This window comes from Anastrepha obliqua, chromosome 3, assembly GCF_027943255.1.
Source record: "Anastrepha obliqua isolate idAnaObli1 chromosome 3, idAnaObli1_1.0, whole genome shotgun sequence".
NCBI lineage: Eukaryota > Metazoa > Arthropoda > Insecta > Diptera > Tephritidae > Anastrepha > Anastrepha obliqua.
Genome location: NC_072894.1, coordinates 91542295 through 91686473, shown reverse-complemented (window position 1 = coordinate 91686473; position 144179 = coordinate 91542295). Strand labels below are relative to the sequence as shown.

General features: G+C 36.7%; 5 protein-coding genes across 11 annotated transcripts; 2 read left to right on the top strand and 3 right to left on the bottom strand.

Annotated features, from left to right (window-relative positions):
- Positions 1-17536: 17536 nt before the first annotated feature.
- On the bottom strand, positions 17537-18629 carry LOC129241501 (uncharacterized). 7 transcript variants are annotated; one of them, XM_054877857.1, is made up of 3 exons: positions 18325-18629; positions 18014-18275; positions 17537-17963 (listed from the first exon to the last, which is right to left on the bottom strand). In XM_054877857.1, exons 2-3 carry the CDS (start codon positions 18187-18189, stop codon positions 17840-17842), a joined length of 300 nt encoding a protein of 99 aa, XP_054733832.1. In that variant the 5' UTR covers positions 18190-18275; positions 18325-18629; the 3' UTR covers positions 17537-17839. The 7 variants fall into 7 exon arrangements, with proteins under 7 accessions (XP_054733832.1, XP_054733830.1, XP_054733836.1 ...); XM_054877855.1 differs by having other exon boundaries at positions 18014-18252; XM_054877861.1 differs by having other exon boundaries at positions 17537-17948; positions 18014-18252.
- A 12535-nt stretch (positions 18630-31164) lies between these two features.
- LOC129242584 (uncharacterized) lies at positions 31165-34089 on the bottom strand. The gene is made up of 2 exons (XM_054879310.1): positions 32988-34089; positions 31165-32929 (listed from the first exon to the last, which is right to left on the bottom strand). The coding sequence occupies exons 1-2, from the start codon at positions 33882-33884 to the stop codon at positions 31343-31345; spliced, it is 2484 nt and encodes an 827-aa protein (XP_054735285.1). The 5' UTR covers positions 33885-34089; the 3' UTR covers positions 31165-31342.
- A 23694-nt stretch (positions 34090-57783) lies between these two features.
- On the top strand, positions 57784-59337 carry LOC129242108 (uncharacterized). Its single transcript, XM_054878665.1, has 2 exons — positions 57784-57861; positions 57958-59337. The coding sequence occupies exons 1-2, from the start codon at positions 57859-57861 to the stop codon at positions 59335-59337; spliced, it is 1383 nt and encodes a 460-aa protein (XP_054734640.1). The 5' UTR covers positions 57784-57858.
- Positions 59338-64736: 5399 nt separating this feature from the next.
- Positions 64737-138550, bottom strand: LOC129241823 (uncharacterized). The gene is made up of 5 exons (XM_054878346.1): positions 137768-138550; positions 72205-72463; positions 71998-72124; positions 69371-71880; positions 64737-66675 (listed from the first exon to the last, which is right to left on the bottom strand). The coding sequence occupies exons 1-5, from the start codon at positions 138332-138334 to the stop codon at positions 64880-64882; spliced, it is 5259 nt and encodes a 1752-aa protein (XP_054734321.1). The 5' UTR covers positions 138335-138550; the 3' UTR covers positions 64737-64879.
- LOC129241824 (uncharacterized) lies at positions 112288-121411 on the top strand. Its single transcript, XM_054878347.1, has 2 exons — positions 112288-113343; positions 119995-121411. The coding sequence occupies exons 1-2, from the start codon at positions 113308-113310 to the stop codon at positions 121069-121071; spliced, it is 1113 nt and encodes a 370-aa protein (XP_054734322.1). The 5' UTR covers positions 112288-113307; the 3' UTR covers positions 121072-121411.
- Positions 138551-144179: the final 5629 nt, after the last annotated feature.

Sequence of the window (144179 nt, the reverse complement as noted above, 5' to 3'; positions counted from 1 at the left end):
GATAGGTACGTGGAAAATAAAATCCTGTACTTCTAAAGGCTAGGAGAGAATTATGGAAATTAAACATCTTTTTTTTTTTTTTTTTTTTTTTTTTTTTTTGTCGGGACAACTAGCAAGTGCAGCACTCAGACATTAATTGAGTTCATTGTACTACACTTGGATTCCCTTTTAATTTTCTTTAAATCTACCCGATCTCCGAAGAAATCTGAGTAGATCTTGTGGTGCCAAGGAGCCAAGATGGTCGCTTCTTAACACATCAGTGCCAAAGACCTCAAACCTGATTCGGGCGAAGGCGGGGCAGACACACAGGAAGTGATCCGCCGTCTCATCCTCCTCTTCACAAGCTGGGCAGAGTACACTGTCTGAGATGCCCAACCTTTCCATGTGCTTTGCCCACAGAAAGTGGCCCGTCATTAGTCCAACCAGCCGTCTGCACTCCCCTCTGCCTAATGACAGAAGGGTTTGCGACAGTCGATCGGACATGACAGGTAACATCAGTTTTGTCCATCTGCAGCCTCTCTCAGCCTGCCAAGCTCGCTTGTGGGTAGTAGTTACCCATTTGCTAACCGTGGCCGTGATGGCCGCAGAGGGGAGTGGCAAAGCGGGCTCTGGGCCAAAGAAGTTGGCTTCAGAGCCCATCTTAGCTAAGGAGTCAGAGGTCTCGTTACCCGCGATACCCACGTGTCCCGGGACCCATGTTAGCATCAGGCTGTTATGTCTGCCGACATAGTTCAGCCTGGATTTACAGGACTTCACTACCCCTGATGTGGTTTGAGGGCTGTCTAAGGCCATAAGCGCAGCTTGGCTGTCGCTGCAAACACATATAGATCTGCCTCTCCATCGTTTTTCCACAACAAAGTTCATCGCTTCTTGAACTGCATACACCTCCGCTTGAAACACAGATGCATGCATTCCAAGAGCAAAGTGCAGTTTTGTCCCGCTGGATTCCACGTAGACCCCAGAGCCGGAGCCATGCTCGGTCCTGGAGCCATCCGTAAAAATGCGAAAACAGTGTTTGCCGGGCTCATTTTCTGAGTCTCCCCACAACTGAGCCTCTGGAAGCACTACACTGTATCTCTTTTCAAGTACGACTCTTGATGGCATTGAGTCAAGGGGCATGGAGAGAATCGTTGGATCGATGTCCATACCTTCTCTGTGTTCCAATGCCGGACAAGGGCCGTACCAGTTCCCACTGTGTTTCAGTCTGCAGATGGCCTTCAGGGCCTCTCCTCGGATGAAAGCATCAAGTGGTGGTAAACCAATCAGAGCATCTAGTGCCGGGCCTGAAGTAGTCGGAAAAGCTCCGGTGCAACAGATGGCCACAGTGCGTTGTAGTCTCGATAAGGTCCTCCTGACTCCCACTAGGGATAGTCTACTCATCCAGACCACTGATGCATAGGTGATAATGGGTCTTATCATAGCTGTGTAGATCCATAGGACCTTGCTAGGAGAGAGACCCCACGTTTTCCCAAAGACACCTTTGCACTGCCAGAAAGCTGTCAGCGCTTTAGATGCCTTTGTCTCAACGTGTGATTTCCATAGGAGCTTACTATCGAGGATTACTCCTAGGTATTTAATTTCCTTGGATAGCTGGATTGTGACTCCTTTTAGCTTTGGTAGAACGATTCCGTCAAGCTTCCTCCTTCTGGTAAAGAGGACAATACCAGTCTTGGCGGGATTTGCCGACAGCCCGTTCGCACAGCACCAAGTGTCAATCCGATCCAGAGTTTTCTGCACTTTCCTGCAGATGTTCATAAGCGAAGAGCCTGTTACCAAACAAGCAACGTCGTCCGCATATGCTTGTGCGTAGACTCCCGAATCGTTTAAGGTGGTGAGTAGAGGATCGATTACCATGCACCAGAGCAACGGAGACAGCACACCGCCTTGGGGGCAGCCTCTGTTAACCCCAGATGACACCAGCAGATCTTCCTCTGCTCGCACCGAAACGATTCTTTGGGCCAGCATCGAACGAATCCAATTTACTAGCACCCGGTCTACGCCGTGCCTACTAGCAGAGTTACACATACTATCAAAAGTGGCAAGCAAGCTGAGTGTCTCACTTTTCCGCTCCGTGAAGGAGCCATCAGATTTCCTAAGTGACCCCAGCTTTGCCGTTGGGTCCCTTTTCAGGATCCTAACCAACTTCACCGTGTCACTCAGAGATTCAATACCGCTGCAGAATTCCCTATATGAGGCTTTTTTCGATTCCCGAATAAGCCTCTTGTAGTTCTTCTGAACATCACGGTATCGCTCCCAGTCCTCTGCAAGGTTAGTCTTGAGGGCCCGGTTTAGGAGTTTTCTCGACTCACGCCTCAACATCTGGAGCTCTTGGTTCCACCAAGGAACGGGAGTCCGGCTCGGGAGAGGTCGAGTTGGACAGGCTGACTCAAAACAGTCGGTTAGGGCAGCGTTGAGTTTCTCAACAGCCGCCTCAATGGCCTGTTCTTTTCGAAGTCTTGGTGGCGCAACGTCAAGGTCCCGCAACGCCTCCCTAAACTTCTGCCAGTCTGTTTTTCTTGGGTTTCTAGAGGGCAATGGCATTTGTGCCTCCTCGCCACACTGAAACTCAATGTACCTGTGGTCCGAGCACGAATCTTCGGCAAGGACTCTCCAGTTCTTGATTGACCACCCAAGTTTTGAGTTTGATAGGGTTAGATCAATCACCTCCTGTCTTCTAGACGTTACAAACGTTGGCTGTGAGCCCTTGTTTTGTATGTCTAGGCAGGAGGACGCGATAAATTCGAATAGTCGAGAGCCCCGTCCATTGCACTTGCTGCTGCCCCAGATTGTATGCTGGGCATTAGCATCGCAACATAGGATGAGGCCCAGACTGCGCCGCTCACAGATTTGCGATCTTTCAGAAGTCAAAGGTTTAATAAAAGTTGATAATAGGAGGAGTTCGGCCAAACATCCTTACACCTCCTACATCCTATAAGCTCTCAATATGTCCAAGCCCAGAATATGAGAGAGGAGTTCTACATGAACGAAATTAGAAAAATACGTTACTACTCTTCTTAACGAAATTGGCAATATACATCTATAAGAACGTAATGGGGCCTGATTTAAACTGCATGAGAACTATCATTACACTGGGTTACAAAAACGAACTTTTTTTCGGAAAGGGGGGAAAAAATAAAAATACACGTGTATCGGCTATTTTCATGTACACGTCAGAACATTTTTTTTATGTATAAAATATAGAGCTCGTAGTCCGCCTGTGTGAAGAACTTTGGATCAATTTTTAACCCTTTTTCCGAGATCCAATCGCGCTGAATTTCTGCAGGCAGACTCGTGGAAATGTTTTTATTAATATATGTAAAATTAAAAAAAAAAAAATTTTATCAATTCTCAGATTTTCTTGAATTTTTTTTTTTTTCTAAAAAAAAATTTTGTCTAAATTTTCGGCATAACTTGAAGGGACTACAAATTTTTAAACAACTTATTAACCTCGGTGTCGTATCAAATTTTGTTAAAGAACTGGATCGTGAGGGCGAGGCGATTGCAAGTTTGCGCAATATTTTTCCGAAACTGAGCGGCGCAAAGATTCATGCAGGTATTTTTTTTACGAAGGCTTTTAGTAACTTTATTTTTTTAATGATGTGTATAATTTAAGGTGTTTTCAGTGGTCCGCAGATAAAAAAATAGTTGCGAGTTATGAATTTTCATCAAAATTGAATGCTATCGAACAACGTGCATGGAAAAGCTCAGTTGCGGTTATTAAGCAGTTTCTTGGCAACAAACGAGCTGACAATTATAAAAATATTATTGCAGAAATGATTTCGGCATATGGCGAAATGGGCATATTAATGTCGCTAAATATCCATTTCCTTCACAATCATTTAGATTGTTTCTCTGGTGATTTAGGAGCTTGTAGCGATAAACATGGCGAAAGGTTCCATCAGGACATTGCGGCTATTGAAAAGCGCTTTAAAGGACAAGACATTACGCATATGCTTGGCGAATACTGTTGGTCTATTTGTCGCGATACTGACACAAATGCTTACAAACGCAAAAATAAAAGGCCTAAGTTTCTTAAAAGAACAATGCTCCCAAATTGTAGAAATTTAATTTGAAAAATATGAATATGAAATATGATTAGAGTGTAAGTTCATATAACTCGTAGTCGCGTCGGGCATATGCCGGATATCATATTCAAAAAATAAATGTCATGAAATTATCTATCAGATTATAATAGAAAAATGCATTCCAACCAAATTTCAGTTTTGTATTATCATTTTAAGGTCTGAAACTCATAAAAAACGCCCTTTATAAAAAAATAAGAAGACGATAGTGTGAATTTTCAACTGAATTTTCACTCAACTCCAATACTTTTATTCCAATGATTCGCCAATAGTTTTATAAAATCTTTGATATCATTTTCCGAGAAGACGGTGGCGTTTCAACTCTAAAACGCCTAGATACACACATGGAAAAAAGAGAAACTATCTTAGCACTTCCACCATTTTTTAAGTTGCTGATAAATCTTTCCAAATGTTCTAAATGTAAAAAAGAATCAATTTAACTTCAAATGCAAAAGCATTAATCAACAGATCTAAATGAAATTTGTTGTGTGTTGAGATGAAAAATGAAATATTAAAAAGAACTACGTAACAATTTTGATACCTCCGCTGGTTAATCGGCATACCATTTATACTAAGTATCTGTATTTAAATATCTAGAAATATATTTACATATGCACATATGTGGAACGATATTGAAAAGTGGTTCAGAGAAAACTGATCCAATTGTTTGTAAATTACAACTCGCACTAATACAGGTGTGCCGCTGATTATATGTTTTTTTTTCTTATTTGCCTTGTTTTTTGTTTTTTTGTTTTTTGAAAAAAATAAAATTTAAATGATATTTTATCATTATCATGTGTTCGCATATGTGAGTTACTGTAAATATTAAACATATTTGCGCCGAATTGAATTCAAATCAATTGCAAACATTTAACTAGACTTTTCTAGAATGAATCTTAGTGTGCCATTAGAAACATACTTGAAGATTATGTGTACATATGTATATACTCAAATATTGACTTAATGATGACATCATATGATAGTTATTCATTCAGTTATGTGCAGCATCTAGTGCAAAAGGCTTGGGCAATAAATTGGTTCACTGCCTCCAATTTGAATTTAAAAGCAATTTCAGTATTTAAGTCAAGATAAGATACGTGTACGCTACCAGTCAACACCAAATACAATCATACATGCATATGTAGAAAGATAGTAGGTATGAAAAAGAGATGAGAGTCGTTTTCAACGAAGCTAAAAGTTAAAACTGTTGCACTTAAAGCTCGTTGAAAAGTTATTGATTAGCCCTGGTAACGCACGTATTTGAAACTATTTCATTCACGTTCACTCAAGACCAGCTTTTCACAAGTGCAATTAAATTCCATCATGAACCATTAACACGGCCCTGTAGAGAATTTAACAAATTTTATTTCGCAACTATGATACTTATCACTGATATGAATCTCAATACTTTACTTGCTTTTAACTGATTACTTTTGCATGGCGATGGCGATGAAAAAATCAGCTTATTTTCAACTCACTATAATCTGGTTATTTCAAAGTTGGTTTCTAGTGTGCTTATTAATAGAATTTGTATGTTCTGGCCGATTGTTGCATAAGCATATGTACATATATTATATGTATAATATTTATTGCACATATTTGGTACATTTTTTATATACTCGTATAAAGCGGCAATTCAATACCAAAAATAACACCAATATCGAATCACGAAACGACTGATGATTTTGTATGATTTTTTTACAATATTATTTTTGAAAGGTACTATATAATCAAGAGTGCTATGTTTGTGTTTCGAAAACAAAAATATATTTGACTCTATTCGACTTAGTCCTGCGTGAGTATAATTTGGAAACCAATTCAGATTTAGCCGTAATAGTCGATCACGAAATTCTCTGCAGGGGGGCGTATTCATGCTTGTATATGCTATGTATGGCTGGGTATGCTGACACAAATGTTGCTAGCGAGTTTCTTGCTTTTATGAGTTCCACTTTGAATTATATCACCCTCGATATTAAATTGATTCTAACTAACATAAATATATAAATGTATATACATACGAGTAATATCACAACATATGATTATTCCCAGCCCATTTAACATAATATAAATTTACATAACATAACATATAATACATATGTACGACTCATACCACGTGTGGTATACGATATAACTGGTGCGAAGCCAATTGCAGCATCAAATAATCGAATTATCTTCTGTCAAAAAACTCCCAACCCGTAAAAAGGCTATGATCATTCAATGATTTCTGTATTGTGCTATACAAGGAGAATTCCAAGCGAGCTGACCAAGCAAATCTGGGCAAAGTAGCTAATCGCCAAATACATTAAGATGGATAGATGGACAGAGCTTCCCATCCAATGACTTTTGACACAGCTGCAAAGACATGGTGAAATTGCAAAGTTTTAAACCTACTTTGACTAAAACCGCGACACCGTTATCGAATCGGCGGATATTTGCAACATTTAAGCTGGAAGAATGCCGCAATGCATGTGAACTGAAGTTTTTGCTTCCTAAGCAGTTTTTGCATATTTCAATAATAAACAACTGCTTTTTCGCAAGTGATACTGCAATGGTTTGCTAATTTGGGCAAGTCTCACCGAACTTAATCATTCCATAGGCGTATAGAGCTCGCACATTTAATCATTTCATCTTCTCGGTGTCCGACACTTGCGCTGACAAGGACATATAGAAAAATAGGTATTCTGAAGTAGTTTTTTTGTTGAATGCGCGATCTGCTTTTTAATTAACTGCCGATTCCAAATTAATACCTATTGGTAACACTTCAAAGTTGGTGAGTTCGCCTCATCTCACAACTGGCATTATTGATGGTGTTTTTGCTCGTTTCTAAGAAGACAAGGCTCATATACTATAAGACTATAATGTTAGGACCTCCAACAGAGACGAGTGTTTCATACGAGAAACTCTTTGTGTGTTGTCTGGATATACTACTATACCTACATCAAATTCATTAAATCGTGCTGAATCGTTCTGTTGGGTTTCTAACTGAGCGGAAAAACTTTTTGAAATCTTAAGGGTTTTGATGATGGTGCTATACTCAGCAATACTTAGTCGTTTTATTTTCTATCACGTGCAATTTAAATACTTAATGTGAATCCAAGTGTCAACACTAACGAAGTCGAATTTCATTGAAAAATGTCTAAGCATGTCAGGCCAGCCAGCCGCACCGGTGGTGTTGATATCATTGCCTGCTATCTTATCTTTCCTAATGGAATGTATTTTGGCTACCAGTAGATGATGAGCTAATGCTAGATTTACAACTGAAGCAATGCTTCCGCATTGCATTCCAGCAAGTACGCAAGTGATTAAATATAGCGCAATTTTTAATGAGCACTGTACGGCATTTAGGTGCATTATTTTATATGAACTGTTATTATTTTTCATGAAAATAAAAATTAGTCATTTACTTAAAAACTGTTTTGTAGTATCGAAATTTCACATCTGATTAAAATAATTGCAAGTTACAATATTTTTATTATTATTGTTATGTATTGCGAGAGTGTGGCCGCCGTAGCCGAATGGGTTGGTGCGTGACTACCATTCGGAATTCAAACACCAAAATTAAGAAAAACATTTTTCTAATAGCGGTCGCCCCTCGGTAGGCAATGGCATACCTCGGAGTGCATTTCTGCCATGAAAAAGCTCCTCATAAAAATATCTGATATTCGGAGTCGTCTTGAAATTGTAAGTCCCTCCATTTGTGGAGCAACATCTAGACGCACACCACAAATAGGAGGAAGAGCTCGGCCAAACACCGAAAAAGAGTTTACGCGCCAATTATATACAATATATATATATATTGCGAGAATGCTAGTGGATCCTAAATATGATTGATGTTGCAATGTTAAAAACTATTTGTAAGTTAAATTTAAGTCTTCTGAAAAGTAATTTCCAAGTAAAAATTCGTTCGGTTGTCTCTGGAAAAAGTTTGTACACACATATATAAGATGGACAACCGTCCAGATTGTGCGGAACCGTCCCTCAATAGCTACTATAATTCTGCCCTATAATAATTATTGAAATTGTCCTGGGAAACGCCTAATATATCTCGCATGTCCCGAATTCTAAAATAGGTTTTTGAAGGAAGTTTGAATTTACGTGCGAAACTTTGGTTGTCTATTCACTATTCATTCCTTTTATTTTTCTCAACGAGTGTGAGTGAGAGGAAACTATTTTTATGAATTACACTAGTTTACACCAAAAATGGTCCTCGACCAAAAGGCGTTTTTTAAACTAATTTGAGGTCGCTGAAACCAAAAATAGATTTTTTTTTCAAAGAACGGTTTCCGAGATATTCCCAAAAAATCTGTTTTTTGGGCAATAGTGCAGTCATTATCTGCAATCTCGAAAAAAGTGCGCGCCATTTCTTTGAAGTGCATAAATTTCGAAAGGCACACATATAACCTACATGGTAATATATAATTCGTGTCAATGGAGGTCGTAGTTTTCGCAAAACAGCTGTTGAAAATAAAAAAAGGCATTTTTGACGTTTTTTACTAAATTATCAAAGTTTATTAACTTTATTCTGGAATCAAAAACGCACTCGTCAAAAATAGTTCTAGAATGTTTTAAACTACTAGATGACGTATCTAAGTGCTACAAGGTGCACCTTATCTGGGTACCAGGCCACAGGAACATTGCAGGAAATTGTAAGGCGGATGAACTTGCAAGAACCGGTACATCGCTCGATCTCGAACCGGATAAGGCGCTGATACCCATGCCCATAGCCACTTGTAAATTACTTATAGACAGGGAAACCATCAAAAAGGTAAATACAATCTGGCAAAACCTCACAACATGCGAACTAAGCAAACAGACATGGCCGAACTGGAACAGCGGTCGATCGAAGATCTTGCTAAGATTCAACAGAGAATCTATAAGAAAAATTATAGGTGTATTAACAGGTCATTGTTTAATAGGCAGCCACGCTAGAAGGTTAGGACTACCTTACTTCGATTTCTGTAGAAGCTGTCTAAATACAGAAGAAGAGGAAACAGTCAGACACCTTTTATGTGAGTGTGAAAGCCTAGCTAGGAGAAGGCTGCGCACCGTCGATACAGCATTTCTAACCGATGTAGCAGATATAGCCCATCTAAAACTAACGAAGCTCTGCTCGTTTATTAAAGCAACCGGATGGTTTGAAAGGGAACACGTAGAGTAAGGATAAGCTCCAGTGGTATCACAATGGACCTGCTGAAGGTCTAAGTGTGTCTTACGACAACCACCCTACCTACCTACCTATGTGGATACATTTGCACGCAAAGGTTTGTTTGGCGCTGTAACAATCAATCAAAGGAAAACGGCAGGAATTGGAAATCGTGTTCCATGGCCCGGGAATTGTGTTCCACCAAGATAAATCTTTAGTAACTCTTGCAAAATTATTTAAGCTACCCTTGCCATATCTTTGAATTTGAACCATCCGATTACTTACTATTGATTCTAACGCTTGTTGATGAGGACGAATAGCGGAACAACCGCAGGTGACGCTCTGAGTCAACTGTTCAGTTGAATTGAGTTCTGTGTTTTTTTTTTTGTTCATTTTCCACATCTGTGATTAATATTACTACCAAATTACTTGACATTTATAAAAGTTACGCCGTCTTGAGTAAATCTAGCTCTGCACGCAGATTCAATAATGTGAAAGCCTTAGAAATGTTGGAAAACTGTTTCGGTAATAATACTCTAAAGAAAACAGCCGATTACGCTTCAGAAAAGATCGTAAGTCCATCGAGGACGACGGTCATTTTGGCAGGACGTCGACTCGAAAACTGATGAAAACATCAATAAAGTAAAAGAAAATTTGATCAATAACCGCAAATTAGCAATGAGACAGCTGGCAGAGGATTTGCACATTACTTATGGATCCGTTCAGGACATTGTAGTTAATGATTGGGGTTTTACACCGTGTTGCTGCAAAATTGGTCCCAAAGGACCTGAATTTCAAAGAAAGAGCCCACATTGATATCGCCAAATACATGATTTCAAAGGCTGAATTCGAATCAACATTCATCAAACGCAACATTACTGGAGACGAGATGTGGATTCCGGCATATGAGTAGAGAGCCCCAAATGTAACAAGTCGAAAAAGAAAGCGATGCTCACAGTCACACGCCAGAAAGTCACACAGTTAATAAGAACTATTATTTGGGCATTGAGACGTTTGCGTAAAGCGATTCGCCAAAAAAGAAAAGATTTGTGGAAAACAACTCGTGAATTTTTGAATATAGATTGATAATATCACTTTTCTGAATATATTTCGGAAACTTTTTGATCAAGGTGGCATATACCTGAATATAATTCATACTCTCAAGAAGCAATTGAATTTCATTTGAGTTTACAAAAAGAAGATTATTATCTTGTTATCCATAAGATTTTAATAAAAAATAATGTTCACCATAAAATGCGAGATTCCGTCTAGACACAAATTTATTATTATTTAGATTAGTTTCATATTTTCTACATAAAATTTAGCCTCGAAATATTAAATTGTAGAGAATGAGTCATTTGCGAATCTTTCAGTAAATAGAAGAAGATGGGAAGAGCATAAATTACCTAACTGTAGTATAGTAATTTCTTTAAAACAAAAAAAAATTTTTTTAATTGGTTTATTTTTGAGTTTTGACTTAATATATTTCCACACTTTAATATTTTGCACAAAAGTATAAATAATTTCATTAGCGAAATATTTCTAATTTTGCGAGAATAAATCTTTACAACTACGTCCATATACTTATGCACGCATTTCACCAAATACACGTTTGTACATATGTATCCATATGTAGATGTATGTACATAAATAAATTTATTCATGATCCATGTGGCTTTCGATCAAAATTCATGCCTCATAATAATAAGAAAAGCACGAATTGTGTAAACAATTGAGCAAAAACATGCGTTGGCGCAAACTAAATCACTCAATAATTCTGCCGAATCTTGAATGATGAAGGGTTGGTTTGCAATGCTATGAATCACTGGTAAAAAGACAAATGAGCTGAATGAAATTCAAATCCGCAATATGGAAATGTAAATATTTGTTCTGTAAAAAGTTTAGTTGTACATACATACATACATATTATACATATGCTCATAACTACATTTGCATGCATATTTTGGCGTTGAGATGACTTACTCCTATTCTGTACATCCATATGCATGTACATATATACTTACGTACATATCATGAATAGACCGCTGACATATGAAACATTTTCACAGCTTTAATCAATTGCAATAATTTTTTAATACTAAAAATTCCAACAAAAAACTCAAGCACAACAATTGGAATTTTATGTTTATGATCCATAAATAATATTTGCCAACACAGAAAGAGTTCGCAATAATGGGATAGTGACCTATTTGGTGCTATCGTTATTAGAAATTAGGTAATCCCTTGTTGGTTGGTTGTTTTTGTTTCTAGCTAACACATGCTTTGTATTAATATTGTACACACAAAACTTATTAAAATCTTTCTAATGGTGCAGTCAGATTTCACAAGGAAAGTGCCTTTTAAACTCATTTGACAATAATAAAATGTTACCCAAGAGTTCTTCTCATCATTTGGATATGCATATATACATATGTATGTATAGAGTATACATAGCATACATGTCTATGTATATCTATCCCGATTCCCTATGTATAGACCTGAGAGAACTTAATTCGACCCTTCAATCTTTTTGATAATGGTTCTGTAAAATGTCGTCCTTTTTTTTTGAAGTCATTCAAAACGTTTGAAAAACGTCATCTTGAGTACATCTACACGTAACACTGACAGTACTAGAGATTCCCACATCTGAAATACGAGTCGATGGTGTTTTGGAGTTTTCGAGTAAATTTGAATATTTTTCAATGACTTCCAAGTCATCCAATCCCATCAATTTATATTATATATACGAACCTACATAAATATGTAAATAAGTGGGATATGTAATGAAAATCAATTCTGCTCGGCTTCTGTAAAGAATATGTTGAGCATCTTTTACTCGTAAAAGTTTAACTTCCTCTCGCGTACATCTTTAGCAGCAAGCACAAAAAGGTTTGTGGCGTGTGTCCAAATGTGCAGATACGTCCCACAGCCCTATCTTACATGTAATTTTTGAATAAGTGTGATAAACTGGCTAAGTGTAAAAAAATCGGATAGATTAACATTTTTTTTTTTATATAGTCGATACAAAAATTATGCTATTTTAAAAATTAGTTGTCGTTGTAAATATTATCCTCGAAATGATTGCTCTACACTTTCAACGCGTAAAAGAAGTTTCAAATTATGCATATGCATAAAAATTTTTTTAGAATATTTCTTGGAAATCATTCACTTAGAGTTCAGCAATCTCAATCCGTATGTTGTGCTTCAGCTCTGGGTGCCGACTTATTCAATAGACTTTACTTTCAAATCACGCACAAAAAGTAGTCTAGTGGAGTTACATCGTTTGATAGAGGTAGCAAGTTTATGTCACCAGTTAATCGACCGGGAAACTTCGTGTGACTCCATCTTGTTGAAAATAAAGATCATCTATGCCTATTCCTTCACACTCAGGTCACCAAAAATCTTCCATCCGATGTCCATTGACAGTAACAACTTTCTCATTTTCATATTCGAAGAAAACGGGTCAATTATTCCTTTGCCCAAAAACCACACCAAGCAGTACTACATTTTAGTGGATGTAATGAAATTTTCTGAAATTACTCGAGGGTGTTCTTCTCCCCAGATGCGGGAATTTTGTTTTTTGACAAATATATCCAGTGTGAAAGGAGCTTCGTAACTAAAGATGGTTTTGCGTGAAAAACCAGCCACTTGATGTTCTTAAAGTTCGACCATTTTCGCAATAAGTTTCAATAATTTTAACGCTTTGTTCTTTCAGATAAGTATCCATGGTTAAAATAGTAAATCTGTCTAGTTGACAAATGTCAAGAATGACACTTAAAAGCTACCGTCTATGAATTATTCTCTACTCACATACAGGAGCCTCTTTTGGATGACTCTGTGGCAACGCCACTTGCGATTTGTGCCTGTATCAGTAAAAAAAAAAATCAAGTGGAACTATCTCCCATTTTTTTTATCATGGTAAAGCGTCCTTTATACTGCCCGTAAAAGTAAATTTTGTATCGATTTAATTTTTAAATAAATATTTTTGGCCATACTTCAATTTTTATTGTAGAAAACTTACACTTTACTTAGACGTTGTAATTTTTATCGATGTTTATGTACTCGTAATGTTAAGGCTTCCTTAATAGCTAATTCAGTGAAAAATGTATTTTGAAACTCCTTCTAAATTCAGTGTTTTTAATTTTAGATACTAAATATAGCTAGCTAATAAATGCAATAAGTGTATAAACATACATACATACAAAAAAATAATTAAAATACGAATGCGCATACTAAAAATGAAACCATTGGAAACACGAATAATTCTCTCAGAAACAATAGGAAGAAGTGAAATGAAAAGTAGCGAAACCCGGAGTATCTAAAAACCCTATCAAGTTATTATGAAATGGTAAATCGCAAAAGTAAATGAAAATGGGAGCACGGCTGATAACCTCTTTTTTTGTGTATTCTATTTTCACAGGCTGCACGCCGCCCATCACAGGCCCTTCAGAGCTTAATAAGTGTATAAAGAAAATACATTTACATATCTCATTTTTATAAGGCAACTATTTATTTGCGAGCTTGCCCTAGCAAACAAATACTGAAAAGCAAATGTTACTCCACCCTAATATGGCGTATAGGGATGAATGCACGTACATACATATATATGTGTATATGTTGTGCAAACGCATACTGCGCACATGTGTCTCCCGCCTGACAAACGAGTAAAGATCCAAACAAATATTTCGCTTCACGTTATGTAGACTCATTTCTATATACTCTGCGGTAATTCAAAAAATAAGAAAAAATGCAGTAATATGTGAATACACTTTTTGTAGAATTTTTTCCTCCAAGTTCTGCTCTACCTTTACTTAGTCGAATAAAAATGTAGTGTTTTTATTATTTTTGTAAGATTAAACATAAATCACGGTAAATGTTTCGCTGTGCAGATGTGCATCCGTATAACATATGACTAAATTTAAATGAATGGCAACCCAAGCGGAAAATTACACTTCTAAAACTTCTAAGTGCATAATACTTGTATTTTTTGCAGTTAGTTGTATGGCTCAACAAGACTTGCTGTGACTACCTCTACACCATCCATCTCCTCTCTCGCGAAGAAACCTACGTACAAATATCAGGTAGAAAACTCATCGTATTTCTATTTCAGACTTCTAAAATATTTTGTATTATAAATTATTTTCAAAAATAATGTTACGAAGAAGACATTTAGTTGCTGGTAATTGTCAACTTTCAGTGAGACCACACATTTAAGCTAGAACTCTCTTACGTCATGCAGAACGCCTGTATGTGCTGTTTTAGTCCTCGATAGGTAGGTCTGGTAGCTGTCGGTATAACACACTTATACCGGTCGTCGATTCGTGGTGACACCACTGGAACTTTTTCCTTGAGCTATCGGAGCCGTTTTAAACCAACCTGCGTCTTTTATCAACGGCTTAACTTCAATACTTCTGTTAAAAATGTACTAGCAAGCGTGTAAAGTCCTCTTCTATCTAATCCTTTCCACTCCCAAAGGAGGTATCAGTAGTTTCGTCCTCTTCTGTATTGTAACAGTTTCTACAGTAGTCGTAATATGGATCTCACAGGTTTCTAGCTTGGTCCCTTTTAGACAATGACGGGTTAATACACCTATCAAAGTTCTTGTATCCTCTCTGTTGAGTTTTAGCAGGCATTTTGAACCACCACTGTTGTATTTCGGCCATGTGAATTTCTAATTTTGAATTTACTGTTTTAATACAATAATTTCGCTATCTATCAGTAATTTGCAAATGGATATGGGCTGATATCCATGCCCACGCTTTATCCAATTGAATAATTTGGGTTGTACCCTTTCTGGCAGTTTCCTGCCTGTCACCCAAATGAGGTTTACCTTAACATACTGGGATAAGTCATTTAGGAGTTTATAGCATTCTATGACTTTTTTCGACGAATATATCTTGGACTCTAGCGCTTTTATTGGTGCCGGGCTGTCTGAATAAATGACGTCTTTCCTGGTGGATAATACTCTTGTATTTATCGCTGGAAGTCCTTCCTTAGTCGCAGTGACTGTCGCTTGGAATACACCACAGTGATCGGGTAGACGGAACGATTGCTTCATCTACAGTTTTTCGGAGTAAACCTCTCCAGCTAATTTGTTGTCTAATTTTAATAGATGTATAGATAGTTATTTCATTTTTCCATTGCGATTCCATTTACCTCCTTCTCTATATCCATACAAAATATCTATCAAACAAATAAAATTAAAATTTTCTTTTGAAAAATGCAACCATTCCATCAATATTTTTTTTTTTGACGTTGTAACGTTAACCTAACTTTACAGACAACCTCTTTTTTTTACGTTTTTATAAAACAGCAAAAGGAACAAAGTTAAAAAGTAAACAACTTTCTTTTAATAGCTGGAAATATCATCATCGAAGGGACCTGCGCTAGCGTAAGCCTTGCGAAAGGTTTGAAGAGTCCTTTGATTTTCATTATTTAGATAGCCAAGCAGCTACGAACTACAGGAAACAAGTACAGCCATTCTAGAAACTCACCCTCGCAGGACTGTGTATTTAAAAAAATCGTTTCAGAGTTGGCTTTAATCTCTGATGTACGAGTATTGAACTTTGCGATTTAACAATTTGATGTACTTCTTACGGAACAGATAACAAACTATAGTAGTTATTTTGTTAGGTCCCTTCAGCTTGAGTATCAGTGTATTTTCTGCTCTGAATGTACATATATTAAAGATTATAATTAAAGATATCGAAGACCAATACAGTAACACTTAATTTATGTTTTTCTGAGAGATGCTGATGGATTTCGTAACGCAAGCTCGAACGTACTCATCCAATAGACGTTATACCCAACGTATACGTAACTGAAACCGTTAATTTCAAAATGTCATAACTTTTTTTTTAAAAATCGTACAATAATTTAAAAAAATGGGTTTTAAAGCTAAAGAGTTGTACTATGCGACCTTTTCGTCGAAAATTAAAAAAAAAAATTTCTATCCCAAAAAAAATTATCAAAAATGGCTAAAATGGCCATTTTTTGACCTTTTAGGCTTCATTTACCAAAAATCCTGACGTGATGGAGCATTTTGAAGGTCAGATTCGTTTTCAGCGCATAAAAAACTACAAGAAACAAGTACAGCCATTCTAGAAACTGAAAAAAGTTAAATTTCGCAGGCCTGTGATATTAATAAAAAGCATTTAGATTTAAGAAATATCCGTTTCGTGACATATGTAAATCATAGTAATGAAGTAGTATTGTTAGTACTGGAGTCATCGCTCTATAAAGGCTTATATAAAAAAGAAGAACTTGTAGATTCTGCTGGTGTGCCACAGGATCCACCAATCAAAGTAATGACTTACTTTCAACCGAGTTGCTTTATGTCATGGTGCGAAATTTCTACTTTCATTTGGAGTCTTGTTCCAATTTTAAACAAATAGAAAAAATGTCAAATATAGGTAGAGTCTCAAAATTACAAAAACCGCGGCACAATAATATTATAGTTTTTGAAGAATGTAAACAATTTGATATCGACGCGCTCGAGTAATTTGTCTCAGACTCTTTCAAAGCTTCTAAAGGACCGGAACATTCAATCATTCGAATGTGATTTCTTGGTAAGGTTATCAAGATAACTTTTTTCTAAGCGATAGCGCTTGTGGTCTATAACTTGAAAGAAAGAGTGGCCGCAGACTCATGAAGGTCGCATTCTGGAAAGTGAACCACGAACATCGCATCATTTTATATTTTTATAGTGATAGTAATTGTGATTTTTGTAAACATGCAATTTTCGACCACAAAAAATGTTTAAATAAAAAGAAACTAACCTACTATTTTTGTGCTGCTTATTGCGTCAAGCGACATTCAACCATCGTTAAAATATACTGAATATACTCCAGGGCGGAAGAAACCGTAGATCATCTGCTCTGCACCTACTCAGCAGTGAATAGGTCTAGAATCAGGACATACCTTTTTGGCAGTTTAACATATCTGAGCAACGCTAACTCAAACAGGAGGTTTTCCATTGGGCACGCTACCAATTCACTTTTAGTACTGTTAATCCATAAATTAAAGATAAAATTAGGAGTTGCAATGACTTGGCCCATCAAATAGCCAATTATATTTAAGTACTCAATAAGTTAAACGAACTTACCACTCCACCTAATATTAGGCTTCTCGTATTGTTAGGCGAAAATATTGTAGAAGATAGGTATTTTGAATATTTTTACATGGAAAAGAAGAAAACGCAGTATGTGTATGTACTTATGTACGTATATATGTATGTATCTCGAGCGACTCAAAGAACTTACAGTCTTTTGGACCTTTGTGCCACCCATCGTAGAAGAATGACTATGAGATATAACATATTAGCCAAAGGACCTTATTCATTTTTAATGTATAAGTATTATTTTTTGTCATCAAAATATTATGAAATGCATGCAATTTAATGGTTCATATCTTATTAATTTTGCTTAATAATATCATCGATAATTTGGAAATAAGGTTTTACTTAGCGTCGAATTCGCAAAAGGAAAGGGTGGGAGCTCTCCAAAAAATATGTACGGCTTATTATATAGATTCACAATGGACCTGCCGAAGGTCTAAGTGTGTCTTACGACAACCACCCTACCTATTATATAGATTTTCATATTTGCCCAGAAGTTCACATAACATTTTTGGCATGCAGATTGCTTTTTGAACCGATGAACAAAACAGACCACGATTTCTCCGGCATCTCGGTATTCTTGGATACATTCATTGATTGCGTTTTTCTGCAATTTAGTTCACTACAATGTTCAGTAAGAATCTGATACATTTTATGGGTCACCTAACTCACCGTAGATCACTGAAGAATTTACTACAATTTTCCGGTATGCAGGTCAATTTCGGTTTTGGCTTTAATTCAAATGAGAATTCACTATTGGAATTTTGTACCTTTGCCTCTTCACGCCAGTCGCTACACTTGAGCGATGATTTGGATCTCTTGGTTTTTGGCAGGGCACCGCTGGACATTCTTAGATTCAAATATTGGGAGCTTAAGATAATCGTTCAATGAGATCAGGTCCTATGATGCTCCTAATGTTTGAGAAGGAATTGCACTGATTTATTTTCGCCATGTACATATGTATGTATTAATAATATATGCACCTGCATACGTATATTTACATGTATGTATGTACCTTCTTGGTATTTGTTTTTGCCTTTTAACGCACAGTCTGCAATCACTTGTTTTTTTATTATTATGGTTGAGTAAAGAGTGAATCTTTAACGCCCCTTCTGAATCCTTTATTTTTCTATTATTGCTTATTCTTTTCTATGTATATGCTTCAGAACAGTTTATCGAAATTTATAAAAAAATAGAAAAAACAACTGATAAAAATTCCAAATCAAAAATTTAACAACAAATCATGATTATTTGCGAGCAAAGAGATGAATCAAAACTGAAAGGAATTTCAAAGCCTCTGACTGAATAAATATTAACATATCTATATTTCTCCATCATTGAATTATGTATCAGGTCAGTCCATAAGTTCGTGCGTATTTTACCCATAATTTCACTCTTGTACGATTTTTGCATACAAAAAATTATTCGCGGAGTATAACAAAACTATTTGTATTTTTTTTATATATTGTGCATTAAACAAGTGATTGTAATCGCGGATAGAAGCACGTGTTGTTAAAAAATAAAATGGAATCTTCGAATGTGTATTTTTTTTTATAAAAGTGGTAAAAATGCAACAACTGCTGCTGCAGAAATAAACATTGTTCACGGAGAGGATACAGTGAGTTTAAGGACTGCGCAAAAGTGGTTTTCAAAATTCCGAAGTGGTAACTGCGACGTGGAGGATGCCCCGCGCGCTGGTCGTCCTAAATTCTTTAACTCCGAAGCCTTGCTCGAACTCGTGGAAGCTCAGGCAAATTTGACAGTCGATATTATAGTTCAGAGGTTAAATTCATCGCATGGAACAGTTCACAGGCACCTGGTTTAGTTGGGAAAGGTTTCAAAGCTGGGAAAATGTGTTCCGCATAGACTTTCCGTCGCCAACCTTCAGCAGAGAGTGAATGTGTGTTCTCAGCTGCTGCAGCGGCTTTAAAATGAAAGTTTTTTGAACCGTATCGTTACTGGTGATGAAAAATGGGTCCTTTACAATAATCCTTTTCGTAAACGCCAATGGTTAGATAAAGATGAAACACCAGAACCGACCCCTAGAGATGGCCTTCACCCGAAAAAGATTCTCCTGTCTATTTGGCGGGATATGGCCGGTATTGTTTATTATGAACTTCTGGAACCAAACCAGACGATAACTGCTGCTTATTATTCCCATCAGCTATCAAACCTGAATGAGGCACTTAACCAAAATGGACCGTCTTTAGTGAATAGACGCAAAGTTTTGTTTCACCACGACAACGCAAGACCTTATACCGCAAGGCAAACATTAGGCAAGCTGAACGAGCTCGGATGGGAGCTCATGCCACATCCACCATACTTTCCGGATATCGTACCTTGTGATTATCACCTTTTCCGTGGACTTCAATCCCATATGAGTAAAAAGAACTACTCTTCAAAAGAAGCTATAAAAAGAGATATCGAAGCGTATTTTGGCTCCAAGGGCAAAAAATTTTTTGAGCGGGGAACTAAACATTTGCCTAAATGTAGGGAAGACATTCTAAATAATGAAGGAAAATGTATTATTGATTAATAAATATTTTAAACATTTTCTTTATTAATTTTAAAACACCCTTTAAAAAACGCACAAACTTATGGACTGACCTGATATTTTTCCTACGATATCATTGAAAGGGTCTTTCTAAATAGTTACCCAAATGAGAATATAAAACGAAGTATTTTTGAAAAAAAACCCTCTGCAGAAAAGTACGTGAATAGAACTAGATGCCATAAATTACAGTAATTTGACACTGCTTATTGGAATTGCATTCCTCTTCGATTTTTTAAAAGGGGTAAAAAGTAGAATTTTATAACAAATGACGCCCTGCGTCGGAGCTGAAAATTTATTGGTTCTTTTCTTAGCATTTTCATACGGTTGCGTGTTCTTTTCTCAAAAGTTTTGTACTCTAAGTTTCTTATATATTGGCGCGGACCCCTTATTAGGTGTTTGGCTGAGCTCCTCCTCCTATTTGTGGCATGCGTCTTAATGTTGTTCCACAAATGGTGGGACCTACAGTTTCAAGTCGAGTCCGAACGCCAGATATTTTTTATGAGGAGCTTCTTACACCAGGTAGTGGTAGCAGAGGAAGAGGAAGGCCTCTATTACGTTGTAAACATCAGGTGAAGAAGGACTTGACTTCACTTGATGTGTCCAAGTGGTGCCGGTTAGCAGGAGAAAGAAACGACTGGCGCGCATTGTTAAACTTAGCTAAAATCGCGTAAGCGGTTATCGCGCCACTTAAGAAGAAAAAGAAGCCAATCATGTTTTCGTTTAGAATTAAGTTTGTTGATGTATACATGGCATTGCTGATCATGGTTTTCGTCCAGATTCAGTTTTAATTTTTATTTGCTCTGGCACAATTTATACACCTTTTTATCGGAAGTTTTTGAGATTCGTTTGCTCTGTGATTTTCCAGACTCTTATTGCAAGCTTCCTTGCTTTTACAGTCAGAGGCCTTATGATTCAATCCCTTGCATTTAAAACAACATAAAATTTCTATACCATTGAACACTCGACATCGCTGCCATCCGACACTCATTTTTTCCAGCCTCCAAGGGACGCCTCATCGGATGTTGTCATCGTCCAAGCTTCTGCGCCACACGTTAGGACGGGCATGATGAAAGCTTACACAATTATGTACCTATTTAGTTCAAAGTAGCGCTTGTTGGCAAGAGAGATTCTCCGTTGGATTTCAAGGTTGACATTGTTATCGGTGTTAATGCTGGATCCTAGATATCAATATCACCGGCATTCACCAACAATTTTACGCTCTTATAAAAAATTGTACCTGAGTGACTAAGCGGCTCGCACGATCCTCTTCAACATCAGGTTAAAGAAGTCACACGACAGCGAGTCACCCTGTCTGAAACCTTGTTTGGTATCAAACGGCTGGGAGAGATCCTTCCCAATTCTGACGGCGTTGCTGGTATTGAGCAACGACATCTTGCACAGCCGTATAAGTTTTGCGGAGATTACAAATTCAGACATCGCGGCATATAGGCAACTCCTTTTCGTACTGTCGAATGGAGCTTTGAGGTCGACGAAAAGATGGTGTGTGTCAATTCTCCTTTCATGTATCTTTTCCAAGACTTGTCGTATTGTGAATATCTGATGGATGGTGGATTTTCCAGTTTTAAAGCCACTGATAAGGTCGAATCAGTTGGTTGATGGTGGGCTTTAACCTTTCACACAATACGCTCGCTAGGATCTAATACACGATATTAAGAAGACTAATCCCGCGATAATTGACACAGATTGCAGGATCACCCTTCTTATGAATTGGGCAGAGCACACTCAAATTCCAATCGGTACACATGCTTTCATCCGACCATATTTTGCATAAGAGCTGACGTATGCACCTTACCAGCTCCTCGCCGCCGTGTTAGAATAGCTCAGTCGGCTATTATCAGCAAAAATTGCTAAAAGGTTTATACACTAACATTGGATAAGTGTAGGTCCAAATTTATGGTTCTTTCGGAAACGCATTTTACTGCAGATCTTTATGAAAACGAGTTTCACATTAAGAGTTACAACTGCACAGAATGTTACAGAAAATTACTAGACAATTAGGAAAATAATGGAAAAATCAATTCCTCCAGAAATATGGATGCAAGGATGTAAATTTAAATATGAAGAAGTAAATGTGCTGCGGGTGGCAGTATATACATATGTAGGTTAGCTTAGATTAGGTTAACCTGGCTGGCTGAAAGCCATCACATAGATATTTTGGTCCTTGGTGGTACCAGATGGAGCTTGACCCTTACGTTTCCTTGTAGTAGGCTTCTTGTAATAAGCCGGCATCTTTTGCGAATCTAAGTAAGCTCTGAAGCTCTAACCGCGAGAGACATTCTAACCTCTCATTCTAACATTTCATTTGGGTTCTAGCCAATGCAGGGCAAGAACATAGAAGATGATCTAGAGTTTCCCTCTCTTCCAGTTCAATCTGAAGCTATCATTGTTTGTAATTCCCATCTTGTATAGGGTGGGCCATGCAAAATTTGCTTTTTGAATCGGCTATAAAAGAACAAAAACTAATCAATATTTTTTCAAACTTTTGTTTTTATTTTGAAGACTGAACATTGTTATTTATGAATAAAAAATAATATCGTTCAAATGACTGCCACGACTGGCTTTACAGTAGGCCATTCGATCAACCCAATTTTTAAGCACATTTTAGATTGTTTGGGCTCCAATTTCATGAATGGCAACTTCGATTTCGTGTTTTAAAGCATCAATCGTCTCTGGATGGTTCGCATAGCATTTGTCCTTAACGGCTTCCCACAAAAAATAGTCCAACGGGCTTAAATCACAGCTCCGAGGTGGCCAATTGATATCGGAATTTCGGCTGATTATTCGGTTTTCAAAAACGGTAGCCAAAAGTTCGAGTGTGACTTTGACAGTGCGACAAGTTGCACCACCCTGTTGAAACCAAATGTCATCCATGTCATCCTCTTCGATTTTTGGAAACAAAAACTCGTTGAGCATGTCTCGGTAACGCTCGCCATGGCCCGATGATGCCGCCAGACCAAAAACCGCACCAAACAGTGACTCGTTGTGGATGCATTTGCTTCTCTACAGTAACGTGTGGATTTTCTGAGCCCCAAATCTGACAATTTTGCTTATTGACGTAGCCACCGATGCGAAAATCAGAGAAGAAGAAGAAGACTCACCACTTTGGAAATAGTTTTTCAATCTTTCCCAATTTTGTTCAAGCGTATAGCGGCCCATTTCGTAAATGTCAAACCTTTAAGTAAATTATGAACACATTTCACATGTCATTTGTGTTACCATTCTCAAAAAAATAGGTGGTTCAAAAAGCAAACGCTATATGGCCCACCCTATATGTGTGTGCCGCTAACAAATTGCAGCGATGTCATTGTATACCGTATTTAAAGGTTTCGGTATGCCGTTTTCTTGCTCGAATTGTTTGTAAACAGCGCGTTTGGCAATCTCATCTACAATTTCATTTTCTGCAATGCCCTTATATCAGGGTACCCAATAGATGCGTAGCCGTCTGTCTGCGGTTAGTCTCTCTATGGCTTCCCTGATCCTAAAAACGTTTTCAGACGAAATTTCATATGAATTTATTGTCTTTATCGTCGCTTGACTGTCAACGTATATATTTATGTTGGAATTGCCCCAAGTCTTTGCTAGTGCTATTTCTGAAGCCTTATACATATGTATATCCCTCTCAATAAAAAAATTTAAACAAATCCTCTTCGCAACTTACTTACTTATATAACCTTTTCATAAATCGCAATTGGTGATTGGTGATATACAGCAACCAGAGCTTAACATTAAAGGCCGAATGCCTGGGATCATTATCATGCTGAAACCTGAAATCATCACCAAACTCCAAGTATTGAACGCTTTGCATCATGCTGGCCTTTAAAATATTTTAATAAGAAAATGTATCTATTGTTGGCAACTTCTTGGGCCGCCATACACCCCCCAGACCATCACACCTCTCCGCCATGCTTCACAGTTGGTACGAGATCTTCTTTTTCCAGCGCAGTACCGCTCTTACGCCACACTAGATTCCTTCCTTTAATGCCAAATATGCAGTATTTGCTTTCATCCGAAAATATAACACATTCCCAAAATTCTGGAGGCTTTTTAACGTTTTCGTTTGCAAACTCCATGCGTTTTTTGCTGTTGATTTCGGATACAGTGCCTCAATAAAGCACTCGGACACCCAAGTGATTTGGTCTTAAATCAAAAAATATATGTATCATAAAATGCAAATCTAATACGTTTATGTGTCACATTTATTTTCGTTCTTCAAGCGTATTTTTCTAAACTATCTCATTCATATCTCAAACTCATTCGTACATAGAAAATACAAACATAAAAACTTTGAAAAATACATGACAAAAAAGAACTCGGACATTAATATAAAGTAGAGTTAGGCGAATAATATTTAATAAAAAACAATATAATTAATATTTAGTCGGCAAGCCTTTATTTTTTCTCACAGGATTCAATCTTTTTGGCATGGATTCGATCAGCTTCTTGCATGTTAAAGGATATATTTCCCCCTACTCTTCTTTAATAGCATCTTCTATGCCTATGAGGTCTTTGAAGTACTTTAGGGCAGTTGTACATAAACCATAAACGGACATTAAGAGCCTTATGCTTGGGATCGTTGCCTCGATAGTATTGGAAATTGTCCTTAATTCCCAACCTTTCAGGTCTTTGGACCAAATTTTCTTTCATAATTGTTAGGTATTGTTTGTGTTCCATATTGCCGTTCATGAAGCACGAATTTCCAGTACCAGCAGCGGACATACAACACCATACCACCCCCGTGTTTAACTGTCGGTCGGAAGTTTTTTTCCAGCAACTCTTCGTTAGGTCTTCTCTTCTTTCTTCTACAAATAAAACGTGCTTCCAGAATTCAAATCCTTATCCCCATGACGCTTTGCGAGTTTTATTCTCTTGTGTCGGTTAATCTCGTTGATGAAAGGTTTTTTATGCAACTCTTATAAAGGGTTTTTCAATAAGGGCGGGTAGATGTTGAAATGGAATAAAATGGCGCTTGCTGTGTGGCACGTAGCGCCGTCCTGCTGGAACCACATGTCGTCTAGGTCCATTTGGTTCAATATGGGCCATAAGAAATTGGAAGGGCCACCACGTATACCGAAAAATGATCGCAATGCGCGCAACGCTTGCGTTAATGAACACTCATTTTGATAATCAAGTTTTATCATTTGAACGTGCTGTTCAATCGTGTAACTTGCCATGATGATTTGGCATAAACAACTGAATAATAAACAAAAGATTTGACAGATGTCACCAAAACAAAATGGCTGCCTCAGGGCGCCAAAATCGACCCGCGCCAATTGAAAACCCCTATATTATAATTATTCTTTCGCAACACCATATGTATACTTTCGGGGTTGCAGTTAATATTAAGGTGTTGGACCACTTCTGTTGCGAGCTTAGGAGCGTTCAAATTTGGATTTTTCTCAATTTGTTGCACTATCCACCGTTCATCTGCATCCGTAAAAAGATTTGGTCGTCTCGCTTTCTTCTTATTTTCCATGCATTTTATTTCTTTGAAACGTTTTATAACGTCGTATACAGTCGAACGGGTCTATCCACTATTTTTGCGATGATGACTAATAATTAAATTTCTGACTTCAACTGAGCTTTGTCCACGCTGTTTACCCATGTTTATAATTTGGACTTTTATTCAAGAAAACACGACTGAAATTTTATTTTAATTTATTCCGTTTGCTTCTTTCTTTACATTGTTCTACCGAAAGCAAATTAATTGTGGGATTTCCCGTTTTAAAGTGTCAAGCAATCGCAATAATGCCAGATATCCGACTTCTTTTTTGACATCAATTTTGCAAATGCTGCATGATAAATTTTTTATAACAAGTAGGTAATAGATGTGTAAATTAGTATTACTATTTTTAAAAACCTATTTGAATACCCAATAGAAAAATATTATAATAAAAATATTTAACTTGCATTTCTTACAAAATTTTTGAATTTGAAGCTGCATGCTATGTATGTATGTCCGAGTTCTTTACACTACACTAATTTCCTCAGTTTTGAGGGCAATCGCTATTTCTTGTGCACAAAAACTTTAAAATAACTCCAAAGTAATGTAGTCACAGCAAAATCAATTACAAACTAAAATAAAACCGTTATTGGGTATGAATCTGACACTGCATACTGCGGGGAATCCCTGTTTTCATGCGTACGGAGACTTTTTCTGGTTCGTTGAAGTGAAGTTTTTTGTTTTTGTTTTATAAAACTTAATTTTTAAAGATGGACTTAGGAAAAACTTTATAGAAATTGCAGAAAAATGACTGACTAAACTTTTCTCATAGAAGTTTAAAATGTTTTAGTTTTTTTTACAATGAATTTCTTAACATCCTGTTGTCATTTCTTTGTGTACGAATACTTTTTCTAGCAAGTGTATGTATATCTAAAGCATACATCCACATACTCGTGTATACATATTCCCTGGGTATATGAAATGAAAAAATGTACTCGCATCGTTCAAATATATATTTTGTTAGATCTTCATTTCGACTAATTTACTTTAAATTTAAACACAGACGATTGTAATGCTTCAACAGACTTGCTAGTCATACCATATGTACTTATGTATAGACTTCTAAGCTAATTTGAATTTATAGGAAGAATATAATGAAGAGTTAATTCAGTTTTCGATACTATAACCTTGGCTGACATACTTCATTTTTGACCATTACCTAAACAATCAATCATACATCATTTGCTCCAATTAATACAATATTTGCACGTACATTATGATCCCCATAGCATACTTTTAGGCTGACCCAGAGGTATATACAACCATCCCATTAGGAAATTTTCACCCCAAACTCGTTCTCTATCAAGTTAAGGCTAAATGAAGTAGAAGGCTTAAGAATTTAAAAATTTGCAGTAAAACCATCAGCCGAATGGGTTGGTGCGTGACTGCCATTCGGAGTTCAAAGAGAGAACGTAGATTCGAATCTCGGTGAAACACTAAAATAAGAAAAAACATTTCTCTAACAGCGGTCGCCCCTCGGCAGGCAATGGCAAACTTTCGAGTGTATTTCTGCTATGAAAAAGATCCTCATAAAAAATAGCTGCCGTTCGGAGTCGGCTTGAAACTGTAGGTCCCTCCATTTGTGGAACAACATCAAGACGCACACCACAAATAGGAGGAGGAGCTCGGCCAAACACCCAAACAGGTTGTACGCGCCAATTATAGGTATATATTATATATACATATAGTAGAACTATTTAAAGCTGTCAAAATCGTTCTGTTTGAATTTAAAGAGAATTTTTTATTGGCTGACCAATTAATAACAATGTAGGTCTATGTGAACATTAACAGCTCTCTAGAACGCTGCTGCTCCAATTAAAAATTTGGTAATTATTTACTTCGTAGTGTAAATGGTAAAATTGATCAAAACATGGATGGGGGTTATATAGCATTATACATTGACATGCTTTTAATTTGTCTGACATTAATACAGCTAACTGCTTTAAACTTTCTCACTTAAGCTCGGTTACTACCTTACCACCATTATGGGGTTAGGGGTATGATTTTGAATAATTTTCAATTGCTTTATTTTACAAAAATAAAAACATACCATTAATACATCATGTTTCGACTTGACTTTAGCAAATTTTCAGAAAAAAAATTAATAATTGTAAAAGTTATCATTGTTTTTGTGGAGCCCGTTTCTCCAGCAGTCCCTTGCGGTTATCATCACAAGTCCTTGGAGATTCATCTAAAATCAATCGGACAAGGGATATAAGTTTTATTAACAAATAATCTTGTGCCTGATCGCAGCTTTTTTTCAAATTAACAATATGGCGGCGTCAGGAAATATTTTTCAGATTTTCGAGAAAAACCCGACAATTAATTGCTTAAAAAAAATCGAAATTTTGAAAAAAAAATTCTTCGAGCAGGCACGAGTTATGTTTTTCAAAATTAATTTTAATTATTGAATAACTCGAAAAGTATTTGTCGGATTCACTTCAAATTTCCACACGATATTTTTAAGATATTGTACTTTAAGAAAATGCAAAAAAATTCATTTTTTTGAAAATTCTGCCTACCCGTAACCGCTTAACCCTATATGGAGTTATGAGGAACTTAGTACCGGGTAGGCAGAATCACCTAGTAAATGAGAGTTTTCAGCAAGTTTTACTTTACCAGCCGTAATCGCATTAAATATTGGACTACAGTATTCTTCGAGTCACTCGTATCATGACAAATTCCCGGGTAATCGATGATAGCCTATAGCCAATCGCAAATAGCCTATATAAATAGTTTTTTTTTTATTTCATTTCGCATATTTAGTCTAAGAAAAAGGAATTTCTTGCAGACTATTTAACAATTATACTTAAACTAGGGCATCGGATTAAGAATATTAGTAAAAATTGTTTTATACAAAAAAATATCAAGATCGACAAATGTTGAGATTTGGTTAAATCCGCAATAGTTCTTTCATTAGGTACATTACGGTCATAATTCGTTCTAGCATTATCTGCATAGAAAGGCAACAACGCAAGAAGGTACATAACTCCACAGAACATTAAAATTTTTTCTTTAACGCCAAGATCCTTAAATTCCTGCAGGGATTGTAAGTTATCGCCAGAGAAACTGTACTGAGTTTTTAATAAATTTCTTCATTTTGAAATAGAAACATGGACGATTTTTTTAATATTTAATGAAAGTTGTGACCTCAAGCACCAATATTATAATTTATCTAGTTCAGATTGGAGTTTCATCATATCTGCGGTATTCTTAACGAGTGAATAGATCTTCGAAACGTCGACGTATAATACAAAGTTGGGGAACGAAAAACAAGAACCAAGGTCATTTATAGACAAAATAAACAGCAATGGTCCCAGAAAGCTAACTTGGGGTACGCAAGAAGTTGCGAAACAAAGTTCAGATTAAACATCATCGAGTATGACAACGCATCGCCTTCGATTCAAATAAGATTTAAGCCATTGCAGGTGGGTGGAGTGAAAACCCAGGCAAGCGCGCATATTTAGTATAAGACATTTAAGTGATGATTACAAAGATGAACTTATTTGCATTATGATCGAATGTGTTCCTTTTTGGATCGTAGTGAATAACAACACCCTTATTTCCGGTTATTCGGAAGTTCATCCCGCCAAAGCCTAGAACTACTAAGAGAAAAGGATTATTTCTACTGTACTGGAGACTTTCCATTATTCAGTGCTGGCGCCCAACAAAAATATTTTGTGAATTGTACTCCTGGGCTTGTTAAAACGATCGCTGAGTTATCGAAACATTATTACGTTACACATTGTCCTGCACTTGAAATTAATCGTAGGTGATCATCTAAACACGAACGACACGAAGAATTCTAAGCACTCAAAGCTTCCTCTAGGAAATAAGATCAAAGGACATTTTTAAATTCTTTCATAAAAACATAATTTGTTTTTGAATTACCAATCACGCTTTTAGGTATTTGGGTTCAGGGATCAATACACTAAAAGTCTTGGATATTGTAGGGTTTACATTTGAGGTATTCGAGCGTGTGTACAGAAATCGTACGGTTACAGGTACGCGGAGTTAAACTGTGAAACTGGAAGGATGCGCTTATTTTCAGGGACAGGCATAAAACACAAAAGCGAGAAAAACTTCAATAAATTGTATGGCGCAACACTCTAATGTATCCAAGAATTTCATTAAGGGTGATCAGATCGTACTGGAGACGATCGGACTAAGCAAAAATTGTACAATGTTTTTCCCCAAAATTTCCCAAAAATATGCAGTTTATATATACATAATATATAGTTTTCAAAGCATGAAATGTATTTATTTTTTAGGTACAAACATACATATTACATTTATTTTTTATTATTTTATTTATTTAAATTTATTTGTACAATAAATTAATTATTGTATAAAAATAATACGACTCGCAGCGCTGGCGACAGAGGCCTTCGGATGTCCTTTGCAACTTATGCAAAGCAATTTATGAGTTGCTTTAAGCGATTGTGTCAAATTCGTATGAGCAGACAAGCATCTTTCAGGAAATTATACATTAATTGCACATTTTTAACAGTGGGATTTCTTAGCTTCTTGATAACGTCAGCGTATTTAAAAATCTCTTGTCGACGTGTACCTGATGTTGGGCAGATTAGGATGTGTCTAGGCGCTGTGGTTTCCGCGCCGAACGGATAAGTGTCGCTAAAGTATCGTTGTAATACATGGGCATGGGTTATGATTGTGTGGCCAAGCCGCAGACGAGTGAAGGGTCTTAGCGCATGGAGAGGTATGTTTGTATCGTATACTGGCTTTTTCTGCTCAGGTTCATTGCAGAGTAGTAGGGGTCGTACCAGTCCATGGTTAGTGAAGTTCGCCTTTGGCGTGTTACGTCACTAAGATACGGAGTTCTACGAGTAAATTTGTGAGATGGCGATGTTTTTGGCTCGGCATCAGTGTATTCATTCACGGCAATTTCTATGTGCCCGCGAATCCACATAAGTGTAATCTTATTGGAACAGCGCATCTGCATTAGACTTTATTTTAACATAATATTTCCTGTTTAAATACAAATATGCATTATCACAAGATTTTAACATTGTGACGTAAGTGCCTTCATTCCAGCCAATCACTCCTGGAATCCCAAAATTGTTATAGAAGTATAAATTAAACCGCCGATCCCCATGTGTCCGTTCAAAAATAATTAAAATTTCCGTTAGAATTTACATAATCGTCCTATCAAGGGCAATACGTGCATCTTTCCCGATAGCTCGCTAGAACCCTTCCACGGCGAACCTAAACGTGGCTGCTAACTTCAACTCAACGGGTATAGTAGATTGTTTTTCTAAAGGCTTTAGATGCTTATATTTCCAGTAATATTTTAAAAAGCTTCTCTATTTATCTTGTAACACGAAACATTGCTGCAAATAAAAATTGTAAGTTACAGACGTGCATGGCCTCTGAAATATCCAAAGCATTGCAAAGATCTCTCAGAATTTTTTTTTTATGGTTCCACTTATTCTAGACTTATTATATAGGCAGAAAGAGTTAAAAAGCCCATTTCTTACGGAGATCTGCAATTTAAAATTAATTATAAATTTCTCTTCATTGACAATCAATTATTGAAATCGTGTGAAATTCATCACACCTTAAACTAATTCGTGCGATTTGCAATTTCGGTTTCGAAATGAAATCGCGCGATGTCCATCACATTCCCTTTAAACGCCGTACATTTTCAATTGTTTCAAGCTGGCAAAAGAGCAGGTACGTTTGAATGTGTATATAAGGAATAAGTTTAAATAAATAAGAAAACACGCATAAGGAGGGCAAATGTATATTTGCGAGTTTGATGAATCTATTTTTTGAACAACTATTTATTTTTATCTATTTAACCTAATTGTGTGTAAAATATAAATTGGATTGTGTACTGAATGCATTGCATAATTGTCAATTACATAGGCTAACTAATACATAGTTCAACATTTCTATTGAACATCTAATGTACGATAATTTGCAGTTCGAGCATCTCTTTACCACCGTTGGTAAGTAGCTGCAAATCGGAAGCGGAGAGTAATAGCATTTGGCCGCTGCGCCAAACTTCTTTGATGTCTTGCGATTGGCGCACCGAATATATTTCACCTGAATGCACAATATGACAAGTAGGCACTTTACCCGACCGCGACCATACAGTTAGGCTGATGCCCACTGGAAACTCTTCTGGCACAATGCCCGTCAACCATATCATCAAGTATTCAGTATTCGCTTCGCTCTCAAAAAATTTCGGATGCTCGTGTGCTCTAATGCCACACAAATCCGAAAGACGGATTCGCGTACTCATCACCAACATCGGCAAGAAGTCCTTAAATTTGCTACTACCAAGATCTGTAATTTTATCGCGTATAAGATAGAGCAAGTGACATTTGCTAATGCCGCAATGCGACAACTTTGGATCTAGAAAGAAATTTTTGCATTGACGTGGCGCTATCCGTTCCATCGGCAAAAGGCTGTGATCAACAATCAAATGCTTATTGAAATCAGAAACGAAGATCATGCGTTGACATGAGGACTCAGGGCACTTAATCGGTGGTCTTGGAATGGTCAAGTGGCAGGCGGGTATTGGCTTAATATTAATGAACCGGCTTTTGTTAAGCAATAGGTCTGCAGCCATGATATTAGAGCAAGTTACGAGTTGGAATTGTGGAGGTGGCTCGGGACAATGAAAGTTGTTTAATTCATGTGCATTGATTGGCTGTCCAGAAGGGGGATTGTAGAAAGCACGATGTGTGTTTGAGAGCTGTGCCATGATATCAAGGCTCGATTTCTCGGCAGTTACTATTTCACAAGTGCTGGTCAGATCCAGAGGTTTATCATTTTCCAACGAAATTGGTGGATTCACAACTTGTGGTGGCTGTGAAGGATCCATTATCTTTAAATACTTCTTCGTCTGCTCAATAAGGGGCTTTTCGCTAATATTTGGAGTGCATGGATCTTCTTGAAAGGTTTCTAAAACCTTCTGCATACGTATATCAATACTGGACCGTTCTACCTTTTCTGGATTTGGCAGCGTTTCAGATGTAGGCGCTGCCACACCAGTTGCTTGCATTACAAAATAATCGGGCGGTAAATATTTAGCTGGAAATTCACATTTCTTAGTGCTGGCCAAAGTTGGTTCTGATTCAGTAGAGGCCGAAACAGTGCGTGTCTGATTCGGTTGTGTTTGTGATTGAACTATTGACTGTCGGCGATCGTGTAAGCCGTCCACAGTCGCACAAGTATTCTCCTGACAACTATAGCTGAATGAATAAGCTGGGAATTGGCACAAGGCAAGTGGACCATAATTGCGTAGGTAACTTTCGACAAGATCAGTGGGATGTGCTGTATTGTGTGACTCGAAGGCGTGCAATTTCTTTATAGATATAGATTCCTGGGGTTGATAATGGTGACTGTTAGCAGTGGTGCTTGTAGGTGATTCTTGTTTTGCTTTGAGAATGGGATGCATTGTGCCACCTGAGAAGTAGTTTTTCATACTTTCTGTAGACTCCATAAAACGAATCTCTGAAGTATGTATGACGTCTTCTGTATCCTAGAAAACAAAAAATCAAGAGCTAAATCATTCGCTAAATATGATTATCAGTACTTACTTCAGCACACGAATGGGTAACTTTTTCCTTTCTTTCTTCGACACTGTCACAGCCGCCGCCACAGGAAACATCACAGGCATTTGTACGCTCAGTTGTCAACTGTAGGCTCTTTGGCGCTTCGATAACTTCCAATTCGGGTTTATTCGAATCCCGCTGCTGTATCAAACGCATGAAACCGTTTTCTGTTCGAAATGGAAATATGAAATTCGAAGCCGACTGTGGTGAATTATTATTGCCAAAAAAGATGGTTTCCATTTGAATGCGTTCCTGTGCCTTCGGCAGGTACTGACTCATAGGTATTGGTATCGACATAGATATTGGGTTGGGAGATGGCGACATAGTTGCATCAGCCGTTGCGGTAGTAGCCCTAATAGCAGTCGCATCCGCAGTTGATTCTGCATTCTCGTCAAAAATATGACCAGATACAAGCGTCCGATATTGTAAAGGCAAGAAGTTCCTCCCCTCAGCTAAGAACTGATTAGTTTCACCTTGATCTTCGCTCATGCTGATAGAATCGTGTGACTCATGCATACTCAACTGCTCCTGAGAAATACTCGATTGTGTCTCCATGTCAGTATAGAAAGCTTTCGGAAAAATGTAAGATGAATCTGTTTCAAGTGTAGCTGCAGCGACTGACCGGTTTTCCGTATCCATGCTTGGTGAGGTGGCTACCGGTCCCAATGAGGTTAGAAATGTTCGGCGCATAGGTGAAATATCTTTGCAGCGCTGATTGAAATTCATTTGTACGAAGAAGGTTCTCGCTTTACAAAGGCCGCACTGACCATAAGTGCGGTCGTTGCATTCACCACATTGCATATGTTCATTCCCACACAGGTAGCCCCCAAATGGTGCGGTCTTCGGACCTATTTTGTTCACTTTGCATATGGCGCAATTCATAATTTAGCCTTTCACTTCCGGAAATACAATGGTGAATATTACTTAAAAGTTGCTCAATATGCTTTGCACAATAACCAAACACTCTTGCATTAACAATATTTACTTCGTTTAAAATAATTATGTATAAAATAAAAGGCGACTAAATTTTTTAAAACGCGTAAAATTTTGTGTGCCAAATTAGAAAAAGTATATTTATGATTGATATGAAAATTTGATGTTGAATGAAAAAGTCATATGATGTTACTGTAGTTATCATAAATGAAATGAGAGGTGGCAATACTATCCACGTATCAAATAAGAAAATCAATACAAAAATATATTGGTAGTACCCGGATTTTAAAACCCCGAAACACCACATAATAGAACAGGATTTTTCTAGAAGCGGTCAGCCCTCGGCAGAGAATGTCAAATCTCCGAATGTATTTCTGCCATGAAAAAGCTGCACACCCAGCAAAGGTTGTAAGTGCCCTGCGTCTATGTTACAAATACCAGTCACATTCTCCGGAGGTACATACATACATTCAACAATAAAATGTAGTGCAGTTTATTACCGAACACACCCGAAGAATACATATATACTACAACAAAGGCACATTCAACAAGGTACAAGTGATTTCAACATTTCTCTCTTCTGAACAGCGGCTGAAATGTGAATTTTTAACACTTTACAACACTTCGACGTTTTACTAAGTGAAAAGTAGCGGTTATTTTTGAAAGAACTTAAATGAGTTTCCTGAAAAAAAAACGTCAGTCTTTTCAAAGCGGCATTAGACTTAAATTACAAAACATATAAAGGGTGATTTATTAAGAGCTATAGGAAAGTTTTTCAAAAAAACACACGTAAAATTCAGAAAAATGCATGAAATGTTTATTTAAATCGATAGTACAGTCCATATAATTTAATGTTTGAAGATTATTTCATGCAACTGTTGACGCCGACTGCGCTTCAAAAGGTCCATCCGCTTAATCCAATTTTGGCATACTCTTTCCCATGTTTCGGCCGTTATCTCACATATAAATGCTTTAATGTTGTCTTCCAATGCGTTAATTGAAGCAGGCTTGTCTGCATAGAAATGAGTTTTAACATAGCCCCACAAAAAATAATCTAAAGACGTTATATCGCACGATCCGGGTGGCCAATTGACAGGTCCCCAACGTGAAATAAAATGTTCACCGAACTCGCCTCTCAACAAATCCAAAAAAAGTTGGATATCATTTCACGGTAGCGCTCACCATTCACAGTTACGTTACGATTCGCAGTATCTTTGAAGAAGTATGGTCCAATGATACCTCCAGCCCATAAACCGCACCAAACTGTGACCTTTTCTGGATACATTGGTAGCTCTTACAATTATTCTGTCTGATCTTCACTCCAAAATCGACAATTCTGCTTATTTACGTACCCATTGATCCAAAAATGAGCTTCGTCGCTGAACACAATTTTTCGATAAAAAAGTTAACCTTCGGCCAACTTTCCAAGAGCCCATTCACCAAAAATTCTGCGTTGCGGTAGGTCGTTCGGCTTCAATTCTTGCACCAGCTGTATTTTAAAAGGATTCACACCTAAATCCTTTCGCAAAATTTTCCACGTTGTTGAGTAACAGAGGCCCAATTGCTGCGAACGGCGATGAATCGCTAATTGATGGTCATCATTAGCACTGGCCGATACAGCTGCGATGTTTTCTTCAGTTCGCACCCTACGTAAGTGTGTTGGTTTGATGCCCAATAATGTAAATTTGGTTCTAAATTTAGTCACAATAGCTCGAATAGCCGCTTTAGTGGGTCGATTAAACTGACCATAAAATGGAAGAAGCGCGCGATAAACTTTCTTAACAGAACACGCATTTTTATAATAAAGTTCAATGATTTGCAAGCGTTGTTCGTTTGTAAGACTCTTCATGGTTAAATTATAGACCAACGTGAAGATGTTTGACAGTGAAACAAAACACGAAACGTGCGTCAGCTGTTTAAACCAACTGTTTAAAAAGATAATAGCTGAAAAATCTCGCGCTACATACATATGTTCATACGTAAGAATAGTTAAAAATTTTACCAGTTTTATCATTTTTATAGCACACATAAATATATGAAGTCAATATCAACACGAAATGGAAGTACATCCAAAAAGAATACTCTGTGGAAGAGAAAGAGCATTGAAAACCGGATACTGCGAGTTTCGATTCGTTCCTCTAAAAATACTTTTTCACCAATTTGAATTAATAGAACCTCACTGCTTTTGAATGTGGTAAAATGTGCTTGTTCGTAACCACAAATCAGTAGACAGATTTTTTTTTTAATTTTTCCCTAATAATGCTACAATGCAAAACACAATCAAAATAATAGAAATACTAAGCAATATCGCGTGGCATCTCCAAAAGCAACAACCGAAACCGAAAAGCAGAAGCAACAAAACAACATTTTCTCATTTTTCCTTTGCCTGCTTGTTCCCGTTGAACGCGTATCAGTTTACAGTGAACATACGCAGAAACGGGTTTTGTGTAAAAAATGTCACTTTTGTTTGAACGTTTTTAGTTATATTTTAAAATATTTGACTAATTTTATTGATGTAGAACGTAAGTAAACATTTAAATGTTTATCTAAGAAGAAGAAATATTTCAATCGATTGATTCGTTTGTGATGCAACAGCATCAATTGATGATTTTTTTACCATATTTTTGCATATTGGCACGCCTCCACGGCTCCATCCTCGAGCCGGTTCTTCCCTAAGCACCCAAAACGGTTTATTCACGAATTCCCATAGCGCATCAGAACGGCATTAGTCCCCCTGTCTCAACAACAGAAGCATCCGACATCGTCAATATATGTACGTGCATACTATACGTATAATCCTTGCTACGGATTACGTAAAACCATTCGACATTGGATCAAATTCATCGAATTCCACACATTATCGAAGGGGCGTTGGAACAAAAGAGAGTCTGCTCAGCCATATTTCTAGATGTTACTTAAATCGTTGATGAGGTCTGGCATGAAGGTGTGATGAGCCATTTTCTGATCTGCAGAAAACCAGCGCTGGCGTATTGCAAGGCAGTATACTGGTTCGACACTGAGCTATACCAACATAGATTTGGCCATAACAGTTCCCCAAACTGCCCAATCTACACGGGGAGGGAAGATTACGTGGATTATATCTTATTCAATGCCCAACAATGCCTCCGAAACCTTTAAAATATAAAACGGATAAAATATTGTAGATTTTATGCTAAAATCAACTAATAACTGGAAGGGAATATGTGCGCATGAAAAATAATCCATAAGGATCTAATTCAACAATAAATAGCAGCCTATGAGCTAATCAGCCCCGTGAGGCAGTACCTTTTTGGAAGTTCCGCTAAGAGAGCGGTATATAGTGGAGAGTAGATAAATCTAAACTCTCCGCTCAAAAAAAATGGCCAAGTTATATCTAAATGATTAAACCAATATGAAGGTGTGCAACGAAAAATAGCTGATGATAATTTGAAAATATAGCATAATTCTTAAAAATATGGTAAACCCGTCATAATATGTTAGAAACAAAAACCTGCACAATGACCTTAACGTAGCAAAATTTCCCACGCTCGAAAATAAAGCTCTGAACACGAGAAGACTATGTAGAACCAAGCCGCAACACTTAGTGCCTGGTATTATACACGTATAAATAATCTTTTTATAAGCAGAACAAGGTGGCTGCATATTAAAATCGGCAGGACCATACAAAGCTATCGATATACATACATATATATATATATACATATATTAAAAAACTGTCAGATACATAGATATTTCCCCCACAGCTATTACCTACTGGCTCTTAATTGAGAACATTCCGCATCATTTAATACGAACGAAGTTTCGGATAGGATTTCTTCCTTCTGGTCAGTTTGTTCTGTCTTCTTGAAATATATATATATATATATAATTGGCGCGTACACCCTTTTTGGGTGTTTGACCGAGCTCCATCTCCTATTTGTGGTGTGCGTCTTGATGTTGTTCCACAAATCGGGGGACCTACAGTTTCAAGCCGACTCTGAACGGCAGATATTTTTATGAGGAGCTTTTTCATGGCAGAAATACACTCGAAGGTTTGCCATTGCCTGCCGAGGAGCGACCGCTATTAGAAAAATGTTTTTCTTAATTTTGGTGTTTCACCGAGATTCGAACCAACGTTCTCTCTGTGAATTCCGAATGGTAGTCACGCACCAACCCATTCGGCTACGCCGGCCACTTCTTGAAATACATATATACAATAATTTAAACGAAAAATAAAATAAGTAGTCAAATAAGAAGGACAATTTACTCCAGAAGAACAAAAACTATACTTTACATTTGTCTCCCATACTCGACCTATCGAATAATGGTTCACTTTTAATGTTCACGAATAGAGAGAGAGAGAGAGTTCAGTCATCTTATTCTCATCAAGCCATCGAGAACAGCAGTATTTTTTTAATTATCATAGGTGGCGATTGGCTCAGGTATCTGAAACAAGAAGAATTACCTTAGAGTTCCTTCACTAGTTGCTTAAAGTTACATTTGAAGTGCCGGACTTTAACCATAATTCGCTCCCAAACGAAAGAGAGAAAAAATGTGAGAATACGAAATTTACTTGATCAATAATACAAAACAAAGAACCTACTAACTTTGTCGTAGTACTCCCAGCCATATTTTTGTGGGCAATCTTCTTCTTCTTCGTTTATTTAGGATAATTCCTCTTCACAACAATACAAGGTGAAGTCCAAAATAAACAAGACTGGCGTCATAAAAATGTTTTTGAAATTCATGGAATGGGAGTAGAATATCTCCAAGACATCGATTTATCTCATTTTAACTGATCATTTGGACTTACGAAAGATCTGTGCACGTTTCATTCCGCACAAGTTAACTGAGTACCAAGTACCACAAGTTACTGAGTACTCAGAATTCAACATTCGAAAGACCTCATTAAAAAGGCGAGACAAGACGAGAATTTCCTTTGCAACATTGTAACTGGTGATGAAACTAAGTGCCAAAGTGCCGAATAAAAGGCCTCAGATGAGCTATCGCCCACAAAATCGTGTTTGGAGAAGTCAAAAATCAAGTCGATGCTCATTTGTTTTTACGATTCCAAGGGAATAGTCCCCAAAGAGTTCGTGCCACTGGGCCAAACCGTCAATGCAATTTTCTATCTTGCCGATTTGAAGCGTTTGTTGTATCGCATTTGTCGAATTCGCCCTGAATACAGCGAAGGAGGAAGCTGGCGCTTATTGCATAATAATGCACCATCTCATCGGTCCACTCTTGTGACTGTTTTTTTGACTAGAAATCGCATTTAACCATCAATCACTCACCGTATTCGGCTCCCTGTGACTTCTACCTATTCGGGAAATTGCATTTGGCAAAGAAATGAAAACGTTTTGCGTCTGAATGACTTGTACCGACATCCTGAAGGACATTCTGGTCAATGACCTGAAACACTCTCTCGACAAGCTTTTAGATCTCGCAAAACAGTGTATCGAAGTCAGAGGGGACTATTTTGGATAAATAAACTCGAAGTCAACAGAACAAACCTCTTGTCGTTTCTATTTTAGATCAGTCTTGTTTATTTTGAGCTTCACCTTGTATATTTGTATAACTTTTACTGTAGTTCAGTGTATTCGGATGTCCAGTATTCGTGCCTTCTTTTCCGTGGCCGTCCGAGTGGGCTAGTGTGAATTATTCTGCAATGGGCAATCGTTGCATAGAAATTTAAATTTTGGACATCTAGATAGATAAAAACTCCGTAGTTATTTCCACATCTTCAACGATACAAAAACTTATATAGAAGTTATTAGCTGGTAGAGCGGATTCTTATCATATGAACAGATTCTTAACATATGAATTGAAAATGTAATTGCATCCTATCTGCTCCAATTTGGCTTTGTCAATGATTTCGCAAAGTTTCAATAAGCCTGTTTTATAGGGCTACTTATTCCGGTAGTTTTGCTTAAACAAAGGCTTTCAAGTACTCAGCGATTTGGAGTTAACAAAATCAATTAATAATAACGTTAAAATATTAAATCTGCAATAAATGCTTCACCAATGAAATTTTCGCACGCTCTTGTTCAAATTCGTACTTCACAAATATATAAATAATAACGAAAAACAAAATCAATTCTTAAGTACAGAATAATGACCTTGAACCACAATGATATTTTGCTAATGTGAGACATGCATATTTATATGATTTTATTGCCCGCTTTATTGTAATAGTCAAAGTCAAAGTTATTGAATTTTTTTTCTTTTGCATTATAAAACACGGCACTTTGAACAACATAGAAAACGAAAAATAGAGAATAGCTTTGTAAACCCTTACAATTACCAACAAATTAACGGTAATCACTTGAAACTGTCAGAAAGTGTGGCAATAAGTACCGTATAGAGATCCATTAAAAGTATTTGGCATTCGTTACTAAGGTTTTTAGCCAGCGCACATGGATGCGTGGCTTGCGAACCATTCATGTATAGACCCATTTATGTATGTGTGTATGCAGAAACGATCTCATGCTCACTGCCTACCTGACATACTCACCTGTACATACACCGCCAACGCCTCTAATTTCTGTCTTTCGCTGCATCACGTCAACAGTAACAGAGGCGCTTGCGCGCATGCCTACAATTAAGCTCTGCCAGTTGCACTGAATGCTATAACGAATTAATTGTATTCATTGATATTTCATTAATAATGAGTCAGCACCAACATATGCACGTATAAATAAGTATGTATGTATTTCTTGGCGGTCTCTGGGTTTCTAAGCGACAAGCCGATCGTGAGAGTGTGACGCTGAGATGGTCGAATCGTTTATCAGCTTGCAAATCAACAAACACTACTTTGGTTACTTATTCATACGATCCAATCACTTGATTATGCCCATCTGCTTAAAAGGCATTACCGCAATTGTGGCTTAACAAGATGTGGTATGTACTCGTGAGTAAATACCTACATCTTAACATTCATTGCTGTTGACTTTGAAATACGATTTTCAACAGGTAAGGTACCTGATAAATCCTGAATTGCAAACACAATTTCTGTTTAGTTCAAAGTCGTTCTTACGGTCTATCTCTCAAAACCGACAAAACACAATGACTTTTATATTGAATTGTCAGATAAAATTTTATAATAAATTAAAAAAATCGATCCCGTCATGAACTGATTAACTTCCAAATTACAATCAATCCATTCTTTGTTTACAACCCATTTGAAGTAGACGGGCCAGTATATATTTTTACGACGGAAATAATCGAGTCGTACACTTTAACAAGTAATTATTTGTTTTAGAAGATTTATCAGCCAATTCAGCCATAAGGAATATAGTACTCAAGTTCTACTAGTTGGATCTGCGATTGAAGAATCTCCATTTCATGGAAGAGTCATATGATATGATTTTTTCCCCCAGTATGGTATTTTTGCCTATGGTATCACACTGAAAGAATTTTGATTATTTGTCCAAGTTGGTCCCCTCGCGTGAGCAACCGTTTATCCTATCCATATGATAGAGTCATATCTAATTACCGAAGAAAGAAATTTTTCTTGATTCTGATGAAGAATCTGAAAGCGATAGGCTGAACAAAATTATGATACTTTTGGGATATTGACAAAGCGGCGAAGAGTGTGACTCTATTAGCGACTCGGTCCACTATTTTGATACCAAAAGTGAGTAAAAATATCCATACCGAGGAGGTATCTAATGTTTACTAGATCAAGAAAGATATAGGCAAGCAAGTCTATATATAGTACAGCAATGCTAATTATAACATCATTCCAAAGGTTACCTTCACAGGTAACTCTGCTTTTCATCGTATACAATCACTAACGAAGTGTCACCAATGTTCAGAGTCGCAACAAGATTCTCATATCCTTAGTCAAAAGCGATAGGTTGTTAGCCTAGGATTCCAATCCACACGATAGAGCTGTCATCTTGGATTTAGCTGGAGGGAGCAGCATTTCCAATTCAGCCGCTTGCTACAAGTCAGGCGCTGTTAGCAACCGGCAGCTTGAAAGCGGCAGTTTTATGCCTTGTCGGTGCTTTTTTCGCTCTTGTAACATTTAATCGGAAGAGTGCAGAGCTCATCTCCACTACGGGCTGATATTCTAATTTCCTGTTCCTTTTTTTTTTTTGATGAAACTATTTTAATATTAAAAAACTGAAGGTCACCAAGCCCGCTTACAATCTAACGCTGGAGCAAATCTACCATGCAAAGCCAGGAAAAAAAGTTTTCATTATTCTGTGGTGTTATTCTTCTTCATAATCTAGATCTGTCAAAAACTGTTGAAGGGAATAAGACTGATATTAAGGCAAATAGGCACCAACCATTTGAATTTAGAGGAATCCGTTTACTTAGAGAGGTTCCGTCGATTCCGTTCAGACATTATTGATGTTAAAGAAAATGTGGTTAAAATCATAAAAGTAATCGAAGTTGACAGGAACGTTAGTAGTCTTAGCATCGCCCAAGAGCTAAAGATCGACCATAAAACAGTTTTAAACCATGCGCAAAAATGTTACGCAAAAATAATGGATTTCTTTTTCCCCAAACCAATATATATAACTGGCGCTTGCATCCTTTGTGAGTTGTTCTGACGAGGTTTTGTTTCTTTTTTTGATGTACGTCTTGATGTTGTTCCACAAATGGAGGGAGCTACAGTTTTATGCCGCTTCCGAATGGTTGATAACTTTTTATTAAACTTTTTCCTGGCATAAATACACTCGGAGGTGGGAGAGTTCGCTGTTAGAAAAAACCTTTTATGTTAAATATTTTGTGTGTTGTGCCCACACGGGTTTCAAACCTGATCACTATCGAATGGTAATCGGGTGTCAATCATTCGGCTACGGCTAACTTAGATTTGCACATGAGCCACGTCGGGTACTCTGTTGGTTAAAAGCCAAATGAAGATAGTTTTCCAGATATCGAAAACGTACAATAAAGTTGTATATATTTAAATAAGAATTTAAATTTGCTGCAACCTATTTCGAAAGCAATAGATTCCGCAAAACAAGATAGTCTGCGGATTCCTTCTTCCCACATTGGCAATTCTAAGCCCATAAAACCGCAAAATACAAGCAAAGAAGATTTTATAATACTTTGGTAGTTTCTTCACTGAACGGATCTTTTCAACCTATTATAATTTGAAATATGTAAAGGACGCTTTTGTGGAGACGTTAATTTGCCCAAACATCAAATGAATGATGTTTGAATTGAATGAAATGTTAAGATGTTTGATATGACAAGTAAAAAATATTTTAACAGAAGAATTCAACCAAAATATTCGCTCTAGAGCATTACGCTTTCGGAGACCAGAAGTAGGGAATTTTCCCACACCTCTTTCAATAGCAAAAACAAATAAACTTCAAATTTATTTTTGCTCCGATGCTGTGCATCAGAATAGTATATACAAAATCAGTAGGAGCAAGTTTCTATCATATAAAGTGGTAAAAGCTACATTAAATTCCATGTTTAATCGATATACGAGCATTAAGAAAGCATTTAGTACATTAAATTCAATACACCGTTGCCATCTTCAGCTTTTTTGCTTTATTCACTATTAAATATTTCTCATTGTGAAACGCTTTCTGAGAACAATTTTGAAAAGTTACTGTTGCTCTAAGTAAATCAACGAGTTTGTATTAGGTCTTGAGTACTTTATTATTATTACAAATTAATTCAGTAAACATTTCATGAAAATTGAAAGGATATATGTAAATGTATAATACCAATGAATGTATGATTATAAAAAATTAAAAATGTTTAACAATTGAGTTATGATATAATTTAACGAGCTTTCAATTTTTTATTAATTAAGTACCAATGCAAGTCTCAGTTGACATCAAGGAGGACTGATTACATCATCCCAATGCCTTTCCATCTCAGGAAGAATAGACACTACAGTCTGCACAGATGGTTCAAAAATAGATTCTGGCTGGCAGATAGAAGCTGGCGTATATTCTTATACACTTAGAATTGAAAAATCTTTTCACCTTCTCAATACTTGCAGTTTCTTCCAGGCGGAAGTACTGATTGCAGACTTCTCTTTTAAGTATAATATCACTATTCTTTCAAATAGCCAAGCAGTGGATTCAGCTACAACAAACCCTAAACTGGAAACCGCTAAACAGAAATAGCTTTATCACCTTGAGTGTAAGCCATAAAGTGACTTTAATCTGGGTCGTTGGACATCGAAACATTGAAGGTAAGCGGACGAACTAGAAAGAGGGGGATCTGCCATGAGTAATATTTTTTCACAATCGATATTCGTCTATTGTGGAACAAGCAGCCAAAATGGGCATCTCTCACAACACTGTCACAGTTGTAAACAACCATAGGAACAGGAAACAATTTTCCATTCCCTCTATGAATGCCCTGCCTTATGGAAAGAGAGAATGTCAACCATTGACCAACCACACTTCGAGAGTCTCGAACAACTGGCAGTCTTAGATGTCAACAACCTAATAAAGTTTTTAAGCCGCATAGACTGGATATAGTATTGCTGTAAAATAACTCCTAAACAAATTGGTAGCGGGGATGTAGCAACAAAATGGTGCGGAAGCGCTATTTGTATTCTGGATGAATCACCACTTTAACCAACCAACCAACCAAGTACAAGATGGTATATTTTACGGGTAAGTGCGATAAAGAAATACTTAAAAATATCGTTAGTCACCTACAACTGCAAAAATAGTGACTATAAGAGTATATATACATATATATAATTGGCGCGTACACCCTTTTTGGGTGTTGGGCGAGCTCCTTCTCCTATTTATAGTGTGCGTCTTGATGTTGTTCCACAAATGGAGGGGCCTACAGTTTCAAGCCGACTCCGAACGGCAGATATTTTTATGGGGAGCTTTTTCATGGCAGAAATACACTCGGAGGTTTGCCATTGCCTGCCGAGGGGCGACCGCTATTAGAAAAATGTTTTTTTTTTTTGTTTTTTCCTTAATTCGAACCGACGTTCTCTCTGTGAATTGCGAATGGTAGTCACGCACCCACGCACCAACCCATTCGGCTACGGCGGCCGCCGCACACTATAAAAGTAGTGACTATAAAATGGCTGAAAGACTGCAGTTAAATTATTCAATGAATGTGACTGCAACGATTTTAAGTTGCATGGATTTCATTACATACGAGTATTTACCACCTCTGGTGGACTGTCGCTTAAAGTTTGTTTTTAATGTTTGCTAGCGTAAAAACAATATTTTGTTCCAAAATTATTAAAAAAATGTCTTCCTAGAAATATGTCATCAGTTGAGTAATGATATTTTTCTCCTCAAAACGATAATAATTCACACTGTCGTTATTAGTACCAACCTGTAATTAACTGACTATTACAATATTTACCAAAAATAAATTCGACTTTTTCATTTTAGTCTCTGCTAACTAAAGATTAGTTTTTTGTTAGTCTATGACCAATGCCTATGATTTTAGAGAAGTCTGTCTTGAATCAATTTAGTGTGCATCCCTTTATTCTTTCTTCATACAGATATGCAGAGTTGCATTTACAAAGCCGTGTTCGCAGACCAAAAATCAGACCTTAAGAACAGGGGCTTTACATACTCATAATTCGGAGCTGATGCCCTCGGTAGCCAACGCTCGAATAAATCGTTTAGTGCTGGTATTCATACCAGTATCTAAATAATAGTAATAATAATATAATATAATAATATAATAACAGTATTAACTATGATAATTTTTTAGTAAAGCACTTTTTATGAATCAAGTCTCAGCATGTTTCAAAACCTAAAAAAGATAAAGTTTTCCAAAACTTATCTAAATATTTGTTGTTTCCGTATTAATAACAAATTGAAAGCTAATAGTTGCCACTTATAAGTTTATTAAGGGAACGAGTATCTGTAAAATTTCGAAAAAAAACAATTTTCATAAAATGTTAATATAATCCTTTAAGAATATGTCAAAAAAAATTTAGAATGTAAATTTAAGTATTTCTTATATTATATATCGTCAACCGTGAAGACTCTATTCTTTGCGTTCAAGCAGTGGGAGAGATATAGTTACGTATTCAAACTTTAGACACGTTTTTCTCAAAACTATATTTTTCGAATTGGCGTACACGATAACTTGAAAAATTATTAAACTCTCCCTGAAATTTTGCACACACCTTTTTTATAATATTACTTTCTATGTAAATTTACAAGATTTTACAACCAAAAAATAATTTTTTCGTGGCAAAAATAGTAGGAAAATTCCCAAAATTCATTCCGCGATTTTTTTCCCCCAGTTGTGTTTAATTCATATAGAAATTATGACATTAATAAACAAAAAAGTTTTGGTTTTTTGTATTCAGGTCATTGACACCGATGCTACAATGCCCGTCGATTGAGAAGCTCCGCTGCGACCTTCCTGGAAGAATTGAGTGTACATCCGCCATTTTAAATGATTAAAATAAAAAAAAAATTGTATATTATTTTAATGTATAAATAAACTGCATGCCAATTTTGAAAAAAAAATATATTGACTTCTTCATTTTAAATAATTTTAATGAAAATCAGGGAAAATATGGCCGTTTACAAGTATCTGTCCCCTTAAAGTAGGAATGCGTTCCATGAATAACTTCGCAGTTTATGCGGACTTAATTTGTATAATAAGTGTTTAGTGAAACGACGGGTGAATAGTAAATTTAAAAACTCATAAAACGCGCAGTAAGAAAATATGAAATGTGGTAAAGGAAAATTTAGGAGGCACTCACAAATTAAAACCACCTCATTCTTGGAGAAATGCCAATTTTTTAAATGTTGTAATTTCGGAAGCCAAAAATAAGAAAATATGGTGAAAATATAGTCTGGAAATTATTTTATGTTTTTACTGATTTTGTAGCTACCAGAATGGAATATCAAATTTTAAGAAAAATCTCTATTTTTGAAATACAATTTTATATAAAAGAAAAAAACCAAGTTTTTATTAATATTTATATTCTTAGTTTAAACTACAAAAAGTGGTATAAATAAACCCACACACACAAAAAAAAAATAAAAGGAAACCACACGAAAGCTTTAAAAATGTATATTATTGGTATTTATTTTGTGTAAGCAAGAAAAATATTAGAAATACGCTTTTTGTAATTCTCAGCCTTACTTTTGTCAGAGAAGCTATCGATCCCTGCGTTAAGGCTGAGCCACTCTTGTTTTTCATGGCTATTCAGAAACTATAAGGATTTTCGCCATTATATACTTTAAACTAAATTGTTTGGCTCTTACTTTAATGAATGCGCCGCAAATGTAGCAAAAAGAGTCCAGGTTATTTTTACACTTTTGGAAAACACATTTTTAGGCCTCGCTGCCTATAAAATAAGTTATTTATTTAAGAAGCTTACGCGCACATCACCGTGACACTCCACCACTTCTCGCTTCACACCGGCAGTGCACTTCACCCCTCTTTTACGTCTTAAATTTAACGAGTCTTCAAAAGGTGTGACAAAACATCATATATTTTTTTTGTTTTCATTATCTATTGCACAAAACTAAACTTTATTTGTTATGAATGGAGTTTCTGCTTACTTTTCAACGCAGAGGGTCAGATTATATCATTTAATTTCATTTAATAATGAAAATCAATGTTTTTTGTTCACTTGTTTAATCAGTAATGAGCTTCGGTTTTTTTGTGCAATGAATTTCGAAAGCACAATAGAATATCATTACAAAGAACTAGAGGGTGGAACAAGTGATTGGAGGAAAATGTCTTTATTTGCGCACCATTTTATTAAATTAATAACGCTTTCGCTTGTTGAAAATAAGGAAATAACTGATGTGGTATTCATTAATTTTTCATTGTTTCCTTCCGATGTATGTACCTTCATCACTACCATTAGCGTTCTCAAGCCCGCCTATAGACTCATATTATTAATTCCATTTGTCGACTTCATTTATACGGAAGGAGTTGTTTGGTTCAATTTCTGCATGAAGGCTTTGAACCATTTCCAAAATTTCACAGCACTTTTGACCCTTGTCGCAATCGTACTAGTCACAATTCGTCACTATGGTATTGATTAAAGCTCAAAGTATACCACTGCATATAAAACACACATAAGCATCGCTCAGAATCAAAGTTAAACGCTATCAAAAATGTACTCTTCTAAAGGGTGATTTTTTAAAAGCTATAGGAAAGTTTTTCAAAAAAACACACGTAAAATTCAGAAAAATGCATGAAATGTTTATTTAAATCGATAGTACAGTCCATATAATTTAATGTTTGAAGATTATTTCATGCAACTGTTGACGCCGACTGCGCTTCAAAAGGTCCATCCGCTTAATCCAATTTTGGCATACTCTTTCCCATGTTTCGGCCGTTATCTCACATATAAATGCTTTAATGTTGTCTTCCAATGCGTTAATTGAAGCAGGCTTGTCTGCATAGAAATGAGTTTTAACATAGCCCCACAAAAAATAATCTAAAGACGTTATATCGCACGATCCGGGTGGCCAATTGACAGGTCCCCAACGTGAAATAAAATGTTCACCGAACTCGCCTCTCAACAAATCCAAAAAAAGTTGGATATCATTTCACGGTAGCGCTCACCATTCACAGTTACGTTACGATTCGCAGTATCTTTGAAGAAGTATGGTCCAATGATACCTCCAGCCCATAAACCGCACCAAACTGTGACCTTTTCTGGATACAGTGGTAGCTCTTGCAATTATTCTGGCTGATCTTCACTCCAAAACCGACAATTCTGCTTATTTACGTACCCATTGATCCAAAACTGAGCTTCATCGCTGAACACAATTTTTCGATAAAAAAGTGGATCGTCGGCCAACTTTCCAAGAGCCCATTCACCAAAAATTCTGCGTTGCGGTAGGTCGTTCGACTTCAATTCTTGCACCAGCTGTATTTTGAAAGGATTCACACCTAAATCCTTTCGCAAAATTTTCCACGTTGTTGAGTAACAGAGGCCCAATTGCTGCGAACGGCGACTAATCGATAATTGATGGCCATCATTAGCACTGACCGATACAGCTGCGATGTTTTCTTCAGTTCGCACTCTACGTATTGTTGATGCGTGTTGGTGGTTTGATGTCCAATAATGTAAATTTGGTTCTAAATTTAGTCACAATAGCTCGAATAGCTGCTTCAGTGGGTCGATTAAACTGGCCATAAAATGGAGGAAGCAATAAACTTTCTTAACAGAACACGCATTTTTATAATAAAATTCAATGATTTGCAAGCGTTGTTCGTTTGTAAGACGATTCATGGTTAAATTATAGACCACACGGAAGATGTTTGACAGTGAAACAAAACACGAAACGTGCGTCAGCTGTTTAAACCAACTGTTTAAAAAGATAATGACTAAAAAATCACCCTTTAGTAGTCGCCAATAAAAAATTTAAAATTTTTTACACCTTCACCCTTTTACTCGTAAAATTATATGTTTATTGTGCATAGTATATTTTATGGTTTTAGAAACTGAAAAACACTTATTAATCCATTTCACAAGAATTTATGATTAATAATAGATGCACAAGGGTTCAGGCAAAAGTCACTAGTTGCGTTAATAATAGATATTAATAGAAGCTGTTGTCTGAATGACGACATTTTCGCTTTTTTACAAAAATTACTCATACGCCCCTGTGCATTCTGATATCGATATACTCATATTCAAGTACAAATACAAGTGTGTAGATATCCAGTGCCCAAACATAAGAGCAAAAGTAGTATACTTACTGGCTATTCAAACAAAATGGCATTTTCCGAGCAACTGGAATCCGTAACTTGAATTTCGTCCGCATTTTTCGTATTGAAGAAGTATCAATCAATATCCAGACAATTCTGGTGTTTGAAAAATGAAGACGACATAAAAGCGTAGTTTCATATTCAGGACAACATTTTACTGGTGGTGCAAATTAAGCTTAATGGAAAAAATAGCAGTAACCAGTAGATTTTTACCGCTAATTTGCATTCCCAATAAAATGTTTTATTGATTACTGAAAATTCCTACTAGCATTGGAAATGCAGCGCACTCTTACCAGAGGAGATAAATCGTGTAACTGTTCTGCTTATCACGAATAATGCGGAATAACGGTGATCCTAGACACAGTACAAGAATTATGTATACTATAGTTATCCAGTATGCCGCTCCGATATGGGCTGATGTATTCAATATACTTATAAGTTCCTTTACAAAAAAACCATTTATGGGCTCTGCACAATTCCCGACGAGCTACCTTCGATATGCCGATGTAACAGCACTCATGAGAGTTTCCTCCTCACGAACGTCATCCCGAAAAAAATACCCCGCACATTTGTGACTTTCATTGTACCTATGTAACATCCCGAGCAAGATAATTACATCAGTACATATTGTAATTTTTCTCGGTGAAATTTTACTAGTTACTAGATTTTTTTTTTAGTTTTCTGGAAAAATGTATTTTTACTGCAATTTTACCATAGTTAAAATTCGAAGTGATCATCTATGACAAATATTACAGCGCTTTTTCGGAGCTCTATTTTCTATTATTTTACTGTTTTCTGACTACCGTGATTGACTCTTTTGTTTTGTTAAACGAACTTAATTCTACGGCGGCCGCCGTTGCCGAATGGGTTGGTGCGTGATTACCATTCGGAATTCACAGAGAGATCGTTGGTTCGAATCTCGGTGAAAGCAAAGTTAATAAAAACATTTTTCTAATAGCGGTCGCCCCTCGGCAGGCAATGGCAAACCTCCGAGTGTATTTCTGCCATGAAAAAGCTCCTCATAAAAATATTTGCCGTTCGGAGTCGGCTTGAAACTGTAGGTCCCTCCATTTGTGGAACAACATCAAGACGCACACCACAAATAGGAGGAGGAGCTCGGCCAAGCACCTAACAGAAGTGTACGCGCCAATTATTTATTTTATTTATTTATAATATTAATAAGAAAATTAACTGAGGCCTCGTTTTAATTATTGTTTTTTATTGTTATTACTGTTCATTAATTATTTTATTACTGTTCATTAAAATTTGGAAGGTCATCATCAATCGTTTAACGCCAGAACAACGCTTCCGAATTGTGGAAATTTACTTTGAAACAAAAAAAAATAAATAAATCTATTCTTTTGAAATGAGATAGTAGCTGCCGTTACAATGAATGGCAAGCGCTATTATGCCATAAAGACTGAATGTTTCCAAAAAGTAATCAGCAAAATATTGATATTTGGTTCCAACGTGCAACGAGGCATACAGCGCGCTTAAAAGTCGATTTATTACAATATTCAAGCCGCCATTGACGCTATACGGCCAGATTTTTTAGAAAAAAGTAGTCACAAATTGGGCTGATCGGATGAACCATGTAACAGCTCGTAGCAGCGGCGGACATTTGTCGGATATAATATAAAAAAAATAAATGCCATGAAATGATCTTCCAGATTATAATAAAAAGAAAAAACAGTGCGTGTAGCGTAGTACACATAACAGAAGGGAAACTTTCAAGGCAGACGAAGAAAGATGGAAAGACCCGAGAGCGAATGAGAGAGAGAGAGAGAGAGGAAGAATATATATCTAAATAAATTCACAACATTTGCAGATAATACAAATAGACAAATTTTACAAAAATAACCACAAAACACAAAAATGAATAATAATACACGTGGTATATCAACTGCGTATATATAGCGCCTGTAGCCAACGCGTACTGCCACAGCACGCACAATACGATCTGACGTATTCTAACTATACGTTGCTCTCTCTCGCTCCGATGTATTAGCGTAGCGTAAGAGCCATGCGCGCATATAGCGTCTAACAGTATCACGTGCATAGACAAGGCACGCAATTCTACCTATCCCTTTCTAACAATATGTTGCTCTCTTTCGCTCTACTATAGTAATATGGCTTTGGTGCTGTACGTTTACGCCCCACTCTCTTTCTCTCTCTGTTATATTCTAACGCCTTGTATATAATGTATACATGGTTCTCTCTTGCTCTAGACTAGAGCCTTAGCGTAGGAGTAGGAGAAAAGACGAAGGATCGCACAAGAGGGAGACGTGAATAGCCTAAAGTGTATCTAAGATATATATAGGGTATAGTTCTCCCTCTTCTTTTCCTCTACGTTATATCTTTTTTCTCTCTCGCGGAACGAAAGTGCCCAAAACGTTGCATGACCTTGAAATTTTACTCTCCATTCTCGTTCGTCCATCAACGCCTAAGAAGTTTCACTTCAAAAGCATTCCAATGCCCAAGAATATGTTAATTCATTCAACAATATTTGAGTTTTTTATTATCATTTTAAGTTTCAAGCTCTTAAAAAAAACTCCCTATATTGCAGGCTGGTTCCAAACTTTACATAAAATCTCATGTTCGATTTAAAATATGTAAGTTCCAATAAAAATCAGGTCGAATTGAAATTAGAGAAGCTGTAAGTGTAAGGTATGAACGAAGTTAATATTTTTATTTGAAAGAGCCATTCAAATCAGTCGATTGCAGCTTATTCCCATCCACTTGGGACTTCAGAGAACCTCACAAGGAAGTACATATTTGCCGGTATTAAATCAAACTAAGAAATTTTGAAGTCACTGAATTATAATAACATCGTTTAGCTTCATTAGCAATGCATTTCGAAACGATTAAAATTAGTAAACATCAAATCAAATCTATGCAAGAAGAAGTCACTAGAGCAACATCAACATTTAATATACGTGTATTTTGCTTTTGCAATTTGGTAGTTTGAATATTAAAATTTCAATCAGAATGAAAAGCAAATCAACGAAAAACAATAAAAAAAAACAGGTCACTTTGACATTCCAGCCACAAAACCGCAAGAAAACTAAAAAATCAGCTGCTCTAGTAAAAACATTTTGAATAGACGCGAATGAAAGCCATTTTTAACCAGGCTACTTTCTGATTATACGAGGGGTGCCTTTTATATGTCGGGTTTAGAGAACAAAAACAAATTTTAATCATCGAAAATCACTTTATTGTTTTTCAAAATATTCTCCATGAAGATCTATAGACTTTTGCATTCGTTTGAACCAATTGTCGAAGCACTTTTGCCACTCTGAATGAGGTACCTCCAAAACATGCATTCTGTATGCCGCAACCGCTTCTTCAGGTGTCGAAAAACGTTGACCTCTCAGTTTGTTTTTACGTACGGGAATAAAAAGAAGTCATTCGGTGCCAAGTCAAGACTATACGGCGGATGACCCATTAATTCGATGTTTTGGGTGCTCAAAAATGCAGTTGTTTGAGCCGATGTGTGAGAGCTCGCATTGTCCTGGTGAAGAGTGATCCGTCTTTGGCGATTGGTTTTCCTAATTTCTTGGAAGACAACTGGCAAACAAACGGTTGTATACCACTCAGAATTTACTGTTCTATGTTGTTCTAGTGGTACGGTTGCGACATGTCCAGGTTTTCCGAAAGAACAGGCGACCATTTGCTTGGAAGTGCTTCGTGCGCGAACAACTTTTGTTGGATTTGGCTCGTCTTAAAACACCCATATAGTCGACTGCAGTTTACTTTCGGGCTCATACGCGTAAATCCATGATTCATCACCTGTCACGATGTCATAGACGTGTGTCGAAGCCCCGCGATCGTATTTTTTGAGCATTTCCTTCGACCAATCGACACGAGCCTTTTTTTGAGCGATTGACAAATTATGTGGGATCCAACACGAACAAATTTTTTTGACAGTCAAATGTTTATGCAATATTGAATGTATGCTGGTCCCACTAATGCCTAAGATTATCTCAATCTCACGATAGGTCACATGACGATCTTGCAATATCAGTTCGCGCACAGCATCAATGGTTTTCGGAACAACAACTGATTTTGAACGACCTTCACGAAATTCGTCTTGGAGTGAACTACGACCACGATTGAATTCACCATACCATCGATAAACACTGGTCCTTGATGGAGCTTCATCGCCAAAAAATGAATTAAGTTCATCCATGCAATGTTGCTGAGTTAATCCACGTCGAAAGTTGTAAAAAATAATCGCACGAAAATGTTCACGATTTAATTCCATTTTTGGACCGAGATGAATCTTTTAAGTTAAACAGCACAAATAGCGCTGGTATTTTAAAACGTTCTGAGTACGTAAAAGCCAAAAAATGTCAACCTTTGCGATACAGCTGTCAGTTGCCAGATTGCAACACCAGGGTTGCCAAATCCCGACATATAAAAGGCACCCCTCGTATGAGACGAAAGGAAGGAAACTAATGCACGTGAGTCGATCAATTAAGCATAAACGTTATAGACCAAGACAAAATGAATATAACCAAATGATAGTCCAACTTGACAGTAGTCAGCTTCATGATGCAAATGGGAGTAGTGAGCACCTATTTAAAAATACTCAACTGGGAGGCCCTACCCTACCCAATGTATTCTTTAAGCACTGCATTCCGAACCATGTAGAAGAATTTGGCTAGTCACCGTTTCTGTTTGATGAAATTGAAAATTAGCTTCTTTCATGCATTACCTCAAAAACTGGTTCATTTTTTACCGACTAGCGACGTATAGCGAATATAAAATATTAATAAAACACTTAAGGAAGACTAAATTCGGTCCGCACTGAACTTTATTTATTCGCGCACATTTACGTAAAAATTAAGTTTGGTTGACTGTTAATTCATAAACATTGAGAGGCATAGCTTGCAACACCAGAGAGGCGGATAGAAATTTAGTCTTAAAGCTAGATTTACGAGTGTTGATTACAATTATATATCGGGTGGGCCATATAGCGTTTGCTTTTTGAACCACCTATTTTTTTGAGAATGGTAACACAAATGACATGTCGAATGTGTTCATAATTTAGCTAAAGGTTTGACATTTACGAAATGGGACGCTATACGCTTGAACAAAATTGGGAAATATTGAAAACCTATTTCCAAAGTGGTGAGTCTTCTTCTTCTTCCGCGGTTACAGTAAATGGCGAGCGTTACCGTGACATGCTCAACGAGTTTTTGTTTACAAAAATTGAAGAGGATGACATGGACGACATTTGGTTTCAACAGGACGGTGCAACTTGTCACACTGTCAAAGTTACACTCGAACTTTTGGCTACCGTTTTTGAAAACCGAACAATCAGCCGAAATTCCGATATCAATTGGCCGCCTCGGAGCTGTGATTTAAGCCCGTTGGACTATTTTTTGTGGGGAGCCGTTAAGGACAAATGCTAGGCGAGCCATCCAGAGAGGATTGATGCTTTAAAACACGAAATGGAAGTTGCCATTCATGAAATTGGAGCCCAAACAATCGAAAATATGCTTAAAAGTTGGGTTGATCGAATGGCCTACTGTAAAGCCCGTCGTGGTAGTCATTTGAACGATATTATTTTTCATTCATAAATGACAATGTTCAGTCTTCAAAATAAAAACAAAAGTTTGAAAAAATATTGAATAGTTTTTTTTATAGCCGATTCAAAAAGCATATTTTGCATGGCCCACCCTAAAGCTATCCTTACTGAGGTGAGCCAATTTGACTCATAAAACAAAATTCAAGCTTTTTGCAGTTGCAAAAACCAGTTCCAAATAAATTGAAATAAAAGATTTATTACTAAAAACTTCATAGAAAACACTTTTAACAATAAACTCTGATTGTGATATACATTTTCTGTAAACATTTTGATGTGCTAAAGCTCTTTCAACTATTTCTCTTTTATATTGCTGCAATCACAATTCTTCCGTATGTCAACACCATGAATTTTCGACATAGGGACGGAAGAGTTCTTGACATCGCCTCTATAGTTTTCTCATAGCTCTTCAGCTAATTGGAAAATAAAATCATTACTTGGGTGGTCTCTTTATATAGAATCTAAGCACTAATTGCTGCTAAATCTAGGATGCTATAGAAAGCATGTATAGGCCATCTGCAAGAGCTTGCTTTAATACTATATTTCGTGGTCATCTGGTTCTAATATAAAATGCTTCTGTCTTCGGAATAAGCTTTTTTTTATTTTTATTTTTCAATTATTAGGCTTACTTCTGTAAAAAGTTTTGTGGAAATCCCTGTTCATTTTATCTTTCTTAGATTTCGCAATTTTCGGTAATTCTCTTCGGTTTGGGCGTATGAGGCCAACCAAAGAAGTTTTTTGTGCAAGCAACTTTTTTGCAAGTGAAAAGCTTGTAAAAAAATTTTCTATTATAATATTCTGTGCACAACCTAAGCATGGCTCTGCAAGCTTAGTTACTACAAATTCGCTCAGGAGAATGCTCGGCTCGCGAGTTTCATCCTTGCTCAAGTGGAAAACCAGTTACAAGATACTTGCTTTTAGCCTCAGATGACAGCTAAAATTTGGTGCCAAATTTATCAGGCTTATTTGACACGTATTGTGTAAGTCGGCATCTAGCTTTAGTTAGGAACAATTGCTTATCGATTGAAATAGACTTGTGTCAAGTTTGTAACAAGTCTGACTACTTTCAATAAATTTATCCCATATTTTTGAAATCAAGGTAAATTTTTCGGTTTTCAATCTTTCACTGTGTTTAATTTTTTTATCAAAACGTATGAACCGCAGTATATCCACGAATCTATCTCTTGACATTGTTTTGTAGAAAAAAATGGACCCCACTTCGTAAACTATAAATATGGACATTTTAAATGTTTGGCCTCGTATGCTCCTCTAGCACACAAAATTGCTATAGTTCTAATTTTGTAACTGTCCATTCCTTATTGAAGGCTTTACGAGCTTCCAAAGGTGTTATTTCATTATAAAAAGGAAGGTATGCCGTTAATAGTAGAAAATAACATCAGGCAAATGACCACCACGACCATGCTTACATTATCTTTTTCATGAAATTTCATAACCGAATTGCAAAGTGGCTGCCCTATGTACTCGACAGCCTCACGAATTCCATCTTGAATCGACCCTGGGCTGTTAGCGTAGACCTTCTCTTTCAAAGAAAAAAGTCACAAGCTGTTAAATCACAAGATCTCGGTGGCCAATTGTGATCACATCTTCGAGAGATAACAAGGTCCGGAAACTTTCCCCGTGAAAGATCAATAGTTCCGTTGCTTGTGAGGCACGTAGGTCGTCTTGTTGAATATAAACGTTGTCCATAAATTTCTTCATTGCAAGATCTAATTAATTTTCGGGGAGCTATTTGCTAAGAGCTATTTGCAGAGCTATGGACTTTTTCCTCTATTTCACTTTCGATATCACATACATACTTCCATGTCAGTTGCATCCGTCAATTTTTTTCAAAATTTTTTTTTGCGTCGGATTTTTTGGTTTTTGAGTTCATTTTTCGTACCAAATTTCAGTAATTTTGCTTTAGAGATATCATGTTTTCCTGTATTTTTGGAAATATTCGTTACATAGGAAGTGGACGTAGTTTTTAACTTATTTTAACCATTTTCAATACCAAGCTACCTTGTTATCATCACCAACTTTCATTGACGAACGCACGGACGGACAAACAGACATGACTAAATAGGCTTCTCTCATCATTCTGAGCAGAATATACTTATATATGTATATCTACCGGACACAAGTGCGCGGGTAAACAAATGCATTTATATATGTAAGAGTGTATGTGTGCATGTGCTTTACTTATATATTTACCAAACCACTTATATACGTACGTAGGTATGTAACTTTTTACTTTAATGACATCGTCTTCCATTTCTTGTACTCAAGTGTGTACATACTTATTTATGCAGGTATCTGCTACAAATGTATACAACTAACACACTAAACACTTCCGAAAGTGTTTATTAAACCACGAAATAATTTTTTATAAAGAAACGAATGTGCAGCCAAAATAGTACGATGAACTCTTCCAATTGAAATAAAAAATATCAATCATGAGATCCACTCAAAGCGGCTATGAGCGTCTGCACTCTCCTTCATAATATTAAAAATATTAATATGTAACTCCTCAAGGTCTACTTGTTTTCAACTCTTGAATATAAAAAGCAAGTGCTCGTTAGCAGACTGCAATCACAATCGAATCGACATTTCAGCTGCGTACTTCGCCAAAACAGCAACGCTTCAAAACACACGCACAATTAAACGGTACATTAAGAAGAAACAAAAACAGAGACGATGGTCAGTATTTCATCTATCATACAAGCATAAGCCGTTATAATTAAATACTGCTTTTTTGTTGTTCCTAAAATATTTTAAATTTGGAATTCTTTTTAGCGTTTTACAACTTTGGCACTTGTGGCATGTGCAGCTTTCAGTGCTGCTATGGCAGATGTCTCACATTTGGCCAAGCAGTACATACCACCAAGAACGATGATGCCACCTAACGGAGCTGGAACGGTCAGTCCCAATAATGCGTCGCCCATTAAACATATGGGAGAACGCACTGTGACAACGATTGAGAAGCAGGAACTACGAGAATTGCCAACACAAACAGAATACCTGCTTCCGGGGCAGATGCCTTATGGTATTGGTACTATCAGCAGTAAAAATAACTACAATCAAAACGGCTCGCCTTTAAGTGCACATTCCGATGAGAGACCGTTAGAAATGATGATGCCAAGAGAACTATTGACGCCACCACCAGTACCAAAACAAGAACAGCAACCAGTCGTTATGCCAACGAACCAGTATTTGTTGCCGATGGGTAATAAAGAGTCAACCAGTCAGACAAATCAAGATAGTATGCCTTCAAATAAATATTTGGCACCGCCGATGAATTCATCTGAACAACATCAGCAAATGAGTTCAGAAACTGCACACAGTAACCAGATACTGGAGCAACAACAACCAACTGTACCCTCACTGCAGTATTTAGCGCCCATGTCATTGAGCAAGACCATGGATGAGCAAGACCATGTATCTCAAGAGACCTCAACGGCTACCCCAACCAACAGATATTTAGCTCCACCGACAATGGATAGCAGCGAGCAACAACTGCAACAACAATCTGCGCCAGCCGCACAATACGTGCCACCACAACAGCAAATGTCGGAATTGCCCTCAAGCCAATATCTACCTCCTCAAGTCCAAAGTCATGAAATGCAAATGCAGCCAGAACAAGGATCAGAGATACCGCAAGCAGCTCACCATTTGTCACCATCTTCAGAAATGCCTCAACCACTAATGAACGTTGTATCACAAATGCAGCCATCACCTGAATACCTCAGCCCATTCGGAGAAGGCGAAAATGTAGCTGAAGCCGCTCAAGAGGCCGCAGAAATGTTCGATGAGCAATCAGTACATCAACCGACGCCACCAGCATCTATCGACGAGCCCACTAACTACTATCTAGCCCCACAGTCTCCTGAAGCTCAACAGCTCAACTACCAAGAATACCCAGAACAACAGCCAGAACAAATGACACCTGTCGACTTTGTGCGTCAACATCAGCAGCTGATGACGCAGTTCGAAAGTGTTAATGATGCGCCGGTATCTTTCGCCCAATTCCAGTCGATAAGTACTGCTGCACCCATCATGCAAGTGGCTCCAGAGCCTATGCCAGCGCATTTCTTAGCCGAAGATGGTTATCACTATCGTAATGGCGTCAATAGTAACGGAAATACCGATGTGAGACGTTTCCGTGCTAGACAGTGAAGCTAAGTTTTATGATGTTATGTAACAGTGTTACACATTTGTTAAATTTGTTTCTTTTTATACATATACATATGTATATAGATAAGTTTTTAAATAAAAATACAATCTAAAATTACGAGACGCTAATAATTTCAGAATGAGAAGCGGGTACGGAAAATAATGTGGGTATGTGGGTAGTTAAACTTAAACCAAAATTTTACCCACACAGAAAACGAATTCAATAAAATTAAAATTTATTGTATTTATTGCCAAATTTTTCAAAGAATCTTTGGCCAGCTATAAATTACAACAGTTTGACTCGGTTATTGATTTTCACTTAATTGCCTAAATATATTTTAAGAAATTTCAAATCCGAGGTGTGTTCAAAAAGTATCACAAATTTTGAATTTTCGCAGGTCAAGTATATTCGAATTTCGATTTTTTTGTGGTGATATGTTGGTACTCATGTCTCTCACTCATGCCGACGAGTTCGGCCATTTTGAATGTTCAGTTAATTGTTGACAGCTGCTTTGCTTGCACGTGTTTCGACTCGTTTACGATTTTTACCTATTCAAGAAGATGGATCAAGAACCTGTATCAAATTTTGTGTGAAAAACGAAATAAAGTGTCACGAAATAAAGTGTCACGAAATACTGTGTCATACGGAGAAGCTACTTTGGATCAAAGCAACGTTTATCGGTGGTACAAAATGTTCTCAGAAGGCCGGAATGATGAAAAGAGTGCCGGATGCCCGAGCACTTCAACAACAGACGAAAAAATTGATGAAGTGAAGAAAATGGTATTCGCCAATCTTGGAATCACCGTTAGGAAGTTGCTGAGAGCCTAGACATATCGATTGGCTCGTGCCATTCGATTTTTTTCAATGATTTGGGCATGAGACGGTTCGCCGCAAAATTCGTACCAAAACTGCTCAATTTCGACCAAAAGCAGCATCGCATGAACATTGCTAATGAGATGTTGGACTCTTTCCGTGACGACACAAATTTGCTCCAGAGGGTCATAACTGGTTATGGTTATGGTTATGACGTGGAAACCAAAGCTCAATCATCTCAATGGAAGCCGCCGCACGAACCAACACCGAAAAAAGCGCGCCAAGTTTGGTCGAATCTAAAAGTTTTACTTACCGTTTTATTTGATTGCAGGGGCGTTGTGCATCATGAGTTCTTGCCACAGGGTAAAACGGTCCATAAGGAATATTACCTACAATTTGCGCGAAGCAATCCGCCAGAAACTCTCGGATTTGAGGAAGAACAAAAATTGGCTCTTGCATCACGATAACGCCCCTGCTCACACATCGTTGCTTTTGTGCGACTTTTTGGCCAAAAACAACACACTAATGATGCCACAGCCACCGTATTCCCCAGATCTGGCCCCCTATGACTTTTTCTTGTTCCCGAAACTGAAAAGGTGCATGAAAGGTCGACACTACGCTACGATTGATGAGATAAAGACGAGATCGAAGGAGGAGCTGAACAAGATAAAAACAAATATTTTTTGAAGTGCTTCGAAGATTGGAAAAAACGATGGCACAAGTGCATAATACCTCATGGGGATTACTTTGAAGGGGACAAAATAGATATTAATGAATAAATAAATAATTTTTGAAAAAATACAAAATTCGCGATACTTTACACACCTCGTATGTACCTAAAACTGATTTTTTGCTGAAATGAGGTAAATCGATGATCTAAATAGGAGATAGTAAATATTCTCAATTCAAAATACTAAACAATTTGTACAGAAAACAGTATTTCGAAGTTTTTATCCAATTATTAGCGTCACTTATAATTTTAGCGAAGCTCTAGCGTGGGTAGTCGTAGATTATGCCCGTTTGCGAATTGATCGAAGCGCCGCCAAAATTGTAAGCAAATACACGGTATTTTAACTACTTCGCTAGACGTATTTGAATATAACTCCAAAAGTCAATAGAATCACACTCTGAAATTTTCAACGATTACCGAGCATAGTCTCAGCTATTAATGGAAAAAATAAGAAAAAATCTGTAGGGCGTGTTTATCACAAATGAAAAAGAATTGCTTCCCAAAAGTTTTCGACAAAAAAAATTTAAGGGGGGATTCTACTGTAAAAATCAAATTTTTATGGATTTTGTTTTCATACTTGTATTAATTTATTTAGTAAAAAAAAGTTTAGGGTTACATAAACACAGGTCTTGAGTGTACAAAAAAATTTTTTTAATTTATTTTCATTTCAAAATGGCAGCTGTACAGCCGCTCCCCCGAAACGCCTTTTGAAATCTGCCCACACTGTCGCGCATTTAAAAAAAATCTGAAATGAAAAAAACCAAATTTTTTTTATTATATATCATTATTTTTAGTTGTTAAGCCTATTACTTGCAAAAAAAAATTTTTTTTGTAAAATTTTTGAAGTTTTTTAAAAAATCGACATTTTTTTGTTGTCATTTTGTTATTAAAAAAGGGGTTATAAATAATAAATTTTTTCCCACTATAGCTTTAAAAACTAGTAAATATTGTTAAAAATATACTATCAAAGTTTGAGCTTGATATGTTAATTTTTCACGGAGCTGTGATGTGGGCAATTTTGAAAACGTGGTTTCGAGAAAAACACGCATATGACCGTAAACCGCTCGAGCGCTCAGTTTATACCTGCTTTGCTAAAATTTTTATAACTTGAAAACTATTCAAGATTTCTTTTTAAGATTTTCATGGAACATTCTGGAGTTGTTTCTGAGTATGTTTCAACAAAAAGTAAAAAATCGATTTTTTTTAAGTTTTACAGTAGAGTCCCCCCTTAAAAAACAGTTTTAAGTAAAAATTAAACATTTTCCAAACAAAAATTAAATTTTTCCAAAAAACATAAAAAATTTTCCAAAAAAAATTGTTTTAAAGGTACACTATCTTTAAAAATAACAACAATAAGATTTATAAAAATGGTAAAAAGAGCTGAAGGTATTTAACTTTCAAAACCAAACCGTTCAAACCGTTATACCAATTCAATTGAATAAATCTCAAAATTACTTTTTGAGTTTACTTTTTATTATACTCGCTGAATCCCTTAAAAAATATGTATCATTAGAGAGGTTGAGCTTTTAGTGTGATTCCCAATGACGATACCAGAGTCGTCATATGCAAATTAAAGAAGTTATTTGGAACTTAGGCGACTTAAGACGTATCTGAAGACAGCAATGGGAAAAAATAACTTAAATCAAAAAGCCAGAACTTACCATTTAAACAAAGCGCACTTGAAAAAATCTAAAGAATTTTTCTTCGATAGTCTATACCTGCTAATTGCGCTTAGTCGACTGTATCAAGCTCGGTCACGGTAAAAGTGTATAGGTAAAAGCTCGAATTCAGAGCTCCACATGCTAACAAACGCATACCACAAAAAAAATTAATTTTGTGGCATTGAATTACTGATATTGTGAATAACTTTATTACTAAGTAATTAAATGGTCTTAAGTGAGGGAAGTCTTTGTTTTGACCTTTACACTTTCCATTGCTAGTGTATTTGTACACCACAACTGTCAAGTTCACAAGGGCCAAAGATATATTCCGATCCCATATGCAAAAATTACAAATCATCCGATAGGGTGATGTATATATGTAAATTCGTTTATCGGACATTTCATTTGAGTAAATTAACAGCATTATTCTCTATTACGAAGCAAACGTGCACTTCGTGTCTAAGGTTTCGTTCGTCTGTTGGCATTAAGCATTTCGAGTCCAGAAGTAGATGTAAGCAGCTGTCTTCAAGTGCCGATAACGTAAGAAAAGTACATTTTCTATGAAGAATAGTTGGCAAAAACCCACAAGAAAGTAGTGAAATCAAACGAGAAGATATTCTGAATCGCTTCGTTAGACTTCAAATAGAAAGCTCAGCGAATTCTGATAAAGGAATTGGAGGATAACCGAACCTTTATCTGGAGCTGATAGGGATAAACAGCGATGTGAAATAGTGTCGGAAATAAAACACTTTTTCTATAATTTGATGTTTCATGCCCGGAGATTCGCTTCCGAATTGTAGTCACGTACCAACCATTTCGGTTATGGCGGCCGCAATAAAATTCAAAAAGTGGCGGCAATCTGCCCATTACTGAGAGTATAAAAAAATATTGTATATTTTCGTAAAGCTTTAAAAAATAAATAAAATATACATCCGTATGTACGTAACCCGCAGTATTAGAATTTCATTGGTTTCATGGTTTGAAACCAACTTCTATGTAAGTCGTCTTTTTCCATGTGTATTAAAATGAATTTGTATTGTCTGTTTTTCTTCAATTATTTCATTTTTATCAAATCTTTCTGAAGATCATGAAATAATTGGCAATTGATGTTTAAAAAAGTGTGCTCAATAATTATCGATAACACTCAAACCTTCGCGCAGGTGATATAATTTTTGATTCAAAATGCCGAATTGCTTTGTTTAAATAAAATATGGTGTTGTTTGGCTGTTCAAATTTGGTGCTTCATTGTCAAATTGAGGACATTTGTATTCTTCCCTCTTCTTCCTTTAACTGAAATTTTACAATAACCCACCAAATTGTTGTTTTTGAAGAATCGATATCTTCTTGTATAGATTCGCCTTGGTTGAAATATAAACAAACGCGAAAGTAAAAACAGCAGTTGATGCTGTCGACATTTCAAAAATCATATAAGATAAAATCCACTGATTTTTTCTAATTTTTATTCAAACTACATACGGCAACGACACATTTGATACCGTTTGCGGTAGGGAATAATGCTGTAAATTTCATTCATCATGAATAGTCTTTCAAAAGATGCGCCTAGATGTTGTTTTAAAATAAAACATGTAAAAATTTTGAGTCTTTCAGGCTTCACTATTTTTGTTCACAATACGGCTCCTAACAATTATATGTGAAAACTTACATCACTTAAATATTCACCATGAGCATATAGTTACCTATGTACATTATCGCTTTGAGTTCAACAATCTCGAACCGAATGTTGTATTTTAGCTTTGGAATCGTTGTTGGCTTATTCCCATAGACTTTGTTTTTCAAAAAACACCAGTCTGGTCTGCCAGTCCTTTTTCTATTCTCGACATAACCAGTTTCTTAAAATTTGTTCACCAATCTTTAAATTGTCGACTCATTCGGACGATTATTTGCACCAAAAAAATCACGGATCATGCGATAGGCTGTTCTTAAAGTTCGACCACTTTCATAATAAGTTTCAATAGTTTTAACGCATTGTTCTACCGTGTTTCTTTCTTTCTACTAGACTAATGTCAAAGATGACATAAAAAAGGTACCGTCTAGGAATTATTCACTACTGGCACCTAGGACCCTTTACCATCCCGTCTTTTTCATACTGTCAGCGGTCATTTTTTACGCCTTTGGAGTGGATATTCTACTTGTACGCTTAATTTTATGTTGTTAAATGATTATGTGTTGACTTGGATTGAGTTGCATTATATGTCTGTTAGAGTTTATTGATTTATTTAATTTATTTTACACCACATGGTTAATTTCATCCACGATAAATTTACGTTCAAAACTGAGGCTACCTATATAATAATGAAATATTAAATTGGTTTTACTACTTTAATTTTCACCAGTGTTTTCACTTCCATCCTCACCCTCTTCTTCCAAAGAGGCACCCTCGCGTAGCATTTCTACTTTGTGCAGAGTGAAATTTACATTGTAATACGGCACATTAAGCGTCACCACGATACAGTAAAGCAGCACCTGCAGATTATTTGTGCGCAGCAGATATGATGCGCCTTGTCCCTTTGGGAATAGCGGTTGATCTTTGCTTTGGCAATCAAACATAAAGAAGCCACCATCGAAGCCCATGGTACGACCGATAGCTAAGGAATGTTTGAAGCACTGCAATACTCCAAATTGGAAGCGAGTGAAAAAGTACATCAACGCATCTGCCAAATTCATTGTAGTACGAGTGCCAGGGCTATAGAGCTTTCCGAAAGCCACATGCTCGAGATGTACAACAAATTTGATGTTCTCCAATGTACAGTCCAAATTCAAATCCTCTAACGAGAACTCATAGTCCAACAACTTTATATGTTCTAAGCTCTCACGGTGATAGCGATCACCATTAATGACTATTGTATCGAGCAAATGAGGACTCCAATCCGTCAAACTATACATTTTTGCGGCACAGAGTGCCATCACATTGCACGCAAGGTATTGCTTTCCTCGTGATGTTGAACCAAATACTGGTGCATCTGGATGCAGATTGCCCCAAAGTGACCACAACCGACCATCGATCTCTATGTCGAAACACTTTAGCATTGTTACCGGCAAATTTCGGTAACGACCAGCTGTATTACGACGGTTCATGCGACTCCAAACAGGCAAACAGTTCTCCGAATCTAACCAAGACATAGTCTCCGGATGAGCACACACCACTGCCTCATCTTTGCCATGCATCGTCGTCTTGCATTCAATCGGTACCGACAGATCGGTGAGTAATTGGAGTAAGCGTGTCTTCGGTCCCGCTTTCCTGTATGATATCACATCAATTACATGCAGTGCATACTCTTCGGACGCTTGCCAAGTCGGATTTGAGGCACGTTTGTCCACATACTTTAATAGTGAATCAACATCAGCAAAGAGTACCCATGAAGCAGTGTTACGTTCGCCATATCTCTTCACTCTCTTTTTACATTTGCCTTTACGTGGACCTTCTTTTTCAACATAATCTCCATCATTGTCATCTTCCTCTTCCTCTTCACCTTCTCCTGATTTTTCCATAGTAGGGTAAGGATCGAATAGGTGGTAATATTCATCGTGGAAGAGAGCAAATGTGGTATTGGCTAATTGTAGTAGCAGATACTTACGGGCCTGCATAGACTTGTAAATCTTACGGGAGATATTAGCACCTTTCACACCCGGTGGGTCGTGTGTCTTAACCCACACGTCGAATTTGTAGTCATCCACCGTAACATTCTTGATAAACCGCTCGAAGGCCGAAGTCATATTCGTAACACGACTAGCGATTGTTTTCCCACTTTCGATCACACGATCCACGCGCTGGGCAGACCATTGATTGAGAGGACGCATTACAGCATATAATACAGCCAGTGTACTGGCGAAGAAACAAGGTTTGATTTTATCTACATGCGCAGAAGCTCGATCTTCCAGAGCTGTTGTGCCCTGGATTTTGAAGTTACAGTCTTTCTCCCGCATGCGGTAGCCGTACAGGATTTTTCGTGGCTTGAAGCCAGAATCGAGCTCGCGTTCAAGTCGCTTGCCCGGCTTATGCTTCAGTTCAACCTCTTCCTCTTCAACTTCTTCCATTTCGTCCATATCGTATTCTTCGAATTCCTCGCCCTCTTCTGCATACTCAGTGGAAAGCTCCATTCTGATGCTCTTTTTACCTATTTCAAACAAAAGCAACAAATAAATTTATTCAAACAAATGAAATAGAAAGAATTTTAAAAGAAACCAAATTACAAATAATTTTCTAAACTAAAAAAAAAAAAAAAACTAAAATTTTCTGTAATTTTCCCGTTCTCGACAATTTCAAACAGTATTATCAAATTGGAAATTGATTGAATGTATTTAGGGGGAAAGAAATCCATTATTTGCTCGATAGATGGTTAATGATCTATATTTCGTAAAGTATCGATCAAACAATTTAAAGTTTATGCTCGTTGTCCAGGTGACAACATTTCTTTTCCTGTTTTTTGTTTGTTCCATTCAGTTATGAGTTACAGTGTATTAACAATGGAAGTCTACAAATAGAAGCATTATAAAGTTTTTCTTTGATAAAAGCGAAAATGCAAGCCAGATCGCTGAAATTGTGAATGGTATTTATGGTACCGACACTGTCTGTAACTGCTAATTACGTGCAATTTTGGTTTCGTCTATTCCATTTAGGCATTTTTTATGTAAAGAAAATGTCGAAAATGTCGATAAAATCTAAAAAAAAATATTGTAATATAGATGTTGACCTGCATGTTAGTAGTCGTAGCATCGCCCAGGAGCTAAAAATCGACCATAAAACAGTTTTAAACTATTTGCGCAAAAATTTTACGCAACAATAGTGGATTTCTTTTTCCCCAAACTAATATTATTATTTTATTATATATTTTATAACTCCTCATCATCTTTATCTCCTGCTACCATTTTGCCTTCTGCTATTGCTCCGCTAGCTTGTTTCCGACGAAAATATAGGGCTTTGTGGCAATCGAGACCGGTAAACCTTCATACACTATTTTTTCACTTAACCGACATTCATTAGTCAATGTCGCTTTATTAGACTATTATAAAACCCAAAACGCTACTAATACACTAAGTTATGCTCGGAAATTTAATTTCTTGATCTATAAACATTGGTTCCATTCGTTTAATGTTATGTAATGTATTGGGTTGGCAACTAAGTAGTTGCGGATTTCACTCATAGATGGCTTCAGTTGAATTTTTAGGTTTGCAGACATAGTAGCGGCCGCCGTAGCCGAATGCTTGGTGCCTGACTACCATTCGCAATCCACAGAGAGAACGTAGGTTCGAATCATGGTGAAACACGAAAATTAAAAAAAAAAACATTTTTCTAATAGCGGTGGCCCCTCGGCAGGCAATGGCAAACCTCCGAGTATATTTCTGTCATGAACCCTCCATTTCCGGAACAACATCAAGACACACGCGACAAATAGGAGGGAGAGCTCGACCAAACACCCAAAAGAGGGTATGCGCGCCAGTTATATACATATATATATAAAGACATAGTACAAATGTAAAACAAATTTTGTTATTTGATAGTTGGCAATTCAGCTGTCAATCAGTTAAAGAAAGTTTTTTGATCGGTTGCGTAGTCTTCGTGTGGCGTTCGTTGAAAAATGGAAAATCAAAAAGAACATTTTCGTCATATTTTGCTTTTTTATTTCCACAAAGGAAACCGCATCGCAAGCTTATAAAAAGTTACGTGCTGTTTATGGTGACGAAATCTTAAAAGAACGGCAGTGTAAAAATTGGTTTGCCAAATTTCGTTCTCGTGATTTTTCAATCAAATATGAATACGCTCTGGTCGTCCAGTTGAAGTTGATGACGCCCTAGTCGAAGCGTACAACACGTGAGATCGGATCGTCACAGTACAACAGGTGAGATTGCAGAGAAGCTTCATGTATCACATACATGCATTGAAAATCACTTAAAACAACTTGGCTATGTTCAAAAACTCGATACATGGTTTCCTCACGAACTGAGAGAAACGCATTTAACGCAACGCATTAACAGCTGCAATTTACTAAAGAAACATAATGAAAATTATCCATTTTTGGCGAAGAAAAATTGGTTGTTTACAACAATATCGAGCGGAAAGGACCGTGGAGCAGTCTAGGTGAACTAACTCAAACAACATCAAAAGCTGATATTTATCAAAAGAAGGTTTTGTTATCAGTTTGATGGGAATACAAAGGAATTGTCTACTTTGAACTCTTACCACCCAACCAAACGATCAATTCGGATGTATAGATATAGAACAACTAACGAAATTAAACAGTGCAGTTGAAGAAAAGCGGCCCGAGTTGACAAATCGAAAAAGTATTGTATTCCATAATGACAATGCAAGGCCACACACATCTTTGGCCACTCGGCAAAAATTATTGGTGCGTGGTTGGGATGTTTTGCCACATCCACCACACAGTCCTGACCTTGCACCATCTGATTACTTTTTGTTTCGATCTTTACAAAACTCCTTGAATGGTAAAAATTTCAATAATGATTATCATGTCAAATCGTAACTGATTCAGTTTTTTGCTAATAAAAACTAGAAGTTTTATGAACGTGGGATTATGATGCTGACTGAAAGATGTCAAAAGGTTATTGATCGAAATGGGCAATACATTACAGAATAAAGTTATTTAATTCCATGAAAAAATTGTCTTTAATTTTCTAAAAAAAAATCCGCAATTACTTAGTTGCCAATCCAATATTTTTATTCATCAAAGCTATTCGGATTGAGAATGAAAAATGTATGGATAATATTTATTATAAGGAATGATTCATAAAAAAATATGATATTTTATCCTATTGAGGAAATACGTCAAAAACAGCTAATACATTCAAACATACCCTTTGTTTTGCCTCTCTGGGCGCGAGCTGCTATCTTCTCCTCTTTCTCGTCTAGGAAGCGCTGTATGCGTTCATTCTCTTTAAGTAACTCCCTGTCCAAAAAGCGTATCTTATCCATTCGCAATCTATCCATTTTCTGCTTGCGCTCGTATTCAGTCGCGTATATAGATTCTTCAATATCTGGTGGCAATTTCATGTAACGCTTGGGTGGCACGTTCGTAATGTCCAACACTTTGATGGCGACAACCACATAGTTGGTTATTTCACATCCTTGCGGATTGCAACCAAACTCTATGCGTCGTATTAGAGCATCTAACTCAACGAATCGTAGTAAGCAACCCGGACCAGAACCGAATTTTCGGTAGCCTACCGACGTACATGGAAATGCAATAAACATGTACAAAAAATTGTAACGCTTCACAATCAAGCATGAAAAAATCTGACATACAACAATCAAACGATTGTAAATTAGCAGACTCTCAAGAAGCCTTTGCCGAAGCGTACGTTTCACTGAGCTTTGTATGACTCTCTGCAAATGCAACATGTAAATATTCTTGCCAATGTTTATCTTTGGCATCTTTTTTGAAAGGAAAGTTCTTAGTGTCGCTTCGTAGTTAGAGAATTCTTCACCAAAACCATTAGATGACTCCACTGCATAATCAACGAGTTCCTTGTTCCATGTGGAAATATTATATTTTGCGCTAAGGGCTGTAGCTACCAAAGTAGATAGAAGACCATTTAGCTTGCTAACTTCATCTTCTTCCACAGGTATATACGATTTTCCCATTACAACCCATGATCCGTCAGGTAACTTCTTAAAGTTTGTACGTATTTCTAACTCTTCTTCTAGTGTCAATGGCCGCGGGGGCTGTTCCGGCTGTTTCTGGAACTCTGTGTAGACATTGTCATAGTCTTCACCATGAATTAGCTTATAGCGCAGGCCTCTCAAATATTCTTTATCGGAACGCAACAATACCTTATCAGCTTGTTTATATAATTGTAAACGGCCTGGTGTCGGTTCAAACATTTGTTCGATAATATCGCATATGATTTCATCCAGCACAGCGGCCACGACATCGGCATCTTCAAACTCAGGTATGCGATCCTCATCTGGTATAGATTGTATACTGTATGTGCGTACAAGTTTCTTCTTTCCCTTGCCTTTTTTGGATAGTCGCTTATCCTGCTCCGATTTTATAGCAAGCTTAGGAAAAGCTATCTGTAAGCGTGGATATTTATTTTTAATATTTGCCGATGACAACATCGGTCTGATACAGCCGATATTTATACCATGAATGAAAAATTTCCCACCCCGCCGCAATTTCAATGCTTTTTGGTAGAGAATTCTACTAAACGACTCAAAGTTTGAGTGCATCTGCAGACAAGCCACACCTTTGGTGAGGAAATCTTCTGGATCTAGCACTTGTCCGGCCTTACCACGTCTAAACGGATCGAAAAGGTAGTAAAATTCCCCGTCTCGCCAAATTGCTAATACAGAATTATCAATCTGCAACAAAGCCGCTTCGTAACTGTTCCCAAAAACGTCGTTCACAACCGCTGTCAGTTGAGATTCGAGGTACGACTTGCAATTAGTCACATGACCTGTGTAAAGAAATGGATGTTTTTTCAGCGTTGCACGAAATGCGCCGAGCATGATCGCATCTGGTATATCTACTATGTTCAAAAGCTGTTTCTTCTTCAATTTTAAACGTTTCAAAAAATTCTTGTAAAAAGCTGTTCCGAATTTGACAAGCTCGTCAATTACTTCCATGCGCCACGTTGAAGCTTGTTCGATATTGGAATATAAAAGTGCCAGAAGAGATATGATCATTGAACCATTCTGTTCATTGCCGGCTATAGGCTGCTGGAGACCATTATTAACCGCCGGTATGATCGCATATGTACCGTTCACCACAGCCCATAGTCTATGAGTTCGCTTCGGGAATGGTTTATTCGGTATAGGGCTAGATATTTTTCCAAAACTTTTTATCGATATTTCATACACGCTAAACTCGCCTTTTACATCAGCCTTGCTGAAGTTGATAAGCAAATGCACCAAATGCTCAACATAAATTACGGCCATCAATGAGCAATTGCCTTGGGTAAAATCTCGTTGGCACAACTCGTCACGACCATATGGATCAAAAATATAGAACGTATTTGTACATCGTTTCCATATAAGCAGATATATATCTTTGGCGGTTAACACAGCGGCATTGTATTTAGAGAAATATAGTGAAAGTACTTTGTATATATTTGGCTCGGAGTCGAGAGGGCCAGTGAAGTGAAGCTTAAAGCCAACCTCCGCCTGTTTATCAATAATTTGTGGTAGTATGTCAAAATCGTTATCTGGAGATTTGTAGTTCAGATTGATGCTCTTCTTGAATAGTTTTTCACCAGTAGCCAATATACCATCCAAGGTTTCCGAAGTCCAAAAATCAGGATTGAATCGAAAACTTTCTACATAGGCGGCGAATAGGCAGGCGATTTCTTTCGGACGATTAAAATAACTGAGTAGAAAAGTGTTGAAAATTTTGGATCGTTTAGATTTGAAAGTAATATCGAATAAATTGATAAATAACATCGATCTACTCTTATATCCTGAATGGCAATTCGGATACTAATACCTGGGTTTTTGTTTTTTTGGTTTTTCTTCTGGTTGAATTGATTCAGTGCCAAAAACGATTTCAGCAGTAAATGTTTTATCCAGATCATTTGGTATTTTGAATGTAGTCAGCTCTAGACGATTGCAATCTGTAATTTGTAATGAATTGATTACATAAGAAATGAAATCTTGGCTGAAATCAGGGTCACCCAAATGGACGCTTTCTTACCGAACTTTGGTGTGGATGCATCGAGAAAAGCGCGATCCAACTGGCTTTCATGTTGTTGCATTGCAATATTCCATGTCCATAAATCGTTAGGATCACGGCCTTGTATTAAGTCAACCCTTTGCAGGTTCTGTTCATCGAATTTCTGTTGCAGTAGCCGTGGATTGTAGTTGATATATGGAATTACATCTTCATCCGATGGCGGAAGCGGCTGTTGAGTTTCATTATGGAACATACCACTCTTGGGGCGTTTCAGTTCGAGCTGTAGAACGAAGAGTAAGAAGAATAAGAAAGATTAATGAAATAAATAATAATGGAATTAATGATTACAAAAGTCAATTTGATTTCTTTTATTTTTGAGATTTGTTATTGTAATGAAACATGAATAAAGTAAGTCTTTAAGCTGACAATAAGTGTTAGATTAGCTGTGAACGCATAAAATATATACGAACTAAGCATAGGAATTGATTTTTTGTTTTATTTTTTGTATTACTCTCTTTTAAAATGTCTCTCTGTTGGATATTAATAAGTACGAGGGGAGGTTATTAAGTAACGAGACTGACGCACAATGTTGCGTCGCCATATAAGCTGTGCTCCGATTCCGCTGAAATTTAGTTCCTTCTTTACTTAGGAAAGAAGAAATATGAAATATGATAAAAATTTACTTACTGCTATGTCTACCCCTCTTGTGGGCGGAAATGTTAAATGTTATTCGATTATGATGAAATTCGGTTTACATATTGGTTTCACCTAAGAATATACCAATCTGAAGAAAAGCATTGATTGACTCATTTTCACACTACATCAAAATTTCGGCCCAAATGTTAAATATTATATGTTCCGATCTTTATGATATTTGGTGTACAATTTTAAGTTAGTCAAAAAACCAATTATTCTAAAGATAGTTACGATTAATACTCGGTCACCCCATTTCTAATAACTCCCATGCAAAGAATAAACGTCGCATGAACTATGACTCAAATCATAGTTTCATAAAAAAACATAGCCATACCCACACTTCGTTTTGCTACTTTTACTTGCACTTGGTAGCTGATTAGAAAATTATGCTTATTAACATTTTAAGTCCATTTATTATCAACCTGTCAACTTATCAACCAACTCATCAACATTAAGATAGAAAACATACTTTTCTAATAGCGGTCGCCCTTTGGCAGGCAACTGCCGTTCGGAGTTGGCTTAAAAGTTGGTCTAGTCATTTGTGGAAACACAGCAAGTCACGTATTCTTCTTCACACATTGTTTTACTCCCATTACTTAATATAAAATTCGACTAAAGTCTTTCGGAATGATTTGTTTCAAAACCACTCTTTCCGATGACATTCTCCACCATACTTTAATTTTATTTAAAAAAAACTGAATCTTTTCAGATTTTCTCCCAAGTTCATTTTATAAAATGATTCCAATTCATCCCACTATTCCAAGGTGCCACTACATAAAAGTAAAGAGACACATACGTAAGGTTTAATAAAAGTTTCAAATTGTTACGACAGACAAAAAACAAGGAAATTACAGCAAAATAAAAATATTCACCTTTATACAATATGTATCTTCAATGTTGAATACTTTAAAATGTAAATAATCATTACACCATTTCGAAAACGTTTTGGAATCTGTAGATTTGAGGTATTAAGAGGAAATCGCCTTCTTTCTTTTTTGACAGCACTCACAACACTGTGGGACATTATAAAACACCTTACTTTGATAAAACAAATTCACTTATTATCTCCTTCAATATACATCCATCCTAAATCCCTGCCACTCTCCATGTGAACTTTCCATTGTTTCAAACAATGCTGGAGTTATTATTCTGTCAACTCCTTCAGGACATGTGCCACATTTTTTCACACCTTCAGCGGACTCAAATCTTATTTCTCTAATAGACGGTCTATTGCAAATTTCACCTAACACGAACGAGTGCTACCTCGCTCTTCTTTAATAGCAGCGCCAATATCGTTTTTTATTAACTACACCTCGTAACTACTACAAGGTAACGTATATTCAATTTTCTTTTACATCTGTTTCAACAATTTGGCATATGTAGTTTGTTTTTGACAGATACTAGCGTATACAGACATATTTTGGTGTGCTCGGCTATTGACGTCAATTATGATACTGATTTGCTCCAAGTATCATAACTGATGACGAATCATGGCTATATGATGACGAAACTTAAGCCTAATCGATCCAATGAAAAAACCAAGGAGAGCCAAGAAGAGCAAAAGTGGATCAGAAGTGCCTCGAGGATTGGAAAAAGCGTATTATTATCTGAAAAAAAAACACTTCTTCTTTTAATTTCCCACTTTCCAGCTCTTAAAGGGAACTCGAACATCTTCTCTTCTTCTTAATTGGCGTGATAACCGCTTACGCGATTTTGGCCGAGTTTAGCAAAGCGCGTCAGTCGTTCCTTTCTCGTGCTAGCTGGCGCCATTTAGGCACACCAAGTGAAGCCAAGTTCTTCTCCACCTGATCTTTCCAACGCAGAGGAGGCCTTCCTCTTCCTCTGCTACCACAAGGTGGTATCGCATCGAATACTTTCAGAGCCGGAGCGTTTGTATCCATTCGGATGACATGACCCAGCCAGCGTAGTCGCTGGATCTTTATTCCCTGCGCTATGTCTACGTCGTCGTAAAGCTCATATAGCTCATCGTTCCATCGCCTGCGATATTCACCGTTGCCAATGCGCAAAGGTCCAAAAGTTTTGCGCAGAATCTTTCTCTCAAACACTCCAAGCGTCGCTTCATCGGATGATGTCATCATCCACACTTCTGCGCTATTCGTTAGGACGGGCATGATGAGAGCCTTGTAGAGTGTTAGTTTTGTTTGTCAAGAGAGGACTTTACTACTCATTTGCCTACTTAGTCCAAAGTAGCACTTGTTGGCAAGAGAGAATCTACGTTGGATTTCAAGGCTGGCATAGTTATCGGTGCTAATGCTGGTTCCTAAATATACGAAGCCTTTACGACCTCGAAATCATAACGGTCAACAGTGACGTGCGTGCCGATACGCGAGTGCACCGACTGTTTGTTTGATGACAGGAGGTACTTCGTTTTGTTCTCGTTCACCACCAGACCCATTCTAGTCTAAGAGCTCATGACCAAAAAACCCAACATATTTTATACTTCTTGAAATTTTGTGTGAGACTAGTTTTTTAATACTAGAAGCGATATCCGGCGGGCTGGCTGCTCAATAGCGGTCTTAATTATGCGTTTTTATTTTTTAAAATTGTTAATAAAAAACATTTACTCAACATATTTTATACCACTTGAAATTTTAACAGAATTTTATTTACGGTCTGGATAAAATGAAACGATGGTTGCCAGCCCATTCTCATGGTCCCAAAGTATTGCCAGCCCATGTTGAAAGTGCGTTGATGGAAGCACAAGTCAACATATTTTATACCGGCTGTCTTTTTTACACGACATTGGCAATACAATAAATTGATGAAATGTGTAGAGCCAGCCAATGTTACCAAATAAGAAACTTTCAAGATTACCGGGAAATCTTGAAAGCTTATAAGAAAGCCATTAGAGATGCGAAGCGCAACTCTTGGAAAGAGTACTGCGAATCCATCGAATCCGTAAGAGATTCGGCCAGACTCAGCAGGGTCCTATCCAAGGACCACTCCTGTAAAACTCTTGTCAAAAGAGAGAACGGGGAGTGGGCTGAATCTGCAAGCGAATCCTTAAAAATCCTTAAAAATCCTTATTGATGCCCATTTCCCGGAAAACTCTATTGATCCGGTCTGTAACGAAGACGCGAACCGGCAGGAGGGGTTACCTGTGATGTCCCTGACACCGGTCTTGTCCGTCAACAGAATAAACTGGGCAATCGAGAGTTTTTCCCCTTTCAAATCTCCAGGCATCGATGGTATCATGCCAGTAATGCTTCAGAAGACTAAGACCGTGGTGGTTCCCGTTCTTCAAAAGATCTTCTCGGCGTGTATCTCGCTGAACCACGTCCCTGCTAGCTGGAAGAAAACCAAAGTGGTCTTCATTCCTAAGGCAGGAAGGAGGGGCCACGTCCTGGCCAAGGACTTCAGACCTATAAGTCTTACCTCCTTTATTCTCAAGGTGTTTGAAAGAGTGATCGACTGTCACATCCGAGAGCACTGTGAAACCAGACTTTCTCCAGCCCAACACGCTTACCTGAAAGGGAAATCCACCGAGTCAGCCTTACATGAGGTAGTAGGGACTGTAGAGAAATCTCTGGAGGGGAAACAATTCACTTTGGCGGCCTTTATAGACATAGAGGGCGCCTTTAATAATATTACGGCGGAGTCAATTGTCACGGCTCTAAACAGGCTAGGGGTGGAAAGACCTATCTACCGCTGGATCTCGTCCCTGCTTGGTAGTAGGGAAATTAATGCGGTGGCAGGAGGGGCAAGAATCACCAGATTCGTACATAGGGGCACACCGCAGGGCGGCGTCCTCTCGCCTCTCCTTTGGCTAGTAGCTGTAGATGAAGCCTTAACTCGCTTAAACAGGGGGGGGTAAAGGTGGTAGCATATGCCGATGACTTGGTCCTGATGGTCTCAGGTCCCTTCCCATCAGTAATGGCTGAAATTCTGGAAGGAGCACTGGCTACACTCAGCAGATGGGCCGCCAGTTGCGGTCTCAGGGTCAACTCTGACAAAACAGAGTTGATGCTATTCACCAGAAAATACAAGCCTCCACCCTTTAAGCTTCCTAGACTTAACAACCAGTGTCTTACACTTTCATCGGAAGTCAAGTATCTTGGTGTAATACTTGACCCCAAGCTCCACTGGAAGCCGCACATAGAGAATCGAGTTAAGAATGCTAATATAGCCTTCTACGCCTGTAAATCTATGTTCGGCAAAAAATGGGGCCTCAAGCCACGCGTCGTACTCTGGATGTACAACTTAGTGGTTCTGCCAATTTTAACATACGGTTGCCTAGTTTGGTGGGTAGCTCTTCAGAAGGGCTACAACTTCACTAAATTAGAGAGAGTGCAGAGAACTGCATGTGTAGGCATCACTGGTGCCTGTAGGACATGTCCCATCGCTGCGCTCAACGTTATTCTCCACTTAATTCCTGTGGATCTGCAGGTTAAGTCCATTGCTGCTCAGAGTGCTATTAGACTGAAGGAGTTTGGCCTTTGGAGACAACTCCCGGTAGGGCATAGCAGCATCTTGAAGCAGATCTCCCCTTCCTTCTCTGATATTCGCACCGACCTCTCCATCCGCAAACTGTGCTTTGAGGGTTGTGCTAGGGCTATCTTTCCGAGCAGGCAAGATTGGAAAGAGGGGAGAGTTGTTGCGGATATAGATGCCTCTGTTTTCACTGACGGATCCAAAATGGAATCTGGAGTGGGAGCGGGGGTCTACTCCAAATCAGCCAGCATTTCGGTCTCCTATAAACTGCCGGAGACAAGCAGCGTCTTTCAAGCAGAGGTCTTCGCGATCCTGCAGGCATGCAAAATGCTTCGGGATCGCTGCTGGGAGGGAGACATTAAAATTTTTTCCGAAAGCCAAGCTGCAATCAAGGCACTGTCGTCGCCGAATTGCAGCTCTATTCTCGTGAACTCCTGCAAGGAGGAACTTAAACGCCTCGAACGTGCAGGAAACATTTCCCTCATCTGGGTTCCTGGGCACAGGAATATAGAGGGAAATGAAATTGCCGATGAGCTTGCCAGGAAGGGGGCGGCAGAACCAAATCCAGCTGCCCTCTTCTCAGACATCGGCATCCCCTTGGCCGTCGTTAAAGGGAAACTACACAACTCTTTCTAAGAAAGGCGCAAGACAGATGGAGGTCTGTCTCATCGTGTGCCATTTCAAAAGCACTATGGCCTCAATATGACATAAACAGAACGCTTAAGGTGATGGGAACTCCCCGCCATTCAATCTCCAAACTCATTGCGGTGATCACTGGCCACTGGGTGATCGGCACTCACGCGGAGAAGCTTGGAATTCCGTACAACCCCCATTGCAGAAGCTGTGGGGATCCTGCAGAGAAAGAGACTGTGGAACACTTTCTCTGCAGATGTCCGGCCTTGGCGGCTAGGCGCTTGAGATTCCTCAGCGTCCCCTTTGGGGATGACTTGATGAAATTCTCCAGCCTAGATCCCTTTTCTCTCCTTCGCTACATCAACAGCACTGGATGGCTGTAGACGGGCTTATCTCCTACCTTAATCCTTTCACAGGTAGTGGTCCACTTTATGGTATCAAAACGGCACGTAAGTGCTACTTGTAGTGTACCTGGGGTACTCTTGCCATCTTACCTACCTACCTACCTAGAGCCAGCCCATTTTGATGGTCCCATCACATGGAAAATTTGGAAAATTTCATTCCTGTGAGTGCGAGCGAGACCGACTTACGTGAATGTGGGCGCGTGAGAGAGAGCGTATATCGTTTATATACTGTCTCTCTCACACGCGCTGGCTCTACTTTTTCACTAGGAATTTTGAATGGTGATTCATAAGTCGCCATCTGCCTGCAATACAATAGGGGCGGTATTCAAGGACAACAGTTTCCGGACCCAAAGTACGACGTCATGTATAGTTAGTTCTTTCCACAGTGTTGGCTAGTAAAGACGTAAATTTTAACTTTCCGTTCGATTCTCTTACTTGTTATTTAAAATGGAATCTTCCATCAAGTGCGTTTTTTGTAATAGTAAAAGTACAAATGATAAACTCGTTGCTTTTACCGTGCATACTTTAAAAAGTGCCGGGAAGTGTTGGACATTCGGAAAAAATTTAATTTAAAATATAAAGATGTTATTTTACCAGCATCAGAATGTGATGACGGCTATCATATAAAATGCCATAAAATGTTCTTATCGGTCATGAAAAAGTATTATGAAAAAAAGGCACTTACATCGGATATTTCAGTTCAAACAGGTATGAAAATATTTATTTTACTGTAATAAGGGAAGGAATATAATACTAGTTCCGATTATAATTTTTTTTTGTATTCAAATATATTTTCCCAGATGAACCGACACCAAGCACTTCCTCTGCTCACGAAATAGAACAAACACATCAGGAAGGTCAATCTGCCATACAAGAACCTTCAGGTGAAAAATTAACCGAGGCAGCATTAATTGTGGAGCAGGATAATTGTGCATTTTGTAATAAAAAATATAAAAAATCCAAAGGACGTCAGGCACCACTTGTCAGAGGAGAAAAAAAAATTCTCATTGAAGCCTTGGCACAATATTTGGATGTTGTGAGAGATAGTGAATTATTTAAGTCACTTTCTAACGAGCCTCCGCACTTATTTTATCACAAAATCTGTCGGGTTGAATATTTTAATAAATTTAAAAGCAATCCAACTGCAGACACAAAATTTAATCTGAATCGGGAACTACACAAGGAAGCTGATTATGAAATTGATCAATTCATCCAAAAAAACATCATTGCTCGTGGCAGTTGCTTCTTTTTAATATTTCTGGGTGAAATATACGATGATATATTGAAGAAATTGTACGAAGACCGTGGCTATAGTTATGATGGTTCTAGTCCAGTCAAAAGAGGATTTAACTTCGTAATTTTAGGAGTATGCGAGTTTATGATTTTATTATGTAAAGCCCATCACTGTGAACTTAAGTTTGAGTTTTCGGGTTCGGGGGTTGTGTCCCGCGGCCGCCATCTTGGAAATAAGGGTGCAACTGGTTTTTTGCATTTATCTCGTGAATTTCGAAAGTTACGAAAATTTTGTAAAATACTTTTTTGTAGATAATAATATTATCTACAACTTTCATTCAAAACGTTTTATTGTAAAATTACTAATAAAAAAGTTATAAACAAAATTACGCGAAAAATTAAGGGATGCATTGTTTTAAAGCGTAATAACCTTTTTTTTTTATTGATTTTATGGAAAATATACCTCAGAGCTTTTTTATAGAGCATTCTTTTGTGAACATTTTTGTCTATAAGTTTTTTCCGCTATCTTTATTTAGACGTATGATTTTGAGCTGCTAAGCGGAGCAACCAATACATTAGCGAAGCGCGTACATGATTACACAGGCCGACAAAATTTAACCAACATTCAGACCCAGAAACCAGACTATATATTTCCAAAGGTTTATGATGCGCTAAATCCAAATCTGGCCTCAGAATTGCTCTATCAGCTCTGGTTTTCGAGATATCCTAACCTAAATGTGCAAAAAACACCATTTTTGCCCATGTTTGAGGTTATGTAGCCTTGCAGATGTTTTCTTTCACCAAAATTAAAGGATGGCATCTTTAAATACAATCCTTCTTTTTTCAAATGGCGTTTTGTTTGCTCAAATATCATTTTCTTTTGCAGAGATATCGCATTTTGAAATTTTCATGTTTCGAAATTTTCCTACACCTGAAAATCGATTAAGATAACATAGACATGATATAGTCGCTTACTAATTTTCTTGGGTTTGAGGGCCTGAAATATATGGATTAATAGTATGTAAATTTGGAGTTTGTGGGAAAGCCTGCTCGCGGTATGATAGGGGTGGTTTCTAGGGGTTAGGGCTGTGTGTGACTCGGTACCCAAAGGTTAGATAGTGTAGGGATGTGGTGAGTCAGGACACTTATGGTGTGAGACAAAATTTTAAGAAAAATAAGACTCAATTCAAGAAAATTAGTAATCGAATATATCATGTCTATGTTATCTTAATCGATTTTCAGGTGTAGGAAAATTTCGAAACATGTAAATTTCAAAATGCGATATCTCTGCGAAAAAAAATGATATTTGAGCAAACAAAACGCCATTTGAAAAAAGAAAGATTGTATTTAAAGATGCCATCCTTTAATTTTGGTGAAAGAAAACATCTGCAAGGCTACATAACCTCAAATATGGACAAAAATGGTGTTTTTTGCACATTTAGGTTAGGATATCTCGAAAACCAGAGCTGATAGAGCAATTCTGAGGCCAGATTTGAATTTAGCGCATCATAAACCTTGGGAAATATATAGTCTGGTTTCTGGGTCTGAATGTTGGTTAAATTTTGTCGGCCTGTGTAATCATGTACGCGCTTCGCTAATGTATTGGTTGCTCCGCTTAGCAGCTCAAAATCATACGACTAAATAAAGATAGCGGAAAAAACTTTTAGACAAAAATGTTCACAAAAGAATGCTCTATAAAAAAGCTCTGATGTATATTTTCCATAAAATCAATAAAAAAAAGTTATTACGCTTTAAAACAATGCATCCCTTAATTTTTCGCGTAATTTTGTTTATAACTTTTTTATTATTAATTTTACAATAAAACGTTTTGAATGAAAGTTGTAGATAATATTATTATCTACAAAAAAGTATTTTACAAAATTTTCGTAACTTTCGAAATTCACGAGATAAATGCAAAAAACCAGTTGCACCCTTATTTCCAAGATGGCGGCCGCGGGACACAACCCCCGAACCCGAAAACTCAAATTTAAGTTCACAGTGATGGGTTTTACATAATAAAACCATAAACTCGCATACTCCTAAAATTACGAAGTTGGCTATTTTTTTCGTCTCTTTTGACTGGACTATTCATGCAACCTTCAACATTTGCTGAATAAAATTCTTGATAAATTCAGTGATGAAATTAAAGTCTCAGCTTTCAGAAATAAAAACGTAATTTTACCGAAAAATAAATTAATATATGATGGCCTTTTTTCGCTGTTACAAGAAGATGAAATACTTCAAAAAGCAGCATTCATTTTACGAAGAAGAATTTTAAATATTGAAAAGAAGCCTTTATCATCGAATGTAAAGTTGAATGAATTGCTGGCTGGAGAATGTATGATCGACCGTGATTTGATACATTTTTACGTGATGTTGTTGAGCGGTGCCCGAAATCGACGTAAGAATACCCCAGACTTATATAGAAAAGTCAATTCAATTGCGGCCGACACAATCTACGCGGTTACGAATGGAAATATGAAGCCTGGAAAGCATATTACCTTGGGAATGGCTGTGAAAAGTTTAACCAGCAGCCGTAAAGTTATCGATATTCTCAACAAATACGGTCACTGCTGCAGCTATCATGTTCTCGAAGAACTGGAAACCGAAGCTGCATTTTCTCCTATAGAAAGGACTCAGGAATGTCCTGAAGGTATTACGTTGGCATCAAATTTAAATACTGTGGTGGCTTCCGATAATTTCGACAGATTTGTCGAAACAACCAGCGGGAAAGATACCCTACATGATACGGTTGGTATCATCTATCAAAATGTAATTAATAATGATAGCAATGCTGCTGATGATGAATGTCAACGTGACACAACTGCTGCAGGTCCATCAAAGAGACGACGCACATTTGATGCAATCTCCACAGAACTTACACCGTACACAAAAAAAGCGAGACTCTGAAGAAATAGAAAATGACTATTTCAGTTTAGACTCGGAATCTATTTCTGACATAGAAAATTAAAAATTTAATTTTGTTTTTTTTTTCTATTCATTTAATAAATTAAATAAATAAATAAAGGAGTAAAAAATTAGAAATAAAAACTTTTTTAAGAAAAAGAAAAAAAAATCCATTCTCTAACTTTTTAATGAACAAACCTTTCATCCTTCCCATTTTTGCAAGACTGTACGGAGAGACAGAATATGAACAATATACGCTCTCTCTCGCGCGCCCACATTCACGTAAGTCGGTCTCGCTCGCACTCACAGGAATGAAATTTTCCAAATTTTCCATGTGATGGGACCATCAGAATGGGCTGGCACTACACATTTCATCAATTTTGTATTGCCAATGTCGTGTAAAAAAGACAGCCGGTATAAAATATGTTGACTTGTGCTTCCATCAACGCACTTTCAACATGGGCTGGCAGTACTTTGGGACCATGAGAATGGGCTGGCAACCATCGTTTCATTTTATCCAGACCGTAAATAAAATTCTGTTAAAATTTCAAGTGGTATAAAATATGTTGAGTAAATGTTTTTTATTAACAATTTTAAAAAATAAAAATGAATAATTAAGACCGCTATTGAGCAGCCAGCCCGCCGGATATCGCTTCTAGTATTAAAAAACTAATCTCACACAAAATTTCAAGAAGTATAAAATATGTTGGGTTTTTTGGTCATGAGCTCTCCGTCTATTCGCTTTGCCTCTTTATCCAGTTTGGAGAAGGCAGAACTAACAGCGCGGTTGTTAAGGCCGATGTTGTCAATGTCATCAGCATACGCCAACAATTGTACGCTCTTATACAAAATTGTGCCTGAACGATTCAGTTCTGCGGCTCGTATGATGCTCTCCAACGTCAGGTTAAAGAAGTCACACGACAGCGAGTCACCCTGTCCGAAACCTCGTTTGGTATCAAACGGCTCGGAGAGGTCCTTCCCAATTCTGACGGCGCTGCTCGTATTGAGCAACGTCATTTTGCATAGCCGTATTAGTTTTGCGGTCGAACTCGAACATATTACTTCAAAAAATATATTTTTGAAACTTTTTCCGTAAGAACTTAACTCTGATTAAAATGGTTAATATTATATTTTTTCACTTTAGTGGCTTCCTGGCGACATATAATTTATTTTATAGGGAAATTTCGGGTAAATTCTATGGCAGGCAATGTGTTCTGATGTTCACATCAATGGTTCTGATAGTTTAGACGTTCCTAAACTCCAGTGATTTAGACTAGAGTCATGTTTCAGCACTCAGCCAAAATCTACAGACTGTCCTATCCCGTTGCTTAGAGAGCTGTCACAATGGCTCCGTTGCGGCAACGCATATAACTGATGTGATATGTTAAACCTACTGTGTTGCCGCATATAAACATAACAACAACAGAGATTCGTGTCATGAAAGTATATATTATATTTCTTTGTTTACAAACAGGCTTTTCTTGGTTGCGAAATATAGTATAAAATTAATGCTTATTGAAGCGAAAGAAGGTTCTAATTATTAAAATTAGCATTTATGGTGGTGGTAGATCGGGGCGCACCTTCATTTTTCAGGTGAACTTAATTAAGCCTAGCCTTTTCTCTACTCTTTTGAACTTTTATCGAAAATACATATAAGGGTTCATTTAGGTAAATTGACTCAATTAATTTAAATTCCATTTATTTTCGGCATTCAATTTGATATAATAAAAACCACCATCGATAAATGTTTGCACCATACATTTACAATTGTTCTTCTTTAAACAGCTGTCATTGTCGCCGCACTTGTCCTACGACAAAATTAGAAAGTTGCGTGGTATACGGCACATATTCGTATGTGATGCCTTCGACTCAAATGCACAAAATATATTTAGCTATTAGTCAAATTCGCTGCCGCAACGGACAGAACGGACCCATTGTGATGGCCCTATAAAAGACTTACTGCAGTAATGAAGATATCAAACAACGTAAATACAATGGCTCGCCAATTGAAGTGTTCAGAGTCATAGAGGAATAGTTGAAATAAAATATATTATATGTATTAGGCAATTGGCTAATTTTGAGGCATTTTAAACTTACTCAATATTATACCGAAATGGAATGGGCTGCAAAACTGCTCAACATGAATTTTTTTTAAATGCTAACTAAAAAGCTTGCAATCGATGAAAATGGGAGCGTGTCATTATTCTGTATTACAAAATTCTGGGTGACAAAATTCTGTAAATTGCAAAAAAATTCTGCTTTCCAAAATTCTGCTTTTTCAAAATTCTGCCTGTTTAATGCGAAAAATTCTGCTTTATTCAAGTTTTGTGATTTTCGTCATACAAGAAGTAACAAAATAAACATAAATATACATATGTATATGTTTAAGCGACGACAATATTTTAGTTTAGCCAATTACAATATTTTTTGGAATTCTTTTTAAATATGTAGTGTGACTTAATTCATTTCTTTTCTTAATAATTCTTCGCAGCAATTCGTTTTCTTTAGAAGAGTTCTACGCAAAAATACTGTGGATTGCGTGCCACGCGAAAAGGAGTTCTACGCAAAAATACTGTGCATTCTATCGAAACTAAAGAAAAAATTATTATTATTATTATTTTTTATTTAATATCTCGAATAATAACGAAAAATAATAATAATAATACATTAAATAATTACATTACCTCTTTAACATTGTTAACATTATATTTTAATACAGAATTTTGTAATACAGAATTTTGAAAGCAGAATTTTAGAAAGCAGAATTTTAAAAAAGCAGAATTTTAAAAAAGCAGAATTTTAAAAAGCAGAATTTTGTACATACAGAATTCGATACCAACCCGATGAAAATTTGTTGATTTTTTTAATTTTCTGCAATGTTTGAAACTTTGAATTTTATGTTTTTTTTTTGTAATATGAACTATATATTTATAAAAAAATTTAAATAAAAAATTAATAAGCAGTCAAAACTTTGCAATATGTCACGCTTCTATTATTGTAATTGCCACTGTATGTGTTTACGTGCTATAAGCCATATTATACATATAATATAAAAAATAGATGACAACCTTATACATAGTATAAAATACTTTAACGCCCAGGTGCTAATTATAATAATGATTAAATAATTATTTAAATAAACATGTATTGCAAAGTGTATGACTTTTTAGTATAATCTCATGAGCATAAAAAGTACGTATAAGTAAATATATATGTATACATAGGTGTATTTTACGCATATGTTGCACATTTTATCTTGACACTCAGAACAATCTTATCGGCAACTGCGCGAGTTCGAACTATGTGTGTATAAGTATATGGTATATATATATGTATGTTTGTACTGTATGGGTAGTACATACTAGCTATGTATGTATGTTTGTATGGCAATGTAAATACTCAAATAAAATAATTAGCTTACTGGCAACTACATACATGCCACACTGTTAATACGTATTTTAACATATGTATGTAAATACATATACACAATTTACGCGACCAATGGATTTATTGACCATAACATGACTGTTACTAACAGTCTGTAAATATGACTATATGTTAAATCAGTAATATGACCACCGGACGCTAGGGCAAAAAAGAAAATTTCAATAATAAACAGAGCACTTGCATATGTACATCTGTATTTATTCACGCATAAATATTTGTACTACTCCCGTTCTCGCATGATTTTAGACAACTATGTATGTAGTTACGTATAGATATAAGCCCTACTGCACCGAAACACGTTCGACTTAATCATTACAATTGGCAACAAAGTGCTGAGGTTTACCATAATATTGAAGAATTGAGGTGGTGAGTAGTACGAATGCCTATATTGTAATTGCCTACGGTCACCAGCTTTGCCACAATGCTTTGTGGTTTATTAATATTATTGCATGTGCATATATACATACATACATACATATATGCGGTCAGCGTCGAAAGAAAGTATGCATCACATATTGATAAGTTTTCACTATTTATTTATTTATTTTGTAATTTCAATTATATTTTTATAAAAATACTACAACATTCTTTTTATCATACAATAAGAACCATACAAAGCAAAGTTTCAAACTTTGTAAAAAATTTGTGAAAATTAGGTAAATTGTCATCAAAATTTCAAACTTTTCATTTTACTCAGAATTTTTAAAAAAATTTCAAGTGCGTAGTTTTATAGATGATTTTGGTATAATAAAAAGCAAGTTTCAAGTGGTTAATTAATAGCGTTGATTTTTCAAAATTTTTTCTGCTTTTCATATCAAAAAAATGCGAAGTAGGCGTTAAATGGAGAAACTAAAACAGGACTGTGACCGAAAAAATTTCTAAAAAATTAGTGTGATTTTTGACTTACTTGAAACTTGTAAATTATTGCACCACGCACCAAAGTTTAACGAGTTATAAAATTTCATACTTGAGTTTTTTCTAGAAATTCTAAGTAAAAAGTTTGAAATATTGGTGAAAAGTGACCGAATTTTTACAAAGTTCGAAACTTTGCGTTTTACTCGTATGATACTTATTATAGTGTTAACTATATTGTTATAAAAAAATAATTGAAATTACAAAGTAAATTGTCAAAACTTATCAATATGTGGTGTACACTTTCTTTTGACGTTGAATGTACATATGTATGCATGGTATACACATTCTGTTCACTAAAAAGTGCATTATTCAATTAGGATTCAAAATTTATTTTACCAACAACAAAGTAAACATTTTTCTAAGCGATTACACGCTTAACATACGCCAGCACTTAACCTAAACCTTCATACATTTTTCAGGCTGGCTTAGCTGTAACAACTGTTTCAGCGATTTTCATTATCTTTGGTGTCAAGTGGAAATTTAGTTTCAGCAACTGTAAATAATCTGATGTTATCATTATCAAGTGAGTGCGATGCTTCTCCAGTCACAATAAACAAAAAATAACAATTATAAGCTGCAGCAAAGTAAGTTTAGATCCAGCATCTCCACAGTTTGGTGATGATTTTCCTTTCCTTTCCTTGTATGGAGATTTTAAGTGGCCTGAAAGTCAATATAAACTTAATTATTTAGTTCTTTGGATATACTTAGGATCACAACTCACTTTGCCACACAAGTCCAAAATTCTACTCAAATGTGTTTGTGGAATGAAAACTATTTTTGACTCTTACCCACTCTTATTAAAAATTATTTTTTACATCGTTCAGAACAGAAATTCATTTATTACAACGATGTTAAAAGGCTTCTGAGCTTTTTTACAGGCAAATGAACCTTTTTTAGATTTTACCATAGTTCACATAGGTACAAGTTTAAGTATTGAATTTCTAAAACCGCCAGTCTTTTCATCGTCTAATCTAAGGAATATTAGTACAGAAGCAAATTTTTTTCCATTGTGGTACAAAATATCGAACTTCCAATATGCGATCCCCGTTTTCTGTAAAATCAACACCAATCAATAAAATACCGGCAAACCCTTGTATTTTGTCAGTTTGTTTACATCGATTTTGTAATGCTCTGTGCTTATTGAAGCCCCGTTCTTACATACGAGTATTTCAATTATTCTATAAACAACAACAAAGTTAACGAGCAAGATTCGCCGCTAGCAAGTACCTCATAAAACTGGTGTAATTCACTATTTTACAAGCAAATGTAATTTTAGGCGCTGCCAACCTGTTTATTTACACCCGTTGATTTATCTACCTATGTATGTATGTATTCGCCACTTACTAACGCTTGACGAAACGAAGAGGCCTGATATTTCATTATATGTAGCGCATCGGCTGATAATTATGGTAAAGGCGTTCATTTCATATATCCTCATTGACATTCATCAAAAATATTAGATGTTAACTATCGCATTTTTGTTTTTTGTAATACTTTATAAAGTAATTAGAGCTCCACTTTATAAGAATATTTCTATCGAAACAGAGAATAACTTTTATATGAATTAGTTTTTAAGGATTTTTAGATTACCAGTATCAGCCGTTTGGAGTTGCCTGTCTTCCATCGGCCACGTCCCCAGGTGGCGGATAGGGGAACGCTCGGCAGATATGCAGGGTAGGTGGGAAATAAAATACCAATCGCGGACCAAAACAGGCAACACCCGCATGAACGACAGAGATTTCTGTGCCAAAGGCGATCGGACGCCATCTGTAATAAAATAAGTGTCCAACGTCTGACCCATATTGAGCGGCTCCCCGGTCAGCGTCTGTTCTGTATACAAGGAGCGGCTGTATTAATTGTTAAATGCGAACAACGGCTGGGGCTTTGCATCTCTGTTACCTGAGTATGCGGAGTAAAACCTTGCAAAAATGGCTTTAAGAAGGGTTCATAGCCTCCACTACTCCGTTCAAACATGGCAGGACTCACAAAGCGCGTAGTCGTCAGTGAGCACGTAGGTTGGGTTGAGATTATATATATATATAATTGGCGCGTACACCCTTTTTGGGTGTTTGACCGAGCTCCTCCTCATATTTGTGGTGGGCGCATCTTGATGTTGGCCCACAAATGGAGGGGCCTACAGTTTTAAGCCGACTCCGAGCGGCAGATATTTTTATGAGGAGCTTTTTTATGGCAGAAATACACTCGGAGGTTTGCCATTGCCTGCCGAGGAGCGTCCGCTATTAGAAAAGTGTTTTTATTAATGGCTTTGAACTCTGGACCCCTTGTTTACATAGATACGAGTAACCATGGGACTTACGGTAACTAAGTAGCGGTTGGGAGTTGGGCCCATATAACATGGACACAACTGAACCAAAACACCAAAAAACAAATGTAAGAGCAATAATGTAAAAGCAATGTTCACTCGCTGACAGCCGAAGTTGCAAACGTGTTTAAGAGGAGCGCTGTGCCGAGAGGAGGAACGTTATAGTGTTAGTGGGAGCATACCCACATACCGCTGGTACGACGGCGCCTTTGATGACGTTTCAGACATTTTGATTTTAACCTCATACCACAACAACAAAAAAAGTTCCCAGTATCGCCAGTGGTCAGTTTTTATCAGCATGACTTTTTATCTGAATGAGGAATTGGTATATACAGAACCCAGTTTTCTTAAAATACTCTAGATGGCTGCAGTGTGTACTTATATATTATTTGTTGATTGGTTTCACTTTTATGCGCACTTAGCATTGAAATTTAGAACATTTTTTGCTAGTACTCTTCCACGAAAAACGACTTCAATTAAATTAAATTGTGCATTTATTGTTGCTATGATAACAAGAAAACTTAATAGAAATAGATAATTAGTTTTTAATAACAATAAATGCTTCAGTTGTCGTCTCTTCGCGAATTCCTACTTGTAGATGTCAAGTTGTCAATGAGGCTTTTTTAATCCCTCAGAATTTATAACCTTGGGAGGTAAGAAAAAGATATCTTCTTTTTGTACCTTGAAATAGAATTTGGATTTTAAAATTTCAAATTTAATGAGCGCCTATCAAATTCCAGAATTCAATAAATCCTCTGTTTTTTAATGTGCACAAGCAACTTTACTGGAGATAAATTAAAATTGATTAGAGCACTTAACGCAGAGTGTTTCAATTTGTACGCACCGAACACATATTATATTTGTTGCATCCTAAGCCGTCTTTATTGATTGATTCGCTTATAACAAACGCGTACCAGGTAGGTATAATCCTGAAGGCTCAGAAAAGCAAGCTAACACATTTACGCCAAAAAGGGCCTTACCACAATTGTTCGCTAAGCCATCGTTGTGCTAATTTTAGTTTGCTTGTTGGTGTCACAGAGAGGAAAATTAATTTGAAGTCGGTATACGTTTCATTAAAATTTAATAAACAAAGTTACTTTTAATATATAAATAATATAGCTAGATTGTTAGTTTCTTTCAAAAGATATAGTAAATAGTACTGAAACCACATGAATGAAACTGCCATAGGTAGCATTTATTAAGACAGTAAAAGTCAATGCCATGAGTTTGTTTAATTTCAAGGATTTACTTTTCTAAATTTTATTAACCAATTCTTTCGGTTAACAAAAGGATACGTTAAACTTAATTCACCAAAAATAGTATGTTATACTTGTACTTAGTTCATATTTTTTTTCTATAGAACTCACAAGGTTATACGAATAGTCCAATGAGTGTTATCCATAGGGTGTTATGATAATATTAACGACTAACTACTGCACTATAAGCCAAGTCTTCGACAGCACAAAAATGAGTTACCCATGGTTGTGCAAAATGACGTTGAGCAACACCAGCACCTTAGTCAGTATTGGGAAGGACTTCTCCGAGCTCGGACCAAATTGCTCGGCCAAACGAGGTTTCAGACAGCTTGACACGCCTTCGTGTGACTTCCTTAAGTCATCAAACAAACAAACTGCGCATTCATGTATCGGCACTGTTGATAGTTGTGATTTTGAAGTAGTAAGAGATTTCGTTTATCTATGAACCAGCATTAACACTAATAGTAATATTAGCCTTGAAATCCATATCTCTTTCCAACAAATTACACTTTGGACTAATTAGGCACTTACGTAGTAAAGTCCTCTCCTAACAAACCAAATTAGCACTTTATAAGACTCTCATCATGCCCGTCCTATCGTATGGCGCAGAGCCTTGGATTATGACAGCATCCAGAGAGAATGATTCAGCGGAAGATTTTTGAAGCTTTGCACGTTAGCGCTTTGTTAAACTCGGCCAAAATCGCTTAAGCGGCTATCGCGTCAATCAAAAAGAAGAAGAAGTTTTGTAATTATTTTTTACAGAATTCCGATGTTGCTCACTAATGCCGGAATGCTTTCTTCGTGAGGTATGCGAAATTGCGGTTGCCGTTACGAACAATTATCATTACATATTTCAAAATGACATTTCTTCTTCACTCATACAACTGAGCTTTCTCATTAATATAAATGCATAATCGAAATTTGATAGAATGCTTTGTAATCGGGAAGGGTACATATGGACAATTCCTGTGTGCACAGATGTAGATGTTTTGTAGGCGTCCTGCGTCAGGAGTGGCATTATTACGAGAAAGAAGACACCACTAAATGTCCCCGTACGTTTGACAAGAAGATGGTGACCATTTTCGCAAGAAAAATTATGCAAATTTTAAACCGCTTTAATTGTAAGCCAGAGAATGAGCTCCACTCTTGTTATTTTTTGCACAAATGTAACCTTCAAATTCGGTTTTCTGTATTATACTTATATTGTGTACGTACACTCTTGTTTTGAGAACTGCCTCCATTCCATCAAGCCGTGCGACGAAGCAAATTAATTTCATTCAAATTTGGGGTGCTTCCCAAAATTAACTTGTTTTTAAACTGACTTATTGAAAGCAGAATGAAAATCATTTTTTTTTTTTTGTTTTTTGGTTTTTTGTATTAACCATTCTTTAAATTTTTTAGAAGCGTTGGATTTGATTAGGGGACATGTACTTTTGGCTGGTGCATCCACAAAATTGTATACCGTCAGTCCAAAACGGATTGTTAATAACAAATATTTGCTTTAAATGTTGAACTTTATAATTTTTGTCAGGCAATGGAATCATTTATGGTATGTTATAGGAAAGTTGATAATTAATAATTGCGAATGAATTTTTCCATAAAACCATGCAACTTAAGTAAAAAGTGTTACTTGATCGTAGCAGAAATACGCTGACTGAATTTCATTTGCAACATTCATTGTAAACGCAATGTGTAGTTAATCGCAAAATCAATTTGCGATATAATTTCCCCGGCTCGAACGCTTGTTTTTCTCATTCCAAAATATTTTCGCCATGTTTACTAGATAAAAAAACGCTATTTAAAATTTGATAACTTTGACTCCAATTCGAAAAACAAGACATCTAACGAATTTTTGCATCGGTTTCGAATAATACGTTTTTCGACTTCCATCCAACATATACTTAGTCTTGCCATAAATTCTGTGAAAAATGTTGCAATGCATGCGACGAAAACAAATTCGCAGGAAAAAGTTCCGTTATTTTTGTTTTTGTTCGTTTGTATTGTCTACTCATAAATGATCAATAGTTTCGTGAAAAATATCGCTTGTTAACGTTGTTGTTAATGAAATCCCCGTAGAGAATCATGTCCAGGGAAATGAATGTCAACCAAATGAATGCCGACCAGATCCATGCCAAGACTAATTGGAAATAATCTCCACATGAAAGCCAAAAGTCGCTCAACTGGTCATCTTTTGACAACGCGCTTGAAGAAAATTGGACTCGACAGATGCAAGCAACTTCTTCGGTGACTCGCATTCAACGGCCATGATAAGAAAACCTTCACTGTCGAAGAAGTTTTTATCAAGCAAAACTACAAAATCTATGCTAAAACTTCTAAAGACGCGAACATGTTGTTCCAAGGGTTCAGATCTCACAGAAATTTGGAGAATCTCAAACAATCTTTGGTTCGAGCAGCGACGTCAATATCCATGGAAATTGTGCCTGCTGCAATTGCTGAATGGCCTAATCGGTTGAAGGCTTGTGTAAAAGCTAATGGTAACCATTTCGAATGAAAATTAAAATTTTTTTTTAATATTTATATACCTAATTAAATAAAACTAACTTTATTAATATAATTTCATATCTACAGGGTCCGGCACTCGAAGTGTAACAAATTAAAAAGGCCATAAATTTAGTTTGGAAAATTACTTTTATTCAATTCAAAGTAAAAAATGTGGAAAAGTAATACAAAATTAAGAATCAGTTTACTTTTGCTCGATATAACCTGCCTTGACTATGACCTTGAGATGGTCCAGAAACGAATTGCTAGCTGCCGGAATGTGGCTTGCAGTTATTTTGGCCCACTCGCGGACAATGGCTTTTTTCAGGGCCTCGAGACTAATGAATCTTTTATTTCGGAAATTGCTCAACAAAATGACCCAAAGAGAATAATCAATCGGATTCGTGCCTGGTGAATTTGAGAGCCATTGTGTGGACCTTAGAAGTTCGGAACGTTGTTTTTTAGCCATTAATGGTTCACTCAAGTTTTCTGAGACGGTGCCGCGTCCTGTTGAAACGTCCAGGGTTTGCCACCAAAATGTTGGTCTAGCCACGGCTTCAAAGCAACCTTCAGAATACTTTAACGATATTTCGCATTTACCTTGACGCCAGACTTTATGAAAACGATTGGAGAGTGCCCATCTGACGTTACAATGGCCCAAACCATTACCTGTGAGGGGTGCTGCCTTCTGGTGGTCAATCGATGACTCAAATTCTCGTATGAACAGTCGGTCAAATAAAACCTATCGTTTTAGGAGTTTACGAATTGCTCAATTTTAGAAATTTTCTCGTCAGGAAACACAATACAGGGTGCATACGGTAGTTGAAGGCATGAGTATATGGTATGTGGCTAAAACTTGCCGAAACCATTATTTTTCGTTTTGCTCGTTTGCAACTTAACTTAAGAGACATGCAGTTATCGTCGCAATATGTTCAAGTCACACCGATTTAGAAATATCTAATTTACTTAAGTGCGCCCGTTCATTCGTTCACAAGATTCGTTGTGAATTGTAAACATCAGGCGACTATCAAAATCAATGATGGCCCTTGCGAGGGAGCTTAATGTTTCTGGGGGTCTTATCCGTCGAGTTATACATGAAGATCTCCTCTACGTTCTACGTTATGGGCAAAAGACAGTTTGTCGAAGCAAACACGAGAACAGCGGATTATCCGATCAAAACGCCTTCTAAACAAAATTAAATACCTTGAATCATCTAAGATATAATGGTTTATTTCTGACGAAAAAAAATTGGCCCAAAATCAAAAGACCAACAACGGACCTATATTCCAATGCTCATGCACAAACGGCTGCTGTTATGGTTTTAGACGCTTTGAGCAACAAAACACCCTTTGTACTCAAGGATTTCATGTGAATTCTGCTGCATCGAGGTTGTAAAGCTCTAAACGGAAGCCGGGGTTGATAGTGTGAGGGGAAACAGACCATACATCTTTCAGCAAAACTGTGCTCTTTCACACAAAGAGATGGCGACACACGATTGGATAGCTGAAAATTTCCATGACCACATACACCGAACTGATGCCCGCTTAACTCCCCAGACCTTAATATCCTGGATTACTACGTATTCTGCGTAGTTGAAGGGGCATTTGATTCGGGTATGCAATCGTTTCCGGAACTAGATGAAGAAGATTATTGCGGCTATGGAACATTTTATTGAATGATTTTATAGATAAATAACAAGTTAATGTTGTGTAAAAAATTCGTGAAGTTTCATTAAATTATTAGTTTTACTCTCAAGTTGTACACAAATACCGTATGCACCCTATATAATATTGTATATTTAAGTTTCACATGACACAGTGCGACACTCTACAAGTATAATACATGCAAATAAAGGTTATTTTTCATGTAGGCCTTGTCGAGTAAAACAAGAATTGAATTTAAAATTGTCCCAATACTCCCAAAATCTTGATTTACGATTAAAAAACTGGCTTTTCGCAACTGTACGTACTAATAATTTCGAAAATTTACTAAAATAACATCGGCTTCTTAACATTACTTGATCATTCCAAGGCCTTTGGAACAGAATACATACCCGATTGTTCTGACCTAGAATATTCAGCTTATCAAGCTATTCCAGCAAGAGTTTTTATGTAATTTGGAGAGAGTTAAAAGCCTCGCTCACTAACTGACTATTATTTAGAATACAATATATTTTTTGCGGCCGCCGTAGCCGAATGGGTTGGTGCGTGATTACCATTCGGAATTCACAGAGAGGTCGTTGGTTCAAATCTCGGTGAAAGCAAAATTAATAAAAACAGGCAATGGCAAACCTCCTAGTGTATTTCTGCCATGAAAAAGCTCCTCATAAAAATATCTGCCGTTCGGAGTCGGCTTGAAACTGTAGGTCCCTCCATTTGTGGAACAATATCAAGACGCACGCCACAAATAGGAGGAGGAGCTCGACCAAACACCTAACAGAAGTGTACGCGCCAATTATTTATTTTTTTTAAATATTTTTTGCTGTACACAGACACCTGTCCCTGCAACTTTCTCGGATCCATCCGTGTACCATTCTATCAGATTTTAGATAACTCTTCCCAAGCCTTTTTATTGCCCAACTCAGTGTTTAGGTCTTTGCCAAAACTGAACATCGGCCTTAATGAACGCCTGAGCTAATGGTAGCTTTGAGGGTTCTTAGGATAGCCCTCCCCTGGATATGGATGTGAAGAGCCCTGAGTTATAGAAGAATCTCCATTGATGCCGATGGACATATACGCATACACACGCAAGTCTTATTAGTATGGTTATTACTGTTTGCTTCGTCGGACGATTCTCCCATATTACTGGCCCGTAGGACATCATAAGTATAACAATAGCCATGTAGATAGTCAAAGTAATTATGGTGTACATCCCCAACTTCGTCGTCTGCCTAATTCAATCAAGAGTTCATCCACTACAAAGCGCCACATTATTGGTGATAGTACGCCACTTAGCATATTGCACATCCATGGAGCGAGAATTTTATTAATGCCTCTCCTAACTAGAGCCCTATTTATTAGAGCAAGTTAAATCTTTTCTCTACTATGTTTCGACAACTGAAGTATTCTCTGATTCTGAACAAAGAAGTTCAGAAAAGCATGGCTCTATAGTGGATTTCAACCTCCTTATTTTTTCTTATAGTCATTATTTCCTGTTCAATAGGGTTTTCAATAATAAATTGAACAAGCGAGCTTTTCCTTACTCATTCACTGATCAACTGGACAAACAGGTGAAACACTTAAAGCGGTCTTATCAGACGGCCTTCAAAGTGGTTCGATCAGTATCTTTTAGCAAGAAGGACTTCGCTCCCTGGTGGAACAAGACGCTGACCGCCTTAAAAGAGAACATTAGGAGGGTTTTTAATGAACGCTACCAAACTAAAAACTTTCAAGCTTACCGGGTAATTTTCAATGAATACAAAAAGCCTTTATATATGCGAAACGTAACTCCTGCAAAGAGTACTGCGAGTCCACTGAATCCGTGAAGGATTCTGCAAGGCTAAGCAAGAATCTTTCGAGGGACCACTCTTGCAGAACTCTTGTAAAAAGAGAAAATGGAGAGTGGGATGTATCTGCAAAAGAATCTTTGACTATTCTGATAAAAAATAATTTTCCAGAAAATTCTATTACCCCACGTGACACTGTCGACTCGAGTCGACACATAGGGCTACTCGATGTTTCCCTGAAATCACGTGGCCAATCAATAGTTTCTCTACCTTTAAATCTCCTGGCTTCGATGATAATTTACCTGTGATGCTTCAGAAAGCAAATACCTCGGCGGTTCCTGTCCTGCATGAAATCTAAATGGCTTGTATTGCTCTTAATCGTGTCCGAACTGGAAAAAAACGGTGGTTGTTTTCATACTCAAGGCAGGGAGAAGGGGTCACGCCTCGGCCAGGAACTTCAGGCCTATAAGTCTTACCTCATTATCCTAAAGGTGTTTGAAAGATTGATTGATTATCATATCCGAGAGCACATCGAATCCAAATTATCTCCAATGCAACATGCTTACCTGAAAGGGAAATCCTCGGGATCAGCCTTGCACGTGGTTGTAGGTACTGTGGAAAAATCTGTGGAGGGCAAACAATTCACTTTGGCGGCCTTCATAGGGCAGTAGGGCGGAGTCAATTGTCACTGCATTAGATAGACTAGAGGTCGAAAAACCTATCTGTCTCTGGATGTCGTCCCTGCTTGGCTGCAGGGAAGCTAATACCGTGGCAAGAGGGGCTAAAGTCAATAAAATTGTTCACAGGGGGACGCCGCAGCGTGGTGTCCTTTCGCTCCTACTTTGGCTAGTTGCTATTGACGAAGTTCTAAAAAATATTAAGTGGGGTTAAGGTAGTAGCATACGCCCATGACTTGTTTCTAATGGTATTGGGACCGTTTCCCTCAGTCATGGCTGAGATTTTGGAAGGGTGACTGGCTGTACTCAGTTCTGGGCTGGTAGTTGCGGCCTTCGTGACAAAACAGAGCTGGTGCTATTTACCAGAAAGTATAAATCTGCGCCCTTTAGACTTCCCAAATTAAACAACCACGTCCTTCTTTCTTGGCAGCTAGACGATTAAGGTCACTGGAAGCTCCTTTCTTCGGCTGTCTGGGGCAGTGCACCTACCTGAATCTCATTAATCTTATCAATTACATCAACAGCTCTGATTGGCTGTAGATATCTTGCTGTTGTAGGTCTCATAATAGTAATGTAATGCCAACGTACCAGTTGAGGTCCGTAGCCAATTAATTTTCGATTCTTCCCATGCAACATATACTTATATGTAGATGACGCAATGGTAGCTCATTAAAATGTAAAAGATACAACAATAAATGTAAACGGTCTTTTTAACTGTATTTCGAATCATCCATTACACTGTTCAACACAAAAAATACAAGATTCTGATAATATTGACAAATATTTTTGTGGCACATTTTAATCCGTTATATCACACTTATGATGAAGAAGAAATTAAGAGTGATTTATTCGCATTTGAACTTTTATATACAAGTATACACTGTTAAGTCAAATAGTAATTTTAAACGCCATTCTAAATGAAAAAACTTAAAAATCTTAATGTTTTTCTTATGCTTTACCTGCATGCTCCGATGTTTCTTTAGATATATTAAGACTTTCTCTATCATTCTATTCATAAAATTTAAAATACAAAACTTTTTCATCAAATAAATAAACATAAATTTTGGGCTAAGTATGTATAAGTGTTCGGCCGCCGTAGCCGAATCGGTTGGTCCGTGACTACCATTCGGAATTCACAGAGAGAACGTAGGTTCGAATCTCGGTGAAACGCCAAAATTAAGAAAAACATTTTTCTAATAGCGGTCGCCACTTGGCAGGCAATGGCAAACCTCCGAGTGTATTTCTGCCATGAAAAAGCTCCTCATAAAAATATCTGCCGTTCGGAGTCGGCTTGAAACTGTAGGTCCCTCCATTTGTGGAACAACATCAAGACGCTCACCACAAATAGGAGGAGGAGTTCGGTCAAATACCCAAAAAAGGGGTACGCGCCAATTATATATATGTATATGTATAAGTAAATGAGTCCACCTAAGGAAACTTGCTTTTCCGACCCTGAGTTCAGATTTTGAGAGTCAATTCAAAATTGGAGTATGCAGTTTTTTCTGCTTGACTAATCCTAAGAAAAGGTATATTTTGTCACATAAGTGTAATATTATAGGGGAAAATATAGTGCATAGAATTCGTTATAGAAAGTTTTACTGCTAGAGTTTTTTATCAGACACTTGTGTCTTTATATATACAGGGTGAACGATATGAAGGTTACCAACTTCACACTGCTCGTATCTGTAAAACGGCTCATGACATTAACGTCAAAATTGTTCTAATGACAGTTCAATATATTGGTTATAAGCCATCAAAAGTATTTGCGTCTCAGTTTTGTTGAATTTTGTTTTTCTGGGAATTCAAACGTAATAGTGTGATTGTGTTATATTTGGCTGGAAAATCACAACCAGCCATTATTCGTGAGCTCAGTCACCTCAAAGTGAATAAAATGTTTGTGTATCACACTATAAATCGTTACAATGATACTGGTAGCATTGCAAAACGCTATGGAGGAAATCCACGTCGAAGTGGAAGAAAAATGGACAAAGAACTGAAAATATCGCAAGACAGCATTCGACGCATATTGAAAAATGAGCTCAAGGTCAAGGTGTACAAATTCCAAAAAGCACACGATCTTTCACCTCAGCAAAAAAAGTTCGGTGGGAAAGAGCAAAGGAGTTGTTGCACTTGCACGAACGTGGCGAATTTCCTAATATTGTATTTTCTGATGAAAAAAATTTCCCAACTAAGCAGTTCAAACACTCAAAACGATCGTGTTTACTTGGCCGAACGCTCATATGAGAATTTGAGCCTATGGCCACTCGAAGCAATTTCCCATCGTAAGTAATGGTGACCGCTGATAGACGCTCTCCTATCGTTTTTATCGCGCCTGGTGTCAAAATGAATGCGACTTATTATCGGGAAAATGTTTTAGAATCTGCTTTAGAGCCGTGTACACGCAAACATTTCGGCCGTAGACCATGGACGTTCCAACAGGACTCGGCACCGTCTCAAAAAACTCGTGTGAACCAAGAATGATTAAAAAATCATGTTCCACGCTTCATTTTGTCTACACAATGACTTGCGAATTCGCCAGACGCAAATCCGATGGACTATTCCATCTGGTCCATTTTGGAGAGCAAGGTGAGGATTAAAAAATATGCCAGTATGGATGCGCTGAAAAAAGCGAGAGAGAATGAGAATGGGTCAAAATACCTCAAGATCTCATTCGTGCAGCATGCAACTCATTTTTTTGGCTGTTTGAAGGCTATAGTCAAGGCAAAAGGTGGTCATATCGAGCTAAAGTGAATAAATGTTAAAATTGTAATCATTTTTGAACAATTTTGTGCTTGAAATCAATAAAAACTAATTCCACACAGAAAAGTTATAGTGTTTTGAATAGGTAACACTTCATATCGTTCACCCTGTATTTTTTTGAAATATGAAAATATATATTTTTTTGTTTTTGTTTATTTTATTTAAAAGTAGGTGAAATCGGAATACTTACTTAAAAATAGTTAAATTGAGTAAACTTTGCAATTTTTCGCACTTTAGCGGTCCCAAATATCACATATGTACATACATACATACATCTTCTTCCAAAAAATGTTTGCAAAATAAATAAAAATTGATTGCGGATTAATATATTAACTAAAATTAAAAATAAGGAGGATTGAAATCCATTTCAGAGCTTTACTTCCCTTGACTTTTTTGTTCAGAATTTACAGGAGAATACTTTAGTAGCCGAAACAAAGTCGGTTATTTATAGTATATATTTTAATAACTAATTGACCCGCCGTACTATTTGCGATTTCATGTGTGATGTAATCGCAGGCATATTCTATGCCTAAGAAGTTATATATTGCAGTTTCCTTCTTTTCTGTACAGTCTCAAAGCACTCTAGTTAGTTGATACAGAGCAGTCTCTGTTGATCGCGCATGCATGTTGAGATGAGTGCAGTGGTGTATTTGCTACGATCATGGCTCTGATGTAGTTGTATACTACCTTTTCTATAATTTAGAATGCCAATGACGTAAGACAATTTAACCCAGAAGGATTTAGGATAAAGTGAATCCTTCTTTTCTGCCTTAGGTTTAAATACCACTTTTGTCCTCCTTCACATATTTTAAAAGTACCCAAGTACGATACTTGTTCTTGAAATCATGGCAAGTGGTCCTAGGAACAGGACCTTTATGGAGTAATGTCGCGAAGATGCCATCAACAACAGATGATTTTAACGGCTCGAAGCTGTTTATCGCCCACTTCAATCTTAGTATCGTACATATATTAATTGTTGGCGAGCCTCTCATGTGAAGTCTTATAATATAATACAGGGTGAGCCAAATAAGACCTACTAATGTTAAGCACAAATAACTTTTTTATTTTTTGACATATTTATTTTTCTCTTTTTGTAGGTTATAATTGAATTGTTGGAAATTTATTGTGGAACCCTACAGTACAACACAACGCGTTAAAATTATCGAGTTTTTCAATTCTTGTCAACGATCAATTGTTTTAACGCAGCGTAAATATCGGCAACATTTTAATTCCAGATCAGCTCCCACAGCCTTCATGATTAGGAGTTTGGTCTGTCGTTTTGAGAAACTGGTTTCAGTGGCCGATCGTCTTGGACGAGGTGCCCATAGAAATATTCGCACTGAAGACAACGTGGAAACTATGCGGCAGAGTGTTGCAGATGATCCATCTGTCTGAACTCGCCGTCGTTCCAGCCAATTAGGTATTTCCAGAACGACATTGCGTAGAATTTTAAAGTTGGATATTAAGATGTACCCATATAAAATTCAAATTGTGCAAGCACTGCTACCGCAAGACCACCAACAACGACTACAATACGCTATTCGTTTTACACAATTAGCCACACAAATTGGTTTTTTAAATAATGTTTTAATGTCGGATGAAGCGAATTTCCATTTAAATGGTTACGTCAACAAACAAAACTATATATTGTGGCGCTCTGAAAATCCAAGGGCAACACACCAACATCAGTTGCACCCATCTAAATGTACTGTTTGGCCACTAGAGTTATCGGTCCATATTTCTTCGAAAATGAAGATGAAACGCTGGCATCGATTTCAGGAACTTCTTACAAAACATTGATTGAAAACTTTTTGCCGCCAATGGCGGAGCAGTATCCTAATTTGTGGTTTCAACAAGATGGAGCAACTGCGCATACTGCTAGGAAACTATGGACCTGCTGCGTGAAATTTTTGGCGAACGTCTGATTTCCAAAAATACAGATTTCCCTTGGCCACCTCGTTCGCCATATTTGACTGCGCCCGACTTCTTTTTATGGGATATTTAAAAGACAAAGTGTATCTTAATAAACCAGAGACTATTAGACAGCTGAAGCAATTCGAGACGAAATACTGTAATGGAAAACGCGTTAAAAAGAGCCAATCTTTGTATCGAGAAAAATGGTGGACATTTGTCTGATGTAATATTTCATACATAATTTCCATAAAATATATTCAATGTATAAAGACAATTAACCAAAATAAATGATTATTGCAAAAGTTATTTGTGTTTAACATTAGTAGGACTTATTTGGCCCACCCTGTAGTATGAGCAGAGATCAATGGTTCATAGGTTACTATCTAATTTGCTCCGGATATTCCTTATAGTTATATCAAGGACCTCTTTGCAACAAATGTTGATATATTATCCATATTAAAAATTTATAATTTATTACTAAGGATAAATTCAAGGAAGTACTTCCCAATTTGTTGATATCAGTGCTTTCCCATACCCCGTTATGCGCATTTACGTGGCATTCAATTATCAAAGTTAGCCTCCTCTTCTCGCCCTATTCTACCAGTTTGCGGACTAAATTAGGTGGTGCCAACTGCTCGTGGTAGGTGCACAGTCATTAGGTGTACATACAGAATATTGTCCCCGTGACATGCTCCTAACTCTGGACTTTCTCAGCGGGACAGTTTTGGCGCCGTTTCACGCCAGTTGGCAGCTTCCTTGGTTGCAAAACTTGGACTAGTGTTAAGCCCTGCCGAAAGTATATATAAGTATATACCTTGAAATTTAAGTTCGGATTTTCATTTCTTATACATCTTCTTTACGAAAAGCTCAGCTCTTCCCGTGAAATATTTGTAAAGGGGAAAGATTTGGGTAGAGCCGCCAGTCTTAAACCTTTAACGATGATCATTGCTTGCAGATTGTGCCCTTTTTTCTTGGCACAGTTGCCTTCAACTTAACTGATTTCAGATAACTTAGATATGTATTATTTGTTTCCAGCGTCGCGCAGACATTTTTCTGACCGCTCCGAAGGTGGGAGTCTGCACAAAAGCTTGTCCAGGATGCTTTCCATTTCAATTCAACCGGGCTGCTCGGGTCATGTTCTTCGATTTCGATGTAACTTAAATATGTTGCTCTCTGGTCAAAATAATGAGACACGTATTTTTTTGTTCGCCCGAAAAAAATTTTTTTCAAGAGTTATCGGCAATTTTGTTTTTTGCCTCAAACTCGATTTTTTTTAATTATATAAGAAAAAAATTTTTTGAAATGCCCATAACTTAGTCAAAAATGAACCGATTTTAATAATTTTGGGTTCAAAATGATCGTTATTACTTACACAAGCGACTTCATGTAGAAACAATTGCAAAAAAGTAGTTGAAAATTTTTTATTTAGTAAAAAAGAAAAAAAATTTAAATTTTTTCAAAATTCAATATTTCAAAAAGGGCATTTTTTTTTTTTTTATAACTTTTTCCAAATCAAAAAAACATCTCAAACTTTAATTGAGCTGCATGCCTAGTAGCTAAAATGCGTTGTTTTTGAGTAATGAATTTTTAAGTAAACACCCTGTTTCGCACTTTTTGTTTTTTGCAAAATAAAAAATTTTCAACTACTTTTTTGCAACTATTTCTACATGAAATCGCTCGTGTAAGTAATAACGATCATTTTGAACCCAAAATTATTAAAATCGGTTCATTTTTGACTAAGTTATGGGCAATTAAAAAAAATTTTCTTATATAGATTATTTCCATTTCAATTCAAAAGGGCTATTCGGGACATGTTCTTCGATTTCGATGTAACTCAAATATGTTGCTCTCTGGTCAAAATAATGAGACACGTACTTTTTTGTTCGCCCGAAAAAAATTTTTTTCAAGAGTTATCGGCAATTTTGTTTTTTGCCTCAAACTCGATTTTTTTTAATTATATAAGAAAAAAATTTTTTGAAATGCCCATAACTTAGTCAAAAATGAACCGATTTTAATAATTCTGGGTTCAAAATGATCGTAATTACTTACACAAGCGACTTCATGTAGAAACAATTGCAAAAAAGTAGTTGAAAATTTTTTATTTTGCAAAAAACAAAAAGTGCGAAACAGGGTGTTTACTTAAAAATTCATTACTCAAAAACAACGCATTTTAGCTACTAGGCATGCAGCTCAATTAAAGTTTGAGATGTTTTTTTGATTTGGAAAAAGTTATAAAAAAAAAAAAATGCCCTTTTTGAAATATTGAATTTTGAAAAAATTTAAATTTTTTTTCTTTTTTACTAAATAAAAAATTTTCAACTACTTTTTTGCAATTGTTTCTACATGAAGTCGCTTGTGTAAGTAATAACGATCATTTTGAACCCAAAATTATTAAAATCGGTTCATTTTTGACTAAGTTATGGGCATTTCAAAAAATTTTTTTCTTATATAATTAAAAAAAATCGAGTTTGAGGCAAAAAACAAAATTGCCGATAACTCTTGAAAAAAATTTTTTTCGGGCGAACAAAAAAATACGTGTCTCATTATTTTGACCAGAGAGCAACATATTTAAGTTACATCGAAATCGAAGAACATGACCCGAGCAGCCCGGTTGAATTGAAATGGAAAGCATCCCAGTAATCGTGCTTGGCTTTGGGAGAATCCCGTTGGGTATTGAAGGATCCTTGATGCACAGCTGTCTTGCATTTTCCTTCCATGAGTATGTTACTTTACGGGTCGTAGTTTGTGTCGGCATTGATGCTAATTTATCCAGCACACTAAATTGGCCGGTTGAGATGCGGTTTGCGTACCCGCTGCTTTTCTGTATTTGTTTCGTCTATAATTCCAATCCCACGAGTGTTTTTCAAATAAGAGTCAACAGCTATAGTAGCGGACGTAATTTAAATTTGTATTTTACTTCTCTCTTTTTCACACATTTTTTTTCTTTCCTAAATAAACTAAAAATAACAAATGAAAAAATACAAAGTAAAAAATAACCTTGCAAAACTAGTTTTCGAACCGTAAGTCAAGATTTTTTTAGAAAATTTCATATTGTGATTCCTCTTTTGGTCGATAAAACCTTTGAGAAAAATAACATCACTTCCCAGGTGTAGCCACAGCATTATTTTTTGTCGCACTGCATAATATACAAGGTGTCCCAAAATCAAGCACCCTACCGTACATCAATATATTTGACACTTGTGTATTAGACAGCTGCAGTATACAAGCAGACAAGCAATGGAGCACGTAGGGGTAAAAATAAAGAATTTTATCACCCAAAATAATTATTTAATCAGTCACAAAGTTATTCAAAGCAAAATTGGATTATTAATTTTGCACCACCTTGTACAAACATCAGGCTCATAAGTCTTATGAATCACTCACTAAAATTCTTTTTTTTTAATTATACAAAATAGAATTTATAAAAAAAGTGAAGAAGCCATGGGCCCTACGCAAATCAGTTTTAGAAATGGCATGGGAGCTCGTGAATCGCTGTTTTGTGTCCATGTTCTTGTCCAAAAGTGCAAAGATGTGCAAAAGGATATATTCATGTGTTTTCTAGACTATGAAAAAGCATTCGACACAGTGCAATATGGCAAACTCTTTCACCATCACTCGATATTGCCACAAAAGAGTTGCGCTGTTTAAGAAACCTTTATTGGAACCAGATTGCCGTAATTAATGTTGACAATGAAAAATGACTTTTAGCAGATAACTTAGACGATTTGCAAACGATATTAAATAAAGTTGTTCATCACAGCAAAAATTACTGCCTTAAAATTAACATTAATAAAACGAAATGTATGCATGTCAGCAGGAGTCACGCAGAAGCAGGTACTAATCAAACACTGATGGTTCATAATGTCAAAATAGAAAAGGTTTCAAATTTCAAATAGCTTGGACGCTGGATGAATGAAAATTGGGACACATCAGCCGATATAAAAAGCAAATTAGACATGGCTAGATCTACATTTTGAAAGACTTGGACTTTGGACTTTTAAGCGAATTTTGAAAATTCCGTGGATCGATCTGGTTTCTAACTTAGAGGTTCTACGACGACTTAATCGAGAACGTGAACTTCTACAAACAATAAAATGTCGCAGAAACTCCAAGTACCACATGTTACTGTTAATACTGGAAGGAAAAATTGAATGGAAACGATGCGTTGGCCGAAAGCAGTTATCATGGTTACGAAATATAAGGCATTGGACGGGCATATGCAATGTTGCAGAATTATGGAATGCAGCTAAAAATAGAGACATTTATAAAAAAATTGTAAATAATCTAAATTAATATGTTTTGAGTATTGTAGTTAAGAGACAAAAAGCTATAAAATATTATATGATCACTATGCGAATGTAAACGAATAAGCAATACAGAAGAAGAAGTACAACAGCAATACGAGTACAAGCGTTGTCGAATGAAGACGTTTTGTATCCTCTCCTGATAAAAACTTGATCTTCTATGAACTCTCTCCTAATGCCATGCGTTCCTCGAGCTAGCGTTGACGCTACACGATCAGATTCTCCTATTCGTCCACCTTTTCCTGTCATAATTCTTCACGAAATATCCCACCATGGAATTGTGAAATTCTACTTTTCAACTTACATATATACATTTCGGATAGAGTATTTTTCTTTCTATGTGCCCAAACATTTTACTCTTTATACTTTGAGTCACTATATTATAATTCGGCATACTTTAACTTTCACTGGAATTGAGCCAAAGCATTTTATTTAAAAAAACGTACACTGCATAAATTTATATCATACCTGTTATACCCTGGCCTTAAATGCAAATTTACCACCTATCCAGGTACAGTCAAGTCGAATTGGCGAGCCTGCAGATGGAGTTACAAGATTCAAATATTATCTGGTGTCTATGGTTTCCCCTGAGGTTATCTACGATCCTTGACGATATAACTTCATAATGAAATAGTATTTTCGGTCCTCGTTCATCGGCCGAATACAAACAGACACATATACTGGGCTTAACGGTCTGCTCCTGTAATTCGTATTTTCTGTACTTCTTATGCCTTGCAATTAGCGAATCATTTTGTGCCTTTCTTTTAACTAAGATTTCTAGATACTTAAAAAATACTTAGGGACATCAACAATATTAGAGTTTAAATACAGGGTAGAAACAAACAAGAATTTTCAACAAAATTCATAGCAAATTAAAGGTAGCATGTTAAGGTAGCATTTTTGTAACGAATAAATCTCTCTTATAAAAAGGAATTTATTTATTTTCTCTAATTCATCGAGAGAAACATTGTAATATATTAATTTTGAATTGCCTAATTTGTGATTATTATTTCAATGTTTCATAACACAAATGCCTGCAATTTTTAATCAAAAATATTTTTAATCAAAAATAATTAATTGAAAACTCATCCGAATAAAAGCTTTTACCAATAACAGCCATGGTTATCCAGCTAAACCAACTCTCTCGCAATCAAAAGCCATATGGCTGGACGTGGGCTCTTGCTTTGTGGTATCATACAGAGGGAAACAGAGGTAAAATAACATAACGGACTGGAAAAAGAAGGAAGTATTTGGATTAAATGAGGGTGACGTTAAGTTTTCGTAACCGCTTCAAACTACTGATGAAATTCATCAGATGTTCGATACCTAAATCTGCTATATCCGCAGGTTTAGCAAAAAAGTGAGAGCGAAAAGTCTGAATCTCAGCCCGGCGAGAGCGGTATAGCTGAGCAGAAGTTACTAAGACAGCTGCGACCCTAGACCCACTAAGTTCATCAGGATTACGAAGAGAATATTTAACTCCATACTGTATAAGAATGATAACATTGTGATAATGAAAGCTACCTGATTGAAAACCTTATGGACTCGTCTAGTAATTAAAGTTATTTAACATGAGTTAGATTAGCATAAGGTTAGTGATAACTTGATTTCTAAATTTCATTTTCTTTTTATTGTCCTGTCAAATTTCGTTTCAAAGTTATGAAAAAAAATGATTTTTGCCAAATAAATTGGCTTAGGGTATTTCTTTAAAGGCGAAAATGCGGCGAAACTTATTTAGCCTCGAAAACGACTGTCAAAAAAGTTATAAAAGCCGCTTTTAAACTTTGAAAACTTTCGAAGCAAATTAGTCGCGAAAACTACCCCGAAACACCGTTCCTAAATTTCGGTGTTTCCTTTATATCGCAATGGTCTACAAAATTGATAAAAGAAAACAAAAAATAAGAGAAACGAACTAGAAAATGAATGTAGGCAACACTAACAGAAAACCGCTGTAAAACAAAAAATGTGCTTATTTATCAATTAACAGAAAAAATGTCAAACGCACAGCGCCAAGTAGTACCGAACTGGTTAACAAACAGGAGCAAGATTTGGGTCTTAAAAAAATTTGTTACTTCTAAAAAAATTTTATTACATTCAAGTTTGTCCAGTTTACTCGTAAAAATTGGTCGCACCTTTTTATCTAAGTTTGGTCAGATATCAAAAACAATGTTTTTGACTTTAGAACCGCATTGAGTCGAAAAGGGCTGATACTTAGAAAACAGATTACCGCCAGAGTGGTAAAAAGCCATTCATCAAAAATTTCCACATCTTTTGGGCAAAAGCAAGCAAAAATCGAGTACGTTGCCGCGAAATTTTAAAAGTCAGCTTTATTTTTTAAACACACCTCGTATAAAGTAAACCTGGCTTCGAATTCATGCTCTTCCTGCCGGGTGTTTTTAAGAGCTTGTGAAAATAAAATGCCAATGCAAGACAGAGTTATTATTCGAATGAATTTTTTTATTATATTCTGGTACATAATTTCATGGCATTCATTTGTTGAATATTATATCCGACATATATCCGCCGCGGCTACGAGTTACATGGTTCGATCAGTGCAATAAATCGATTGTTAAGCGCGCAAATTGCGTCGTTTTGCTGGGACCAAACGTCGATGCTTAGCTGATAAATTTTTGAAACCAAAAATGGCTCAATAGCGCTCGCCATTCACCGTATAAATAAGGACCGCCAGTGCTCTATGAAGTTAGCGAACAGATTTATTTTATTTTAAGTAAATTTCCACATTTTGAAAGCGTTATTCTGGCGTTAAACGATTCATGACGACTTGCCAAACCTTACTGAACAGAATTATAAACACAGTTTGTTATTCTCAGATGTCAAACCATTAGGATATGAAAACTTCGCACAGCTTGTAAAAGCTGGGAAAATGGAAACATATTTGTAATTCTTAATATATATTTTCTTTTTATGGCATTTAAATTGCATTATTTTTGATACATACTATACTCATATTTTTTAGTGTTTATTTATGTTATCTATTAGGTAAATTCCTTGCAAATTATAATATATTCTCACTACTGTTTACATATTCACATCTAAAGTAATCTAAAATTGGAGCTTAAAAATATGTAAAATTATAACTAAAATCTATTTGATTTGCTACAAAGTTGCATAGAGGTAAACATTTCTGAATACTCTCAATACGTCTTTATACCAAATCATTTGTCAAACCTGACTTCTCACAAACAACAAAATTATAAAGCAAATTTCAGACATAAAAAATTACTCCGAAAATAAGTGGAAACAAGAAGGATAAGCCGAGTATATGTAAGTGGAAGCAAGGAGGATTCAAATAGCCAAATGAACTTAAAATAGTGTTCACCGTGAAATATATTTGAAATGTAAATACCAACAACAACAGTGCGACTATTAAATCATAAATGCATCAATTGACGATGCCTGTTCGGTGAAATGAATGACTAAAATGGCATAGCATACAAAAGAGAGAAAATAAAAAAATCGCTATCAATAGAACATGTAATCGCACCACCAAAGCTTTCCCACAAACACCACCAACATAATGCGAACAATTGGGGACAAAAAGCGATATTTCTGCACTTTTGTGCATTCACTTTGTTTTTTCGAATGACACAAAAAACAAATAGAGAATGAAATATTAAGGTAATGGTGAAGCCTTCAAGAATTTACAAGAGTAACATTGCGCTCTCAACTCTCGTACTTAATTCTACTACTACCTTTGCACTCATAAAATTGTGCATGAAAAATCGCCTCATTCGCTTTTGCACTTGACGTGTTCGGTATTTTCATTTTGTTCTTGGATGTTGCACAGTGGTTTTGAAGCTAGTATTCAGTAATTAAAATTAATGCAGTTATCCTTTATTTGTAAACATCTTAAGTGGTAACACCATCCTAGGATCTTATGTACATAATATTGTTTTTTGTTAAGTAATAATTGGACGGGTCTTAAAAACGATATTCAGTGGGCCCAATGAATAGCGTAACAAATTATTTAAACTTGGTTTTTTCCAAAGCTCCTTTTTCTACCTCAAACACTATCGATTTGGAATTTTGCAGGTAGCCTCACAATAAAGTTTTACTTGGAAGTACGTAACCGTAAGGTTATTGAATTTAACCATTATTTTTTATTAAAAAATATGCGTTCACCTTTTTTGATCAAGCCAATTTTTTTTTATCAAAATACATTCTACGACATTTTATTTAAAAACAAAACCCCTATGTACACTTACAGGCGATAATATGCATACGATAATAAATGTTTGTTTTTTGTTACAGGTCCTACACTTTGTACGCTTTTCGGCGCTCGTGAATGAGTTAAAAAACGGTTCTCCAACAAAATATTTAATACTCGCATTAACAAAATAAAATGAATTCATACAATTTAAACAATAATAAATATAAAGGTTCATAGGGTATTTTCGGTTTTAATACAATTCTGCTTTTTAACTATCAGTACGAGGAAATTTAATGCATATTTAAAAATGTAACTCTAATTATTTCTATGCTCCCATAATATGTATGTACATATAAATATCATACAAGTTAGATAATTTTCGTTGATGCAAAAAACAATATTCTAATATTTAATTATATAAAAGAGAAAAAGGAAAAAAATACTCCTCAGCGCCACATATTTAATAAAAATTTAACCACAACTGTGGCCAGTATCGCCGTAGCCGAGTGAGTTTGTAGCTAAAGAACGTACAGCACAAAGTGGAGAAGAGTGTCGAATAAACTCCTAATAATATTTCTCCCATTATAATTGTATTTGTAACTTTTAGTAGAAAAAAATTTATTCATCTTAAATGTTGATTAGAAAAAAGAAAAATATTAATATTTACATGATTTTAATAGAGCTTTACTGTACACATAGCAAGATGCAGTAGTAGATACATATATATGAATAATAAATGCTGAATGTACTTTTTCACTACTTGTATTTTCAATTGCAATATCTCTCTTTATTAGCTGAAGCTCCCTTAAAACCGAGCGTTTAGATAGCAATTATATAGCAATATACCATACATGCTCATATTTAGCGTAAACACCGCTTTTAAATAGTGTTGCGTGTATGCTATGTATATACGAGTACAAAATTAAAAAAAAAATAGTGAATACGAAGGTTAAAAGTTCGTATCAAACAAACATTCGTTATTCTATTCTACTAGTATAGCTTTATGTACTAAGTACTATTTGAAGAGTTAAAAGAAACAAACGAATTTTTGCACATTTTTTTCATATTCTGTTTGGCTTCATTTCCTGAGTTCCTAGCATTTATCCTCTGGTTACCTGTTTTTCGTTAAGCCTTTTTTATACTCAACCTATCCGAAAACATGCGGGCAGTGAAAAATAAAATAGTATATTATCTCTACTTTATTTTATATTTGAAACTTAATGCTGCTATATTTTATTCTAAATAAGCCTACTGTGCACCAGTATGTATGTATGTACTTTTTTTGTTCTGTTTGCAATGCTACTGCCGTGTCTGGGGCTGCATGGCTACGACTGCCGTGTAAGCAAAGGTGTTTGCATGCCTTGATGTCTCGAAATGTGTCTGTGTATTATTTCGTTGTATGGAAGGCAAACAAACGTAAACGAAGAGCCGACCACCCTACCACTCTGCGACCGACGTCTCAGCTGTTGGTTGAACATTTTGTATTCGTTAGCTCTAGCATTAGAAGCACATCTTGTGCACTTGTATGTGTGTATTAGTGCATTTTTGTGCTTGCGGTTTCTACGAGCATGTTGGCTTGTCGACTACTACTACTCGTACTTTGTCCACCTCTACTGGTGGTTGTTGTTGGAGTGGCTGAATATTAATACCCATTGCTATATGCCACTATGCCATAGCCGGCTATACTATACATATTAATCTAACACATAGACATTGTGGCTGTTATGTCTGTTATAGCATATACCAATGCTTGTTGTTTGTATGTATGTGTTGTTGCCTAGCACTGTGTAATATTATTGTTGTTCTACTTATCGTATATATGTTTGTATATTTGTACATATGTATGTATGAACGTCAATACTCGTGCTTTAGTTGCGATTGCCATATGGCTGATATAGACATAAGTAAGTATTTACGTCTGCACTCGCTTATAGCTGATGTTGTGTGCTAGCATTTATATGTGTTGGCCGTTGTTGGTTTTTCTCATACAAATATTGTACGGGTTTTATTTCATATGACCAAACAACACACAGAACCAATACCAGTGTCACTAGTCGCTTCGCGTTACTCAGCAGTTAAGCATTACAGCGAGGCAAAGCGCAAAAGTACAGCGAACTAGAATAGACCTGTCGAAGGGGCGAGACAAGTGAGAAAAACAATATAAGAGTCAACAAAAAAACAACACCAATAACAAGAACAAATACGGACATAGCTAAAGAAATAAGTAGGAAGTTTGTAAACTACTAAGTAAAATAAGAAGAGCTTACTTTGTTCGTCGTCATAGATAGCCGACCACAAAGCCTCAAGGCGAGCCGAGTAAGGTGTTTGGAACATCGTCCGTTAAAGTATCCGTTCGTCGGATGGAGCTGAATCGAGCAAGGTGTTGATCGCGAATTGGGGAGCATCAGAAATGAACTCGAACTACTCGCATACGCTTGCACAATTACTCTCTCATACATACATATACATACTATATGTTCATATGGAAAGTTAATGTGGGAGGCGAAGAAAGAGCGGTCAAAGAGGGAGTCAAAGTCGAGTGAAGTGCTAGGGAAGCAAATGGTTAATCACCGTTGAAGCTGCAGCTGCTGCACAACACTTGCATGCATATGTGTGTGGAGAGCTCATTCGTTACCAAACGACAGACAAAAACAACAAATACTATAAACTCTACACTGTAGTCTTACCAATGTCTGTAGTTCGTTCATTTGACAAAGTGCATAAAGAGCAGAAATGGGTGCAAAAATGTGAGACGAAACAAGCGGTGGGAAAGAAGAGTTGGAGATAAATAAGTACAATCGTACATGAAAAATAGTTGGCATAAAAGAACAGTTGTTTGATTCTTAAACGGAATTTTGATTGTTTTCAAAAAAAAATATATGATTTGAGTATTGTGGTAATTTCATGAAAATGTTGGAATAATTGAACTGTTTAAAAATATTTATGAAAAACTCGGCAGGCGGTATAATAATTGGAAAGGTTGAATTTACCCAACCAACCCATTTTGTATTTTTCATTTGTAATCTAAACACAAACGCTATTAGCAAGTGAATTACTTTGGCGGACAGGAATAGTTAAATCGAGTATAATGGCCACTAAACCATTTAAACGCACCAACAAAGGGGTAAGTTTTATATATCAGTTCTCGACACTTTTTACGCATCTTCTTACCAACCCTACACAGCTAACACCATGCGGCCAGTAGTGTCCATCACAAGCCCGCACTAACTGTTTCAACCATGGTCAACATTTTCATGCACACATTTGCGGTTTTATTCGATGTAACTGCATAGAATGTGGGCAGCGACTAGAAAGATGTGTTTGGTGCGATATTTTCTACATAGTCCACTTATCGTAAAAGCACTGAGTATCTCTGTTATATACAATCCAAACGAATTTATTTGCATGTATGCGTATACGATTACTTTGCATGTGTGGGTTCTCTGTTCGTTCGCGTGCACCTTTATATTTATTTGACCACGTCAAACAAAGCATCGAGGGTTCTTTTTATGTTTTGCAAAGCAGCGAATGGAACCACAACAATAACAATAACATTTGGAGAACAAAACCTCCAAATAACACATGCAAATACTATATATATACATATGTAAAAGTATTTACATAGATAGGTATACATATAGATACATACTTTTGTGAGCATTGGCAACAGCCAAACAGATTCGTTGCTATTGCGACTGCCAACTTTTAGTTTATGTCACCACTTGTGGCAATAACAGATACAATTTTACAGCATAAGCAATGATATACTTAATTCATAGAGGTAGGAAGTATAGGCTGGCCTTAATGCCATCGACTTTTGGAAATTATGCACTGAACTATGGCATAGCACTTAAGGATCTGTTAAACAAAAGTTGATGGGCTCTGAAAAAATTCGAAACGCAATAGACAGCATACTTCGTGTTCGAGGTTGAGACAATTTTGCAAAATCTTTGCGAAAAGGAAATATAAAAATATCTCAATGAAATTAATTCCAAACAGTTTCCGCTAAATCTTCAGTTCCTGGGCAATAGAATATTTGCTCGCATAATGGTCCGATTCAAAGATTTCCATGATTATATCAGCATTTTTAGCAATAAGTGTACCAGAACGGAGTCGTTGGAAACACGGTTTTGCTGTTGTATTCAACGCTGTATTGAAACTTATAAACAGCAGAACTTCTTTCGGCCGCCTGCTCTAACTTTTCACTTTGATAGTAATGGTACTAAAAAAACTATCGAATTTTCGCGCTTTACTTCACTTTTCAACAAACACAAAAATGTCCAAGACCTTATAATATCACCTTTAAATCGGTGCATAGTATGATCCAAATTGTGGCATACGGTTCACTAAAGATATTTGGCGGAAGAAATTCGTACGATTTCAATACCTTGTTGATCTTTTACAGCTCTACAAGACCTATTATAATTTTATTTGTCTAAAGTACATACATAAATCAGTATTTCAGAGCACTGCATAAAAAGTCTAACAGAGTGAAATCTTAACAATCAGCAGAACAATTGGCATAATCAAAATGGATGACAAAGTATCATCGAGAAACTCGATTTTTTTGAGGATTATATCATATATGGCATAGCGCGCCATGCTAGTGAAATCGAAAGAAAATTTTAAATGAACTCACTACTCCAAAACTCACCCCCAACTATCATCCTCTACTGACACAAGGATTTCTCGACTGTCACGATTATTTTGCTTTTCACAGAGCCGCAGAAAGGAAAATTTTCCTTGACAGAAAGGAAATTTTTCCTTTTCGACTTCCAAGACCAACTGATCGTTTACCGTCAATTGATAATTGGTCAATAATTTCCAATGTTCATGCAAAGATGCGCACTTTCAGCCACGGCATTCACACTCTGATTGGCGGAGTGCGGGATTCATTGTACTCAAATGTACTGTTTTGTGACAAACAGACACACTTTAAAAATAAGTTCAAAATATTGCCAATGTTGTTTATTCGTGCTGAAATTTCGATCAGAAAAACGGTGACAAAAGCAATTAAAGATGCGCTGATACTTCTTTTGAGCCTGAACAGGGAAACTCTTCAGGATCGAGTACACGCAAATGCTCCGGCCAATATCAAGTTGAAAGTACAATTTTTCAAACAGTTGACTTCTGCGTAACACACACTTCATTTTATTCAATTTCAAACGTCAGTCCAGGAACTCATGCGAATGATTGATCGTGATCGCAAAAAGATTAAAGCCAAAATGCTCATGATGATTATGAAATGGTCGCCCAGGATCCAAAGCTAATACTCGTGTGTGTAAATCCGGTACAATCGCAAAAACAAACGATTTACGTAAACTATCAATTGGCTATATGAATGAGATGTTCAGTTGAAGAGCAACCTTCTTGTCAAATAAAGACATAAATAACTAACAAAATAACTCATGGCATAGACATAGTTCTGTAACAATACGATACGATAAACTTTCTAACTATGACGCACTTATATTTCACTTTTCCTCATTAAGAGCAAAGATCTCATTGTTGTTTCAGGAAACGAATAAATAGATCAAATAAATGTTAACAATACTAAATTGGTTGCTCGTTGGCTAGAGATCAGTTCATTTGGTATACGGAAAAATTTACAAAGCAAAATTCATGGAAGTATTAGGCCTGAATACCCTTAATACTTAATTTTGTGATACACACTTCTACAATGGTTACAAAGGATTGCGCTTGTCCACTTTTTTCTACCCAAAACTATTCTCTTTCTAGAAGATAAATGTGTTTTTATAGATTTCTCCGATTTTTACGAATTCCAGAACAAAGTTTTGTGCTGTGAGGAATTCTCAACAATCTTAACTTATGTCTTTCAATATTTGTTCGAAAATCAACTAAATTGGCAAATGCATTTTTAATTCGATAATTATCATGATTTCGAAAACAATTCGACAGTGATCATCAATTAATCAGTGCTTACACCAGCAGGGCGTAACTTACACCACGCTTTATTTAAATATTGTTTTTTATATGAAATAATTTTTCACGACTATATAAAAAAAGTTTTCAAGCAATGAAGTCATATGCGAAAATATAATATATAATTATTTTCTGAATTAATTACGCAATCCAGAGTAACCTAAAGTTGTTTTCTATACAAATTTAACTTTTACATAACACTTTCACCAAAAAACTTGAAGAAATTCAAAATTGAAGAAAAGAAATGTAACGGTTAGATGTTTTGGGTGAAGATTATTCTCTTCATTAAGGGGTTCCATGGATTTCGTTGGTTCACAAAATCGATTTATTTTGTTTTTTTTTTTTTGCTTATTAATTTCTACAACTTCTCAGGAATATTATCCTAAATTTTCAAGTCGATCCGAATAATACATTTGGAGATACAGTCTTTGGAATGTGTGCGCTCCAACGCGTTTTTCTCGGAACCGTGTTTTCAAAGTCGGTTATCAAATGTTCACGAAAACTACACAACCGATTTTGATGAAATTTTACACAGGTGTTCGAAATAAAATTTACTCGTGTTTGAACGAAGGATTTTGTTTTTTTTTTTTCAATTACAACTATTTAAAAAAAACAAAATGTCAAGCAAATTTGACCGAAATTCTCATTTTTTTGCAAAAATGTCTGCCAAAATTCCAATTTTTACTTTTTTTTTCTTTCCTTTGTTCGAGAACGAGTTTATGGTCTTAACTAAAGCACTTATTTTTGTTTTTTCATTTTTGATGAACCTGTCAGGAGTTATGCTGACAACGCGGACGCACCTTTTTGTCGAGGGGTCACCGCAAATGACGTCACAATGTAGGAGTTTTAATTTTTTTTTTTTTAACAATTTCAGAAATTATTCTTTAAATATGTATCTATAAGACAGAAAACAGTTTGAATTAAATAAATAATTTTTAACATAGAAAAAAAATTTTGAAAATAGGCCTTTTTTACCCGACGAAACCCATGTAATCCCATAAACGCTGATAAACGCATAAATATTTAATTTAATCAAACATGTTTTATATATTTAATACCTGATTTAGAACTAACAAGGGGAAATTCATAATTATTATGTTTCAGATTTAAAAAAATAAGTTTGTTGGACGGTGACGCAAAAGTTACTTTTGCATATTATGGCATCATGAGGGTAACACATATTTCCTCCATTAAATTACGGCGCTCAAACCAAAGTTTCATTTCTTTACTCCACTAAAAGGAAAAAGCAAGCAAATCTATGAAATTTTTTTAGCAAAATGCAATACAATAAATACGAAAAGAAAATTTAATATAGATATATGTAAGTGCAAATCATATGGCTGATTCACTTCAATAATGGCATAATCCAAAAAAATGCAAGGCTCTTCTATTAACAGTATCTCATTAGATGAAAATATGTCTTTACCTTTACTTACTATGTACAGGGTGCCTGATGAATTTTGCTACATTAAGAAACTCAAATAACTTTTTTTTTAGTGTATGGAATTCATTTATTTTTTTTTTCAAGTTGAAGGTCATTAAATTTTATTAAATGTAGCTTAACTAGTTTTAAAAATAATTGAATTTAAATGCCCCCCATGCTCGTTGACACAAGTGCGGCATCTTAGTAAAAAGTTGTTCATTGCTGCTTTGAGAGTTGCGACAGGAATAGCCGCAATTGTTGCCCGAATGGATTGTTTTAATTCATCCAAATTTGTTGGCTTTGTTTTATAAACTTCTTGTTTACATAAACCCCACAAGAAAAAGTCAGGTGCAGTAAGGTCAGGCGACCTGGGGGGCCAACGAAATTCGGAGGTTCTTGAAATCAGTTTATTGGGAAATTTTCGTATATACTATGTATATATAAAGACATATACCCTATGATCAAAAAGTACCGGGAATGTGATGTTGACAGTCAATAAAGAATATTATTTATCCGTTTTGAAGCATTTGAGAGATGCTGTACGTCACAAACGGCCGGAAATGTGTGCATACAATTCTTGGATTTTTCATGATGATAACGCGCCATCGCACCGAGTCCAAATTATGCTGGATTATTTGACCAAACACCAAGTAATTACCATCATGCAAGCACCATACTCACCTTATATGGCCCGGTGCGACTTCTTTTTGTTCCCCAAGTTGAAGTTACTACTTCGTGGAAGGAGATTTCAGCCGATAGAGAAGATCAAAGAGAATGCGACGAAGGAGCTGAAGGCCATCCCTTCGTCGGCCTACCAGGGATACATGGAGGACTGGGTTAAACGTTGGCCCATATGTATTGCTTCAGACGGGTCATATTCTGAAGGAGATAAAATAGATTTGCCTGAAATTTAACTCTGTTTTGTTTTATTTAAACATTCCCGGTACTTTCGAATCATAGGTACTATATATGCTTCCCTCCATATATATACATATATGCATATGTATATATAAACAAGGCGAATTGAGTAGTGGAGGTGGCGCCATTAAAAAAGAATTACTTTAATTTTCGCGATTTGGACAAGTCTGCAGTCAGCTCCATTCCCAATACAAAAAAACGAACAAAACAACCAAAGGAGGAGAAATTGCATGTTTGCGAAAATTTAGTGAATAGCATGGTAATATTGCGATTTGTGAGTTTACAACTAAACAAACTAATGCAAACGAAGTACCACGTGTTAAATTGTTAAAGCACAAATGAATGAAAAGCCTCCAAATAGAAAGTATGTATGTGTGCGTATAATTTCTTGTATTTGGCTATTTCCATTGCTTTCGCCTACTCTTCTTCTTCACAAACAAGTAATTCTCCTTCCTTTTATTTGTTTATTGATGGACATTTACGACACGGCGAATTTGGAAAGCGCAATCTTCTTCTCTACCATTCTTGCTATATATGTACATATATTCTCTATAAATATTGTATATACTTATATAAGTATATGCCGGGTGCGTAAGGACAACTTGAGAGTAAAACTAATTAGCTTTTATTATGAACTTAAATTTAATGAAACTTCAGGAATTTTTATACAACATTCACTTATTATGTATCTATAAAATATTCAATAAAATTTCCCGGAGCTGCAATAATCCCCTATCTAAGTCCGGAAACGATTGCATGCCCATATCAAATGCCCCTTTTTCATATTGACCATAACGGTATTAATTGTAGCCTTCAGAGAAGAAATCGTGTTATGTTACGTTCAATGGGGTCGCACCATATGTAGTAATCCTGGTTTTCCGAAAACCGATTTATTTTCCTCAACGAAATTTGAACGGTGTAAAAGCATGTCAACGATTTCCCAATATAATAAAAAAAGTATTATACTGTCTTAATGCGATATATTACATCTAAGGTTTGTACTGCCACCCCTCTCTGGCACCTTTCAGCGCCCACAAAGCAGCATTATCGCCCACTTTAAGAAAGACTGATTTAGATCGTCTGACAAATTCTTTTGGATGGCGGTAAAGCCCATTGGATGGATTCTAAGTCAAGTAATTGCCAATCAAACCGCGACTTTTAGTCAAAAAATCGAATGCAAGTATCGATAAGTGAACTTTTCCATTGAAACTTTAACTTGTCATTGAGAACCTCAAGTGCGATTTTAATGGAGTGTAAAGTTATCATATCCGTTGGCCAACATGTTTTTATCCCTTCTAAGCTCAAGCAATGCAGAATCTATCTTTCATCGCTAATGTCAATAAAAAGTCTCAATGTAAACATTCCCCCATATCATGGTGTGATTTACGTCTTCTTCATTTTTGTTTTACCTAACTAGTTTTTAAATATTTTAGAAACAATAATAAACTGATTATTTTATTTATATGTATTGTACTTATTTATCACTTTCAGGTCAAACGGCGCAATGAGCGTAATATACTAACATTTTACGAGAAAATTGCCGTCATACATTACTACGATGAGACGAGTGTTTCCCGGAACCGTTTGGCGAAGCTATTCCACTGTTGCGCCACACAAATTCGACGCATCCTTGAACACAAAACCGAGCTGCTCCAGCAATTGGCCACGCTCAGCGAATCTGATGCCACCAACTTTATCGAAGAGATGACACGCAAGCGACGCAAATTCGAAATGAGTGCCATTAGTTTTATTCTACATCAGTGGGTGGAGCGTTGTCGAGAGTTGCGCTTGCGCAAAAACATAACCAATCAAACGCTCAAGGATACAGCGCTCAAAATGGCAGCAATACTAAATTTGCCCAGCTTTCGGCCATCCTATCGATGGCTAGATCGTTTTCGCGGCAAATACAAGTACACGGATGAGGATTTGGGCACGTCAGATACAAATGCGACGGACGGTGAACTGGCAGTAGAAGATATTATCATAGAATTTAAAGATGCACTGCCAAATTTCATGCAAACAGAAATCTCTGCGATCACCTCACTTGATAAAGCAATGAATGCAGAAATAGAAAAAAGAAATGGCGAAGTGCAAAGTGGAAGTCATGAAAATAGCATAGATTATGTGCTTAGTGATGAAGATGAGGTGGAAGAGGTGAAAAATGGTGCAGTCGAAGTTGATAATGAGATAGCTTTGGTAGTGAGTGATTCCAAAGATTCTAGTGGAGGTGCATCAAACACTGATGTGAATACTCTTTGTGCGATAAACAACGTTGCTCTGGAGGAGAACGTCGATCAAATCAAAATGAATGCGGGCACCACGGCTGTACTAGGCAGTATATTCCCTCACCTGGCTGTCATACACCAGTTTGCACTGCTCAACGCAGATGTGAAGGCACTGGAATTGATCTCACAGTTGGGTGTGCATATGCAAAAGCAAGCTGTCGAGGGAGCATATAAGCAGCTGACGCTGGCGTCGACAAATGAAGAATCAGCTGCAGAAAATATGCAGACGGACGTGGGCAGTTTATATGCAGCAGATCTTGACGATATTGTACTGATTGAATGAACAGTTAGCATTTAAGTAATAAATATGTATGTACACATATCTATACATATATATATACATATATGTATGCATGGAGGGAAATTTTATATGTTCTAAAGAATGAGCTCAACACTTTGGCCTTTAAAAAACACAGCCTTAATATTATAGACTTAATTTAAGAAAAAGAAAAAGAAGAATTCACTTAAGTTTTCTAAATAAGGAAACAAATAAATATTTATCAATTTGTACTTACAATTGGCATATCGAAATACATGCAAATGCATATATTTTTAGCACGTAAGGATAAGAATTTAGACAAACATAGAATATGAAAATAAACCATACTTAGAAACAACTGAAATACATATTTGCTAATTGTGTAGTAAGTATTTTTGCGATTCCTTTACTGATTTTGTTGTTTTTGTAGGTGGTCCACGAATATAAAAAAAATGTATACGAAAAATATGTACTTATTTTGGTGTGATTGAGGTGGGATCATCAACCCTTTTAGCGAATTACCTTCTATATATATATATATATATATATATACTAGCAAACCCGGCCCGCTTCGCTGGGCACACTAAAATAGAATAGATATGGTTTAGAACAGAAAAGATATGGTTTTCATATTATTTATTTCTCTATTCTCATATTATTTATTTCTTTATTCAATACCACGTTTTGGGCTCTATCTCGAGACCCTAGTCACGGAGCGGCATGAAAAATACTCTGAACTAAAGCATTCACCAACAGCTTCCATTTGAGACCCATATTGTACATACACATCCGAAGGTTACCTGGGTCCACGTTTTGACCTATATCTCGAGACCTCAGTCACGGAGCGGCATGAAAAATACTCTGAACTAAGGCATTCACCAACAGCTTCCATTTGATACCCATATTGTACATACACATCCGAAGGTTACCTGGGTCCACGTTTTGACCTATATCTCGAGACCTCAGTCACGGAGCGGCATGAAAAATACTCTGAACTAAAGCATTCACCAACAGCTTCCAATTGATATCCATATTGTACAAACACATTCTAGGGTCCACGTGTTGGTCTCTATCTCGAGGCCCTAGTCACGGAGCGGCATGAAAAATACTCTGTACTAAAGTATTCACCAACAGCTTTCATTTGATAACCATATTGTACATGCACATCCGAAGGTTACCCGGGTCCACGTTTTGACCCATATCTCGAGCCCTATACACCAATAGGCATCCAAACTATACGTAAACCATCTTCAATACCTACTTAACAATGTGTGTAAGTTTGGTTTAATTCGGTGCAAAGACATGGCCGGTTAGCGAACACACACAAAAAGTTGACTTTATTTTATATATAAGATAATTGGCGCGTACACCCTTTTTGGGTGTTTGGCCGAGCTCCTCCTCCTATTTGTGGTGTGCGTCTTGATGTTGTTCCACAAGTTTAACATAAGAAATTGCATCAGGGTTTAAAGAAAATCATTCCAAATTCTAAGAGATTCCTACGAAAGGTTTTTAGAAAAGAATTTTGAGACGGGTGATTTTTTAGCTATTATATTTTTAAACAGTTGGTTTAAACAGCTGACGCACGTTTCGTGTTTTGTTTCACTGTCAAACATCTTCCGTGTGGTCTATAATTTAACCATGAATCGTCTTACAAACGAACAACGCTTGCAAATCATTGAATTTTATTATAAAAATGCGTGTTCTGTTAAGAAAGTTTATTGCGCGCTTCTTCCATTTTATGGTCAGTTTAATCGACCCACTGAAGCGGCTATTCGAGCTATTGTGACTAAATTTAGAACCAAATTTACATTATTGGACATCAAACCACCAACACGCTTACGTAGAGTGCGAACTGAAGAAAATATCGCAGCTGTATCGGCCAGTGTTAATGATGACCATCAATTATCGATTCATCGCCGTTCGCAGCAATTGGGCCTCTGTTACTCAACAACGTGGAAAATTTTGCGAAAGGGTTTAGGTGTGAAGCCTTTCAAAATACAGCTGGTGCAAGAATTGAAGCCGAACGACCTACCGCACCCAGAATTTTTGGTGAAGGGGCTCATGGAAAGTTGGCCGAAGATCCACTTTTTTATCGAAAAATTGTGTTCAGCGACGAAGCTCATTTTTGGATCAATGGGTACGTAAATAAGCAGAATTGTCGATTTTGGAGTGAAGATCAGCCAGAAGAATTGCAAGAGCTACCAATGTATCCAGTAAAGGTTACAGTTTGGTGCGGTTTATGGGCTGGAGGTATCATTGGACGGTATTTCTTCAAAGGTGCTGCGAATCGTAACGTAAATGTGAATGGTGAGCGCTACCGTGAAGATAAGCTTGCTTCAATTAACGCATTAGAAGACAACATTAAAGCATTTATATGTGAGATACCGGCCGAAACATTGGAAAAAATATGCCAAAATTGGACTAAGCGGATGGACCATTTGAAGCGCAGTCGCGGTCAACATTTGCATGAAATAATCTTCAAACATTAAATTATATGGACTGTACTATTGATTTAAATAAAAATTGCATGCATTTTTCTGAATTTTACGTGTGTTTTTTTTTTTGAAAAACTGTCCTATAGCTCTTAAAAAATCCCCCTTTATATATTTTTTTGTGAATGAAATAAATAAAGACCAGTGTTTTTACAAATGACTTGCTTTTACTTTATTTCTAGGCTATAGCAAATGGTGCATCCGTAGTAGTCTCGTTCTCTAGTAGTCTTTCAAATTATAGCCGCGCCTTTGCGGTTCTAATGCGAGACTTTTCCGTTGTAAAAGTGTTAAGATATAAGCTATTTTCTTAGATGAGTTAATGTTTCAGTTTGAAGGTGATACAAGCCTTTTAAGCAATAAAAAATTTTATAGAGAGCGCTACTTTATTCTGTTCTCACAGTTTCGAAGAAATACATCCCCACCTGTTAGATGCTCGAATAATTTGAGATATTTTTTGAAAAGGAAAAATAAATCCATTATTTTAGCGTAAAATATTTGCGCAAATAGTTTAAAACTGTTTTGTAGTTGATCTTTAGCTCTTGAGCGATGCCACGACTACTAACATGCTGGTCCGCTTCGATTATTTCTGTGATTTTGTCGACATTATCGACATTTTCTTTAACATTCAAAATGCCTGAGTGGAATCAACGAAACCAAAATTGGACGTAATTAGATGTTACAACATCGGCACCATAAACACCATTCTCAATTTCAGCTGCCTGGCTTATATCAAAGAAAAACTGTATAATGTACCGAATTTTCTTTTTATTGACTTCCATTGTTAATACACTGTATCTCACAACTGAATGGAACAAAAAAAAAAATAAAAGAATTTTTTTAGCAGAAATACACTCGGGACTATAAAGTAGATTGGCCTCTGGAGGAATCTCTCAAAGGACATGGTAGCATTTTCGGACAGTTAACACCGTATTTCTTCAAACTTCGAACAGATCTCTCAACCGGCAAACTAGAGTTTGAGGGTCGTGCTAGGCAATCTTTATAAATAGGCAGGATTGGATCGATGAGAAAATCTGCACCGAAGCTTACCCCTCTGTCTTCAATGACGGTTCCAAGATGGAATCGGGAGTCGCAGCAGGCGTTTTCTCTAATTCAGCCAATTTATCTATCTCCTTTAAACTGCCGAACATTACTAGTGTTTTTCAAGCAGAAGTCTTTGCGATCCGGCAGGCATGCAAAATGCTTAGGAAACGTGGGAGCGAGGGAGATATTAACATTTTCTCCGGTATTCAAGCCGCGGTTAAGGCTCTGATGACGCCATAGTGCAGAACGAAATTAGTAAACTCCTGTAAGGAGTAGATCAAATCCCTTGGGTGTGCAGCTTACATTTCTCTGATCTGGGTTCCAGGACATAGGAACATAGAGGGAAATGAAATTGCTAATGAGCTTGACAAGAAGGGGACTGAGTTGGCCTCAGAGACCTCCTACCCTGTTATCGGCATCCCCCTGACAGTTGTTAAAGCGGAACTACACAAATTATTTCTCGGGAAAACGCAGAAAAGATGGAGCTCCATTTCCTCACATGCTATTTCGAAAACCCTTTCACCCCAATACGATATACGAAAGACTCAGAAAGTCCTTTGGACTCCCCGCCATTCAATTTCCAAACTCGTAGCTGTGTTTACCGGTCACTGGATGATCGGCACACAAACTAGGGTTACCATTTAACCTCCATTGCAGAAGCTGTGGGGACCTTTCAGAGAAGGAGACTGTAGATCATTTTCTCGGTAAATGTTCGGGTTTGGCCGCAGTCGACTAAGGTCACTGGGCGCTCCTTTCTTCGACAGCCTGGGGCAGTGCGCCAACCTAAATCCAATGAATCTCCTCCATTATATCAATAGCTCTGGCTGGCTGTAGATATCTGCCTATTGGAGGTCTCATAATGGTATCAAAACGGCGCTTTAGTGCTACTTGAGGAGTGCCAGACCGGCACTTCAGCCATTTTACCTACCTACCTACCAAAGAGCGACCGCTAGTTAGAAAATAACCTTTTCTATCATTTGTACTCACATACACAGCTGTATTTACTTATGATCACCACCCATCTTTTAACCTAACTTTACGCTGCCGCTGCCAAGCCACGGAAAAATTGGTTACCGGCGGCGGCATTCAACGGCTAAGGGTTAATGTTAAACTTTTTCATGATATGCTTACACACAAAAATTGCCTATCGACGCGTTTCGATCCATATGATCATAGTCCGATGGCGAAAGATTAATATTTTCAATCGTTTTAAAGTTGTTAAGAAAAAACTATTCTAGCTTCTAGCTCCTTTCTATGGGCAATTACACCTGCAAAAATGCACTACACCCCAATTTTGCTTTTAAAACACTTATCTTATCTAATTATCTGTAGGGGGGTCAATAAAGTGTTTTTTTTTCTCAGCGGTAGTTCTTTCTTGCTGAAAATCTTGACCAAAAGTCAGTATCATATCCCCTTAGGGCGAAATATACAGGGTTTGATTGAAAAGTAATGAGCCTTCCCGCGCGGAGCGTCTGGCAAGTGATCAACCGAATCGGCTGGTGGGGGAAAATGATCGTTGGACCTTCCCCTTCCACTAGAAACCGGCCCAGTTCACTGCCAACAGCGGTGCAGTCAACATCGTTCCGCGCGTGAAAGCTGTTTTAAAAGTGTGTTAGGATTTTGCAGTGGCGAAAATGCAGCGATCGTTCGAGCAACGTTACTCGATCAAATTTTGGGTAAAGCTAAACAAAATGAGTACCGAAACCATTGCCCACTCAAGGAGGCTTACGGGGACCAATCTCTGTCCAGTGCCCAGGTAAAACGGTGGCACAAGTCGTTCAAGGAGTCGAGGCGATCCAAAAAACTGTGACAGCCGAATTGAGCGTGTTTCCGGCGGATGAGTTTAAAATATGTTTCCTGCAGTGGAAGGACCACTACCAGCGGCGTATTGACACTCAAAGTTCCTATTTTGAAGAATATTAGTTGTATAAGCCAAGAGGTTTATTAAAACTGCTTAAAAAAATAAGGCTCATTACTCTTCAATCAAACCCTGTATGGCTTTGCGCTGGAACAACGCTGAGAAATATTGCAAACTTTTTTTCAAAGTGAATGTTTTGACTTTATTAGAAAGAAATCAAAATCGTCTTTTCTAACAAGCAAAATTGAAAATCGACGTGATCAATGCCAATAATCTTCAGAAAGTGACAGGGTGGGCAGCATTGACCATTTCGGTCAACTACGTCAAGCAAAGTCTTTACCAAAAAAGCACAAACAAAAGAGGTTTACACATCTAATAAACTTCACTAAGGACAAACTGGGAATACTCCAAGCGTTCTTACTATAGCGTGAAGAGGGCGCAAGCACCTCAGCCTAATATGGGCGCAATATAGAATCACAGGCTTTGCCTAGCCCAGTACCACCTTAGGCTTATTAAAATAACTAGATGAAGCCTTGTCAGCCTAACCTCAGTAAGGAGTAAACTTGTATTGTTTATGAATATAAAAAAATGTGTGTTAGACCAGAAATATGATTGCTCCCGTTCTATTGTCCTAAATCAAAAATACTTCAAGGGCAAACTACGAATTAACTAAATACCGAAACATAATTCTTCCGCTCGCCCTTCGTGTACAAATGGAGCTCACGAAGCTTCGAACTTTTGTCACACAGATCGCGTTTTTGCAGCGTAACTAATTTCGGAATTCAACAAAAGTTGTATATAATATATATGTACATATATACTACATATATAAATTGGCGCTTACGCCTGGTGTAGTTTCACAAATGGAGGGAGTTTTAAGCAATTTTAAAGAGCATTATGAAGAAATTCAAATTTGATGATTGATACAAATTTCGTTGTTGTATTGATATCTCCACACTACTGCTTAAAAGCAATTGATCTTTGTAGCAAATGCCAAACGAAAGACTTAAGAAACAAACTTAAAAATAACTTCCAAGTTGAAAATACTTTGAAAAAAGCATTGATCATAAGCATTATAATTTATAATTTTAGAAATCACTTAGAAATATAAAAAAATGAGGCATGGAAAATAGGTAGTAATGAAAACTATCTTACTTCTTATGACATTTATTTTCATTAATGAGTCGTATTTTATTTTATTTCCGACATGAAGAAATATTACGTACAAATCTTTAACAATAAGCTAATTTATATTTATCGCAATAGAAAAATATGCAGTGAAAATTTTTATATTTGATACACGAAGGCAGTTCAGTTCAAAGTGTATAGGCCAGCAATACTTCAGAAATCGATTTATATAGTGATCGCTCACAATATTTCTATTCTCAACAGAGAGTTCAGGTGTATCGAAACTGTGTGAAAAATAATCACATTTGACTCAGTACTTTCTCCACAGATTTAAAAATGTGACAACCTACCCAGCAGGAGCATTAATACTTCACACTAACTGACAAATGACAAAGTAATGGATCGCAATAATCAAAATACATATAAAGTATATGACGCGATGATATCGTACAATAAAAGTGAGTTTCAAGGTCAGAAGTAGTTTATAAAAATTAATATAAAAACGGTGCATTTGGTTCTCACAAAAAATAAGACACTTTGAAATTTGTGGATGACATATGGCAAAAATAAATTTTTTGTTTTTTGGCAGGACTGTTATAAGCTTACATGCCAAATTTCAGCGTAATATGTCACATAGTTTGTTTTCTGTGCTACTGTAAACAAGTCAAGCTCGAGTGTGTTCTTCGAATTTAACGATGGAAATTCAAAGAATTTGTTTGAAATTTCGTTCATATTTGAGCAGAAGTATGTAATGCAAACTTTTAAGCAAAACTAAATTACTTATTATGTACTTATTATGCTCCTGATTCAGATCTGAAAAGTGGATGATAGTGGCTAATCCAAATGACTTAACGTAACAAAAGAATGTAGAGGTTAAATTAAAGTTCTTTTTTTATACTAAGAAAAATAATATGTGCCGTGGGCGATCGATGCAAGGGAATATGGTGAGAACCCAGAAGAAGAGTGATTCGATACAAATTTACCTTTCAGATTAAAACCTTAACAAAAGGTTTGATAAATTCCGATAAGGGTGTTTTACCATTTACTTATTAAGTCTATTCTAAACTTAAAAATGCGAAGAGCTGTCAAAACTCAGTCAACGAACTATTAAAATAAAAAAAACAATAGTTTTGTGCATTTTTGGTCTGATCACTTTAATGAAAAAAAAATACGTTTCGCTTCGCTATTGAATGTGACTTCGAAATTATTAAAGATTCTACTTTACTGAGACGGCGAAAAGTGTATAAAAAAGGTTCATCCCATTTGACGATGACGAATTTTATTCCCAGAACCGATTCGATAGAGCCACTGTTGACTGCGGAAATGGTATGAAAATCTGTGTGAAAATATTTCAAAATTATTTACTCTTTTTTCTTCCTCCATCATACTTCAGTTTTTAATTTGTAAAATGTAAACACTACCCAACAGATTTATGAACTTTTATATGTATCTGAATTATCAAATCAGCTGATTTATGTGTATTCTAAAACCGGCTGGTGTTCTAATCGAGATATTGAAATTCAATTAAAATATTATGCATCAATTGTCATCTTTTTCCTCCTCGAAATATATCCATTAGTTGAATTTCGATATTTTTCCCACCAAAGGACATTGCTATTTTTGCAGCGTTGCCACTCCAGTTTATTTACTAATTTATAAAGCCGTTATTAGTTTGAAAAATTCTAAAAGTAAAGCCTGTTTTTGCATTTTGGTCTTTTTCTAAATAAAGTCGTCATTTGCGTTGGGCTATGATAATTTTACAACAGCTCCTGGCCGATTTGTATATATTTTACCCCAAATTTTTAAGTAATCTATATATATAAAAAGAAGTTACATTTCCTTGGTAATCTTATAACTCAAGAACCGCCGAACCGATTGCCACAAAAATTTTAGAGTTCTTTTCTATCTTTGAGGAGGTGGTTTGTGTGAAGTTTGATTGAAATCGGTGCAGCCGTTCCTGTTATGACATTTTATGTGAGTAATGGTTTCCTCTCATACGAAATGCCTGTATGGGAAAAACAACAACAAATACACAGCCGCTTATGAGCGTTTCTGTTGTATTGTTGTGGTTGTAAGTGTTGTGTGTTGTATTATGTTAATATTAATTTTGGACGAAAATATAATAAAAACTGGAGCATTCAAGGAACTGGAAAAACATTTTTAACTTTATTTATTTTAGCATAATTTATTTAGCGTAAAAAATTGAAATGGAAATTAAAGAATGAAAGTTTAATTACAAGTTTTTATCGGCTCTTTCACCTTACCTGTATATAGGTGACCACCACAATCAAATTTTAAAAAAGTACAGAAAAGGCTATTGTGCCATCTTTAGAAAGTATGTTGAATGAAAAAAATCAACTAATTAACTGTTTAAACATTTTACGAGTTCTATAAAGAAAACTTAATATGAAAAATTTCTTGCGATATAAAGAAAACATTTTATGTATGGTGGTGCGAAGCCCACTGGGAAATGCTAGTATGAGTATAAACTTACATAAAATGTTGAACAAAACAGCATTTCATAGGAATTCCATACCCCTGGCAAACATCTAGTTGCAATACCATTTCTTTACTACACACATATGATAACTCATATACTATAGAAATGTAGTAACCCAAATATATATATATAGGGTTGGTGTCGAAATTCTGTATGTACAAAATTCTAAAAACAAAATTCTGCTTTTTAAAATTCTGCTTTTTAAAATTCTGCTTTTTTAAAATTCTGCTTTTTTAAAAGTCTGCTTTCTAAAATTCTGCTTTCAAAATTCTGTATTACAAAATTTTGTATTAAAATATAATGTTAAAGAGGGAATGTAATTATTTAATTTATTATTATTATTATTTTTTATTATTATTCGAGATATTAAATAAAAAATAATAACAATAATAATTTTTTCTTCAGTTTCGATAGAATCCACAGTATTTTTGCGTAGAACTTCTTTTCGCGTGGGCGGCCATCGGCCGCGCTTCAAAAAAATAACCCTCATCAGTCCAACTCCGGCTACGCAATCCACAGTATTTTTGCGTAGAACTCTTCTAAAAAAAACGAACAGCTGCGAAGAATTATTAAGAAAAGAAATGAATTAAGTCACACTACATATTTAAAAAGAGTTCCAAAAAATATTGTAATTGGCTAAACTAAAATATTGTTGTCGCTTAAACATATACATATGTATATTTATGGAATAAATGTTTATTTTGTTACTTCTTGTATGACGAAAATCACAAAACTTGAATAAAGTAGAATTTTTCGCATTAAACATGCAGAATTTTGAAAAAGCAGAATTTTAGAAAGAAGAATTTTAAAAAGCAGAATTTTAAAAAAGCAGAATTTTAAAAAGCAGAATTTTTTTGCAATTTACAGAATTTTGTCACCCAGAATTTTCTAAACAGAATAATGACAAGCTCCCTATATATATATAAATTTATTATATATATATTGTATATAATTGGCGCGTACACCCCGCTTTGGGTATTTGGCCGAAACCCTCCTCCTATTTGTGGTGTGCGTCTTGATGTCGTTCCACAAATGGAGGGACCTACAGTTTCAAGCCGACTCCGAACGGCAGATATTTTTATGAGAAGCTTTTTCATGGCAGAAATGCACTCGGAGATTTGCCATTGCCTGCCGAGGGGCGACCGCTATTAGAAAAATGTTTTTCTTAATTTTGGTGTTTTCACCGACGTTCTCTCTGTGAATTCCGAATGGTAGTCGCGCACCAACCCATTCGGCTACGGCGGCAATAACCCAAATACTAGTACTTATTTCACAGATATGCAAAATAGATATTTCAAAAAATGATCAGCAATAAATACATCTGCGAAAGGGAAAAAATTAGTTTCATTGTTGCAAAAATTAAAAAAGTATGTATTGTCTCTACAAATCAAGTGGAAGTGGTTAAATGTGCTTTAAAAGCTCAGCAAGGCAATAATGTTTTTTGTACCACAAAAAGTGGGCAGAAAAGGACGTTAAGTTTGTTCATGTCCCAAAAGTCAAAATGAAAAGAAAAGATTGGGTAAAAAAGCACGCCTGTGTGCGTCTATCTCTTTTCGGCATCGGATTTCGGGATTGGGTTAGATCGGAAGAGAGCAAAGTTGTCCAGTGATGTTCTTCCGATTCCTACCCAAATTTTTCATTGCTGGAATGAGTCCAAGGTGGTCCAACCTTTGATTGACGCTTCTACGCAGAGTAAATCCTTTTTTATTTAAAAAGTTTAGTTTTATTTAAATGGATTTGGATTTGGATCATATACTGATTGTCGTGTGTTTCACCTAGAAAAAGAATTGGCCCATCTTATGGAATGACTTGTGAAACTGGATAAATTGAAATCCCACGTCAGTCAATTATTTTCTAATGGGCAGATTAAGAAGTTGGAAGACCCAGCCAAAACAATTTATTGGGCTTGGGACGATATGGCACAGTCAATATCCAAGAGGATACCAAGAGGTACCTAGATCAACATAGGTCTTCTGGGAATTGAAAAACTGTGTTTTTGAGATATCGGTTGTCAAAGCTTTTGTGAGGAGGCGTTCCGTAGGTTGCAGAAATTGTTAAATATATGCCAATCACTTGCATTGTCAATATATATGCGACAAATCCAGAGGAATAGTTAAGTTGAATATATAATTAATTAAGTACCATTCATAAAATAACATAAAATTATTCTATGGTCACATCAGCATTTTTAAAATTGTTTACTACCTCTTCTGAAAAGGGGTAAACTTTTGCCCCTTTTTGGCTTACTTCAATTGTATCAATGGATTAGGTAACATCCGAAATCAGTTCGCAAATTTTAAACAACTTTTTATTATTGAACCGCGGTTTTTATCTTTTTATAATTAGAATTTTTTTAATAGTAATTTTTAGAGAATATGTTGGAAATATTTTACTTCTGAGCTTTCAGCTATGTATGAAAGTATGTACAGTTCTTCATTTTTAAAAGACAATTATACATATACAATGGTAAAACGTACAAATATAACATTAATATGTTGTCAGTCGGAATAATTTAAAGTAAGTATATGATGGCACATTTTCTGCATTTTTAATTCAAAAGATTCTGGTTCAAATGTATCATTAAAAAATGTAAATAATAACTAAAACTTCAGTACGCACAAAATATTATTATTTAAACTCAAAAATGTAGTTGTGAAAATTCATTTAAAATCATTTCCCTATATTTGAGGCAACAGGGTAAATATTTATACAAAGCTCTATAATCACAGCCGTTAAAGATATTTACGTCTTTCCGCCAAAATGCTCTAAACGAACATTTTTTATAAATTGGGCAGATTGAATGTTTTCGCGGTCACCCAAGTTACAAACTGTACATGCATTCGTAAAAAGTCTCGCATTTAGGTTAAGAAGTGTTTCACCGTACACAGCAGTGGTTAGTGGCTGTACACAGCAGTGGTTAGGCCTATTCTCTACTATGGTATTGTAATATGTTGGAATGCCCTTGAGAAGGGTGTGAACATCAAAAAAATTGACAAGGTTCAAAGACTAGCATCTGTTCTTATAACTGGGGCGATGTCAACCAATCAAAAGCATTATATGCGAATTAAACTTCCTGCCTGCAGATCTGCGGGCAAAATATATCGCGCGTAGTGCGAGAATAAGGCTGAACACTCTGAGTAAGTGGTCAAATACGAATTACGGTCTCGGTAAAATCCTGGCTGGTACTTTGAAGCTTCTTGGATTGGTGGACTATGCACTCCCGCCTACACTTGCCATTACAACGCTCACGACCCTCTTACCCTCAAGGGAAGAGTGGGAACTGGACTATGTAAGACAGGGCGAGTCCATCCATGTATACACAGATGGCTCAAAGCTCGAGGGCAGAGAGGGCGGAGCTGTATACTTCGACCATCTCTTGCTTCAGTTTTCGGTTCCCTAACTACTGCAGTGTCTTTCAGGCTGAACTGATGGCAATAATGAAAGCCGCGACACTGGTAGAGTGTGATGAGATACCTGGAAATGACATCTACATTTTCACTGACAGCCAGGCGACTCACAAAACAGTCGACAACCTCCAAAGCAACCATGAAATGCCGCACATCTCTTAACGAGATTCCTGAGTCTTTTCGCTTAAGGGTAATATGGGTTCCTGATCATCGAACATTGAGCGATGAGTACATAGACAATAACATAGACATACCCTTACAAGCATGTAAGCTACTTATCCTTGAAGAAATCGTAAGGAAAGCGAACGAAAGATGGCGTAATGAAACCACCTATAAAGTCGCCCCTCAGCTGAGGCCAACTCTCAATGCTAAACGCACAGAATCTCTGCTAAGCCAAAATAAGCACAGTCTTAGCACACTGATTTCATTCATAACGGGACACTGCTTAATAGGTAGACACGCCCAAAGGATGGGTGTGCAAGCACATGACCTCTGTAGAAGTTGTCTCGATGAGGAAGAGAAAGAAACAATCTTGCACCTTCTGTGCCATTGTGGTTTCTATCCAGACGGAAATTTACCATTCTAGCCAGAAAATTGTTTAACGAATTGGAAGAATTTGGTTCTGCAGAAATCGGAAATATTCTAAAATTTTTGAAAAGCACAATGGTTTTAGGAGAGATAGGGAAAGCACCCCACGTGGCATCACAATGGGCTATGAGCCTGAGTGTGTTCCACAGGACAACCGCTTCAACCTTACCTAACCTAGATTAAGAAGACTTCCTCTTGCCCGAAAAATTATTGCTAATAGCGTAGGCAGAAAAGTCATCACTGAAATATTTAATTTCTATAAGTGCTAACTTAGCATACAAATCGTGTGATTCTGATTTAACAGCAGAGTCCAGAAAAGTCGAAAGTTTTTTATTCTTAAGATTGTCTAAAAATGGAGGTATGAAAGCAGAATGCAGGGAAGCCTGTGACTTGGCATAACAAAACACCGCAAAATAAAGTACATATGTGCTCGGAGTGTATGTAGACATTGCGGAACCAAATCTGTTTCGATGTGAATCATATAATTCGGAGTATTTGGCGGCAAAAAATGTATTTTGTAATAAAGAAACGTAGAAATCTCTAAACTGCGTCGTATTCGTCTACACCCCAAACTTGCGCCTCATAAAACATGATAGACCTTAAGCACGTATCATAGATTTTTAGCTATGTATATTGATGTGCTTTTCTTTTAGCTGTGTTTAGTTGAATACCACAAAGAAATACGAGATTTTTTAGTAACATATTACTGGCACATTGTTCACACAATAAAGAGCTAGTATTTGGTGACACACATCTGGTATTCGTTCGTAGTACAGTATTGTTATGTGTGTGTATGTCTGTCCGAGTATTATGAATAATTTTATTGTAATGGGTAATTTAATGAATGAAATTTGAAATTTGAAAAAAGCAAGCCAAGAAGCACCCGGAGATTGATAACTCCTAAAATACGCTGGCTAAAAATCACATTGTATTCAAAACTCTGGAAAAAGAGTAAATAGACAACGAGAAAAGGAGGGAAATAACAGAAAGAAAGAGCTGAATAGAATAAAGGCAGAGACAGAGATAGTTACACCTGTGAGAATTTTCCACACTTTTTCTCAGACCTGAAAATATCCTCCAGTTTGAGAGATCGAATATTACTCAGTCTCATGGCATTAGAACCCAAAATTTGTAGCCTTACTTTATGTACTAAAGACAGGACACTCACAGCGAAAATGCTCAGTGCTACCCGCCTCCTCTAAGCAAGATAGGCAAATTGGGTCTTAAATGATTCCAATGGTGGCCAATGCTGACCCCATTGGGTTGTGTCTTGTAATAATACCGACCATCAACCGGACGTCTTTTCTTCCAAGTTTTAGAAGAAAGTTCGACAGTTTTCTGTCCGGGCTTATCACAAAACACTTTGCAGTTCTGGAGCGTTCTTTACGTAAATTGAATACATAATCGCTGATCCAATTCATAATTCCTGTAGAACTGATTCCAATTATTAGCTCTGGTCCCTGCGGAGTAGCCGCTGATCCACAGTTGGCCAATTCATCGACAACTTCGTTCCCTTGGGTAATTTAATAGTTTCTGCATTAAAATAGATAAAAAGTATTTCAGTTTCTGAACCAGCAGAACAGAAATGATGAGACAGCTCAGCATGGCAACTCTGTTTGGCGATATGATACTGTTGAATATTTTTCTTTGGAGTTTCTTTAGGGTAAAAGTATGTTCCAATAACCATAAACCGAGACAGGATTTGAAGCTCCATTAATGAAATGGAGCTGGCACTATACCAAAATGAGTTCATATCTGCACTCTTTATTCCAGCAAACCGGCCGCCGTAGCCGAATGGGTTGGTGCGTGACTACCATTCGGAATTCACAGAGAGAACGTAGGTTCGAATCTCGGTGAAACACCAAAATAAAGAAAAACATTTTTCTAATAGCGGTCGCCCCTCGGCAGGCAATGGCAAATCTCCGAGTGTATTTCTGCCATGAAAAAGCTCCTCATAAAAATATCTGCCATTCGGAGTCGGCTTGAAACTGTAGGTACCTCCATTTGGGGAACAACATCAAGACGCACGGCACAAATTGGAGGAGCTCGGCCAAACACCCAAAAAGGGTGTACGCGCCAATTATATGGCCAAAAAGTCTTGCGGTATTTCCGCAAGCTTGTCTTTGCAAGCGCGTAGTTCTAGTTGTATTCGTCGCATCGGTTCACGCTAAAGGTTTTTGGAAAGCTCTTTTCACGTGCTAACACGTGTTTGATTAATTGTTGTTTGCTCTTAGTCGCTCGTGAGTTATAGCGTCGCAAACATGGAGCAAAATAAAGAGAAAATACGGCATATTTTACAGTACTACTACGATAAAGGCAAAAATGCATCTCATGCTGCCAATAAAATTTGTGCAGTTTATGGACCCGATACAGTTTCCATTTCCACCGCACAACGATGGTTTCAACGTTTTCGTTCTGGTGCAGAGGTGATCGAAGATGCGCCACGGTCCGGAAGGCCTGTCGTCGAAAATTGCGATAAAATCGCTGAATTGATCGAAAGAGACCGGCATAGTAGAATCCGTAGCATCGGCCAAGAGCTGGGCATGAGTCATCAAACCGTTATAAACCATTTGAAGAAGCTTGGATTCAAAAAGAAGCTCGATGTATGGGTGCCACACGACTTGACGCAAAAAACATTTTTGCCCGTATGGATGCCTGCGAATCGCTTCCGAATCGCAACAAAATCGGCCCGTTTTTGAAGCGGATGGTGACTGGCGATGAAAAGTGGGTCACTTACGACAACGTGAAGCGCAAACGGTCATGGTCGAAAAGCGGTGAAGCTGCCCAGACGGTGGCCAAGCCTGGATTGACGGCCAGGGATTCTTCTGTGTGTTTGGTGGGATTGGCAGGGAATAATCCACTATGAGCTGCTCCCCTATGGCCAAACGCTCAATTCGGACCTGTACTGCCAACAACTGGACCGCTTGAATGCAGCACTCATGCAGAAGAGGCCATCTTTGATCAAAAAAGGCCGAATTGTCTTCCATCAGGACAACGCCAGGCCACACACATCTTTGGTGACGCGCCAGAAGCTCCGCGAGCTCGGAGGAGAGGTTCTTTTGCATCCACCGTATAGTCCGTATCTCGCACCAAGTGATTACCACCAATTTCTGTCCATGGCGAACGAGCTTGGTAGTCGGAAGTTGTCCACAAGAGAGTCCTGTGAAAATTGGCTCTCCGAGTTTTTAGACGATAGGGAAGCGAGCTTCTATAAGAGGGGCATTATGAAGTTGGCATCTCGTTGGGAACTCGTCAACGAACAAAACGGCGTATATTTGACTTAAATCGCTTTATTATAACCAATTTTATGAACAATTGAAAATTCAATAAAAATACCGCAAGACTTTTTTGACAACCTTATATATATATCAGAACTTTTCACATAAAGCCCGGACTTTTTACGCGGCCTTAATTAGAAATTGTATATGGATATAATTGTTCATATTACGGAGACCCGACTCGAACTCTCCTATTAACATAACAAAAAATGTATAGGCTGCTTTCAAAAATAAATTAAAATCTCCAACAAAAAAATTCAGTTTACTCCAAATATGTAGTGTTAATAGAATATAAAGCTTCCTCTTTTACACTGATGGGGAAGGATTATGCAGGCACAAAATGTGGTTATTAAAATCATCATAAATGAAATATGTTGTTATGAGAAACTTACATACAATTTATCACAAAAACAACATTCAAAACTCACAAGTTTTTCTGATGGCTCATAAATTACATCCATACTACATGAAGGGCTTGCAAGTTTCGGTCTCACCGACTTCTTCTCCTCCTCTTCGCCTTCTTCTTCTTCCGTCGAAAGCCCTTCATCCTCCTCTTCTTGACTTTGTACTGGACTAACCAGTTCAATGTGACTGGGCGCTTTTAGAGGCACTTCAGAACCATCATGCACACGCCGCGTCAAATCATAAGCGGCCCTCAGAAATCTTTCGCGCATAACTGAATGTTCCCTTAGCTCGATCGGAGTACGCTGTGGTTGCGTACACATAAAGTATTCATCGGTTTTGCCACATTTCTTTTTGACTTCACGTTGAAAGCGCGACTCTTTCACTTTTTGATTCAAGCGTCGAAGCTCGTCTTCGATAGTCATCACTTTGGTAATGGTTGAGTTGTTGGGTCGTTCACATTTACGCACCTTTTCACACATTTCAGCCTTCCAATTTGTTGTGGGGGGAGTATCCCCCATATAGGTGCGCACCTCATACGGATTTTTTGATGGACTGATGTCCGATTGCAATGTCACAAATTTTTTCAACATTTTTACAAATTTATGCTAATTATAAGAAATTGTTGATATTACGATTGTTTGATAATATTGTACTGCAAAAATGTAATTAAGCCCCGAAACGTGATGTGACATTAAGATAGGATAGAAAAGATAAAAAATAAGAATTTTTGCAGATACAGAAAATTTGTTATTTGCTTAACGCTGACAAAAATAACAAAGTTCTAAAATTCGGTTATTATATATTTAATTATTTTTTTATTTTCGTTTTTAAATGTTCTTTTCTACGCAATAAAATTCAAACTAAATTCAAATTTCAAATTATATTTTATTGAAACAATAATACCTGCTGCTGCTTATTCCATATTGAAACAAACTTACAATAAATGGAAAATAGCTAAAGTGGTGAATTTGGAAGATATAAAACACATTGTTATTTCAAGCAGATTCTTTTAATTGTCTGTTATAGACCCCGACCGCCTACTCAGATTCTGAGGCTCTCTATGCAACAGTTCAATTTAATGTATCTTTTCGAAGGCCCCGTTTTTCTAACTTCAAGGAAAAAAGCTCTACTGAAGAAGCAAATTCAGACTATCAAACTCAGTTAGGTTTTAACAAACTCATCATAGACAACGAGAGTTGTAATACCGGAGGGACGGACGGAAATTTAGTCTTAGCATATAAAAAGCGGGCGTGCTTTTATACGATCTTATCTCCAAGTGTGGGCGACTTACATATCGAGATACACGCATTTATCCAAAAGTGAGCATGTTACCGCACATTTTTCACCGTTTGATATTACTTTTCTTGGTTTCATTATTTGTAGCAAATATGAGCGATTTCGAATCACTTATAACGGAGATATCATGTGTTTACTTTTTGTGAAAATTACCGATATATGGCAGGAGACCATGGTTATTGACCCATCTCGATTTCAATGCTAAACTTATTTGCACTAATTGTAATATGTTTACCGAGTTTCATTGGAATATCGGGTGGTTTGTTAGCTGCATGAAAACTATTTATATCGGTAACTATGGTTTGACGCTGACAATGGTAAACTGTGTTGACAAGAACAACGTTTCCATATCGGGGGAATTGACTTGGGAAAAAATAAATCTTTTCACGAAATTCATAGAGCACTCGCGACATCATCGGTCCTTATTTCTTTTGAAATTACGGAGAACGACGAGCGCTATTGAGCTATGCTGACTGAATGTTTATTTCCAAAAATTAATCAGCTAAGTATTGATTAACTCCAACTCATAATCGAGAAATAAATGCGATGAAATTATCCACCAGATTATAATAAAAAAACTCATTTCAACATCATTTCTGTTTTGCATTATTATTTTAAATTCTCAGGCTCGTAAAAAAACACCCAATATATTAATTTTTGCACGACTTATCGTGCACACGGACTGACAGACGGGCATGCTCTCTTCATTCTGTCTCAATTCCGTTATGCTGCTACATGCATACAACACATGGGCTGAAAAGTCCAGGGCCTAACAAAGAAAACTGTTTTTTTTTTTTTTTTTTTTGGAAAAGAACACATGTTCTTTTCTTCATTCCAAGCTTTTTTTTAGGTCTGCGCACAGCCAGTAGTCACTGGGAGCCAAATCTGGCGAATACGGTGGATGTGGGAGCAATTCGAAGTTCAACTCATGTAGTTTTGTCATTGCTCAGAATCATCAACACGTTCTTGTTTTTGGTCAAGGATGAGTAAACGCAGCACCCACTATGAACAGAGCTTTCTCATAATCAAGTGATCATGCAATATAAAGCCAACACGTCCTTTTGATATCTTTACGATGTCAGCTAACTCGCGCAACTTCACTTTTCGATCATTCAAAACGATTTTGTTGATTTTTTTGATGTTTTCTGGTGTTACCGCATCATTTAGACGTGCACTGCGTTGTGCATCATCGGCCGCGTTTGAAGTCAGCAAACTATCGTTTTATTGTTATTTCTGATAGAGCGGAGTCCTCATAACATTTTTCAAGGCATTGCTTCGCTTTAACGGTATTTTGCCCCATCAAGAAGCAGTGTTAGGAAATACTCTTTGATCCATCGTTTTGAAAATAACAAAAGTAGCGTCACTCTTAGCACAATAACTCACGAACTAATGAATAAAATATCATGCAATTTTAACATCTGTCTTTTTAACATTGACATTGTTATCGATGTTAATGCTGGTTCCTAGATAAATGAAGTGTCTTGCAACCCCGAAATCATAAGTGCCGTGGGTGCCGATAATCGAGTTCGCCGACTGTTTGTTCGATGGCAGGAGATACTTTGTTTTGTCCTCGTACACCTCGACCTATTCGCTTTGCTGTAAAATAAAATACTTGTTTTAAATTATTTTTTTTTTGCTTGCGTTATGTGATTATTGCCCTGTTTATTGCAAACATACATTTCAAAAAATAAACAAGGCCGTAAAAGGACATAAAATGTATATTATTGTATTATAAAATTTCATATTATTAGACATTCCTTCCTTGGTCTGAATGCACCTTAATAGGATTTCCAAACCGAGTCACCCAGTTCTACATAAAAACCCTCAGCAATGGTTTTAGCCTCTTGGTTTGGTCGAGAGTACACTTGTGGTCACTTACAGCACATATTTGTTTCCGAAATCACCCAAATGGTGAATCCGTGTTGTTTTTCTGTAATCTTCCACGACTTCTCTCCTTTGGAGTTTTTGCTGTCATACACAGCGCGCTACTTCGAATCCACTCGGCAACTGATTTTCTGCAACTTAGCCAGTAAAAGCGCTGCATAATCTTCTCCAGCGTTTTAGTGATACCCTTGTTTCCCATTGGCCCATTGTGGAATTCCTCTTGCGCGGATGTAATTCTGGATTTAGAGACTATCTCCCCAGCGTTTGTCGCTTCCATGATCTTTTCCAAGTCAGTATTGTTTAACTGACTTCTTCTTATCGCATTTGGTGTCACTCATCATCGGTTGCAACTGCATCCCTCGGATTTCTCGACCTTAAAGCATTGCCTCCACTCTATAGCACAAGGTCGCTGAGATAGTGCGTCTGCATTTCCAAGTTGTTCTGCTTTAGGATGTTCGATTTCGAAGTCGTAATTTTGCAGTTTTTAGATCCATCGTACAATTTTTCCTTCCGAATGTTTGAACCATCTCAATGCTGCTTTAGCTGTTCTTAATTGGAATCGTTCCGTGCAGGTATTTGAGGAAATGTGCTAGCATTAGTATCCACAACGAAATTTTCTTCCGCGACCGGACACCTAACGTAGGCGCAGTGCAAAGAAGCTCTTGTTCTATGTGCCACACGAAAGCGCAATTCTTCTTTGTGAGATTATGGAGACTGGGCAATATTTGCGAATCCAGAAACAAAACGACGGTAATACGTGCACAATCCTAGCAAACTTCGCACTACCTGATATCTGTTTTAAACAAGGTGCACTTGTTCGGATTCAATCGTAATGACACTGAGGCAATGTGCCAAAGGACTGCTTCCAAATTTTTCAGATGGTCGCTAAAATTGTTACCCATATAAGCCATATTTCTCCAATAATTTCTTAGCTTTTGTCCTTTCTAGCCCTCTTATTTCATGCAACCAAGTCCTTATGAAGTCGGGAGTTTTTCTTTTTGCTTCTGTGTTGAGGTCCGTCGCTATGGCTTCTACAGCTCAGCATTTCCCAACCACAACTCCTTTATCCAGAATAAGTGCTGACTTGAAATGAAATCATGGAGCCCTCGCGCCTTTTCCCATCTAGTATTCTTCCCACAATTATATTCTTACCGCAGTTATAACACTTTATACTCCAACTGTTAGATTATGGCATTTGAGAAGAGGGCCATCTGAAACATTTATTGCCTGTAGTCACTTTCGCAACGTCTCTCTACAACTAACATCAGACACTCATAGATAGATTGCTTACGAGGTATGCACTTCGACCTCATGATCTTTGGTACCCTAAATAATGGAACGCTTCACGATTTTGCGTGTTATCCTTACGCAAGGCCATGCAGTTAGAAAGACACATAGATACACCGATAAGCTTCTGGAACTACTTCAGTACTTCAGCGGTGAAATCCAACCAGTGAGACAGCCAATGCAGCAACTTTATCTGCAGTAGTCCAGTGATTTGTTGCTGTTTTTTCAGACTGAAGCTTAAAGATTGGGAATGGTACGGTACCATCGAACGAAGGAGCTTTTTCTTTGGGACCACTGGTTAATATACATATTTGGACGATTCAATTATAGTTTATAGAGAGAATTTTCACTATATTTACTTCAGCCTCAATCTTCTGCTGCTTCTCACTTGCATAAACGTGTATACTGCTTTTCCAGCTGTGACGACAACTTCGCTGACATTTGAGAGGTTTGTGACGACATTTGTAATATCTGCGATGACACCAATTTTTACGTTTTTCTCCAAATAAAAGGTCTCTCTAAATTCGATCACTGGATTGCTAAATAAAACGTATGTATAAACTAACGGCATCACAACTTACTTGATTTGTTTAATTTCAATTCTTAATTACGTCGTTCACACGTTCAACTTAAAAATGAATACTTTGTGCGCATACGCCTCTGTTTATTTATATACATGTGCTTAACAACTAGATGTAGCATCTCAATTTTGGCAAATTCTGTCTTGTCATCTGGCATTTGTCAATAAAGATTGCGCCTTCCGAATTCAATGTGGCATCAGGCTCCATGAATAAACAAATAAAAGGAAAGGGAATTACTTGTTTGTGAAGAGGACGACTAGGGAACAGGTGTCATCCGCATACAAACGCAAAAAAAATGAATTTGGAGGTTTTATATTCATTTGTGCTTTCACAATTTAACACGCTTCACTTCATTTTTTTTTTAGTTTGTTTAATTTAAAAATCACAATATAATCACCGAATTTTTACAATCATATAATTTCTCCCCCTTTTTTTTGTTTTGTTTACTTATTTTGTGTTATTAAGGTGTCTGACGTCAGACTTGTCAAAATCACAAAAAAATAATTTGCGTATTCGGAAGATGCCACCTAAGGTATTTAATTCTCCTTGGTTAACAATAATTAAACATTATGAAATATTCCACAAACCAATTTGTATGAAGAAAAAGAAAAGAAAGAAGCAAGATTACCTATACAAAATTTCTCTCCCGAAATCGGAGATTATAAAATAATCCTAGATTATTACCATACTGTTTTACATAAACCCTGTTTTATCGAAAAAAATTTTACGAATGTAAAGAAAAACGTCAAAGGAAAAAGTAAAATCGACGCCGACGAAGAACATAAGTTTGTAGACATAATTAATTCTAATAAAATTTTTCTTAGGTATTATTAATTATGCAATCATATAATAGAAAAAACCATATGTATATACATAAACGCTTTGTCCACTTATTAGTTATTATAAAATGTAATATCGAAATTCGGATACGTATTGCTACCATAATTTTTTGAAACCTCAATAAACGTCGTTTACGGATTTCCTCCAACTGTTTATTACTAGCAGCCAATTGCGCAATTAAATTAGCGTTTCCTTCTCCTGTCTTTTCTTCATATCGTTAATAATAATTAAACAAACCAAAAACTCCAAAATATTCCACCAAAGTAATTTCTATGAAGAAATTCTTTCAAATATTGACAGCTGACTGCCATATGCGAACGAATAGATTAATTTTATGGTTTTATTGCTAATTACTGCATATGTGAACGTACTTTTAGTTGGATTTACAAAAGCAAAATATGTATACGTAAAATTGCCAAATAATGAAGTAACAACCTCGGTGCAGTGTTGCCCATTTAGCGACTTTGTCGCTAGAATTGACGACTGTTGCTTGAGTCTTGGCGACAAAAAAAAAGTTTTGACGACAAAAATGACTTAGCAACTTATC

Coding starts and splice junctions, on each gene's coding strand:
- LOC129241823 (XM_054878346.1), bottom strand. CDS start 138,334: ATGTTGAAAAAATTTGTGACATTGCAATCGGACATCAGTCCATCAAAA. Junction 72,125..72,204: donor TGCATCCACACCAAAGTTCG/GTAAGAAAGCGT, acceptor TACAAATTACAG/ATTGCAATCGTCTAGAGCTG. Junction 71,881..71,997: donor CCAAAAAAACAAAAACCCAG/GTATTAGTATCC, acceptor TTTTCTACTCAG/TTATTTTAATCGTCCGAAAG.
- LOC129241824 (XM_054878347.1), top strand. CDS start 113,308: ATGGCCACTAAACCATTTAAACGCACCAACAAAGGG. Junction 113,344..119,994: donor TTAAACGCACCAACAAAGGG/GTAAGTTTTATA, acceptor TATCACTTTCAG/GTCAAACGGCGCAATGAGCG.
- LOC129241501 (XM_054877857.1), bottom strand. CDS start 18,189: ATGTCCAGCGGTGCCCTGCCAAAAACCAAGAGATCCAAATCATCGCTC. Junction 17,964..18,013: donor AAATTCTTCAGTGATCTACG/GTGAGTTAGGTG, acceptor TGAACATTGTAG/TGAACTAAATTGCAGAAAAA.
- LOC129242584 (XM_054879310.1), bottom strand. CDS start 33,884: ATGAATTGCGCCATATGCAAAGTGAACAAAATAGGTCCGAAGACCGCA. Junction 32,930..32,987: donor TTACCCATTCGTGTGCTGAA/GTAAGTACTGAT, acceptor TTTGTTTTCTAG/GATACAGAAGACGTCATACA.